This window comes from Pleurodeles waltl, chromosome 7 (genome assembly GCF_031143425.1).
Source record: "Pleurodeles waltl isolate 20211129_DDA chromosome 7, aPleWal1.hap1.20221129, whole genome shotgun sequence".
Classification (NCBI taxonomy): domain Eukaryota; kingdom Metazoa; phylum Chordata; class Amphibia; order Caudata; family Salamandridae; genus Pleurodeles; species Pleurodeles waltl.
In genome coordinates this window covers 22,140,019-22,284,197 of record NC_090446.1, presented here as the reverse complement: position 1 = coordinate 22,284,197, position 144,179 = coordinate 22,140,019, and the positions used below count along the sequence as shown (strand labels likewise).

Sequence of the window (144,179 nt, the reverse complement as noted above, 5' to 3'; positions counted from 1 at the left end):
CCATAACTTTTTGCCTCCATTTTCCTCTTTTTGCTGGTGTTTTCCTGACTTTGATGGTGCCCTGGGTACTGCTAACCAGTCCCAGGGCCTGTGCTCTGTGTAAAATGGATATGCAAATTAGGCTAATTATAATTGGCTAAGTTAACCTACCTATAAGTCCCTAGTATATGGTAGGGCATGTAGGTTTAGGGACCACAGCATAGGTGGTGCACACCTAGGTGCACTGCTGAGGTGCCCAGTGTCATTTTAAAAGCAAGCCTGCCTTGCTGGCTGCTTTTAAATTAAAGTTATATGCAAATTCGACTTTGGAATTAAAGGTACTTCCAAAGTCTTAAACTACCTTATTTTTACATATAAGTCACCCCTAAGGTGTGCCCTATGTGCCCCTAGGGCTGGGTGCCATGTAACTATAAGCAGGGACTTTATAAAAATAGATTTATAAGCCCTGGTGAGGTAAAACAGCCAAATTCGTTTTTCCCTCATTGAAGTAAATGGCCTTCATAGGCTAGAATGGGCAGACTTTATTTTAAATTTTAAAGTCTCCTTAAATGTTCCATACCAAGAATTTGGTATCAAATTAATTGTTGTAATAAATCCCACAACTTCCAGTTGTTGGATTTAATATAACTTGTTCAGGTAAAAAGTTTAGACTTTACCTAAAAAGTTGCCAATTTCAGCTCTGCATTGTTTTTGCTGCTGTGCTCTGATTGGCCAGCCTGCAGCAGCTTCTGCCAGGCTGCCTTGATGAGGTGTGAAGTGGCCAGGCTTCACACAAAGGAATGTGCTTGGGGGAGAGAATCTCCCCTCAGCAGATGGTGAGGCAGGAAGGGGGAGGGCTGCCAAACTGGTCTTCAAAGGCAGAGAAGGACATTTGCAGCACCCAGCAACACCCCCACATCCTGCAACCCCAGACAATTAGGTGCCCCCTTGATTAGATTAGGAGAGGGCAGGAGAGGGGTGTGTTTATGATTTTTAGCCACACCAGTGGGTGGGCTCAGCCAGATGTAACCTCCAAAAATCAGATTCATCCATGTTGGATTTTTAGAGACTGTTGCCTTCTGGGATGGATTTTTGCCACACTTCCCAGGAAGTGGTCATCACAGGGGGACGACCCTGTCCCTGATTGGAGAACCAGGGCCCCCCTGCTTTTCACCCAGGAGCAAGGATAAAACTGGCAGACCTGCACCCACACCTCAGATCCCCACCAAATTTCAAGAAGAAAGAACTTAAGGAGAAGAAGGACTGCCCTGCTGGACCCCTGGTCTGCACCTGGACCCTGCACTCAGAAGGACTGCACCAGCTGCACACTTGGGCTTCACCACAAGAAGGACTTTGCCTGGCTTCAACTGGTTCAAGGAGGGACTCCCTGTTTGCTACAGGTGAAAAATTGCTAAACCAGAGTCCCCTGCACAAACTCCTGAAGAAAGCGACCAGCTGACCACTGTCCAGTGGCCAAAAAGGAGTTTGCGCCAGGTGCATTCTGGGAGTTGAAGTCCGCACCCCCCAAGGACCATCACAGAACTTCTGGACCCTTGGGGTGAGCTGTGGACCCAAAAAGAACCTTAAAAGAACATCTGGGTGAAGCCCCAGAAGTTTGGAAAAGATTTGAGAATTTTTGGAAAAAAGCTCCAGAGAGGGACCGACCCGCCGCGGAAATTCTAGCCGGCTTGCCTCAACCGCGACCCGGCCTGACTTCGTGGTTCGTCCCGGTAAAGAAAAACATCCAAAAAAGAGACTAAGTCCGAACGTAAAAAGTTGACCGGGACCTCCCAGCCATCGTATCCGAGAAGGGCTCCATGGAGGTCGGATCAAGATCCAGGTTTACCCCGGTCGAAGGATTTTCATCTCGAAAAAACGACTAAGTCCGAAGGTAAAAATCTCCACCGAGGAAACCCACATCGCGTATCAGGACAAGGGCTCCAGGAGGTCGGATTCAACTGGCAGGTTCGTCCCGGTGAAGAAAAACTTCAAAATAAAGACTAAGTCAGAAGGTAACTTTTTAACCGAGGCCTCCTGCGACCTGTAGCCGAGCAGGGCTCCATCGCGGTCGGCCTGAAAGTTTGACTTTGTCCCGGTCGAGGTGCAACCAGATGACCCGATTGGCGCTTTTTGTTTCTAAGCGCTAGAAAAGTAATAATTCTTTAAAAATTCATATCTCCGGTTCCCCTGAACCGATTTTAATCGTTTTTGTGTCATTTTAAAGATAACAATATAAACTATTTTTATAAATTGGTTTTGGATTTTTAAACTGTTTCCTGTGTTTTATTTAATTACTGTTTTGTGATAATTGAATGCTTTACACTTTGTCTCCTAAGTTAAGCCTTGACGCTCGTTGCCAAGCTACCAAGGGTTGAGCTGGGATTAATTTACTGAGACCTAACTGTACCTATGTGGAGGTTAGTGGCTTGTTGCTAGGTGTAGGTACCTACCTGCCCTACCAATAACCCATTTTCCAACATCCCCCCACACCCTCCACCCCCCTGCCACCACCCAGAGGTGGTACGAACCCCCTCCCCACCCCCACCCCCGACATGCACATACATGCACCCCGACATGCACACACCCCCTACACACACACATACACAACGGGGACACATACCCGCACACATACATGCAGACATGCGCACCCGCCGAACTGCACACATTACCCATAGACACAGCAGCACCCCCCGCCCGCATACACGCACTCACACACCCCCTCTACACACTCACACGCACACCCCCATGCACGCACACATCACACAACACCCCCCCACCCCCTCCCCTAACGGACGATCAACTTACCGTGTTCCGTTGGTCCTCCGGGAGGCGACGGGAGCCATGGGGAGGTGACCGCCAACAGAACACCGCCAACAGAAGACCACCACACAGATATGTGGGTCGTAATTCTGTGGGCGGTGTTCTGCTGGCGTGGCGGTGGAGGTTGACCAGTCTCCACTTTCCCGCCGACCGCCAGTGTGGCTGCTGGCGGTTTCCCGGCGGAACGCTCCCAGCGGTCGGAATACGCACAGCGGCATACCGCCGCGGTCGGCGGTCTTCACCGCGGCGGTAACTCGGCGGTCTTGCGAAAAGACCGCCAAGGTCAGAATGAGGGCCTAAGTCCGAACGTAAAAAGTTGACCGGGACCTCCCAGCCATCATATCCGAGAAGGGCTCCATGGACGTCGGATCAAGATCCAGGTTTACCCCGGTCGAAGGATTTTCATCTCGAAAAAACGACTAAGTCCGAAGGTAAAAGTCTCCACCGAGGAAACCCACATCGCGTATCCGGACAAGGGCTCCAGGAGGTCGGATTCAACTGGCAGGTTCGTCCCGGTGAAGAAAAACTTCAAAATAAAGACTAAGTCAGAAGGTAACTTTTTAACCGATGCCTCCCGCGACCTGTAGCCGAGCAGGGCTCCATCGCGGTCAGCCTGAAAGTTTGACTTTGCCCCGGTCGAGGTGCAACCAGATGACCCGATTGGCGCTTTTTGTTTCTAAGCGCTAGAAAAGTAATAATTCTTTAAAAATTCATATCTCCGGTTCCCCTGAACCGATTCTAATCGTTTTTGTGTCATTTTAAAGCTAAAAATATAAACTATATTTATAAATTGGTTTTGGATTTTTAAACTGTTTCCTGTGTTTTATTTAATTACTGTTTTGTGATATTTGAATGCTTTACACTTTGTCTCCTAAGTTAAGCCTTGACGCTCGTTGCCAAGCTACCAAGGGTTGAGCTGGGATTAATTTACTGAGACCTAACTGTACCTATGTGGAGGTTAGTGGCTTGTTGCTAGGTGTAGTTACCTACCTGCCCTACCAATAACCCATTTTCCAACAGTGACCTACTAGGAATCACTGTTTAATAGATGTAGGCTTTCTTACAATAGGAATTGTGATTTCCTAATTACAATTCTGTAAGAATCACAACTTGGAAATCGTAATTCTTGATTTTTGCACATGTAGCCCTAAATAACTACTACAAATGTTTTCCTGGGAGATGTCAGTGGTACAGGGCTTGCCTTTGGCGCTGAAGGTGCGCCATAGGCAAGCCCGTCTGCGCCCGTCCGCGCCAAGACCGCGCCCAGCGCCAGACCCCCTGGCCAACATGCCTCCCTTCCCACCGAACACCTTAATACTGCCAACGAACTCCACGCCCTTAATCCAGACGCTCCTCCATCTGCTTCCAGTCCACACCGACGCACATCAAAGGACCCTTCTCCTTCAAAGCCTGCAATTTCACCTGCAAGCTAACCTCCAAACTCCAAATCAAAACAGACAACCGCCTAAGATGCATCCTACTTAACACCCGCTCCGTCCACAAACATGCAATTGAACTCTGGGACCTCCTGACCACATACTCGCCCGACATCGCATTCCTCACCGAAACCTGGATGAATTCAGCCACGGAACCAGACGTAGCCATAGCCATACCAGAAAACTACAAGATCACCAGAAGAGACCGAATCAACAGACCAGGAGGAGGAATCGCCATAGTCCACAAAAACACCATAAGAGTCTCCACCAACTCCCACGACACCATCAACTCCGCCGAGCACCTCCACTTCAAAATCCACATCAACTCCAACAACACACTCAGAGGAACACTGGTCTACAGACCCCCTGGATCCAGACCGCAGTTCTGCGATGACATCACCGACGCCATCAGCTCCCAAGCCCTCGCCTTAACAGACTACATCCTCCTCGGTAACCTAAACTTCCACCTAGAAAATAACAACGATATCAATGCCACCAACCTAATCGACAGCCTTGACAACTTCGGCCTCAAGCAACTTGTCACTACACCCACCCACTCTGCAGGCCACACACTCGACCCCATCTTCTCAGCCAGCAACCACGTCTCTTTCAGCCACACCACCAAACTCAGCTGGACAGATCACTGCTGCATCCACTTCTCCTACCAGAAACCAGTCACTCACCACCACCGCACACAAACCCCCGATGCAACTGGAGCAAAATATCAACGGATCAACTGATTTCCACTCTCGCCCGGGCCCCACCCCCTGGGACCCCGGACCACAACACAGCCACCACCAACCTGCATCGCTGGATAGAAGATTGCTCCAACACCCTCACACTGCTCAAAAAACCCCCAAACACCTCCCACAGAATCAAGGCCAGCTGGGTCACCCCAGAACTACAGGAATCTAAACGGCTATGTCGCAGACCTGGCACCTTGACCCTACCAACTCCAACCACATTGCTTTCAAGGATGCCCTACGCAAACATCACCAACTGATCCGCACCACCAAAAGGACCCACTTCAAAAACCGCATCGACGCCAACGCTCACAACAGTAAAGAGCTCTTCGGCATCGTCAATGAGCTCTCCACCCCCAGGACCTGCTCCAACGAACCCCGCCATCACAGGAGTTCTGCAACTCACTGGCAACCCACTTCCATCGAAAGATAGAAGAATTCCACAATAGCTTCAAACCCCAGATCCACCAGCTGACTACAAACACCCAAGAACCCAACGCTCCAAGCAACACCCACCTCGTCCACACCTGGACCCCCGTCAACATAGAGGACACCACCACTATGGCCTCCATCCAATCCGGATCACCATTGGACCCCTGCACACACCATATCTTCAATAAGGCAAACATCATCATCGCCCCCCACCTCTGCAAAACCATCAACAGCTCCTTCGAGTCAGCCACCTTCCCAGAAAGATGGAAGCACGCAGAAATCAACGCCCTGCTGAAGAAACCAAAGACAGACCCAGACGACCCCAAGAACTACCGGCCGATCTCCCTCCTCCCCTTCCCAGCCAAGGTCATTGAAAAAATCGTAAACAGCCAACTTCCAGGAACTTCCCGGTTCCTGGAAGACAGCAAGGTACTCGAAACCTCCCAATCCGGATTCCATAGAAACCACAGCACCGAGACTGCAAACATTGTTGCCACAGACGACATTAGGGCCATGCTCGACAAAGGAGAAACAGCGGCACTCATCCTCCTGGACCTCTCCGCAGCCTTCGACACGGTATTTCATCACACTCTCCGCACACGCCTCTACAACACTGGAATCCACGACAAGGCACTTGACTGGATCTCGTCATTTCTCTCAGGCAGAACCTAAAGAGTCCGCCTCCCACCATTCCTGTCAGAAGCCTCCAGAATCATCTGTGGCATTCCCCTAGGATCTTCGCTCAGCCCCACGCTCTTCAATGTTTACATGGCCCCATCGCCAACATCGCACAAACCCACCACATCAACATAGTTTCCTACACAGACGACACTCAGCTCATCTTCTCCCTCATGAAAGACCCTACAACTGCAAAGAACAACCTCCACAACGGACTTCACGCCATCGCCAGCTGGATGGAAACAAGCCACCTCAAGTTAAACACAGACAAGACAGAAATTCTCATCTTTGGCACCAACCCCTCAACATGGAATAACTGCTGGTGGCCCACCTCCCTAGGAACTACGCCCTCACCCACGCACGCAACCTAGGCTTCATCTTGGACTCCACACTCAGCATGACTCAGCAGGTCAATGCCATCTCCTCTTCCTGCTACAACACTCTCCGCATGCTCCGCAAAATCTTCAAGTGGATTCCCGTCGAAACCAAGAAAACTGTCACCCATGCCCTGGTCAGTAGCAGATTGGATTATGGAAACGCCCTATATGCAGGAATAACAACCAAACTCCTAACAAATCTTCAAAGAATCTAGAACGCATCCGCCCGCCTCATTTTGGACATCCCACGCTGCAACCACATTTCCCCCCACCTCAGAGACCTTCACTGGCTACCAGTATCAAAGAGGATATCCTTCAAACTCCTCATCCATGCACACAAGGCCCTCCACGACACAGGCCCAACATACCTCAACGACAGACTCACCATCCACACCCCCACCCACAATCTTCGCTCCGCCAGCCTTTCCTCCATCCGCCGAAGATCCTTCTCTCACCTAGCCGCCAAGACCTGGAACTCCCTACCGCTCCACCTTCGCCAGACCCAAGACCTCTTGACATTCAGGAAACACCTCAAGACATGGCTTTACAACCAGTAACTTTCCCCCCAGCTCCTTGAGACCCTAACGGGTGATTAGTGCACTCTATAAATCCTTGATTGATTGTGAGACAAGGCATATATAAAGATATTGATCATAGTGAGTATATGAATACTGAGAATATAGATGTAGCATTTGCCATTAATGAATGTCTTTCATATTAGTTGCTGTGGTACCGCAAAACGCTGCCTTGTATTGCTTTGCATCGGTTAGGTGTTGCATGGGTGGAGCATGGGTGTTCCCTTGCATCCACTCATGTATTTTGCTAAACCCAGATTTAAAAAGACTTGTTAAAGCATCTTTTCCTGTATAAAAAGAATCCTGCCCGTAATGCAGGCACTCTTGCAGTATTACTATGAAGTAATTAAAATTTGCTTAATTATTATTTACTAAACTTTATTGTTAAACTATGTTTTACATTCAAAATAGATTACTAAAATATTTTATAGTTAAAATTACATATGTACACTTTCATATATTTCTAACATTATTTATGATTATTTATATTTGTTATGAATAATGTTATTTAATTTAAAGTTATTTCCTATGAGATTTCATTTTAAGTCCCAACTTCCATTATTTTTTACGGGGGCTGTTGCAGTACCAGTGGTTGGCTGTATGTGGTGCTAGAGTTACTACTGTTTTTACCTTTTATTGGTAATTTACACTGAATATTAAAATGTAGTTCCCTTACTAAAAAGTGTAAACTTACTCAGAAGCATAAGTTACCTTTTTAAATCAGTCCCCTTGTTTAGTATAATTGTCTGAGTGGGGTGGGGGTCTCAATTACCAATCATACTGTTTTTCTTTATACAGAAATAATATCTGTAATATCTAAAGTCTTGGTTTAAGTTTACAGTATGTTATATTGTTCGCACATTATGTATGCAACTCATCGGAATGTCTCTGTGAGTGAGGGGTGAGTTAATCATGTACGGGCACAGGGAGATCAGCCTGTTGTGCCTATATATGCCAATATTGCTGAATTAGAGACATGGCGGAATAGTTCAATATGTCTATCAAAGTTCCATAAATGCAAGATTCATGCCGGATTTTCAGGATGCCCACATAAATTAACTTTACGTACAATTAATCTACATGGAGTACAATTACAGACTCAGTGGCCGCCCTGAAAATCATGAGTCTGGTCATCCTGGTATTTCTTTGTACTCTATTAATATAGGTAGAAAAGTCTGGCAAGTGTCTTTGAATTTTTTTTTTTTTTTTTTTAAAGAATAGCATCCTCTGAAAATATTTTTAAAAATACATTGCCTGAAAAGACAATCATTCTGTACTGCACAAGCTAAAATTATGTGGCATATTTAAGAGCCCCAAACCCCTCCTTGCGCCACATTAGCGTAATTGTTTTTATGCTAATGTGGCCCAACAAGGCCAAAATCCCTGCGCCATATTTACATTTATTTACAACATTTATATACAATATTACATATTTACAAAGTGGTGCAGTGCATGCATTGCACCACTTTGTAACCCTTTGTGCTATATTATTCCTGCGCCAGGCATAATGAATGCAAAGGGGGGCGTTCCCCCTTTAAGTGAGATGAAAAAATGGCACAAAGAAATCTAACAGATTTCTTTGCATCAGTTTTTGGGGCACTTTTAATGCCTGCTCAGAACAGGCGTTAAAAGGAGGCACACCATTGATTACAATGGACCTCAATGATCTTTGCAGGGTTGGCATCAACATTTTTGACGGTAATCCTGCAAAGCTCCAGACTATCAATTCTGACACAAATCCCACAAATCCGCTAACAACTGCTATGATGGGCAGTATTTTAAATATGGCGCACACATGGGAGACTGGAAATCTGGCCTTTCTGCACATCAGTAGTTCCAAAATATAAAACAATTGTGAGTGCAGCTCACTTCCCCTTCCTTGCTGAGCAAAAGTACTCCAGAATTAAATTCTTACATACTACATGGGAAGCTTGCCTAGGATTTAAAGCCTGCTAACATCCAGTGGAGGAGAAATGAAGAAGGAAAACACTACATCTGCAACAGAATTTGTTATTGTTGGTTTTTCTGAACTTCCTCAGTTGAAAGTTCCTGTTTTTTGGGGATTTTTGTTTATTTATCTTATCATTCTCTCAGGAAATGTTTTAATAATGGTCATTGTTTATTTTGATTCCCACCTCCACACCCCCATGTATTTTTTCTTGGTGAACCTCTCCTTGGTAGACATCATTTACACCTCCACCATATTCCCCAAAATGCTGGCCACCTTTTTTGTGGAGGTTCCACGTGTGTCGTTTGATGCATGCCTGATGCAGTTGTACATTTTCATTGCTATGGTGTGTACAGAGACCATTCTTCTCACCGCAATGGCTTACGACCACTATGTTGCCATTTGCAATCCCTTACGTTACAGGTCTACCATTAATAGAACTCTGTGTCTTCAGCTGGCAGCTGGATCCTGGATGTTCAGCCTGGTGGAGCCTATTCCACACACCGTCCTAACATCTGCACTCTCGTTTTGTGCATCACGTCAAGTCAACCACATCTTCTGCGACATCACAGCGCTGATAAAGCTCTCCTGCAGCAGCACTCATGCCATAGAGATGTTGACCTTTATCTGTGGGGCTGTGGTAGGACTTTCCTCTTTTGCTCTCATCCTCACTTCTTATTTCAACATCATCTCGTCCATCCTGAAGATTAATTCAGGGAGAGACAAGGCCTTCTCCACCTGCGGGTCACACCTCACCGCAGTGATGTTATTCTACGGCTCTCTCATGGTAATGTACCTGCGTCCACCTTCAACCTATTCAATGACACAGAACAAAATGTTATCCCTTTTGTACATTGGTGTGGTTCCACTGTGTAACCCTATTGTGTACAGTCTGAAGAACCAAGAATTAAAAAACGCTCTGAGAAAAGTAAAAAGGATGAAGCGCAAATGAGATGTGATCAGGATCCCACATCTAAAATCAGGAAATATGTGCTTGGAGTTGAGAATTTCTTTAGCAATGGAGTCACTGGAATTTTCTGTCAATCTTGCACTGTTAAAAGCATCTTAGGTAAATCAGTTAGATGAAGTGGTAATGTGGGGAGATTACCTGGTAGTTATCAGAGACATTGATGCCACTGTTTTATTTCTAGTAAAAGGAAGTGTTTGTGATGATTCATTGTTTTTATGTCTATAGACAGTTGTTCTCTTGCGTTGTCAATCATTTGCAAGGTTACAGTCAGGTGTTGGTTGATGAATTTGGAATTGTCCAAAGGTCGATATATGGCTTGTAGGCCACAGGACTTAATTTGCAAAAATTAAAATAAATAAGTACATGTGCCCAACATTTTTCTTAGGATGTCACCAAGTGCCTCTGCCACAGTAGTATCTCACTTCCATCACTGGTGTGACCCACCGAATCCGTCCTTGCTCTCACTACCCTTCTGGCAGTTCAGTTGAGGGTGGTGGATTCCTGGGTGTTTTAATAGGCTTTTATCATTAGCTTGTAGCTCACAAAATCAACCAAATGAGAAGAAATATACACTGGGCAAGTAAAACTACAACATCAAGCATACTAGATGAGTGGCTTCTGTCCATCAGCAGTGGGGGGGTAATACATGAGCAGAATGTCAGCAAGAGAGCAAAGCTGTCATGAGGGGAGACTGAAGATGTTCCCCCATGATAACACTTTAAAAAAAACTTGCCAAAGTGTAAAACTTTCAGCACAATTTTCACATAACCAAACTAACAAACAGCTGTTTTCTAAGGGAATTACAAATATTCTAATAGGTCTGTGATGTAGTACCCAGTCCCTATTCTTCCGAAGGTTTACCTTGGTTTGCACAATATCATCCAAAATTCTGTAATGACAGATTTGCATTACAGGCAGCTATAAAATCTATAACTTATTTATTGACCTACAATTGATCAAAACTTATGTAGCATATTTCTTCATTCTTTTATAGGAGGGCCTGAGAATCTGCTTGCAAGGGGAAGGGTGGAAAAAACTCAAAGGTTTTACGGATCTCACAATCACATGACAAATTCTACAAGCTCATTCACTAATATTTTTTCACAATTACATCTACATCTTACAGGATGAACAAGCATACAAGTTACACTAATCACTCATGTAGTTGCCTCACACAGGGGCAGTGTGTAACACAGAGAGGCCCAGATGTATCACTTTTGGAGCAGTGCAGCAACCAAACTTGAGGAACTGAATTGAGCAAGATGCAGAAAACAGCACAGAGGAGCCTTTATGGGATTCTGCTGCCATCGCCCCTGTGCTGCAAATTACATAGGCTGCCTTGCATGATACACACCCTCGCACCAATGTGCAGAGGTGGATGTTCTCTATCAAACATAGTGAAGTAAGCGAGGGAAAACAAAGTTGCGGCAAACGCGGTAAGTTTTATTAATTTTAAAATGTGCCCCCGATCTCCAAACGCGTCCGAGGCGGCACACGAGCAGCAACTGTTTATTGTTTACAGCCGCGCTCGCTCTTCTGGTGCCCGCGAGTACAACATTGAGTTTTTTTTTTATAACCAATACAACCCCCATCTCAACAGAAAAAAATACACAAATATTTACAAATGCTACAAACCACAATAAAAAATAAACACATAAGAAATTAACGTTGCCAGAAAATACATCTAAATTACCCGTTGTCTCATAAATACAGTTTTCAAGACAAATCTCATACGGTAACTCATTGACGCAGTTTCCAAGGCAGTTTTCTTACTCTGTTACTCCTGCGCACGACCAAACCTTCACCAGCACTGTCACGCAAATCAGACTGTTTCACTAAACCAGCCCCACTTACATTCGAGTCAGACTGTCTTACTAAATCACCCTTGCGTACAAACTGAGGATCCGATCTCCCATTCAGTTTGACAACCTTGGATTTGTTCCACCACTTATTGCCCTGATCCCTTACAGCATTACCCAAAACCAGTTCAACCCTAACCTGTTCAGAAAATTTGGGATTGCCCTTTTTAACAAAAGTAGGCAATTTTAATGCAACCCAATCGCCTACTGCAATAAACTACTCTTTTGCCCCTTTCTTGTTGTCAAAGTATCTCTTTTTTACACACTGTTTGTTATCCTCATTAGTTTTGATGAGGTCAGTACGGTCTCCAACCTGCATATTTTTGAAAAACTTGGACATCCACCCAGGTTTGATTTGCGTATTGGGCTTTCTTCCTTTCAAAGCTTCAAAAGGAGATACCCCCGTGGTGGAATGAGGAGTTGTTCTATAAAACCACAGCATTGCTTGGACCGACGCCTGCACATCACACCCATTCTTCAACGCCCACCTGACACAGTACCCCAACACATGGTTGAATCTCTCCACCAAACCATTCGTTTGGGGTTGATAAAGAGAACATCTCAGATGTTTAACATGACCTTGCTCCAAAAATGTTTTAAACTCTTCAGACATAAATTGAACTCCATTGTCTGAAATAACTTCCTCTGGAAACCCCTCACTCATAAACACTTCCCTCAGGAATAGCACAAGAGTCTTGGCATTCGGGTCCTGAACAAATTTGACATAAGGCCACTTTGAAAAATAGTCAACAATAACTTACGCATACCGCAACTTACAATTTAGTGAGTGAAAAGGTCCTACCATATCAACCCCCAATTTACGCCAAGGACCAGCAGGACACAATATGGGCATTAGGGGTGGTGTCACAGGTTTCAAACACTTGTCAGAGTTGGAACACACTACACAATTCCTTACTAATTGATCGATTTCATTGTTCATGCAAGGCCACCAAAAGCTGTCTCTCACTCGTCTTTTTGTCAGTGTGGCCCCCAAATGACCATCATGCGCTTTCTTCAATAGAGAACACCTCAACCCCTCCGGGGGAATTAATTTGTCGTTCCTCAAAACAATACCATCCTCAATTGTCAGCTCATCAGAAACCTTCCAAAATGCCTGAATGGCCGTCGTCAAGTCCCTCTCATACGGCCAGCCCTCAACTATACACTTCATAACTGTGCACAAGTCAATATCAGCAGCCATCTTCTCCTTCCACTCTGACTCAGAACATACACACACTTGCTCAACCTCAACTGCTGCAATCATACAACAATCGTCATCCACAAAATCATCAAACATCGGGCTACACTGACTGGGAAATCTTGACAGAAAATCTGCCCTCACGTTACGCCCCCCAGTTATATGCAGCACTTCAAAATCATACTGCATCAATCTCGCTGCCAATCTAGCAATTCTGGGTGTACATGTTTTGTCATTAGTCCCTTTCAAAATTGAGACTAACGGTTTATGATCTGTTTTTAACAGAAAGTATCTCCCCCACACATAACACCTGAATTTTTCAATGGCCCAAACACAAGCCAACAGCTCCTTTTCGATAACAGAATAATGCACTTCTGGTGTTCTTAATACTCTAGAGGCAAAACCAATGGTGTTTTCAACACCATCAATCATTTGGGTCAACACTGCACCCAAACCAACATTGCTGGCATCAACCGTAAGACAACATTGAAAACGTGGATCATACGGTTTCAGCACCTTAGCCTGTCTCAACAGGATCTTGATGTCCTCAAACGCTTTATCACATTCTGAACACCACACAAAACTGGTCTTGTCTTTCAATAAATTGGATAAAACTCTCACTTGACTCGCATACTCCGGTATAAACCGAGAGTAAAACTCACACATACCCAAAAACGCTTTAACTCTAGCCTTGTCTGTAGGCTGAGGAGCGGCTGAGATCGCATCAATCAAACCGGGTTTGGGACTAACACCCTCCTGACTAATTACATGATCCAAATACTCAACCGACGACTTCATGAAATGACATTTCTCTCTCCTAAGAACCACGCCATGAGTCATACATTTCTGTAAAACCTGTCGTAAAACATTGTCATGCACTTGCTGGTCAGGTGCATGAATTAATACGTCATCCTGGAAAACCACCACATTGGAAATCCCCTTTAACAATGTACACATGATTCTTTGAAACACCGAAGCCGCTGATGCCAGCCCAAATGGCATACGGCAAAACTGGAAAACACCAAAAGGCGACACAAAAGCTGTTAAAAACCTGGACTCCGGATCAAGTTCTACCTGATGGTACGCACTAGCCAAGTCTAACTTCGTAAAAATCTTCGCACCTTTGATAGTGGACAACATTTCGTTGATATTGGGGAGGGGATTTGAGTCTACACAAATTTCCATGTTGATTGCTCTCAAGTCCACACAAATTCTTAAATCCCCATTCTTTTTCCTAGCCACTACTAATGGAGAGAGCCACGAAGATGATTCAATTGGTTCTATAATCCCCTTGTTCTGTACATTTTCCAGTTCCCTTTCTAAATCTTCTCTCACGCTAAAAGGAACAGATCTTAGTTTATGCTTGACTGGAATGGCATCGGCTTTCACTTTTATTTTATGTTTAAGCCCATGCAACTTTCCCAATTCACCTGAAAAGACCTTAGGGAAATCATTAAGAAGGGCCTCAATCTCCCCCGAATCTCTTATTACTGCAACCTGCTTAGACGTACCAGTTCTCAACACCATTCCAAACAGGCCCTGATGGAACCAGCCTAAAATGTTCAACCCTCTAGCCACTACATAGACTTTACCAAATATGCGTCTCCCCTTAAACTCGAGAATGTCCTCAAAGAAACCTTGAAGTTCAATCTTTCTCCCTTCGTAGGACACTGGAGCCCTGTCTGGCGGTTCAAGAACACGCTCTCCCCAATTCAGCTTGAACAATTCCAGAGTAATCATGATGATCCTAGCTCCTGAGTACGCTAGCAACTGCAACGACTTGTCTCCCACTCTTATGAAAACATAGGGATCCACACAATTATGCGGATCACCAGTCTTAACCGCTCCATCAACCACACTCAAAACCATGTCCTGAACCTCTCCCATAAGATGCTCCACTGCTTCATCATTCTCTTCCATCAACGTCATGACAGATTCTCGTTTACCACCTTGACAAACTTTTGCAAAATGCCCCAACCTGCCACAATTCCTACATTGGACACCCATTGGCAACTCCTAAAACCTTTTTGATGCATAGAATTACCATATCTAAAACAAACATTTTTTTGTTTGAAGAACACATTGGAATTGGCAAACTTATTGTTTTTCTGTCCACAAGACTTGATCCCAGTCTTTTTGTCATCCTTGTTGACAACCGTATTGACTCTGCTGGACGTTGCCAATTCTATTTTCTTAGGAGACTTAATAGAAGATTCTATGCTCTTAGCAATCCTAATCGTCTCCACCAACGTTGGATTGTCCAGCGATAACGACTTCTGTCTGATAGACTTGTCTGTTCCTTGACAAATAAAATGGTCTCTAATAAATTGATCACCCAGCACTCCAAACTGGCATTCTGCAGCTAGAATGCGCAACGCCGAAATATATGTGTCCACATCTTCACTTGAGCGTTGTTCTCTTTTGAAAAATGTGTGTCTAGCCACTACCAAGCTGGGGGGAGCATCAAATCTGTTGCTCATTTTCTTCACCGCAGATTCATACTCATCCATTTCATCATCCTCCATTTGTACTTCAGGCAGATGCTTGAGAATCGCTCTACCCTCAAAGCCAATAGAATGGAGCAGCAGACATTTTTTCCGTTCCGGCCTGTAACGTGATGCACCAATCTCCCCTAAATATGTTTTGAAGGCATCAAACCATTGTTTCCAACATATAGCTGGTTCACCTGGACTGTCTAGAAATGGCGGTGGGGGTAGAACCGATTGCATGGTGAGGCTACTCAAAAATATTTAATAAAAACAATATATCTGTATTAAAAAAATAATGTTGATGAATTATCCACAACACACTAGAATAAAAAAATTGTTTTTTTTCACATCAATAGTTAGATTTCCAACAAATGTTCGCTACACAGTCTACAAACCTTCTGAGAACAGTTGTCTTAAGTCTGTAAAACGCTGTCTGTAGACATATACTGTGACAACGTAAAGTAGTGAAGCTCAAATCATCAGTAGACCAGATCCATACCTCTTTTTGAATTTAGTAGTAAATAAACTCCGTAGTTTGCGTTGGGCTTATTTTTGCGTGCAGTTGGAGTATTTCCATGAAGCAAAGCCACTCCCTCGAGGTGCTGAAATCTCTTTTTTTCTATTTCCTGGTGTTTCCGACGTTGTCACAGCCTCCAACATTGAAGAACCACAGACAAGAGACTTGCCGCGCAGGTCCGCAGCGTTTGGAGATGACGCTCGTCGCCAAATGAAGTAAGCGAGGGAAAACAAAGCTGCGGCAAACAAGGTAAGTTTTATTAATTTGAAAATGTGCCCCCGATCTCCAAACGCGTCTGAGGCGGCACACGAGCAGCAACCGTTTATTGTTTACAGCCGCGCTCGCTCCGCAAACCATGAGTACAACACATAGGTTTTGTAATTCCTACACCAAAAAAGAATACGAAGCCCCCCATGCATCAGCACACAAAACTTTGTGGGTTGCATGAGAAACAAAAGCCTTTCTCCTTTTTAATGCCTGCTTCAAAGAGGCATTATATTTACCTAAAGCCCCAGCAGTCTATCTTAGTAGATTCTGCTTTGCATCAAAAACTGTAAGTGCTTCTGCTAGCCGACACAAGTTACACCCCAATAATGTTCACGTTTTTTATAGCAGTTGGATTACCTTTATCCACTCAGAAAAATGGTACATTGCCAGAGCAAAACAAATTTTGCTCTGGAACGTTAATACCCTTGTAAGACTTTGCATGGATTTGTTTCACTATGTGCTGGTCAATCATTAAGAAATCTGGGGCAGTACCTGTGAAAAAGAAGTGTGGGTATATAAGCACAATACAGGTGGCGTGTGATGCCAGTCTGTGATTAAGGTGCCCTACCCCTGTGTTCCTACTGCTGGATTCAGGCCTAGTCTTCAGCTTTATCCATAATGAACTTTCCAATCCTCAGTACTGGCCTTCCAAAGTTTCAGAACCACGTTCCAATGCATTTCTGCCTCACTTAAGCCTTCAGCCGTGTTCGTAGCCCTATCCATGTGGCTGATATAAAAATTAAATCTTATGTGTAACTTTGTGTCAAATTCATCCAGAGGGGGACATGTGGTCAATCTCTTTAACCCACAGAACCATCCTGCTTCTTGGAGACAACAGCCAATGTAAAGGAAAGGGTAAGTCATCATAAGTTCATATGGTCCACTGAGTTTACCTCAAGGAAGGCTGCATGTTACACATAAGGGACTTGGTACCATCCTAAGAAACATACTAACACACAACCAGGGCATCTTAGGGAACATGTTAACATGCTTCTGGTGTATTGTAGGAACATGCTACCAGTCTAAGGGCCTGATTTAGAGTTTGGAAGATGTTACTCCATCACAAAAGAGATGGATATCCCTTCTGCTTATTGTGATTCCAGGTTATCCTATGGAAATGGTATATGGCAGACTGGATATCTGTCACGTTTGTGACACAGTAACACATCTGCCAAACTCTAAATTAGGGCTTTTATGTCCTCTGAAGTCTAAGACTTTGCTATGCGCTGGAGTAGTATTACCTTTGGAGCACATTGTCTCAGTCGGCCCCACAGCAGTCCTTTAACTGGGTGTCCAAAGACTGTGAAAGTGCACCCTAACATGGAGAATGCACCTTTCATGGTGCCAGTGCAAACTCTTACTTTCACCCTCAACAGCTCATTAGTGAAAGGCAGTCTGGCTGTTTGAAGCCTCCCAGGAGGCAGCTAGCCTGTGATTGAATGGGGATATAGATCCAGTGAGCAGCAGTGTGTGATTGCACCCGCCTAAAAGGGGAATGTCTAGGTGGAGTATCAAGGAGTCCCTCAAGAGATATGTTGAGTCTGCGTGACCTCTGTGTGTTGAACAGTCGGTGGCCGTCCTGACAGGCTCTGTGTCCGCACCTGTAATATGATGTGGAAAGAACAGGCAAAGTGTTTCCTCATTTCAATAGGGTCATGACTGCAGCAAAAGGAGGTCAAGCCCCCACATGGCAGTGCTGTTGAAAATGTATAGAAAACAATTTATAGAAATAGTTGCAGAAGCATCTGTAGGCTCTTGTATAAGAATAAAGTGTCCCAGAGATGCAGGAAGGGGGCACACATGCCTTTTGCACACTTTGCACACAAAAGGTGATGGGAGGAATGCTTTCAATGAGTCAAACCACTGGCAAATGCTTGGGGTAGGAATCCAGCCCATCGTTTTTGCTACTATGCCGCCTCAGTTTGGACCCAGCCATATACAAATCATCAACAGTTCAGCCCAAACGTTTGCCAGTTTGGGTCAGACTGTTCTCATTAGGAGCATGGTTGTTACTGTTTTGCATAAGTCAGGCCTTATAGAGGCATGGTGGGCAAACAAATGATTACATGGAATGCTTTCCAAGCAAATGCCAGTGCCTGAGATTAATTCAAGCATCCCATCCATCATCTTGTTTGTGTTTCAGATTACGCCTTAAATTTGACAGGTATGCCCAGATATGGGTCCAATGGTCACTATACCTTTGGACTCTAGCTATAGCACACTGGTGAAACCTAAGTAGGTTGAAGCATCTGTAGGCTCTTGTATAAGAATAAAGTGTCCCAGAGATGCAGGAAGGGGGCACACATGCCTTTTGCACACTTTGCACACAAAAGGTGATGGGAGGAATGCTTTCAATGAGTCAAACCACTGGCAAATGCTTGGGGTAGGAATCCAGCCCATCGTTTTTGCTACTATGCTGCCTCAGTTTGGACCCAGCCATATACAAATCATCAACAGTTCAGCCCAAACGTTTGCCAGTTTGGGTCAGACTGTTCTCATTAGGAGCATGGTTGTTACTGTTTTGCATAAGTCAGGCCTTATAGAGGCATGGTGGGCAAACAAATGATTACATGGAATGCTTTCCAAGCAAATGCCAGTGCCTGAGATTAATTCAAGCATCCCATCCATCATCTTGTTTGTGTTTCAGATTACGCCTTAAATTTGACAGGTATGCCCAGATATGGGTCCAATGGTCACTATACCTTTGGACTCTAGCTATAGCACACTGGTGAAACCTAAGTAGGTTGAACCTGGTCCATGGTTGCTGGTGGTTCCTTTTGGAGGGGGTCTTGCCTGGCAGTTCGGGACAGATTGTTCCCATCAAGAGCAGGGTTGGTACTGATTTGCAAAAGTTGAGCCTTTGTCTAGAATTGTATAGTGGGTGAACAATGATGGACTGGAATGCATCCACAGCAATTACCAGTGGCTGAGATTAATTCAAGCACTCTATGCATCACCTTGTTGTTGTTGCAATTTATGCCCTACGTGCATTGGACATACCCAGATGTGGGTGCCAGGCTCACTGTGCCGTAGGACTCAAGTTTCACCTCGATAATGAGACCAAACTATGTTGAAGCCCGTTTGTGGGAATGCCCATGTACCACCCCACATCACATCAGAGTCTCCTCATCTCTTCTTAAGTTCTGCAAGAAGCTGAAGACCTGACTTTTTGAATAATCTCATTTGGGAGACAACCGACTACCCACCTGCGGATCTCCTCATACCCTCAAATAAATACTCTCATGGGTGATTAGTACGCTATAGAAATAGAGATAAGGTAAGGTCAGGTAAGGTAAGGTAAGGTAACATAATATCCATGGGATGCAGCCCTTGAAACAATGTAAAATAAAGTGTTAAAAAGCACAAATTTGTGTAATTTTAGGCAATGTCACAGAATAAAACAAGTTTTGTGCTCTAAAGTAAATAGCCAATCCACACATTGAGCTGCTTTGGATCACTCTTGATGACTTTGCAAAGCGATGGTAAAACCCCTGCCCGTATGTATCTGAGTAAGTTCAGGTTGCAGAGGGCGTCACTAACGTGGCATGGTTGAGAGCTCTGGACTTGAGGTTCAAAGAAGCGCATGTTTCTCTCAGTGCCTGTCAGTGAGTAATAAAGGTGTTCAGACTACATACTCAGTGGTGCTGAAACAATATTCAGAATGGGGGTGCTGCCATCACTGAAGTAATAGGAATTGTGAAAATTCCAAGCGTCACAGTCAAGGAACAAGTGTATAAAATGTATTCAGCAGGACAGTAGCAAGGGTGCAGTATGTAGCTGGTGTTGCTTTTTGGAGTACACTTTTGCGTAAGTCAAAAGCAAGTTAAAAAGAGTAAGCAGGGTCTCTCTCCCTCTCTGCTCCCAATTTATGTTGTCTAAAGTTCATGCATTAATTAGGAGAAATTCTGAGGATCATATGTATGAATTTTAGACACCTCAGACACACAAAAACAGGTGCTCATCTCTACTCCAACCCAAAACAGCCCTTCATTATATACATCCTGCTGTCACTGACATGCTGGAATCTGCAGGTTCGGGTAGTTTGAGTCCAGCAGCGATAAAGTGTGTACTGCTGTACTGCAGGTGGGATGTGTTTGGGTATAACTGGAACAAATCTCTTCCTGAAGCTTACTCTGGACTATTACAGGATCACTTGAGAAGTATTTCCAAAGGTATGAAAACATATTCCTTTGGAAGGAGGTCTCTGTGGAGATTGTTGATGGTAGGGATATTGGCGCTCTTTAAGTGACATACTTCAGTGACCTAAACTGTTTATGGATTCAATGGGGCCAGTCTTCTTCCCACTTCCTGAAGACCCAGGAAAGAACTTCCTCATATTTACAATGACGCTCATTAAGAACATGAGAAACACTTAGGGCCTGACTTAGAGTTTGGCCGAGGGGTTATTCTGTCACAACAGTGACAGATAGTCCCGAAATATAAATCCCATTGTATCCTATTTGATCTATCTAAATCAGGCCCTAAGATATTGGAGGTTAGATTTATTGACACTTTGCACATGCTTCAGTGTCACCAAATAATACAAACCAGTGCATAGAGTTGATTTGTGAATTATTTTCCAGAGTAAAACTTGTACTTTTCATCAAGGGGGCGTCCCATGGTGGTACATGGGCATTTCCAGGCAAGCATGCATGGATTTTTGACAAAGGTCCTATCTTCTAACATTTGTAGACAGTACTTCAAGGCAAAAGGCTTATGTCCCTTTGAGGCAGTCGTTATGTTGGATAATTGTTTTTTTTTCTTCAAACTTTTCAACCTTGACAAGTGTACTGTATTGTACAACACAGATATACGAAGTAGGCAAACTTTTGATCTATGTCTAAACATAGTTTTCGTGCCTGCTGTATGAGACAATGCCTAGACATCAAACAGGCATCCCTCCATCTACAACGTAATGGTGTGTGCGTGCGCAACGATGCCTAAAGTGACCCAGCGTGGGAAAGAGAGGAACACCACCATACATTAGTAGCTATGGCGCTCTACTACAGTCACAATAAAACTTTTTCAGACATGATAACTCATAGTTCTTGGTGCATTTTACCACAAAGAGTACTAAATTCTATGAAACACTTTGTAGTAAAAATATATTCTTTATGGGATTTTACCTAATGCACCAACAATGGACTACCCTATAATTACTGTCTAAAATAATAGTGTACCTGGGCTTTAACACACTATGAGTATATATCATAAGCAAACAAATGTCATGTAGAATACTGTATGCAGCATATTTGTTTTTCATGACTAAACAAGTTTGACTTTTTTAAGAAAATGTAACTGTTTTGATGAGCTACTAATACAATTCTTGTTAGGCACATGTAGCTAGTCATTGCATCAAGACTCAACTACACAAAATAAAAAGCAAGGGACAAAGATGCAGAGGACCTCCCTCCATTTATTATTCTACAAATGTCCAATCCAAAATGCTAAAGACCATTTTTTTTTTTTACAGCTGGAAACAATCCGTCGGTTTCTTCCTTGGTCCCTATCAAACAACGTAGGTTTTTCAGGGATATGCAGGCGCGTGATGTACATTTTCAGGGGATGAGATTTTTGCACATCAGCCACATGAACGACCATCAAAAAGAAGACCACAGGCTTCCTCCTGTTTTCGTCACTCGGTTACACTTTCCAGAAAGGGTTTGAGCACATGAACTCTAACTCATCCAAACTGGGTAGCAGTCATTATGGCCATGCGTGTAAAACATGTGGCACCTGAGGTAAAATTGATTTCAATTTTTCACATTCATCGATGGGGGCATCAACATTACCAAATCATCAGTAGATTGCAGCAGGACATTGACTAGCCCATGTGTCTACATGAGGGTTCCTTGTGCATGCAGAATCCTTTCCAATATGCCACAAGGAGAATCTGAAACTGTTCATCCTTATTCATCACCACTGAAAACATCAGAAACATCATTCTCCTGAATCGTAGTCACTGTAGCACTCTGGAAGGCTGAAAACGTAACCCAACATCCTCTGGAGAAGATTTCCAGGCTATTAGTATTTTAGCAAATTACCGTCTGAAAATCAAAGGTAGAAGTAGTGTTTGGTTGCTTTTGGATAACCCTGAACTCCTCAAACAACTTACCCATCGACTTGTAGATTCTGTTTTAAAGAACCTTATGAGGATTTGCCCTAGATCAGACATTAGTAAACTCTGGTCCCTCCTTCACTTAACTACCACCAAAACACAGTTATTGTGCTGAAATCCCAGAGACACCCACTCGTGCATGAAGTATTACTCTGGAATTTCAGACACATTCACTCTTGTATCAGGTAGTGCTCTGGAGTCCCAGAAATACCCACTCCTGTTTCAACTGTTACTGTAAATCCCAGACACGCCCATTCTTGTATCAAGTATTGCTCTGCAATTTCAGACACACCAACTCCTGTATAAAGTATTGTTCTGGAAACCAAGTCACACCCACTCTTGTATCAACTAGCGTTATGGAATCTCAGACACGCCGACCCTTGTATCAAACATAGTTGTGGGGTCCCAGACATGGCTACTGTCTCATCTGTTGTTATGAATTCTCAGATGTGCCCATCCTTGTATCAACAATATTTATGGGATCCTAGGTTGTGGCAACTGTATCATATTTCATTATGGAATCCCAGACATGCCCAATCTTGCAACAACTATTCTTCTAGAATCTAGAGCGCACCCACTCTTGTATCAACTATCATTGTGGAACCCCAGACATGCCCATTCTTCTATCAGTTATTTTTATAAGATCCCAGGAATGCTTCTCTTGTACGAACTATCATTATAAAATCCCACAATTGACCACTCCTGTACCCTCTGTTACTATGAATCCCAGACAGGCAAACTTTTGTATCATCTATGATTATGGAATCCAAGACACGCTCACTCTTGTATCACCCAGCGATATGGAACTCCAAACATGCCCACTCTTGCATCAAGCATTCTGCAAAACAGAACACAACTACTCTCGATTCAGATATTGCTTAGGAATCCCAGACATGGCTACTCCCAGCTATCATTATTGAATCCCAATCACACCCACTCATGAATCAACTATCACAACAGAATCCCAGACACGCCCACTATTGTATGAAGTATTGTTATGGAGCCCCAGACACGCCAAGTCTTGCAAGAGGTATTCTGCAATACAGAACACAGCCACTCTTGTATCAGGTAATGGTCTAATATCAACAGAAACATGGACAATTTAGGTGAGGGAAAATATTACAAACATTTGACAAACATAAAAATATGAATTGTATTCACTTACAGCGATCTAAACATGACAAAATAATAATACATTTCACTATCAAACTATGTGCAGCGCAGGGGTAATCAATTCAAAGTGGAGCTTTAATACCATTTGCTGATTCAAATCCATTCAAAGTCATCTAATTCCAAAACCATATATAGCTGTGATGTAACCTGCATCTCAAAGTCAAAATTTGAATTGCACTGATAAAAATAAGTGTTTATTTCCATTTTGGAACAAACTCAAATGTGCAGGCAGAATGTCAAGCGGCTCAGAAGAAAGGTAATGCCATCATCATTTGCATCAGTCAAATGAGCACATTGGCCACTAGACACATCTGAATCTCTTGCACAAAGCAAGGAGGGCTGATGCCACACAAGGAGGCACTCTCTACAATCAGAACACGGATCTGAAGGCAGTCCATTCTGTTGGCAATATGCTTACTTACATGGATATCTCAGTGCTATTTCTTCATGGTCTTTGCTTTGTCATCGGAGTCATAGGCAATATGTTCATACTCGCTGTGAATTTATCAGATTGGCTGAAGAGTAACAGTGGTCTCAAGTCCTGCAGCCTCATCCTCTCCAGCCTAGCTTTCTCCAACATTTTCCACCTGTGTATTTACTTTGTCTACAATATCTGCAGCATCAGTGGGAACATCTACTCACTGGGCAAAGTCTATGTATCTGCTATCACCACCATGTTTTGTTTGCGCTCTTCCAGCCTTTCATTCACCACTGTATTTTGCGTATACTGCTGTCTGAAGATTATGCATTTCAGCACTCCATTCTTCTTGAGGCTGAAGGAGAGGTTCCCTGGGGCAGTACCCTGGTTGATCTTGGGGCTTTCCTTATTTTATTTTGCCACTTCTATTCCGTTAGTATTATATGAACTGATTAATGCCAGTGGCCATGACGTCTACAATAACTTGACTACCACAGCCTCTAGTAAATCTATTGTATGTGATGCTTTCTTCAACACCTCAACCAACACAGACTCTAATGTCTCAAGTGCAAATAGCATAAGCCATGAATTCTTCAACATCTCAACCAGCACAGACTCTAATGTCTCGAGTGAAAGACGATTAAGTGATGCATCCTTCAACATCTCAACCACCACAGCCTCTAATGTCTCAAGTGAAAATAGCATAAGCCATGAATTTTTCAACATCCCAACCACCACAGCATCTGCTTTCTCAAGTGAAAGAAGCATAAGTGATGCATTCATCAACACCTTAATGAGCACAACCTCTAATGCCTCGAGTGAAAGAAGCATAAGGGATGCATCCTTCAACATCTCAACCAGCATAGCCTCTAATGTCTCAAGTAAAAGAACCACAACTGATGCATTATTCAAGGTCTCACCTAGCACAGCCTCTAATGTCTCTAGTGAAGGAAGTACAAGTGATGCATTCCTTAGCTTCTCAGCCCACACAGTGTCCAACGCCCCAGGTGAAAGACATGTATTTGCCAAGTTGAATGAGTTACAATTTTATGACCTTTTCCTAATAAATTCCTGTGTTGCTGCATTGTGCATGGTGACTCTCACCTTTGCTGCTGCAACAATACTCACCTTCCTCTGCAATCACATGAGGCGCATGGGGAAGAACATGGATGGATTTAGCAGGTCCCATGTTGCAGTTTACTTGACAGCCATAAAAACTATAACTTCCTTATTGATCCTCTATACCTTGGTGTTTCTCTCTCAGTGCTTTGTGCAGTTATACGTGGCCCTCCCAGGCACTCCAGAATTTTCAATATGTTCATTAATAATTTCCATCTTCCCAGCCGTGAACTCTATGATCTTAATCCTGGGCTCCTCCAGACTCAAGAAGGCCTTCACAGAAATCATCTCTCGTTTAAAGTGTTGCTAAAGACCAAGAGAGCATTAAATGGGCACCTTATATGACACAGATTTTGCACATGACAGCAACTGTCCTTGACACATCTATAGCATATAACACAGCTGCTGTACATGACATGGGAGTTATACTTGACACGGCTACCCCACATGAAATGTCTACTGTTCTTGACACAGCTACTGTACATGACATGGACAATGCACAAGACACATCTACTGTACATAACACAGCTGCTGCATGACACACTAACTGTACTTGACACAGCTACATGATATGACACAACTGCTGTACATTACACATCATCTGTAGTTGTCACGGTTACTGTACGTAATACAGATGCTGCATGACACAATTACTGTACTTGACATGGCTACAGCACAATGGCACAGCAACCTTACTTGACATGCCTACAGCACATGAAACAGCAACCTTACTTGACACAGCTACAGCGCCTAACACAGCAACTGTACTTAACACAGCTGCAGCACGTGGCACAGCAACTGTACTTAACACAGCTACAGCACGTGACACAGCAACTGTACTTTACATGGCTACACAACTACACTTGACACAGCTACAGCACATGAAACAGCAACTGTACTTAACATGGGTGCTGTACATGACATGGCCAGTGCTCCTGACACAGCAACTGTAGTTGACGTGGCTAAAGTACGTGACATGACAGGTGCACATGGCACAGCAACTGTACATGAGTTGGCTGGTGCACATGACATAACTACTGTACTCAACACAACTAGTGTGCATGACATGGCGGATGCACATTACACAGCAACTGTACTTAACACGGCTACAGCATGTGACAAGGCTGCTGTACATGGCACAGCAACTGTTTTTGACAAGGCTAGAGCACAAGACACAGCAACTGTACTTGACATGGCTACTGTGCATGACATGGCCAGTGCACATGACAGAGAAACTGTATTTGACACAACTACAGCATATGACACAGCTGCTGGACATGACACAGCAATTGTACTTGGCACGTCCACTGTATATAACACAGCTGCTGCAACTGACACGGACACTGTGGTTGACACCACTTCTTTACAAAGCAGTATCTACAGCAATCCCAGCTCCGACCTTGCTGCTCTTAGTAAAAAATGCCTGTAATGAAAATGACCTTTGATCGGAAGTGGTGTGCACAAGGACATTCACTCAGAAAACAGGACCACTGGGCTGCCAAACTCTTCATCTCAAGCAGCACCAACATGATGAGAAGGGAGATATCCTAGGAAAAGAAGGATAGAAGAAGGCAAGCCATCCCCTTCTAGGCTCCTTACCCAGATATCCCTAGAATCTAAGACTGTTGCTTCACCTCTGACTTTAAAGAAAGAACTTCAAAGTCACATATCATCTCTTCAATTCTTTTCTCCTCCCAATCCATGATCCACATGCATCCTCTCTATGGTGTGCTTATACATGCTTCTTCTTGCAGTGTGTGCTCTGACCATCCACCCTCTTCTGTGAATGTCTGACCACTGCTCCTGGAGCATACACACTACCCAGTGGAAAGTCATTCATGGATATTATATTCAGCACTTGGTCTCCTCTTTATAAAATAGTTAATGAAATGAGTCAACGGGACAAACATCTTGGGACGAAGTCCAATGTGGGTGTTCAGTGACTGAATCACAGCCCAATAGATTTTTAATACTCCATGCCGGATAACTGGGCCTTGATTATAAAACCGCAAACTAAACACAGCCTCCTATAAATGATATTGTGAACAGTGTCGCGAAAACATGTGATCCTTCCAGAGTCTACCAACACAGAGAGCACCAGCACAGGTGGGGGTGGCATGTAAACTGAAACCCCCAGAATGTTTAAGTGCAAAGCATCAGACAGGAACAGGAATCCCAGTCAATGGTAGGGTTGGATGTCTTTGTCCAAAAAGGGCATTTGAAGAAGTTACTGCTAAGTTAATCTAGGACTTGTCAAGTTTTTCTCATGACAATACAGTGTCTATAATATTGCACCCACCAGCCTATTCTGAGTCCCCCTTGGTCACCCATCATGTTGTCCCCTATGAGGCCCCTTCTTCACAAAATGAGCCCTTTTGAGCCTCTGTGATTGTTCCAACCCTTCTCCTCCTGCCCAGCTGCTCGACAGGCTGTTTTAGCCTAGTCTACGTTATGCAGATATTTGCCAGGTCAATCTCCAAGTCAGTAATGTTTCCCAAACTGTATCTCATAGGTTTTAAAATGTTTAGAAATGTAATCAATATCTTGCTGTTTCTTTCTCTCCAAGAAAGCTTGGGTAACTTTGAATAGGGCGGATGTCCTTAACACCATGCTCAAGGGCAATCATTTACTACTGAACAAGGACATAATGTGGCACTTGAATGTAGCATTCCTGGAGGCAATCACATCAACAGAACAGTGAATAAAAAGTGCTATGTAGAAAATAGTAAATAAATGCACTGATAAAGTAGTCTTGTGTGGCCTCTCCTTGGATGTGTCTGTGCAATTGACTTTTTGTCCTGACTTTTGACCCCATGTCTTGAATTTTGTGGCCTTCATACTAGGAGGTCACCTTTTCTACAATAGCTGTGAGAGCCCAGTGCATATCTGTCATGCTGTCCCATTCGGCCCATCTTGTCCTTAAAAAGGACCATCATGCATCTTCCTTTGGTCCCCTTCTTCTCTTGCCAGGTCCACCTCGCACTCTGTGAGTGCCAGGGCTTCCCTAGATATCAGTATATTATCAGAGTGCTTCCTAGAATTTCACTAATTAAATGGGCCTTCCAACTATGATGTGAATAAAAGCTTCATTGTGCCCCACAGCTATAAAAAGAGGAATTTGTTTTTCATCAAATTATTGATGGAAACTCTGCTCATTACATTACGCATTATGTGACTCTAAAGTGTGACTCTAAAGAGCATTTGTGTTTCAAACGTTAATGGGAAACTTGCATGGAAATACAAATGCAAACATGACAATTGTGAATTTTCTATTTTCTGCCAAAATTTAAACTCGTGTTGGAGTGTAACCAAAAGTAATACAAAACTGCACAATGCGTGGCCTTTCATTACTTTGCTTCGAGGGTCGCTCCATGAGTAATACACATCGGTGTTCATGTGCACCCACCAGCGGGTTTTGGTGCAAACACTATCTAAAAAGAATTGTAGCAAACTAGTTGCATCAAAATCCTGCTGCTCCCTGAGGCAGGTGTAAAGGAGAAACATTTTCATTTTTCCTCATATTTCCTTCTTTGCACGTGTGCTGCATTCTTCAGGACGCGTACAAATACGGCAACGCCTTAAATCTTAGTTTTTGTATAGGAAGGGACTCCTTCCTGCACAAAAACTATGCTTACTACAACACAGGCACCACTTCTTGATTGTTTTCCAGTTTTATATAGCACGCACTTGGCCGGAAGGTACTGAAGCGATGTCATGAGCACCACATACATTATGCAATGTCATAACTTTGGCACCATGGTGCAAGAGTGTCTGCGTTGGTGCATGGAGCTAAAGTGTGCCAGCGCATGAAGAGAGGAGAAGAGCAACACATCTTGGTAGATATGGAGCGGTTGTGGTCTCTCCCGTTCACACAACGCAGCACAGCACAGCGACTTTACTTGCTGCACTTTGTTGCATGACACCTCTGTAAATCTGGGTCTCACTGTCCTTCAGTGATGTGAAGTGCAATGCCTGTTTCCATGGAAGGAAACTAGAGGAAAGCCTAACAGGTGAGGCATCGTCAAAGTACAAAGCTATTAGTCAATTTAGAAAACCATAGTTTTCGTTTTTATTATGTCTCCTAACACTGTTTGAATAAATAGTAGAACCTATTTTTTAATGGTTTTGTGCCAGGGTTGTTAATCTCTGTAAAAGCTGTTTGAACAATGTGCAGTCATTACACAGCAAATTCGGCATGTGCTGGTTCAACAGAAAATGTAAAAGATGAATTCTGTGCTTGCCTTTTATCATGGTCCAGGATGAAAGCTATTACAATTATAGCAACTGGCACAATATTACTACAAACAGCTTCATCTGTGGCTTTATACCATTTTCTGGTGCGGTCAGCTTCTAAAAAGTTGATCTCTTTAGGCCATGTCTAGTTATTGTTTGTTACTTAATTATCTGGCTTCCTGCCAGTTAATGTGTTAATGTTTATAAATCCCTGATCTTTGTGTGTTCTTCTGAGAGGAGTAGGAATAGGGTGACTATGGGGCTAACTTAGAGTTTGGCAGACAGAGTTTAAACTATTAGTATGGTGGAAGAGATGGTGGAGGACATTACTTGCTGTATCCCAAGGGACCTCCACCTGCCAAACCTACAGCTGTCAGCCGCACCTAGGGACAACTCTGTACAGTGACAGAAGCCGCTATCAGGGTGGTTCTGTCAACGTAGGACTAGTTTGACCAACAGCACCATCCTCCCTGACACCCAGCTGTAACATTTTTCAAACTCTTTTTGTTTTTCAAAAACAAGATCCCAAAGTGAGTTTGTTTTTGAAAAACAAAAAACGAATGACCCCAAAGGCCTGTGAGTTTTCTCCCAGGACATGAAAGTCATTATGTTTTTCCCCTGTCCCCCACCACCAGGTTTTTCCTGGCAGTGATGCACAGGGAAAAAGGCATTACATAGTCGAACTTAAATGGGGAAATGGTGTAATACCCTTCCTCTAATGGCCCTTATTTCATCAGCCACCTGGAGTAAGTTTTGCATTGATGGAGCAAATAGGGCTCCATCGATGGAATAATAAAAGTCCACCCATCTCCAAATGAGATGGGCAGACCTAGAATTTGGTGAGCAGGGTGCGCGGTCATGTGTGAGTACCCAAACCCTAAATCAGGCCTTATGTACAGTTCAATAACTATTGACAAAATGCCATTTACTTTACATTAGTAAGGGATTAAATATATATTACACTTCTCTCATTTATAAGCACTGACGGAGGATAGAATTTGCTCTACATTAAGATAGTTTCTGCAACATCTGTGAGGTTTGGATAGCCACATGTCAGGTCAGTGTGTTTCTGGGGGACATGCATGGCTTGAACATCCTTAAACACATCTTTGGCTGGACTCTCTTGACGTTACAGAATATTTTGGATGCAGTCATTTATAGATTCAGTCAAGGTCTCCGAAAAGTGGGTTGTATAAACAGCAAATGATTTGCATGGGTTAATAAGAACACGTCATACTGTTTTCCTAATTAAATCAGATCTTTGCTTACCTTCTGTAATATTGCCAGTCCCCTAGTCAAGGTTGTAAAGATAAGGCCCAAAATGCAGGCTCAGCTGAGGAAAGCCTTGGTTTAGCAGCAGAATAGCGGCTTCACTTCTGGCTTCACAGCTCTCCCCGCTTGAGTACACGTTGAGGGGGAAAGAGTGAGATTAGCCAACCTGTGCCAAAAGGGCTTGCACAATAGGGCTGTAGGTTACCTTATTCACCTTGAAGCAGTTACTTCACAATGCTCTTTTGCCTCTCACCCCATACCCCCTCTTGCTCAGCCACTGACTCCAGGATGTAGGCAGTGAAAATGACACAATCATTGTACAGGTGGCTCTGAGTTCAGTCTCCTTCTCCTGATCTGCAGCAAAGGTGCTTCAAGCGATGGTTGGCATAAATAGGTTCTATGTTAAGCGAGACGTACTGACTTTACCAGTGCTTGTTAATTTAGATTCTATCCCCACTGGATGGAATGGTCTAATAGCATTACAACATTTCTGTCTCAGTCTATGATTGTTGCTTAAGGCCCTCACCCTTGTGTTAGGCTTTGTCAGTGGCTCGGGCCCATTAACCATGTTTTGGGGCTTTCAAAAAGCATTACTGATTTCTTCTGCAGCATACTGTAATGTTTATTTAATAACTTGCTCATCAATTCCCTTCCAGAATGCGCCCATACACTTTCAAGTTTCCACCAGTGAACATTTACACTAGTTGTGCCCCTGCTTTGCATCCACTTTGTGTTTCAGACAGCCTGAGTTTGGGTGGTGGGTGAGAATGTGTGCCTAGACCAACATGGTTTAGCTGAATTTATCGTAGCAGAAATTACATAATGTGCCCTATGACATCATCACATGAAGTGACATTACAGGAAGTGATCACTAATAACCTTTGACATTATTGACATCACAGAAAGGTACACTACTGAATTAAAAATTGCAGAAAAAGACAATTCCACTAAAATGACACATTCCTTATATATTAACTAGGATGCTGCCACAAGTTGTGAGGGAACCATGATATACCAGAAAACATATACTGTGGAGCAATCATTGTATTTCCAGAGGCAGCCTCCAATGCCTCACCTAAACATAGTCATTTTAGTCCCATGCCCAACCCCATATGCTGTGGGGCAGCCTCCAGTGCCATGCCACTACAATCATATGCCTAGACAGGGCCTGAAATGGCCACATCAATATAGGGTCATTTACTTGAGAGAACAAACATTCCATGTAACAAAACCCACACTGGCTGAAACTACAGACAGCAGAGCTATCCCTCAGGTAACATGCTCAAGCCTCAGACTACACAGCTATGGTTCAAATTAGAAAAGAGATGCTGAATATTGGTCCAAAAGTGCCAGCTCCATATTAAAACTCCAAGACATAAAATAGGATACATTTTCTCAAAATTAACCCAAAATTAAATGGTTTACATTTTTTATTGTTCTGTAAGTGTGACACTAATCTTTCCTTCTACCATCATTAAGCATCCTTGGTTTGAACATATGATACTGACTTGAGTGTTCAGATTGCAGACTTTTTTATAGTCTCAGGGTACACTTATTTTATAAAATATTTCATTTTAAGCTAGCAGTTTTGCTTAAGGATCAATAGATTGTACATTCTCATACCTCATGTAGTAGAATTACACCTCTGCTTACAAAGATCCTACAAGAAGAAACTACAGACAGCAGAGCTGTACTTCAAGTTACACGGATATCACAGGTTTAGGCTTGGTACATACTAATGTGTGTGCAATCACTGAACAGAAGTCATGCCACCAACCACTCCATTGTTTAATACTAAAATCAAGGTATGAACTACATACACAACATGTATGTGGCAACACGTTATTGTGACTATGGTATATTTTCTATTTTGACCATTCCCTTGCTTAAGTTACAATTAATCAGAATCTTCAACATACATAATTTATATGACATACCTTTGGAGTTCCACTGATTATCCCTGTAACATTTCATTTGATTGATCATTACCTAGAATAAATGTTCTCAGATATTGCTCAGTTGCTTGTGTAATATTTGCATTGACTAAGGGCTGAATTTAGAACTTGGTGGATGAGTTACTCTGTCACAATGGTGACGGATTTCCTGTCCATCAAAATATAAATCCCATTATATCCAATGGGATTAAGATTTCAGCGGATCTACCTCTGTAGTGACAGACTAACTCGTCCACCAAGTTCTAAAGGAGGCCCTAAGTCCTTAGTGCCAGAAACCCAACCTCTGATTTTCTAGAAAACTCTAGAAATTGTAGCAATTTCATGTATGACACATTCACGCAGACCTGGACATATATACAACACCACACAGTAATTTAGGACATGAATACTTATAATTTGAAAGATTAAAAGTACAAGTCCAAAATACACGGCAATGCTATTGAATTATTTTGTCATTTAGTAATAGCACATCATTTTGTGGAGCAAGGTCTTCACTGGAAAATAACATGAACCAAACAGCTTAGAAAAGCTGTTGTATACCTTCTGCTTACTGACACTGGTCCCTACCATGTTGAACATCTGCTAATAGATGCTGCTTTCCTCACTTGTGAGGTGAATACTAGGCAAGGGCATAATTTCCAGCATGCCAGAGTAATCAGAATAATTTCAGTAAATTTGCTGTTACTCTTTGACTTGGAATTACCGATAATAATGCGATTACACCTGGTTGTGTAATTAAGAGTAATTTGTGGGACAAACCCTGCCACAACATCAAATTTAGCAAGCTTAACATAAACAGTGGCTGCTCCCACTGCTGTTTAGGTTATGTTCCGTTTACAGCTATTTTCCATTTTGGACACAAGGGTGCGTTTTGTGCTAGGAAACTAGCATTAAATGCCGGGATTATGTTGTGGAGAAATCCTATCTCAAGGGCACATTTAGCGAGTGCAGTATTGATGAACCAGCTGTGGGAACCATTTTGCCCATCGTAACACTGTGTGTCAAACCTTTGATTTATAAGATATCCTTATTCCAATGCACAGTTATAGTGGTCAATCCCTTTTTAGGTTTGGGTACCTTGGAAGACCGCCCCTCATAGCAGCAGGTGTGGTCTGCCAATAAGATTCAGGTGGCGCTATAAAGTGCCTACTGTCACAAAGTCTGCTTTCTGCTGCAAATGACATTTGCCCAGATTAGTCCAAAGTCAGATTGTGCCTTGATTGTGGCTTGCACAGCATTGACCATTATCTTATTTCTTTGGTCCACCACAGAATGCTGTGAGTGAGAAGAGTCCTCTTAATAAGAGATTCCAGGTATTGATCTTCCCTGACTATAATCTTGTAATCTCTTTCCTTTGTATTTCTTCATATTACTCTGACCTTTTGTGTTCTCCCAAGTATATTACCTATAGGATCATGCTAGAAATTGAGGTTTGTGTTGTTAATTCTGCTTTGTGCTGATTGACATCATTTTGCCAATTAACATGATTATAATTTTCACTCATATTTAGCACCATGATCACTTATTTTTTCCTCATTGATTGTGGAGGGTTATGTTGTAATTCTGTGAGGGCTTTACGATGGAGGCAGCAGTCTTCTTTCTGATTTTGACTCACAGCTGACTGGAACTGATTATGTGTGCCTCATATTTGCCATGCTTCACCAGTGTGAGCCACATGAACCAATATGACCAAATGTTGTTACATATTATATCTTTAATGTTTTAACTTTGACCAAACATTCAATGTTTTTCTTTGTAGTGGGTGGTAACTGGCAATATCAATAATACACTTTCAGCCTTGAAAAAGCCCCAGGGATGCAATCCACAATGAAGAGGAACTTGTATTGACTGTGGATGAAAAAAACATCTGTGATACTAAAAGCAGGTTCTGCATACAGCCACTATGTAATTATCAAGTTTGTATTATTGATGCTGCGCCAAGCATTCCTTTGCATTAACATTAGTAATTGTCACTAGGATTTCTGGTTCCTACATTCTGATTCATTTACACACATCTTTGTATGGGCAACTGAAAGGTGTCTGGTCTGAGCTGCTTCCACCAAGGTAGGTTCTGGCTATTTTGAGGTTTCCTAGGAATTGTGCCTGCTCTTAAGTCAAAGCTTGTAGGTCTGATGAGGGTGTGGCCTAACAGAAAGCTCCTATATGAACAGTCTGAGGTATCAGCTAGTGATTTTTGATGAGGTGTAACCAGTTGTAGGGGTATTAGGAGGGTGTGTTAACTGAGAGTGTCTCATCTGTGTTGTTACCTGAGAGTGTCCCATATGTGCTGACGGTTCAGAGTGCCAAGGATTCGTTTAAGGATTATGTGTGAAATACCCTGACTAGGATTGTTGTCCCTACATGGACAAGGGTGTATACCTCTGCCAACTTGAGACCCCATTTCTAACAATAGGTTTTTGCATAAAAAAACATGGGTGGTTGCTTAGGAATGCCTATGTACTACCCATGGAATGCCCCCAAACATGTTCTGCTCTTGAAAGTAAATGCAAAATGCGCAATAAGTGCAGGTTTCCATCACTTTTGTGATGTAAACCTGGCACAAAATGTTGTTAAATCTCCTGTTAACACAACATTAGCTAAGAGTAATTTAACACTTTGAGCAATGCAGAATTCACATTACAAATTCCAAGATTACAAATGTCATTTATGCTTTTGTAGCTCAACTTAACCCTATCATTACAAAGTGTCTACCAAAAACTGATAAATTAGAAAGGCCTGCAATACCAGATTAAAGAATGCTAGGTAGAGGTGGCAAGCGGAGAGCCGGGGAAGAAAAAGACAACTGGGGTAGAAGTTCTTAGTTGAGGTGACCACTAAATGTACTCCAGGCACAGGACAAGTACTCAGTCTCTCTATAGGTTCTGCTCTGACTGCAATACAGACAAAATAGAAATTTCTAGAAAGATGTAAAGTATGTGTTTGCTTACATAAAAAACAGGGGCTTGATTCACAGAGTTAAACTTAGACTTTTGGTCTAATTTTAGACCAAAAGTCTAAGTTAGCGACTTTTCAGTATTCACAAAGATAAGTTACAAGTCGTATCTTTAAGTCTGCACTGCGTGCAGATTTGCCACACTCTGAGAGAATCTCTGCCGAGTGCAGAGATGTCACTCTGCACCTAAAATGTAAGCTCCACACCTGGAGTGTGCTCTCCACACCCCAGGGAGGATCTCCGCCAGGGAGGTTCTCCGCCTTGAGTGCAGAGATTGTGACCAGAGTGAGGAGATTCTGTCCCCAGGGTGGACGTAAAGTTGCTAGTCGTAATATACCTTTGTGAAAACCGAAAAGTGATAAAAGTAGACATTTGATCTAAACTTAGACCAAAAGTCTAAGTGTACCTTTGTGAATCAGGCCCAGGTGCTAAAACTCTGTCCAACTAAAGGCCATGCGGGCGTTTGGTTTCCTAACAAATAACTCATTCTCATAGACTATGACAATGAAGCAAAGGGGAACAGTTTGTAATAAAGATCTTTCTGCCATGTTAACACAGTACTAAGTTCTTCTATTCTATCGGAAATGTGGTATACAAATCCTTAAGGATTTTAAAAGTATTTGTGCCACTCTGTGTTACCCAAGAATACCTGCTTAAAAGAACAGTATACCCTGTTTTTCTACATACTATCATCATCAATTATAAGTAAAGGAGTCTCATTTAACTTATCGTGTGTCATACTTTTTAATCCTTATGCCGTGCTTTCATTTAAGAATGTATTCAAACAATATGAAATCCCAAAAATAAGACAACATGCACTCAATGGAAAAAGTGTTCATTCGGTGTATACAGCGGTAATCAATGTGTCAACCTTATTCACAGTCTTTCTTCCTTTTTATCAAGTTAATTAACATAGTGAAACAACTACGAGTCATCATACTAAAAGACACCTCCAAGGTGAAGTTGCAGATAAACATTACATTTTTACAACAGTAGTCTTTTTCCTATGTTCAGAAAGAAACAGGAAGCAAGACTGTTATTGAGTTACCAAACTGAACTGGTAAATACTGTGTTGTTAGGCACTGAGTGCATGCCATCTCTTATTTCATGGTATAACTTAAATGTTTTTACACCTAGCCACCTACCACCTGTCACATAAGAGCTTTTGTTTGATTGAATGTTTTTAAACAATATGCACTGAATTGATGAGTACCTGACAAAACTCATGAACAGACCATTATTGGTGTTGAAAATCCAAGGTGAAATATGTCACTTATTACATGCTAGTCGGTGATATATTAGTACAATCATTGATTGAATTGGTGCCCCACACACTTGCCCAATTGACACCTCTTTGCAAACTCTTTTCATATGGTTATGCTGCTCTCTCTCAAAGTACAGAACTACTCAGAAGATACAGCAAAAATCTTAATCTAGCCTGCAGAGGAGCCATCGTCCACTAATATAATTTAGGTGAACCGCACCCTTTGTTTTATATACAGTTGGCTTGACTTTATTGCAATTTTATTTCAGGTAGAGGTGTGTGTAAATATTAGTAGATGTGTGAATAAATATGAAAAAAACTCTGTACCCGCCTTGGATGAATTACCAGTACCCCGGAAACAAGTAGATGATTAGCAAAAGATTACAAGAAATTTGATGTAATAACATTTTTCTGACATAAGCATAATATATATATACCTTTATTTGAACTGTTATGAAAGAATATAGGTTATGGAGTCACATCTGTGTATGCACATAGTACGCATACCAAGAATCAACTTTAACTCCCATGAAGACAGGTGGGCACAAATGCCTGTGCACGATGACACGAAGCATCAATATAGTTCAGTAGAACACAAGAAGAAGACCTGCAACTCCTCTCCTCACTATTGTCAGGTAGTATAATGGTAAAAAATAGGTACCATAGGTGAAATGACACATTTAATGAAGTAAGTAGGTCACCATGCTCCATTTGAACGGAACAACTAAAGGTATGGACATCAGGTAAATTGATGTTGTTTTACTTTTGATTGCTCCTTCCCACTCCACGCATCCTGACTCTGCTCAACAGCGTGTGACTACAGGGGCATGTCTCTATCTTCTTCCATGTATCATAATACCCTGAAAGTTCAGGGTAGGTGAATTTCCGTGTGAACGGTCCATACTAGTGACTATGTCATGTGTGTTTATTCACAAAGTAACGCAAACGGAGAAGAAGGTGTTACATAACTGGTGTTTGTTTGTATGTCCTGTCCGTCTATATGTCTTCATACCTATACGGCATTTATATATTCTTACTACAAAGAATCTGCAAAGAACAAGATGTGTAAACCTATATCCCTGGTTTGGGTCACAGCTATAAAAGCATTTGCTTGTTCATATCACATATATAACTACAGTTTTCACTTTCACTAGCACGTTGTTGGTGGTGACTATGTACTGAAATCCAAAACGTAACACAAGACCACCATAAATGTTTTTGTTTTACATGACTCAAGACTCGATCGTACTAGAATATGGCTTAGCCCATCTTGGTTTTTAGGGACCAGGTTGAGACCCAATGATGAAGAATGACACCAATAGGAAGTGTGTAAGTCTACATAATAAACAACCAAGATTGTTGATTTGAGAATTGTTTAGCTAGAACACAACACTGTTTGGTATTGATGTTTTTTTATCACATTCAGCCTGCAAAAGTTAATGTTAATAAAGTTCTAATAGATTGTGTCTGCCCGTTGATCATGTCCCCTTTATCTACATGGGTTTATTCCTGAAAATGCAGGATCCTTTTCAGAATATTGTCCATACTCATGACCTGTGGTGAGGGATGTAAATAGTGCTCACAATGACTTGTAAACCTTGAGCAGGATAGCAGCACTGTGGAAGATGTGCCATATCCATTCAAAAGACAGATTTAGAGTGACCAAGTACATTTCAACAATCAATTCAATTGGCTTTGTGTTTGCTCAGTGTTTGAGCAGAATGGCTTTAGAAACTCAATAGTATAAGTGATCTTTTGCTGTTTTAATGTTTTTAATCCAAGAACTTTCTCAATCTCACTATCGTCTAACTTGAAGATGTTCTCATAAAGAGACGTTATGAAACATTTCCTGATAAATGTTGATCCCTCTTGTTTCAGTTATTTCTCTGGAACGTTAGGTACACTAACTCTTCAACCAGCTATTGTTCTAGGATTGCAGACCAACCCCCCCAAAAAAAAAAAAAATTTAAAATGTATCTCTTATTTTAGTGGCATTCCAAGGTGTCTAGCCTTTGGAAGATAGAAAATGTAGCAGCGAAAAAGATACATGTACTTAAAAGAATGTCTTTCTTGAGAAGCATTGCTAGGGAAGCAATCTTTGACGAATTAAACAGTTTCAATAACAAACTACTTGCAGCACAGAAAACTTTGCCTGGAAGTGGCGTTAACGTACTAGGTACTGATTCAAGGACAACTAATTGTAAACCTATATATAGCTCCAGAGTGATCCGCGCTTTATTCGAAGAATTTGAGTAACACTCACAAAAACCTATCCCTTTTCCAATTTGGACTGCACTTATGTGTTGGGAGAAGAATGACAAGATAGACAGTTTCATCACACAAATAAGAGCATGGGTAATAATTTATGAGATTCAGTTCACCTTGCCATAAGATATAGGGTTATTGCGAGATTGTTCCATGATCACATATAGGAATGAGGCTGAAGGTTAAGTTCCCTTTTAATGTCATGGAACTTCAAGGTGACTTCAAGATGACTTGCAGTATCCTTTTTATGTACAACTACATTTTCTCACCATCACCCATCACAAATCCTTTGTATCTCGCTCTTTCATGTTCATTGCAGATACCAAGAATGAAAGCAGAACCTGCACTGCTAAATTTAACACACCGAAGAGCAGTTAGTATTTTTTGCTGAAAGATATTAGGATCAGTGTCATGGAAGTTCAGTTAATATAATGCTGTGTCAATTAAAGAGATTCTATCTTTTCTCTATTGACATATAGTGTAAAAAAAGAGACAAATTGTCATAATTAAATAAACAGCTTTCATTTTGGAAACACATATCAAAAGAAAAGCCTGTTCCTGTATTTCTTGATAACATTGTAGCTTAAAAAATGCTGCACGTCCTGCTTTTTACCTTCGCTGCTGGAACTGTGACACCAGAACTCAAATGTAGTAATTTTGTACGGTTGAGTGTTGCAGGAAATTGGGTTAGTAGCAAGGAAAGTGAAACCCTACTCAAGCAGCAACCACAACTATTGTCAGGTTAAAACACAAGCATACCCCAAATTAATCTGTGGTCAACCTAGCTTGACACAAAAGCAGCCACGCTGAGTATAGAGGCAATGTCGAAAGTATTTGTGCTGCACTTCGAACAGTAATAAACTGAAAACATAACACAAGAAAAGTCCCCCAGTAATTTGGATGTGATAGCACTGTGCCTATGTTTTCTTTTTCTCTTCTACCTGTATACCCCACGTATTGTTCACACTCTGCATCTGCAGTGCAACTAGCACAGTACAACTCAGCAAAGGTTACAGAATGTAACCCATATTTGCTTGGCACTTGAAAACTGTATCTGTTTTCACTTTATGTGTTTTTGGGTAGCGCTGAAATACATGGAATTGAATAATGATTACATATGGAGCCTCCTCCTTCAACACTTGATCCTTCAGCTGATTCAGGAGATTCAGATGTTGATGGGCAGGACTCTTTGCCAACAGAGAATTTCAAGTTCAAAGGACTCAATTGCAAGACAAGATCTTGCATATTAGATAGTAAATGTTATTTCAAGAACATTTCAGATGCCTTGGAGGAGTATTATGCACAGTATGATGCTTACATAGCCTATTGTCTGCTTGGACATCAAATTGTTAAAGGTTTTTTTTTTTTAAATAAAAAAGATGGAAATGAAAAGACATTGACAAGGCTGTTTTTCCTAGATATTTGAACAAATGTTACAAAGGTCTGAAAGGTTGATACAATTCTGGTCAGCAAGATACCCTCTTTAACTTTTCTTTTCAGAAGAAGCACCTTCTCAGTTTGAATGCATGGGAAAGTAGAATAGGAACAATTCATTTTTAGCCTAGCCTGTGATTGTACACCTAGGCTTTTACATATGCAGCCTATACACCCCAAAAGTCCCTGAAAAAACAAAATTAGACAGTACACTGTGAGTAGATGATCGGACTTTGTTGTTAGAAGCCATGGGATTTCTAGTCCATTTTTGATAGGTATAAGTTTTGATCTTCTTTGATCCGCTACTGCAGCTGTGCCACTATTGCTACCTGGAGCCAACTTTGGATGAAACTTTGGAATATCGCTGGAAGTCAGTGTGAGCTTTGATCAATCACCTTCCGTATTTGGGGTACAACCATTTTGTTCAGAGTTGAATGTGTGCTAAAAAGTCTAAAGAAAAGAAAACGTCTTCAACATTTCCCTAACAGGTCTTCTGCTTCCTTCTCTTGTGTTCCTCCGAGGCCCCCTCTAGGATATCATGATTATGAACACCCCTTTTGTGGCTGGGCACGCTCCTGGGATGCTCCCTGGCTGGAAAATCCTGGCATATGGTTGAAAAATTATAGCAACATCTACCTTCAAAATCTTAACTATTGCAAAGTAATAGGAGGGCAATTTCACCTGTTTCGAAATGTCTGCAGAAATCCATCTACCTCCGTTGGAATCTCATTATGGGAATGCTCCTCTTCCACAATACCCAAGATGATTTCAAGCCTTACGCCAGGAGAACATTCACTATTAGAATGACAAGCCATCATTTCTGCTCCTCAAAACTTCCTGGAGTAGGATATTTTCTCAATCCTTAATAGTTGGTGCCCAAGCCAAATGGATAGTTTTGTTTTAGCTCTAATGGAAGGGGAATACCTCTCTCTTTAAGCACTGAGTGAGAAAAATTCTGGGTAATAAAGATCACTGGAAAGTAATCTGAGCATTAGCCAGGAATATTGCTTTAAAGCTAGTTGCTAATCAAATGGGCTGAAAGGAATTAACAAGTTTGGTGACACACACCATTCAAAATGATGTCTTCATGAATGCTAATTCTCTGAATTGCTATGGGCGCGTTCTAATGACATCGGATCTCAGTAATGCCTGTTATCATGTTCCCAGGCAGCCAACATGCCAATGCTTTGTTAGGCTTTGTAGGAAGCTGGTTCTGTATATGCTATACCAAATTGAGGTATAGTGTGTACAGAGTCCAGTGGATCTCTAAAGGATTAATGGAGGCTAAAGTAGATAATACTAATGCTCTCTTTTGTGGCAGTGTGGCCGACTAATTAGGCTTATCAGAGAGTAGTGCAAAGCATTTGTTGTACACACACAGTCACGAAAGGAGGCACACACTCAATGACTAACTCCAGGCCAATGTTCGTGTATAGCAAAACTATCTTTTGCTACTTTTTGTATAAAGCTTATATATCAAATGTAGTTTGTTTAGGTTTTGCAGATAAAACAGTTTGAAAGTAAGTAACAATTTTCAATTTCAAAAGTAGACACAAATGGCCTAATTGCAAGTCTGGCAGTCACTAGACCGCCAGACTCTCAGTGGTGGTTTGGAATGCCGCTGCTGTGGCTGTCCGATAGCCACATTATGACCCTGGCGGTCCGACCGCCAGGGGTCCGCCATCCCTGCCGGGATCGGTGATCCCGATGGGCTGACAGCAGGTGCAGGTTACAATTAGCCAGGGTGGCGCTGCAAGCAGCACCGCCTTGCTGATTACACCCTGGTTCTCCACCAGTCTTTTCATGGTGATTACGAGCCAGCGACAATGGTGCCACCACTTTCCCGCTGGGCTGACTGGCAGGACCTTGGTTTCCGCCCGTCAGCCCAGCGGGAAAGTAATAATGGTGCTGTTGGGGTGGTCACCACTGTAGTGGTGGCCATCCTGTCTAGAGTTTGGAGGATGGGTGTTCCCGTCCGCCAAACTCATAATCAGAGCCTTAGTTAAATTTCCCATAGGAACCAATGCAGTTCTAGGGGAGGAAAAAGGTTAGCACAGTTTACAGGTAAGTACTCAACTTACAATCCCAGTCTTCGGGGTTTAGGATGTCCACTGGTCAAAGTTCAAGTTGACCCTAAATGTGCACCACCAGCAACAAAGGGCCTGCTGGGTGCAGAGGTCAAAAATGGTATTGGGTTTTCAATGGAATCATATGAGGACTGGGGGCACTCAGAAACAAGAAGGTTGCAGGTAAGTACCTGCGACTTCAGAGCAGCGACCTTGGGGTCTTAGATGAGAACTGGGGGGGCAACAGGCCCACACCAGACACACACTCTCAGTGGCACGGGTTGCAAACACAGCATCAGGCACACAATGCTTTTCAATGGGGGACTCCCCTGAGGGTCACAAAGATGCTGCAGGCTGGATCCAAGGAGTTAGTTGTGAAAAACCAAAAGCAGGACCAGTAGGAAAGGAGCCAGCTGGAAGTTGCTGTGCTGTTGTTCGGAATCACCAAGGCCAAGAGGCTGTGGATGCAGGTGTATCTTTGGGCGTCAGGAATTATTGTCGGACCCCGGTACAGTCAGGGGATTTTCCCACACTTAGGCTGCAGGCGTCATCGTGTTGGCCTGGAGGTGGCACATTTATGCCAGGAACAAACTCATGGATGGGAATTAATCTGGGGCACGCCGTAACCAATTAGGCAAAGGTTCCTGGGGCCAACCCTACAAACATTGGATATTTTCAAGATGGCAGAAGTCTTCAGTCGCACTAACCTTCGGCTCTGAGGGTGGTGTGTGTGTGGGGAGTGTAATATGGTAATCTAAGTGTCCTGCCATTTCTAACACTAAAATCTGTTTTGAAGCAGTCACTGTACTCGCTATAAAATCAGAGACAGAACTGTGGTAGAACCCAGCAAGGTTTTCCAGAAACATCAGTTGATACTCAATAATTGTTTTGACATGCTGTTTTCCTTCCTTTCAAGGGTGCCCCATTGTTGTCTGTAAGAACCCAAAGACAGAGATCTGTTAGAACAAAGCGGGGTATTCTAGCAGCCTGACAGTGAAGGCCCAAAAATTATTTTGCCATCTTGTTTCCTGTCCTTTCAAGTGCATCCCCAGTGTTGTATGTAAACCCAGCAGACCTGTCAAGCAGGATTTGACATTCCAGCAGACTCTGATACTGTAATGTCAAAAAGGATGCTCACAGCTCAACCCAGCATATACTATCAGGTTCAACTGAGTCATATCTCCTAGTTAGGTCAGGCTATTGATTCCTCCAAGAAGCATTTCTCACCGTTTTCACACCTATTCAGTTGCTAATTACCAACTGGCAGAAGATGGAGATTAAATGCAAATTTAGCCTCCTGGAACATCAGACTGAAAAAGGTAACTTTCCAAAAGTTACTTTTCTTTACTAGTTATTAAAACTCAGATTCCACCATTGAATTGGATTGCTAGTGACTATTAAAAAATAGGTGTTTAATTATTTCTCTAACTAGTGTCATTCCTGTGAAACGATATATAAATTGTAATCTGCACCTGGTTTTCTACACAGACAGCTTTGCCTTCCACCGTGAAAGATGGCTTTTGGTTGTTTTGGTTCTACATGTCCTACTTTCAAATACCATGCACCCTACCTTTTGGACTACAAGTCCTTCATCGGGTAAATATGAATATTTAAAACAGAGATTTTGACCTGCCCTGTCAAAATCAAAGAGTTTACTTTGATGGGTCGAATTGCAGTTTTTACGCTGCTATAATCAGGCAACACCGGTAGAACTGAAGCTATATTGGCACTGCCACTGTACGGGATGGTACAAAGGGTGCTGCAGTCCACTTGTGAAATTTAATTCCATGCCCTAGGTACATCTTATACCATGTACTAGGGATTTAATGATTAGTTACATACACCAATTAGAAATCTGCCTAGTCAACTATTTTTAAAAAAGGAGCACATGCACTTTACCACTGATTAACAGGGTTTAAATGTATAGAGTTCTAAAATCTGAAAAACTATAGGATTCAGCAAAAGGTGAAAACTATGGCATGACCATGCAGGGGAGGTGGATTTACTACATGTGTTATAAGCGATCTTTATAATAAGGTCTTCCTAGAGGTCAGCATATGCTGTCAATGATGCTCAAACACAATGGATACATTATTTAGTCTCCATTTCAGTTTAAAGCATCTTACTGTCCAGGTTCTCTGAACCCTAAGGTGGATGCCCTGCTCTCCACTCTCCTCTGCCAGACTCCGTTAGGGGTGGGAGAAGGGCCACTGGGGCGTCTGGGCCCCTACAATGGTGGTTGGGGCAATTTACCACTGGTGTAGGGAGGGTCAGCAAGCTCGATCACGTGCAAATCTTTCCACACTTGACAAACAAAACAAAGAATTTTCCGGTCGAGTGCTATTTTTTTTGCTAAAAAGTACTTAAATCACACAGCATTAGAAATGCTACACATTCTAAAGGTAGTGCCATTATAGAGTTGGCCTCCTCCTAGGAGATTTAATGAAATGTGGATATCCTTTCAGTGCCCACTTCCTCCCTATTTCTCTCTTGTGCCATTTAGGCAAAGTATGGGTATGGCCTTAGACTAGGCTCAGGTGCAGGTCACTGGTGAGTACCCCAAAGATGGGCGACAGGTCAGTTTAATATTCTTCTAGCCCAACAGATTCGGGCTTGGAAAGGTCCGCATTAACAGCAACAGGTTATTTCTGCTCTGATATCTGGGGGTACAGGGCGAACATCATTGTCATGCTCTTGAACTTTTGCACTGGAGCTGGAAACCTAAAAAGGTGGTCTAGCCCCCTTCGGTGTGCCCAGTGTGTGCCCCAGGACCCATGGTAAAACATAAAACATTACGGCTTCCTCTGCCTGCCTGTGCAGGTCCGAGTGCCAGGGTGAGGGCACGTGCGCACCGAAGGCCTTCACAGATTCCTTTGCCTGTCTGTGTACGTCAGAGTGCCAGTGTGGCAAACAGAAAAGCAATGCCCCACTGCAGTCTGTTCAGAGCCACAGTGCCAGGACGAGGCCTGTCCCCACCCGCGGCCACCCTCAGCTACATATGTGTGCCAAGAGTCTATTTAGTTTGTTCCACCTGCCCCTGTGCCAGCGTTCAGAAGTATGCGTACCCACTGCAGCCCTGAGCCCAGCTTCCAGTGCCTGGCAGCCGTGTGTCCAGTGCCACCTTGCGGGCTTGCGACCACCCAAGGCCGCTCTCTGACCTCCAGCTCAGCTGTGTGCAGCCCCGGAGCAGAGGTCCGGGCGCACGCGGTTTCCCTTTCCTGCTAGGTGTGCGCTCTCGGCGCACGGGGCTGCGCACCGACCACAGACAGCAGCGCTGAGGATGGCGGACGAGCTGGACGCGTACTCCGAGCTGGACCCCAACCCCAAGGACGAGGAGAAGGGGAAGGAGGAGGAGGAGGAGGAGGAGGAAGGCGCCTACACCGAGCTGGACATGGGGACCAGGGAGGAGGAGGAGGAAGAGACGTACACGGTGCTCCACCTGGAAGCGCCGCACAGAGGTACACTTTGGAGCCGGGGTAGAGATGGACGCAGGCCCGGGGATGTGCGAGGCTCGAGGGGGCTTCTCTGCAGAGCTCCGTGAGGGTGGGAGCACGGGGCCAGGAAGCGACACTTCCCTTTAGTGATGGATTCTTTTCATGGCCTCCGTCTTCCCTTCCTGTCTGACATATAAGTATTGAGTTACACACTCATTCACTTCATGCTCTCGAAGTAGTGCTTTTGAAAATTGTGATATTGGTATCTGGACACTGGCGTCCCCCACCCTCTTTTTATCGTTCATTCAATCGATATATATTATTCACCTTTAATTACGTTTGCAATGGAACCCAGCGTGCAAGAATACGCTTTAAAAAAAGCAGGGATTACTTTTTTCACTCATTCAAGTTTTGTGTATCTGTTTTCTTTGCCATTTTTTCTGGAAAAGGCTGTTTTTTATTTTATCCGCCCTGGAGAACTGGACAAGCCGCTCATGTAGGCAGGCGTAGGTGTTCACAATGAACCCAGATATGGCAGAAGCTAGATAGAGGCTTTCCTGTCCTTTAACAACAAGGGGTGTCTGCTGCTGCCCAACCTCAAGCGACGGGAGGTGTCTGCTGCTGCCCGACCTCAAGCATCAGGAGGTGTCTGCTGCTCCCCGACCTCAAGCAACAAGAGATGTCTGCTGCTGCCCGACAGCAACAAGAGGTGTCTCCTCCTCCCCGACCTCAAGCAACAGGAGGTGTCTGCTGCTCCACGACCTCAAGCAACAAGAGATGTCTGCTGCACCCCGACCTCAAGCAACAGGAGGTGACTGCTGCTCCCCGACCTCAAGCGACAAGAGGTGTCTGCTGCACCCCGACCTCAAGAAACAAGAGGTGTCTGCTGCTCCCCGACGTCAAGATACAGGAGGTGTCTGCTACACCCCGGCCTAAAGCATCACGAGGTGTCTGCTTCACCCTGGCCTCAAACGACAAGAGGTGTCTGCTGCTCCCCGTCTCAGTCACAGGAGATGTTTACTGTACCCTGGCCTCAAGTAACAGGAAGTCTGCTCAACCTCGACTCCAAGAAGCAACGGTGTCTGCTGTATCCCGGCCCCAAACAACAGGAAAAGTCAGCTGGACCGGGCCTCAAGCTACAATGGTGTCTGCTGCACCCCGGCCCCAAGCAGTAGGAGGTGTCTTTTGCACTGCGACCTCAAGCAACAACGGTGTCTGCTGCTCCCCGACCTCAAGCAACAGGAGATGTCAGCTGGACCGGGCGTCAAGTAACAACGGTGTCTGCTCCTCCTCGACTCCAAGCAAAAACGGTGTCGGCTGCACCCCCACCTCAAGCAACAGAAAGGTGTCTGCTGGACCCCGGCCCCGAGTAACAGGAGATGTCAGCTAGACCGGGTCTCAAGCAACAATGGTGTCTGCTGCGTCCGGCCCAAAGCAACAACAATGGCTGCTGCGCCCTGGACCCACACAACTAGAGGTGTCTGTGGCATCTCGAGCTCAAGCGACAGCAGTGTCTGCTGCAGCCTGACCTCAAGCAACTGGAGGTGTCTACTGCACCCCAGCCTCAAACAACCTCGGTGTCTGCTGCACTTCTGCCTCAGCAACAGGAGGTGTCTGCTGCACCCCAGGCTGAAGCAACAGGAGGTGTCTGCTGCTCCCCGACCTCAAGCGACAAGAGGTGTCTGCTGCACCCTGGCTTTACGCTACAGGGATGCCTCATGTAGGTGGTGCTAAGGATGTTGTCAAAGCCCCTTCACAATGCTTAAAAAGATCTCAGAATAACAGAGTTTCTTCACTGGGGACTAAAAGAGTAGTAATAGATGCCCAGATCTATTAACATTTGGTGCAAGACATCAGGACCACTCACTGTGCTGCATCGCGTGGAGAGAGAAGTAATGCGCCATATTAACTCGGATATGATGCATCCCTGCTCTGCGTGTTGCCTAGCACCAACGCAGGCATCCGTGAGCCATGGTGCAAGAGTGCCTGCATTACAGCCAGGATTATTTATGTGCAAGAAGGGATACCTTGCTTAAATATAATACAAAGAGACATTCTCCTATTTCTATGTGTGCTGCAGAATGCAAACAACAAAGCTGGTGTGCCGTGTGACAGGGAGAGAAAAGGAAAGAGCCATATTTACCAAGATGTGGCGCTCTCCTCCCTTCTTTCTAGCAGTGGCGGCCGTCCTTTAGGGCGGAGGGGCCACCCCCCCCCACCTTTTGCCCCCCCATGGAGAGTGTCTGTCAGGCTGAACAAAGGTCAGCCTGACAGACACTCTTCATGTTCAGGTCAGGCAGCCAGGAGCAGACATGCGCGATTTGCGCAGACTCCTGGCAGCTGAGCTGAACTTTGCTGGGCTGAGGAGATCACAGCTCCTATGGGCGTGAACTCCTCAGCCATGCAAAGGTGCCTTGAGGCCTTCCCCTGGGTGATGAGGAAAGCGTCACCAATTGACACTCTCACTGGGCACTTCAGTTTAAGCCCTGAAGTGCCCACAGCAAGTGTCAATCAGTGACACATCATCACAGAGTGGGGAGGGGTCAGCAGTCTCACTGACCCCATCCCACTCTGTGACGAGGCTGGAACTGCTGCCTTCCCTCATTGGCTGACCCTAGGTCAGCCAATGAGGGAAGGCAGCAGTCCCTATCCTCCTGGGACCTGGAGGCCGAAGGTAAGTGTGTGTGTATGTGTGTGATGTTTCAAATTGAATGTTTGGTGCGTGCGTGCATGTTTGAATGGTATGAGTGTTGTTAATGGATGTGCGTGCATGTGTGGGTGAAAGAATGAGTGTGTGGTGTTTTAAAATGAATGTTTGGTGTGTGCGTGCATGTTTGAATGGTATGAGTGTTGTTAATGGATGTGCGTGCGTGTCTGTGTGTGAAAGAATGAGTGTGTGTGTGTGTGTGTGTGTGCCCCGCACGCCCCCCTCCCTCCTAAAGCTGCCGGCCACCACTGCTTTCTAGTGCTAGTTCGCAATTATGCAGCCAAACTCCATGCACACACATTTGCCCTAAGGTGAAAATGTGTCTATATGAGTTACAAAATACCATGCCTATACAAACTGTGAAACCTTTCCTACGTTGTTTGTGTGCTGTATAGTGTTGCACACATGCAAAGTCAGAAAAGAGAAATACAAGTATTTCTGCTTTTAATGCATCTTTCAAAGTAGCATTACTTTTCGGTGAAAAACCACATCTGCTATTGTTAGTGGATCAGGTTTTAGGTCACAAACCTTGGGTGGTAGCATGTGAACGTCCATGTAACACCCATGTAACGCCCCTCTGGCCCAGAGCAATTGAAAACCATGTTTTAAGCTGCTTTGCGTTACTTTTAGACAACGTTCAAGCTCAAAGAATGTTCTGTACGGGACAGTATATCCAACAAAAAATTTTTGTGGACCAAGTGCAAAACAATGGTAAATCTGGCCCTAGATTCACTAAGCCACACAGAGCCTCGGCTTTCTGTGGCTTAGTAAACCTGACCTAAGGACTTGAGTCGCATTGCGATGCGTTGTGTGATGCAAGGGCAACGCAAGCTCTTAGTAAATCTGCGCTGTACTATGTACAGCGCCTAACCCATTCAGATAAGGCAGTGGTTCCCAAACTGGGAGCCGCGGCTCCCTGGTGCGCCATCAAAACTAGCCAGGGGCGCTGCACACAGTTTGGGAACCACTGGGATAAGGGGAGTATTGTGAGCTATATAAAAAGAACTATTCCAAGTTCAAGTTAGAAGCACCAGCGAATGGTTCCGAGTCCAATGGAATTTGCAATACGGTTCTCAAAATTATGAGGCAAAGATCAGGAATATGCTGTGTGTGAAACTTGTGAAGTGTACCTAACATTTTCTTTGTAGTTTTCTTGTGTTATGGTGAGCATTTCTATATCACTTTATGCCACTCTGAAGCTTTGTAAAGCACTTCGGGACAGCAGGTGAGATTATAAAGATGAGCCCGGAGAGACTAAAACAAGGGGTTGAGATGAAGACCTGAAAAACACTTGTGGATGAAAATATCTTTCTTAAAATGCTGGTATTTTATGGTTAGAGTTGGGCGATCTGTGTGGGGGACGGGCAGTGCTTAATTTGTAAATAAAAACGTGCCAGTGCCTAAAGCTCTCCTCTGAAACACGCGACTGCTGTAGTTAAATGCTTACTCAGGCAGCGTAGTCCTGAAGCCATCTCGGAACCCTTTACTCCATTTACACTCACTCCCTGCCCCTTCAGCTCACTCCTGAGGGTTTCTGCTTTCTCCCTTTGTGACGCATTTTCGTTTTTCTCGTCCTCCAGCTTTCCCGTGTGTGGCTTTTGCTTGCAGTAAATGCTGAGTTAGAAAAATAAGTGCCGGCCCTCAAAACCGAGTGCTGGTGCCCCGCACCGGAAACCACCGGCTCAAATTAAGCACTGGGGATGGTGGACAGAGTGGTTCCAAGGAATTGTCTGCCATTATTTCATAAGCTGAGGTGGCACTAGGGGCCTTTTGCAGTCCAGTTATGACTTTTTTGCTACTGCCTTGCTTTAGAGCCGTGAGCATCCTTGGTGCGTGAGCAGCTTGTCTCCCTCGGTCCAAGGCACACTCTCACTGCCCCTGGCCGAGGGTGGCGGGGAATGTAAAGCCTGCGGCTGAGGAAGGAAGGAAGCCGAGGTACATCACTCCAGGAAGGCCAACCGGGCACTGAGGAAACACACTGGCCTGAGTCACCGAGCTCTGAGCACAAAGGAGTGACTGCCGGGCATTCCTCTGACCAATAACAACATGGAGGCTTAGACACAACAGGCGCATCACTTAGCAGTACGTGGAGCCTATTACATAACACTTCGAGGCCTGTAATAAGTGCGTAATACATGGAATCCTGCACAATATATATACACAATCTACTTGTGGTGTCACCAGTCACCTGACCTGTGATAGAACAGGACGCTGCTACTGCACGCTAACACCACGGCAGCCGGAATAGCTCTGCATGCTTCCCCGTTTGTGACGTCTCCTCTGAAGATTGCTTGTTGCCATTTCGTCATCAGCGTGAACACTGTTTTATAAACTCATTGGCAGTACCATGTGTGTCCTGGTTAAAGCTAAAAAGACCGTTTTAAAAAAAAAATTCCACGCAATATTTTGAGAATAATTTCGGTTCTGGTAAAACATCAGTGAGAGACAAGGAGCCAACATACATCTGTGCAGCTGAGACATGCATTCCAGAGTCCGGGGCCCGGAGCTTCTGGCTCTATGAAAGAGCAGCCCCGACGTCCCGGGGAAGGCCGGGTTTTCCAGGAGCACCTGCTGCAACCCATCCTCTGCTCGAGGGCATTTTTGTCGTGTACTTAGGTAGGTCCGAATACAGTAGCGGTCCAATATTGCACATTCTTCGTATTTTCAGGCAACGATGGCTTGGTGCATTAGTTGTCTCTTAGTATAATCCGTAACTAGAGCTCCAAGATATTTATTTCATGTTGGGAAAAGAATCAGCGCCTGCTGTGCTGGGATTGTAGAAAAGCTCTGGCCTCACTGTTAAACGCTGCATTTGTGTCATTTTCAGACACCGGGGCACATGCTCGTTGTCCGAGCAACAACGTGCAGGCAAGGAAGGGGTCTTTCTAGTTCAAGACTCCAGCTGAGCCAGGGCTTAATTTGTACATAAAAAGGTGCCGGTGCCCAAAGCCCTCCTCTTAAACACGCGGCGGCTGCAATTAAATGTGTGATCATGGAATACTGAGGCGGCGTAATCCTGAAGCCATCTCGAGCCTCTTCAATCCATTTACAGCCACTCCCTGCCCCTTCAGCTCACTCCTGATGCTTTTTACTTTCTCCCTTTGTGGTGGTTTTTCGTTTTCCCTTCATCCATCTTTCCCAAACATGTCTTTTGCTCGCAGCAAATGCTTGAGGCAAAAGAATAAGCCCCGGCCCTCAAAAATAAGTGCTGATGCTCGGCACCGGAAACAACAAGCACAAATTAAGCACTGAGCTGAGCTCTTAAAAAAGGCTGAATTTAAGGGCCATCAGGCCTCCTGTTGTTGAAGTCCCCTTGGCGGGAAGGAATCTGGAGCCTCAGACGTAGATGCAAGTGCAGTGCAGGGTAAACAAGGACCCTTTTTCACTTTGTTCACTCCCTCTATGTGAGAGATATGCATGCACTGCAAAAATGTCAGATGTGTTGGTCTGTCCCAGTATTTACACAACATAACTTTTTTAATACTGCTGTTTTTTATTTTTGTTACAACACTCTTCATCAAAATGCAGGGTGTCAGAGCACTTTAGGTCATACATATTTATTACATTGACAATAAATCATACAGTTTTGTAGATCAGTGTTCAGGATATGTGACATCAGACAGTGAGGGTTACAAGGTGTAGGAGTTGCATATCGGCCTCCTAGCTCTATGCGCTATATTAAAAGGATTATAATTTATGAACTGCAAGTAACAAAACTATCCATGCGTTAGAAGCAGTAACTCACCCACCTATCTACATAAAATAAAAATCTTTCATCTGCATGTTACATTATGTGCTTTGCAGTATACGCATTAACCCTCTGTGCTACTTTGGTTCAATCAGGCACAAGGCAAAACACAGATCTCTCCAACAAATAGGCTAACCACCAAAGTTATCTTACCAGTATTATTAGGCCATAGATTTACTGATAACCCACAGAACTCTGCAGGAGGGGCCTTAACCCCTTAAGATATTTTAAAATTCAAACTTTGCAACCACTTAATTAGAAAAGATTTACATTCCTGTTTCTCGTTGTTGCCATTTTTTGTGGCAGAGATTTACAAAACAAGGCCCATATTTATGGGCTTTGTATCGCAGGGGAGCACAGCAAGTCACAGGGAACGGGCAGGAATGCACCGTATTTATCCAATACAGTGCATTTCTGTTCTTTCCCCCTGGCAGCCTAGCACCAACGCAGGCAACCTCTGCACTACGGTGCAAAGGTGCCTGCGTTGCATGCAGAATTGATTTTGTGCAGGAAGGGGTACCTTCCTGCACATAAACAATCCTGACAGGCTTTTTCGTCTTTCTATGTGTGCGTCAGCATGTAGCACACACGGATAGAGGAAAAACGAAGAGAAATAAAGATATTTCTCCTGGTTACGCCTCTCCTTGGTAGGCGTAACATTTTGGCGCATTCCCAGGTTTACAAGTCCTCATAAATCTGGAAATGCTTCAAAATCCATGAGAGTTGGTGGGAACACCAACCGCAATACCCATGGAACGCCCACTCAGGGTATAGTTAGACAATGTAGTGATTTGCACTGCCTTGCCTTACTCTGTATTTTTGAAGCCACTCAAAGTCACAAAAAGTGGCTTTGTGTGACTTCAAAAATATGACTTAGTGGTGTGCGCCACACACGTACCATGTTGCGTGGTTCAACCCACTCGGTGTAGATTTTGACTCAGAGTTGCGTCACGTTTCTGGAACAACTCTGATGCAAAATCTCTTTTGGGATTTACGGTGCCACACAAGTCCTGGTTGTGTTGATTTGTTAAAAATAAAAAAAAACATGAACACAAGGCAGCACATTTCCCCACGGTTCCTTGCCTTGTATCAGTTAGGCTCTACGGCCCATATTTATACTTTTTGACGCTAAACTGCGCTAACGCAGTTTAGCGTCAAAAAATTTAGCGCCGGCTAACGCCATTCTGAAGCGCCATGCGGGCGCCGTATTTATGGAATGGCGTTAGCCGGCGCTAGCAGACCGGCGCTGCCTGGTGTGCGTGGAAAAAAACCACGTAGACCAGGCAGCGCCGGCATTGGGGAAAATGGCGTTAGGGCGTCTTAAAATGGGGCAAGTCAGGCTGAGGCAAAAAAATCGCCTCAACCCGATTTGCGCCATTTTTAACGACGCCCAGACGCCATTTAAATGACTCCTGTCTTAGTAAAGAGAGGAGTCATGCCCCCTTGCCCAATGGCCATGCCCAGGGGACTTATGTCCCCTGGGCATGGTCATTGGGCATAGTGGCATGTAGGGGGGCACAAATAAGGCCCCCCTATGCCACCCCAAAAAAATTAAAAAAAAAATGTTTATACTTACCTGAACTTACCTGAATGTCCCTGGGATGGGTCCCTCCATCCTTGGGGGTCCTCCTGGGGTGGGCAAGGGTGGCAGGGGGGGTCCCTGGGGGCAGGGGAGGGCACCTGTGGGCTCATTTTGAGCCCACAGGCCCCTTAACGCCTGCCCTGACCCAGGCGTTAAAAAGTGGCGCAAATGCGGGGTTTTTTGCCCCGCCCACTCCCGGGCGTGATTTTTGCCCGGGAGTATAAATACGACGCATTTGCGTCGCAGTCATTTTTTTAGACGGGAACGCCTTCCTTGCATCTCATTAACGCAAGGAAGGCGTTCACGCAAAAAAATGACGCTATTTGCCCATTCTTTGGCGCTAGACGCGTCTAACGCCAAAGTATAAATATGGCGTTAGTTTTGCGCCGAATTTGCGTCGAAAAAAACGACGCAAATTCGGCGCAAACGAAGTATAAATATGCCCCTACATGTTTAGACAGCTAAAGCACTTTCATCTACATGCAAATGTGCTGCATATGGACTGTTATGCCTGACTGATATAGATTGTTAAGTCCTTTGGTAAAGGAAGTTCTATGTTGAAAAAGCCAACGTTGTTTAGTGTGTACCTTACAAAAACATGAGTCTTCTGTCTAAATCAGGGGAGCTTGCATGTATACTTGTACACGCTCAAATGTACTTATGATGGACCTGCTAAACATGTGTGAGGTCTTAAGATTTGATATCACTTCTTATGATGTCACTTCCTGTGAAGTCATAGAACGTGATGCCACTTCCTGCAATTTCACTTCCTGTAATGCCAGGTGTGATGTCACACGCCATGATTTCACTTGCATACTGCTTACCTTGGTTAGTCCCCCCATTTCTTTTTTTAGGATTTGTGCCCTGCTTATTATCCTTTTAGCCTAGTGGCTGCTGTTTAAACTGTGGAGCTAAGACTTTCCTCACACCGTATTAGGAAATGTTATGTTCTTTTATGTTAATAGGTATCTATAAGGCGCTCTATTAACAGGGGTCTCTAATTGCCTAGAATACAGATCTGTTTATGCTGTCAGATCAGTCCTTGAAAACAACCAGGTTTTCAAATTTCGCCTAAATTTAGGGCCCAAGTCACAAACATAAACTTGGGCCAAAAGTCTAAGTTAAGACCAAAAGTTTAAGTTTAGACCTAAAGTCTAACTTTATTACTAGTAAAGGTAGACTTTTGGTCTAAGTTTAGACTTTTGATCTAAACTTAGACATTTGGTCTACGTTTACCTTTGTAAATTGGGCTCTTAGTGAGAGAGCTTTGAGAGTGAAGAGGAAAGAGAAGAATACTGCAGGGCTTGGATAAGCAATACGAAAGGCTTCTACCTGTTGGTATAGATTTGCACACTTTGGAATCCATTAGAACACACCCTGAAGAATGAGGCAGCCTCCTAGCCTTATATCTCCAAACACAACTTTTGATAAAAAGCAGGCGCTCCACCATAAAGCTCATTTTGGGCATCCCAAGACCAGCCGTGCAGCGCCATCTTGAACAACTTGAAGTTTGCTAAGCATGGAATTTGGTCTTACAAGGTAAACAGCATCAGAGTAGTCCAGCCAAGAGCCTATCAGGCCCAAACTGCTGCATGTCTGCTTTCACGAGTGAGGTAGGAGTGAGCTTCCTCAAACCCTTAGAAGGTGTGTACACCCGATACTGTTGCACGAAATTGATCGGTCATGGAGAGTTAAACATAAGCGTGGATGCCCAAGATTTTAGCGCTTGAGCCATCCCAGGAAACATTCTGAGTTCGGAAGGCCATCCACAAACCCACTGACTATGAGAACTTCAGTCTTCTCTATGTTCGGTTTGAGCTTATTACTCCCCATCCAAGTCCATATAGATATTCCATCTATAACACATATGTTGTTGGAGGGTAGCGTAAGAGCGGGAAGCTTTGATATTATCAAAGCATATAGAATCTGGGGGGCCATTTCATCAAAGGATCTTCTCGGTGGACACATGCCGGGCTGGCTCTATGGCGGTGCGACCGGTGCCACTGCACCATGCACTGCCTTCTGGTGGGGGTGCTGTGTTTGCAAGTATATTATGATTTAAAAGCACCTGCTGGGGCATTCCTTGCCTCCAGCAATTTTCAGGCAGCAATAAAAATGTCAAGATAACTCGGGTGATTAATGTTCTGCCCGGAGAGAGAGAGATGTTTTGAGGGGCACTGCTAAGGGATGGTAGTGAGGCAGTCCATGGAGGTGGTGGTCATTAGGGGGGTGCTAACAAACATTGTCCCACAGGGTGCCACCAGTGCTAAGGCTGGCCCTGGACCCTTTGTATATTAGACTCCAAAAAGATGAGGTGAAAGGCCGAGCCCCGAGGACTGTGATAAACTTAAACCCTTTGAGAGGTAAACAGCAGCATCACATCAAAGGCAGGAGATGAACCAAACAGAATCAGGGCACTGGCATGGTGGACATCCCGGTCAGCTCTTAGGTCGTCAAGGATGGACACCAGATCTATTTCTTAATTGCCAGTCGTAGACTCAAGGCTGGCTGCAAGGTGGTGGATTACACCTGGAGTTAGATTGAAAGGAAAGCCAGGCAGAGATATCTGAAGAGACCTGGTTAATTCCCTGTGCCCAAGGAAGGGTAGTGAGCAAGTATGTGCTAGTCTGAAGCCTGCCTGGATCTCATTTTACACATTGAGATTGGCTAGATACAGCCCTTAGCTTGGATTAGCCACAAAACCTTCCAGCAACTTTGCTTCAGAAGGTAACAATGAAATTGGGCAGAAGTTCTATAGAAATGGCAGATCGAGACCAGGCTTCTTCAACATATTTATTAGAGTTGCATCCTTAAATCCAGAAGGAATACAGCCCTACTTAAGGGGTTATTCAAATCAGCGCATAATGGTTTGCTCAGAGAGTGATTTAAATGTGTGAGGTGGGCAAGGGCAAGAAAGCACTGGCAAAGTCATGTAGTCTGACTTTTAATTAAAGTGCTTGCTAATTTATGCCCACGTTACTATGTGTGTTTTCGTGGGGATGTATGAATGTGTTAGTGAGTGTATAGTGGGCGAGTCGGCTGGGAAATGGGAGTGGTTGGGTGAATGTGAGGGAGTGTAGTGGTACCTATGAGTGGCTGGGTGATAGGGATGTTTAAAGCAGATGGGTCACAGTGACTGAATAAATCCTTGAGGGTTGGCAGGATAGCCATAAATCGCCATAACAGCCAGCTGTTTAAATCTTGTCATCAGTCTCCACACAGATTGCATTTCAGAGGAGTCTTAACTACCTTCTCACTTTCTGGTGTAGGTTTTTTGCATACTAGTCTGGACTGCTCCAAAATATGGAGAACACTCCCAGCAAGCAGGGCCTGAAGGGAGCACCCCCATTGCCCATCTCGGTGCATATTGGGTACTGATGGCATTAGCTTTAGAACCCAACAGCTAATTCTAGCAATAGCCAGACCTACTTAATCTTACGTACCAATATTTACTTACTTTTACAATCCATATTTAGTGCTTCATTACATGTAGCGCTGCTCTTCTTGTGGCCCCTTGCGCCCCCTGCTGCTACCATGTGTGACCTCTATGTAAAATGCGGTGCACCATGGCGCAGGTAGGAGGCAATAGCGTCAGAATTTCTGATGCTATAGATGTGCTGCTCAGGGTTAGCTCCAAAATGTTGGCGCTAACCCTGAGCAGTACATAGGGGCCCAATGAAAACAATAGTGTGCCTCCTTTTAACGCCTGTTCTGAGCAGGCGTTTAAAATGCGGCAAAAAATTATGAAAATAAATCTTTTAGATTTGTTTGCATCATTTTTTTGGCCCCCCTAACGGGGAACGTCCCTCTTGCATACATTATGCCTGACACATTTTAGAAGAGTGGAGCAGGAAAGGTTGTCCCTTCACCCTGTCCGCCTCAGTACCTCGAGGGCTTTACTGATAAATCGTGTCCTCATATGATACGCCATCAGTTTTGTAGTTACCGTCGCCAATGTTGCTTAAGATTGTATAGGTTGATGTCCCACAGAGTGATGCACTTTGTCTAGATCTTCCTCTTTCACAGCCTTCAGAAGCAACAATGGACAATTAAGAGCCAATGTTATAAGTTCCTCTTCATTTTCAGAAGAGGTGATATAATAAGTAAAAGTGACTCCCTAGAAGAGGGAACGTGTGCTAATTAAAGATCCTCACACATTTAATGTCTATTACTTTTGAGATTATTGCTTGAGGACTTGGTAGCAATAATATCAATTTTCCATAAGAAGCAGGCACGGAGTGTGGGGGGGGGGTGGTACTGAACAGAGGAAGCAACTGATATGGTAACTGTGGTTATATGAAGAGCCGTGGATTCAGATGAAATTGACTATGGTTAAAAGTTATTTTTGAAAAACCAACCACAATCTCAAATGTTGGTATTTCGGTTATACTGTGAAATTCCATAAATTAGCAAATGGTTTTTCTATTGTTGTTGTAAAAATCTCCGCACGGCTCTGGTTGGAAATGTGTGAATGTTCCATGGTCGAATGGAGAAGTATTTGTACTCTGTGGGGCAAGCAAAGGTCCTTTACTCAAGCCCGTGCCCTAGAAAACACAACATATTCTCAAAGAAATGAACGTATATTCAGAGGCTCAGAAAAAAGGATGGAGGAGCATGATTGCCCCAGTTAAGCAACATCTAAGACATATACTGAGTCACTCAGGTCAATAAATAGCCCTGGAGACACATGCAGCGACAGTCTCCTTCCATGCCCTGGACCTTTCTGCTAGCTTCACTCTATACAAAAACCACATCCGTACAGACCCTTTGCAACCCTTGACATTGTTGTCAAAATGTAATCTAGGTGTTTATAAGGATGATCTAGTTTTTGTTTGTTTGAATCAAGGGAGTAGCCAGAAAATGAACAGACCCCCAACTTGGAACTAAAGTTCTGATGGCACCAAGCTAGCAGGCTCTCTTTGCCCTAAAAGAGCTCCATTGTCTTTTAGATCCAAACATCTATCAGTTCATCCTTTTACCCTTTCACCTACCCGCTGACATCCACTACTTCACATTTACGTTCTCCCATCCATTAATTCTTTCATCCATTATTCAGTCTTTACCCATTCCATCCATCCATCCACCCACTGAGCCGTCCATCCATTTACTCTGCCAACCATTTATTGATCCAGCCACTTTGCCATCCATCCATCCATTACCCACTCTGCCATCCACCCATCCAGTCTGATCCCTACTTATCCAACAACCCATCCATCCACCCATCCACTCATCCATCCATCCATCCATTCATCTCTCTGCTATCTATCGATCCATTCATCAGCTCATCCATCCATACTCTGCCATATGCATCAATCCACCCACTCTGCCACATCATTTCATTTATCTCTCCATCCACTCATCCACTCTGCATCCTGTCCTCTAATCTTCCATCCATGCACCTGTCATCCATCCATCTTGACATCCATCATCATATATCCGTTCTCTCTGCCATCTCCTACCCTGCCGTCCATTCACTCATCCATCTGCTCTGCCTTCCATTCACTCATTTCACCTGCTCATCCAGTCATCCATCCCTTCACTCTGCCATTCTTTAACCTCCCCATCCACCTATTAACTCTTTCCCTCTTTTACCCTCCCATCTACCTGTCGACTCATTCATCCAGCCACTCATCCATCCATCCTTGCCTCATTCCTTTATTTCATCCTTACTTCAGTGAAATCAAGGAATTCCATCATTTTGTATTTACCCATCTTTCCTTCGTCCTTGCCCCTGTTTGCTCTTCTGTTGACACTGTATTCCTGTATTGCATTAATAATGACCCTTTGCCTGGCGAGTCAGACAGAAGAGGGGTGTAAAGAACCCCACCTCCTGTAGCAGCTAAATCAGTCTCCCTCATTATGATCTCACAGTTTAGGAGTCCATGCACAGCCCTTTGTGTGGGCTGAACCAAACCAAGAACGTCTGTTTAATACAACACTCGCCGTAGGACTAAATGTGTGACCTGGCAACAGCTTCTTCCTTCCGGGCCCTGCAGCGGATGCTGCCCCAGGAAGTGGTGAACACCTCGAGAACAATAGCCGAGGCCACCTCCCAGCCACAGACGGGCCTGGAGAATCCGTGCGCGCGCCTTTGTACTGATTAATGCACTCAAGTGCCTCACTTTACAGAGCAAGAGCTGCAGGAAAAACTTCTGTCCGCCACAAAGCATTCCGGGCTCGCTAATCTGTAGAGGAAGTTACTCTGACACGTACACACAGCGCATGAATTGACTAAACCACGACGATTGCAACAGGCAAGTTAAGCCCTAGAATGACAAGTCCTCAGGGAAATGGAGCTGGTCGACACGTTTCTCAGGAACTGCACCTCTGCCAGCAGAGATGGCATCTGTCCATGCTAAGAAAGCACACCACAGTCACACACAGCCACACACACGAGCGCACACACACATTGCCCCACACACTCGCATTCACACACACACACACAAAGCCACACACACAAACACACACACAAACGCACACAACCACATACACATTAGAAGATATTGCCTTGTGGGGACCTGAGTTCAGGTCCCCACAGTGCAATCAAGTCCCCACAGCGTGAGTGTGTTATGATATCCAAGTCCCCACAAGGATAGTAACCCAAACCCACGTGCACACACACACAAAACATGTCATTCCTATTATTATGAGGATCTGCCATTGACTATAATGAAGTGTTCGTTTACTATTCTAACTCGCACGCGCTTTGATAGAAGGGTAGCTTATAAAGAGGACTCAGGCAAATATAACAGCACTTTTTACTGTTTTGATGCCCAAAAGCGTTTACCGATGCCATGAGGACCAATCCACAGCGTGGGTTATTACCTAGTGGCGGTCAGCACTAGGTAGTTATAGTTAGGACCTGGTTTCTATTTAAGAATCGTTTTTTGTTTTGCTAATCACTTTGGTGCCGTTTGATGAATCTTCGCAACATTTCCTCCAACAAAAAATGGTACTCGCTTCTGCTGCTGTCTGGAAAGTTTTGGGGTGATCCGTCAAGTGGGGGCTGAGAAAAAAGAGTGGGGCAAAATGTGTTTTCGAATTGTGTTTTTGAACAGCGATAGTGCCCAAACTACTGGATGGAATTACACTGAATTTAGCAGAAATGTAGCCCTTGGTCCAGAAAAAGGGCTTTTTGTTATTTCGTGTAAATCTGTTCACTAGTTTTTGAGAAATTAGAAAAATCCAAATGTGTATAGATAGGGATGCGAAGGCTTCACAAACCTTCCCGATCTCATGCCGAGATTTGATTGGCTGCCAACACTTCTACCAGGAAGTGTTGGCAGCCATTTTGGGACTCAGCTTCTCTTTTATAAACAGCCCCCAGGGGGGCTTTGCCATTTTAATGCAAGAAGGCCCGCCAGCCCCCCCCTGCATTCTGAGGGACCACCACCTCCCTAGGGCTACAAACATTATGTGTGCAGGGGACCACCCGCCCCCCTGTCTCCCCTGCTACCTCCAAGGGGCTTTCATCAATTAAATACGGGGGGCTGCCCGACCCAGCCACTTCCCCGGGGACCACCACCTCCCCTGACCTTTGAACTAATTTGAAGTGGGGGTGCGTTTCCCCCCAACAGCTCCATGGATCTCCATTTCCCCGAGGCTTTAAACAAATATGATGCAGGGAGGCCCCCTTAGCCCCCAAGGACCTCCACCTCCCCTGGGCTATAATAACAAAAGTAAAGGGGGTCTGTTGCTGATGCCCGAGCCCCGAGGACCACCACCTCCCCAGGGAAAAGGTCATTGAAGCCATAAATGGCCCTAGGGACCACCAACCCCAAGGGCAGGCTGCTGCTGTGTCTCTGGGTGCCTACCCCTGGGGCATAGCTCTTTGCTTTTGCTTGGTGGGAGCTGACAGACCCCACCAAGTAAAAGCAAACAAATTCTGCTTTTTAACAGCAGGAGCTGTCAAACAGCTCCCGCTGTCAGAAAGCAGAGTTTTCATCTGTCTTCCCTGCATGCAAATATGCGTGTGGGAACATGGATAAAAACATTGCTCGCACAATCAGGGAGCTGCTATTTAAAGCAGCCCCTTGCTTGTGAGAGCAATGCCGGCTCCACCAGGACGTGGGGAGCCAGCTAGGACCACAAGGGCCTTGAGGCTCCCCCCGCGGTCCTTTTAAATCAATCAAACAATCAGGAATTTGGAAAGTGCACTACTCACCCATGAAGTTCTCAAGGTGCTGAGGGGTAGGAGGAAGGGAGTGGGGAGGTGCTTCTACTGCTCGCACAGCCAGGTCTTGAGAAGTTTCCTGAAGGTAAGGAGGTCTTTGGTCTAGCGCAGGTGGGTGGGAAGAGTGTCCACATTTTGGCGGTGAGGTCCGAGAATGATCTACCGCCGGTTGTAGTTCTGCAGATGCGTGGGACGGTTGCGAGGATGAGGGCGGCAGAGCGGAGATGCCAGGTCGGGGTGTAAAAGGAGAGCCGTCTGTTGAGGTATTCTGGTCCGGTGTTGTGCAGTGCTTTGTGAGCGTGGGTGCGGAGTTTGAAGGTGATTCTCTTGTTGACTGGGAGCCATGCAGGTTTCTCAGGTGGTCTGTGATGTGGCAGTGGCGGGGGATGTCCAGGATGAGGCATGCAGAGGTGTTGTGGATGTGTTGCAACCACTTCTGGAGTTTGGCCGTGGTTCCTGCGTAGAGGGCATTGCTGTAGTCCAGTTTTCTGCTTACTAGGGCTTGGGTGACTGTTTTTCTGATTTTGGTGGGTGTCCATTTGTAGATCTTTCTGAGCATGCGGAGGGCGTTGAAGCAGGAGGAGGAGATGGCATTGACTTGCTCGGTCATGGATAATGAGCAGTTCAAGATGAATCCTAGGTTGTGTGCGTGGTCGGTGGGAGTCGGGGCGGCTCCGAGAGTGGCAGGCCACCAGGAGTCATCCCATGTGGGGGGGGTGGAGCCGAAGATGAGGACTTCCGTCTTGTCGGAATTGAGTTTGAGGCAGCTGCTCTTCATCCATTCGGCGATGGCCTTCATTCCTTCGTGGAGGTTGGTTTTGGCGGAGTTCTAGGTGAGGGAGAGGATCAGCTGGGTGTCGTCGGCATGTGAGATGATGTTGAGGTTGTGGGATTGGGTGATGTTAGCGAGCGGCGCCATGTAGACGTTGAAGAGGGTCGGGCTGAGGGACGAACCCTGGGGTACACCGCAGATGATTTTGGTGGCCTCCGACCAGAATGGGGGGAGGCGGACTCTCTGGGTTCTGCCGGTGAGGTAGGAGGTGACCCAGTCAGGGCTCTGTCGCGGATTCCTGCATTGCAGAGGCGTGAGCATAGGGTGTGGTGGTAGACGGTGTTGAATGCGGCCGAGAGGTCCAGGTGGATGAGGGCCGCGGTTTCGCTGTTGTCCAGTATGGTTCTGATGTTGTCTGTGACGGCGATGAGGGCGGTTTCGGTACTGTGATTATTGCGGAATCCAAATTGGGAAGGGTCCAGGGTGCAGTTCTCCTCAAGTAAGCAGGTTAGTTGTCTGTTGACAGCCATCTTGATGACTTTTGCCGGGAAGGGGAGCAGGGAGATAGGCCAGAAGTTCTTGAGGTCCTTTAGGTCCGCCTTGGGTTTTTTGAGGAAGGCGTTGATCTCAGCGTGTTTCCAGCTCTCCGGGAAGGTGGCGGACTCGAAGGAGCTGTTGATGATCTTCCGCAGTTGGGGTGCGATGATGGAGCTTGCTTTGTTGAGGATGTGGTGAGGGCAGGGGTCAGATGGAGAGCCGGAGAGGATGATGTTCATAATTTCGATGGTGTTGTTATCGTTGACGGGGGTCGAGGAGAGCACTCACCCTCTGTCTCTTCCATCCCATAGTGAGATAGAAAGAAAGAGAGCGAGAGAGAGAGAGAGATTGTCATTGCAATTGTCTCTCCATGCAATGACTTTCACAACAGAAAAGAGTCACAATGAAACTTGAGGATTCTAGTCCAGGTGCGTATGTGGTCATTTCCCTACTGTAATTTATTTTCAACTTTAAATTTTTAAGGTATATAATGCAAGGTGATCTCACTCTTTTTAATTGGAAAATACATTTTTCAATTTGTCCAGAAATATCTCATTCCGAATATATCATTCACCAAAGCCTAAAAAACTCTATCTCTCTCCCTCTCACTCTCTTTTTCTCTCTCTCAATTGCTCTTTTTCAATCTCTTTCTCCCACTCACACACCCACACAGACTCTTATGCAACCACTCACAGACCCACTCAGACACTCATACACCCACACACAGACCCACTCAAACTCCCACACGCTCAGCTACAGACCCACTGAAACCCTCAATAACCCACTCACAGACCTACACAAACACTGACCCACCCACTAAGGCACTGATGCACACTCTCTCACACCCAAACAGACACTCTCACGCCCACTCTCACCCCAAGATACACCCTCTCACCTCTGTTCCCACAGCCAGAGAGACAGGCTGTGGACGACTCCCACTGCGCACATCCAAAGGGCCATGCACAGCATGGGGTTGGGTGGTTAGGGGAGTTGCCAGCAGGGTCCTGCCTTTGGCCTTGCGTGGCAGGGGTTGGATTAACGTATAGTAGAGAAAACTACTTTATGTTAAAAAAAACATAGACATTCATTGAAAAAAACGAAAGTTACAGGGACATTAAAGTTAGGAAATAGAATTAAAAATACATAGAAATTCACTTAAAAAAAACAAAGGTTACAGGGACGTTATAGTTAGGCTCACATTTTAAATGTACCAAACCATAGAAGTTCACCTGTTATAGTTAAAGTTATCCCAAGTACACCTAACTCATGCCCTGAAGTAACTTTAACTTGCACCCTCGCCGTGCACTTCTAATCACCCCACAAATTAAGGCACTCACAACATCCTTGATAACAACATTGATAATATCAATGGAATATTTGCAGTAACTTTTTTGGCAAAACTGTGCATGGTGGAAGCGGGAGTTATAGTTACCTTAGGGCACTAGTTATAGTTACTTCAGATAACTCTCACTGTAACAGTGGTTTGGTACGTTCAAAATATGAGCCTAACTATAATGTCCCTATTACCTTTGGTTTTTCAAGTGAATACATATATATATTTTCTCTCTCTCTCTCTCTCTCTCTTTCTCTCTCTCGTTATCTCTTTCTCATTACTTGACAATCATTTACTATTTGGAACACACCAGTGACCTAAAAAATGAAGCATTTTGTGTAAACACACCAAAAAATGTAACATTTTGTTTGATCAGGCTTTTGTCAGAAATGTAGTATGTGCCTTGTAAGCTAGGGGCAAAAACATTGTTGCTAGTGATTTGTCGCTAAGGACCAGATTTACTCATTTGTGATGAAACGCAAGTCAACCACCAAAATTATTGCACTGATTTGCACAAGGGTGAAAAGACAGAGAACAGCCACGCTGGCCTGTTACTGGTGTCATCTCCAGTGCACAGCATGGCTCCATGGGGCAGAAGTGAGTGTGCACTGTCTAGCATAGGATTTGCACAGGCAGTGTACACTTCCTGCACAAATTCCTGTGCCTAAACAGACTGAGAAGGATCCCAGTATTGGATGTGAGCTGTGCACTGGGTTGTACACATTTCCCCTTGCTAACACCTGCTTAAAAGAGAAATTAGCTTTGATGCAAAGCCAGTCTGGCCATCTTAATATACTGGGCTTCGAACTAAAACTATCTGCTCTGATCTACCAAGTAACACCCTTTTAATTCAATACACCAGACAAGGGTTTTTGTTTTGGGAAAAAGGCAACCTGTGAGTGCATACACCATTTGTGCTGGATAGTAAATCCCCTTGTGGGACTTTGAACAGCTTTGCGTTAATTTGTGTTGCTTTGCACTGGCACAAATGGCTAGTAAACCTGCACCTAAATTTGTATCTGAATCATCACGTGGTCTCAAGGAAGCAGAGGCACTGAAGCTTTTTGAGGAGGGAGAAAATTGCTCTACAGTCCCAATTTTATGCAGTTACAAAAGTATGGGTAGTCAGATTGTAGTTCTTGAATACTTCTTTAAAATGATGACCACTTAGTGAGCGTGAACACCCCTCCAGCTAAGTACAGCTGTGACAATGTGTACGTTGTTCCGTACTTGTAGCACTAACTAGACCTACCACCTGAAAGACCTACGCGTTGAGGGCAGTGTGTCTGATGTGCCTCACAAATCCACTAAATCAGACCTGGTTTGTGAGGAAACTATTGTAGATCCCCCTTTGAAGGTCCAGCTAACTGACTGTAATAGAATACTGCATCAAGTGAGGGCGGCACTATATCCTATATACCTTTTGAGGGACCAGTCAAGACTCAACTGTTGAAGCGATATGTTAGACGGAACATTGGAGTCACTATATCAGCACTGTCGTTAGCTGACACGTATGAGAGAAAAACTATTTGAGGATACCCCAGCAAAACAAACTATACCCAAAATTATTGTATGCTGTATAGGGCCTACTTATAGAAGACACAATATCAGGAGAGCCTTTAGAAGGTAGGTTATTTTACCTATTTTGCGGTCAAATTTAGCACACTTATGCACTTAGTTCAGATGGTGAATTTTCTCAGGGAGTATATGCACCAGTTAGTATGAGTCTGCACCAAATACACTGTATCCATTTGAGAGCAGTAGAGGGGAAAAGGGTTGGTGTTAGAGGCTTCTACCTTTTTCTGGGTACCTCCACTGTGGGTGCCACACCACATAGACACCCGCCATGACACTCCATTATGTCATACAAGCCTGCACCGATTCCACATATTACAAGTGGGTAAGACCTGCTGATCTCAGCTTTTGTTCACAGATACAAGGTTACTGAGATACTGGGAGGGCTGCAACAGGCAGCATCAGTTGTTCCTTGTTACCGAATGATCTATTCCTGAACCCTCATGTAAGGGCATTCTGGAGGGCAAGCTGATCCATGAGGTGCCAAACAGAGTTGTGTGACATTGTGCTGGGCACCTGAGCATGCCCCCCTTCCACTTGGCAAGCTGATGTTGTGTTTAGTAGCTTCAGTGGTAATGGTTTGTGCTCAGTGGCATCCACACTGTGCTCTGTAAGTAGAACCTGTGTTGTTGTCGGCACAGGCAGCTGCTATCACAGCCCCAACTGATACACCTGCTGCCATGGAAATGTGCCCAGGTCAGAAACGGTAACAAGGTGGGGGGGATCTCTGGACTATTGCTGAGGTGCCTGTAGCTATCCAACTTTCTGAGGAATTTCCTGAGACTTATGTACACAAAATAATATTGTTATTCCATTTCAAGGTGGCAGTCATGTTGCACCAAGATGCAATGTGGTAGCCATCTTGGAAGTATACAAAATCATTTTCAAAGATTGCTGTCCATCACTATTGGCTTTCCCAGTGCTTGTGACACAATTCTACAAACAGTGGTAAGCCAGTGGTGGCAGCTACAGACGGCAGACAGGAGAGAGAGAGAGGCAGGGAAGTGTAGAGAGTAGAAATAAACACTCAGTAATAGCAGTACTTGGTATCTTAAGAGTTGGAGGGGAGGTTTAGGGTGGTGACAAAGGGAGAGGAAGAGAGTGATCAAAGCAAAATTAACAAGAATGGCTGTCAAGGATTGTCGTGAAAAGTGAAAGAGAGAAAGGAGCGGAGAAGCACTCCCATTGTGTGCCTTATCTGAAATGCTACAGAAATATGCAAAAAGAAAACTGGTTCCCAGATGTTAGCAGTGGAAGGATACACAAACACCAGTTAAGAGCAGGGCGAACCAAAGATACTGACCATGATGGCTTAGTGGGTCGACATAGATAGTGATCTGAAGGTCAGGAGTTTATATGTGAAAAAGCAAACATATCTTTCCATCCTTCTGGGGTGGCAAAATAGATTACCATTACCTGACTGATTGGAACATCTGTTATACACGGGGCATGCAAATGGCAGGAATATAGTAAGATGTGCTTATGTAGAACAAAATAAAATTACTCTTCACTTGGTTCAAGCTAATTTGAAACTATTAACTCATCTGACATCACACCTTTACACACTTGTAAACATCCTATCACACATAGGAATTCTTGAGTGATTATTTGTTTAGGATTAGCACATTGCACTCTTGTTGTGTGGCACTTTGATGCCCAGTGCCACACACCAAAAAAGTTACTCAGATTTTCAGGTGGGGAGTTGAAAATCTTCAGCTTTTGTGTTTGCAGAAAAATAGAGTCCTGTAGAATCAATGCTCTCAGAGGGGGTCAGAGCGCTTTGTTAGATAAGGGTATCAAAGGGCAGTCACACCAAAAATGCCCCCACTCCCCTAGCGGTGTGGGGGAGGGCCCCGAGCTCCAGGGGGGCGCATCAGCACAGTACTCTGGCCTGAGAGCTCCTGTGTGAGTCTGGAGGGTGGGCCCTCTGTGTACTGTGCAAGGGGTCCCCCTCAAGTTTTGTTACTGCAACTGACAAAGGGCTCATACCCTGAAGACAGAAAGTGAGAGTCCAGGCAGAGAACAGTGTGGATCTTCACTCACCCAGCGCTCCCCTTACTGATCAAGCCACCCCAATTTACTGGAAGAGGGGGAGAGAGGAAGAGAGAAAGACACAGAGCACCATCAGTGACCAGTGTCACAAGGGAATGTATGTCGGAACAATACATGCTGGAAAAACACATGCCTGAACAACGAGGTCGGAAGAACGACCGTGTTGTTACCACTAATGCCTTTACCACGAATGCCTTAACAATGATTTTTAAAGGCATTAGTGACAGGCCTGCATTGTTCCAGCATAAGTCCCCCCTGACCCCCCACCCCCACCCCTAAAAATTACAGCAACCGCCCGCCCCCTCCCTAAAACCACGCCATCTCCCCACCCTTGCCCCTAAAACTACCCCAATCCCCCACCTTGTCCCTAAAGTTACCGCGACCCCCACCCTGCCCCTAAAACAATTCCATCCCTGAAACCTAAAGTAACCCAACCCCCACCCTCTAAGCCTAAAACTACCCTGCCCCTAAAACCACCCGAGGCCCCCAACCTGTAACTAAAACCTAAACCCCCCACCTCACCCCTAAAATTACCCGATGGCCCAATCCACCCCTAAAACCTAAAACCACCCCAACCCCCAAGTGATTGTTCCTTATTCTGTAATACAAATGTATATACCTTAGTATAGTCGAGAGTAAGCAATAAACACAGACCAAAGTGTGTATGTGATCTGTGTGCCATAATATAGGAGATGCATAAATAGGGGACCGAACAGAGAGGGAAGGGGGAAGGTAGCAGGAGTAGTCTTCAGTCACCCCAGGAGTGGATCCTATAATCATGCAGATATGTCAAGAAGTAGGGGTCCCTAGGGCTACTAATTCTCAATAATTACCAGCTCCATGGTGATCCCCTCAGGTCTCCCCTTATTACACATCTCTCTCTCGTGCATCACACAGCAAGGGGACCCATATGCCTTGAAATAACTCTGTTGCTTCTAGTACCTTGCACATCAGCCTTTCTGATAATGCGTTTCAGAGTAGTTCAGACATTGTGCAAGCGTGGGTGATTTTTTAGATTTTCAATGCCGGAGAATACAAAGTTTTGCTACTTTCAGCAATGTAGATATCCTTCTCCAGAGAGGGGCCAGGACCCCATTTATGGTGGAGAGGTCATGTAATAGTACTAATTGTTCAGATAGTTGAAAAAGTATATAACTTGTCCCAGATCTCTGACCAGTACTAGAATAGCATTAGGCAGTCAAAAAACATGTGACTCAGCTTCGTTACCGGGTGGGATCACAGGAGATGCAAGACTTATCTAGATGTGTGGGGCCCCAACACCAGCTGTGGTAAGCCTTGTAGAAGGTAAATGTAGTGTCTTGCCTCACACAGTTCCTTATCATATGTCTCAAGAAGTAGGAACCATTCTTCTGTATATTTATCTGAAAGAATGGTTTGCCATGTGTCCTGAGCCTCTCGCATAAGGTGATGGAATAAAGTACTGTGATCGTGTTGTAAAGCTCAGCAACCCGTTCTTCCTTGAATCCCCCGTCAATAAATATAATCATACATGTGGGAGATACTTTATGGAAGTGTGGTTCCTCTGAGGATTTGGGAAAGGCTGTGCTTCCATTGTAGGATCAGCCACTTATTGTTCTCATTCAGGTCAAACTCTTCTGTTAGATGCTGAAATTCAACCGTGCCTCTAGTATGTGTCATTTGGCTTATAATTTTAATCGCTTATTCCTCCCAGGTTTTCCAATAAACGAGGCACTGACCAACTTTTACCTTCATGCTATGCCATAATCTAGAATCAGCATATAGATATGGATTACATTTCATATCTCTATGTACAGAGAACCAATTTACCCAGCAAGGTGTTGGTGATGGGAACAAATGGTTCAGGGACAGCAGCATGAATACACCTTGTTCCAAAATAGTTGATCAATGTATTCACTTCTGATGTGGCCCATAGTGCGATTGACGCTATTTCATTAACGATTTGTACTTTGTGAGAGGTATTGCACCACGTAGTATGATCCTGTATGTGGTAAATGGAGCCCTCCTGCAGTTGTTTGTGCCTATAGTTTGGTAGGTCTCTCCCACGATCCGTCGCTGCTCCATAAAAATAGTTTTATGCCATAGTTTATTTTGAATAGGAGGCAGAGAGGACTCAATATGGCTTCCGTACCAAAAACGTGAACCTAGGTGCTATCATCACCTATATAAATTGTACTTCCCCAAAGAATGACAAATAAAGAGGCACCTGCCTTTTAAAATCCATATTTATTTGTAGGATCGGTTGATAATACTGTTCAGTGTCATATCTTTGGAACCTGCATTTATCAGGGTGCTTAGATATTTTAGGTTGTGTCTGATCCATTTAAAATGGTACCCCTCAAGATCAGTTGTGGTGGTTGTCCTAGATACTTGAGGCCAGATTTACAAAGAGTACATGCAAAGCAGCGCAGCAGGTAAAGTTGCTGTGCTGAGTTGTGTGAGTGGGAGAGAGCAGGACTGCATCATATCTACTAAGAAGTTGCATAGTTTTGTTCTCTACCTGTTCTGTTGTAATTTTGGCAACCATTTGCCAATGCAGGCAGCCTTGTGCCGTAGTGCAAGGGTGTCTGTGTGGTGGTAAGCATTGTGCATGAAGGGGTCCTTTACTGTACAAAAATGATGGGCTTGATCAACACCTTGGAGCAGCAGAGTACTCTCTGGGCCAAGGCAAGTATATCCCTGCCTCATTTAGATTCAGGCAGAACTTCAGTATGTAGGCGATGGAGACTACTCTGCCTTCCCTGCCTGCATACACCTCCAGTAGTGTCAGACAGCCCTATCTAGTGTGGACGAATATGTGGCCATTTTCACTGTCTATCACCGCCAGGTTAAGAGGTACAGTGAAAATTGTAGAATGAACCTCATGTCATGGACGAAAACCCCCATGATGAGAGAGTCATTGTTTTTTTGTTTTTTTTAAAACAATGCTGTGTTGACATGCTATTTTGGGAAAAAAATAGAAATTAAAAGTTTGATGTATGGCTCAGTCATGTTAAAGGAAACATCCATCAAAGCATTTACAGGAACTGCAGTGACAGTGGTTCCTTTAACTTGAGATGTGTGCTGGGCCGTTGGGCATCTCTAAATTTGACAGGTGGGTACTGTAGGAAGTTGGCTCTGTATGTACTATTTCAAAGTAAGAAATAGCATGCACAGAGTCCAAGGGTTCCCCTTAGAGGTACGATAGTGGCAAAAAGAGATAATTCTAATGCTCTATTTTGTGGTAGAGTGGTTGAGCAGTAGGCTTATCAGAGAGTAGTGTTAAGCATTTATTGTATACACACAGGCAATAACTGAGGAACACACACTCAAAGACAATTCCAGGCCAATAGGTTTTTGTATAGAAAAATATCTTTTCTTACTTTATTTTAAGAACCACAGGTTCAAGATTTACAAACAATACTTTAAATGAAAGGTATTTCACTTAGGAACTTTAGGAACTTTGAATTAGCAAAATAGCATATACAGTTTTCACACAAATGGCATATAGCTATTTTAAAACTAGACACAGTGCAATTTTCAACAGTTCCTGGGGGAGGTAAGTGTTTGTTAGTTTTGCAGGTAAGTAAACCACCTACAGGGTTCAAAGTTGGGTCCACCGTTGGGGGTTCAGGGCAACCCCAAAGTTACCACACCAGCAGCTCGGGACGGTCAGGTGCAGAGGTCAAAGTGGTGCCCAAAACGCTTAGGCTTCATTGGAGAAGGGGGTGCCCCGGTTCCAGTCTGCCAGCAGGTAAGTACCCGCGTCTTCGGAGGGCAGACCAGGAGGGTTTTGTAGGGCACTGGGGGGGACACAAGTCAGCACAAAAAGTACACCCTCAGCGGCACAGGGGCGGCTGGGTGCAGTGTGCAAACAGGCGTCAGGTTCGCAATGTAATCCAATAGGAGACCAAGGGGTCTCTTCAGCGATGCAGGCAGGCAAGGGGGGGGGGGCTCCTCGGGGTAGCCACCACCTGGGCAAGGGAGAGGGCCACCTGGGGGTCGCTCCTGCACTGGAGGTCGGATCCTTCAGGTCCTGGGGGCTGCAGATGCAGTGTCCTTACCAGGCGTCGGGTCTTTGAAGCAGGCAGTCTCAGTCAGGGGGAGCCTCGGGATTCCCTCTGCAGGCGTCACTGTGGGGGATCGGGGGTCAACTCTGGCTACTCACGGGCTTGCAGTCGCCGGGGAGTCCTCCCTGTAGTGTTTGTTCTCCACAAGTCGAGCCGGGGGTGTCGGGTGCAGAGTGCAAAGTCTCACGCTTCCGGCGGGAAACGTGTGTTGTTTCAAAGTTGCTTCTTTGTTGCAAAGTTGCAGTCTTTGTGGAGCAGAGCCGCTGTACTTGGGAGTTCTTGGTCCTTCTAGATGCAGGGTAGTCCTCTGAGGCTTCAGAGGTCGCTGGACCCTGTGGAACGCGTCGCTGGAGCAGTTTCTTTAGAAGTGGGGAGACAGGCCGGTAGAGCTGGGGCCAAAGCAGTTGGTGTCTCCATCTTCTCTGCAGGTTTTTCAGCTCAGCAGTCCTTCCTCGTCTTAGGTTGCAGGAATCTATCTTGCTGTGTTCTGGGAGCCCTTAAATACTCGATTTAGGGGTGTGTTTAGGTCTGGGGGTTAGTAGCCAATGGCTACCAGCCCTGAGGGTGGCTACACCCTCTTTGTGCCTCCTTCCTGAGGGGAGGGGGGCACATTCCTATCCCTATTGGGGGAATCCTCCATCTGCAAGATGGAGGATTTCTAAAAGTCAGAGTCACCTCAGCTCAGGACACCTTAGGGGCTGTCCTGACTGGCCAGTGACTCCTCCTTGCTTTTCTCATTATCTCCTCTGGCCTTGCCACCAAAAGTGGGGCCGTGGCCGGAGGGGGCGGGCGACTCCACTAGCTGGAGTGCCCTCGGGTGCTGTAACAAAGGGGGTGAGCCTTTGAGGCTCACCGCCAGGTGTTACAGTTCCTGCAGGGAGAGGTGAGAAGCACCTCCACCCAGTACAGGCTTTTTTACCAGCCACAGAGTGACAAAGGCACTCTCCCCATGTGGCCAGCAACATGTCTGGTGTGTGGCAGGCTGCTAAAACTAGTCAGCCCACACTGGTAGTTGGTCAAGGTTTCAGGGGGCACCTCTAAGGTTCCCTCTGGGGTGTATGTTACAATAAAATGTACACTGGCATCAGTGTGCATTTATTGTGCTGAGTAGTTTGATACCAAACTTCACAGGTTTCAGTGTAGCCATTATGGTGCTGGGGAGTTCGTGCATGACAGACTCCCACACCATATACTCTTATGGCTACCCTGCACTTACAATGTCTAAGGTTTTGCTTAGACACTGTAGGGGCATAGTGCTCATGCACTTATGCCCTCACCTATGGTATAGTGCACCCTGCCTTAGGGCTGTAAGGCCTGCTAGAGGGGTGACTGATCTATACCTATAGGCAGTGTGAGGTTGGCATGGCACCCTGAGGGGAGTGCCATGTCGACTTAGTCTTTTTATCCCCAATAGCACACACAAGCTGACAAGCAGTGTGTCTGTGCTGAGTGAGGGGTCCCCAGGGTGGCATAAGACATGCTGCAGCCCTTAGAGACCTTCCCTGGCATCAGGGCCCTTGGTACCAGAGGTACCAGTTACAAGGGACTTACCTGGATGCCAGGGTGTGCCAATTGTGGAAACAAAAGTACAGGTTAGGGAAAGAACACTGGTGCTGGGGCATGATTAGCAGGCCTCAGCACACTTTCAAATCATAACTTGGCATCAGCAAAGGCAAAAAGTCAGGGGGTAACCATGCCAAGGAGGCATTTCCTTACAGGCACTCCCTCAGGGTTACAGAGTACTTTACTCTATTGAGCTGACAGAAGAATTTCCCATCTGATAAAGTCAAAATCAGACCCTATGTTTCAATGAATTTTCCTCTTTTGATGTGTGCTGCGCACAGATGCCAAGACGAAAGTACAAGAAGAAATTAAAACATTTCTCCTCATTCTGCCTGCCTGAGGGAAATGCAGGATTTGGGCGCAAATCCCTGTCTACAAATTTGTAGCCCGCTTGACACAAAGTAACAGAAACACGACTTAAAGTCTCTGTAAATCTGTGCCCGGGAGCGTTTCTTATTTCATCCAGTTAAGTTTATACCTGGAAAAGATAGAAAATTTCTGTAAGCTGCGTGTGTGCAGAGAGGTAGCATTCTGGCTCCGCCATTGTGATTAAAATGTCATTCGGGGAAAAAAACACCTTGACTGTACCTGTCTTCATGTCTATCCCTTTAAATCACAACTTACAATTTCTGCTTAAATAAAAAAGAGGCCACAGCACCTCGATGAGGTGGATAAATACCTGCTGGTGTTTAGAAAAAGGTGCCAGTGCTGAGAACCGGCAAACACCAGCACAAATTAAGCACTCACTGCAGCTAGTGGGTCTAGAGAAATAGTAACGGCAACAGGGCACAGCAGTCTCATGTCCCATAAAATTGGAAATAGGTCTGACTGAAACCCATCCCATGTCAGTCACATATGTTGTTAGATTATTATATAACCACTTAATTTCTTTGATAAAATTCTCTACAAGCCTAAACCTCTCAAGAACTCTAAATAGGTATCCCACAGCACCCAATCAAGGGGTTTCTCCACAACAAGGAAAAGGGCCACCTGTTGCTTCAGTTAGCCTCTAGATGGCCATAAGAGGTATACTGGAGGACATTTGCACTGTCGTGAAGATCCGTCCTTCACAAACACCACTACTGATTCGGGAATCATGGATTGAATTATCAAGTACAGCCTAGTTGCTAGGATCTTTGCAAAAATCTTCATATCTGTATTTAAGAGGAATATTGGTGTATTGTAAGTACTAACTGGAGGGCCTATGTCAGGTTTAAGGATCATCCTTATTATCCCAAATTTAATAGACCTCATTCCAAAAACTGCTCTCCCTATGTGATATGTTCTTGGACAGCGAGGATATTAGCTCATCTATTTCTTGTTCCATAATTTTTTCCTCCAACAATTCTCTGCCTTCATCCATTAATTTTGTGTTCGTGTATTGGGCAAAAAAGGTTTCTTCCAGTAAGTACTCAATTTGTGAAAAAATAATTGCCTACGACCTCCCCAGGAGGCCACTGCATCTTGCACCACATATTGTCACTGTCAGTGTTGCCAGTGGCTGTACCTACACAACTCCTAACCATCACATTGCCACAAGTTTGACGATTGATACTATTCCAGCCCCACAGCTATAAGAATGGCTTGGGTGGCAGGTATTAGCTGTCTATCGAAATAGTAAACAACTATTGTTCTTCTCAGCATTAAATTACGAAGAACAGCACCACCATGTGGAAGCTGTCAAGTGCCTGTGTTGGCAATTAAGGCCCATATTTATACTTTTTGACGCTAAACTGCGCTAACGCAGTTTAGCGTCAAAAAGTTTTGCGCCGTCTAACGCCATTCTGAAGCGCCATGCGGGCGCCGTATTTATGGAATGGCGTTAGACGGCGCAATCAGACCGGCGCTGCCTGGTTTGCGTGGGAAAAAACCACGTAGACCAGACAGCGCCGGCGTAGGGGGAAAATGGCGCATGGGCGTCTTAAAATGGGGCAAGTCAGGTTACGTCGAAAAAATCGTCTTAACCCGACTTGCGCCATTTATTTTCGACGCCCATCCCCCATCAACATGACTCCTATCATTGTAAAGATAGGAGTCATGCCCCCTTGCCCAATGGCCATGCCCAGGGGACTTCTGTCCCCTGGGCATGGTCATTGGGCATAGTGGCATGTAGGGGGGCACAAATCAGGCCCCCCTATGCCACCAAAAAAATATATAAAAAAAAAAAAATTATACTTACCTGAACTTACCTGAATGTCCCTGGGGTGGGTCCCTCCATCCTTGGGGGTCCTCCTGGGGTGGGCAAGGGTGGCAGGGGGGGTCCCTGGGGGCATGGGAGGGCACCTGTGGGCTCATTTTGAGCCCACAGGCCCCTTAACGCCTGCCCTGAGCAGGCGTTAAAAAGTGGCGCAAATGCGCCGTTTTTAGCCACGCCAACTCCCGGGCGTGTCTTTTGCCCGGGAGTATAAATACCACGTAAAGGCCTGGGAGTCATTTTTTAGACGGGAACGCCTCCCTTGCATATCATTAACGCAAGGAAGGGGTTCACGCTAAAAAATGACGCACATTCCGGGAACTTTGGCGCTATTCGCCTCTAACGCCATAGTATAAATATGGCGTTAGTTGGCGTTAGTTTTGCGTCGAAATTGCGTCAAAAAAAACGACGCAATTTCGGCGCAAACGGAGTATAAATATGGCCCTAAGTGCCGGTGCCGAACACCGGAAACCACCGGCTCTTATTAAGCACTGCTTCCAGTAATGTCATCTCTGCTTTCCCTGAACCTTATAGCCACCTTAAGTAGCTTTCAAATGTCTCCACTATATGTCTTGCCTGTGTGTAACAATAGCCTTCCACTATACCATTAGAGTCTGCTAACCTGTGGGATGCCCTGTGTTTTATTTGGGTGACCAGTTAATGCCTGGCCTCCCCCCCCTTTCAACATATCTGTGCCAGGTTTTATATAATGTGTATTCCCTTTTTCTGTACAGAGGGCATTCAAGACAATTCTTTTTTTTGCCGGGGCCTTCAACTATTCTGTGGTTGGGGGTGTTTCTTATATCTGCATATAAGGTCTCCACTGGGGCTTTCTAGATGGCGGAGCAAACCTTGAACTCATATCTATGAGTCCACTCAAAACCACTGTGTGTGGCTTTGAATGGCCTCATAGATATGAAGAAATCAAGACAGCGCTAATCGCTGTGGTCTTACTCTGTGCAAGGATGGCATTCCATGGGCATTTTGGTGGGTGTTCTCATGCACCACCCATGGATTTTGATTCATCCCCAGGTTTACAAGACCTTGTACACTTGGGGATGGGCCAAAACCTTACACCTCTCCAGGGGAGGTGTAATGAGGAGGAATATCTTTTTTCACATAGTTCTATGTGTGCTGCCGAATGCAGCACACATAGAAAGAGGAAACGCCTCCCAGGATTGTTTTTGTGCAGGAAGGTGCTCCTTTCTAGACAAAAACAATCCTGCCTAAAGCGCCGTCGCTCTTGCACCATGGTGCAAGGGTGCCTGTGTTGTCACTAGGCTGCAAAATGGCACTAGCACAGTGGGAAAGAACAGGAATGAGCCATATGCAATAGATGTAATGCATTCCTGCCCTTTCTCTTTGATGCGGCGTAGCACAGCAAGGTGACTTGCTGCGCTGCCCTGCTTCAAAAGCCCACAAATATCAGCCACCGTTCCCTCATTATTATATTACAGGAATCAATGTGGCATTGCAATTTCTATTTTTCCTTCTGGAGTTTGTATTTCGCTGCATTCATGCACCACAACATTTTTGGTGGTGGTATCGAGAACAAGACGTATTGGCTTGTGGACCCATATCTACCTTCCAGGATATCACACTCCGGTATTACAGACAGTATATTTCCTGCTACTAGGAAGTCATTGATCCTAGGGTTAGAACCACGTACATATGAAAGGAAACAGCTTCTTTGTTTGCTCAGGGCATGATTCCTAAAGTTACTTCATTCTTTTGAGTAAGTTTACACTTTTGAATAAGTTAACTCATTTTCGGTATTCACAAACTCTGATTGCAAGTTACTTAAAAAGAAACAAAAACACAACAGCAGTAGGAACAGCACTTGTATTGCAACACCCTCCCATTGAAAATAGTGGAGGTGAGGACTTAAAAACCCATAGGAAATTATGTTAAATTAAATTAAATTATTTTAAATATTTATAAATGAAAATAAATATTAACTAATATTAAAAAAAGTAATACATTAAAACATATTCATTATTTAAGTTTAAAACATGTTAGTAATCTATTTTTGATTAGAAAAATAATATATCAAATATATTAAAATAATTCAATTAATTGCAATTCCTTCTATATATAACTTGTAATTAATTATTTATTTTACTTCTGGTAGGAATCTATTTTTAATTTAAATTTGTGAAAAATAATTTTAATTTGATTCAATATGTTTTCATGAATTAAAGTTTCAATTGAAATGTAATGTATTAGTGCTGTAACATTTTTTTGTTCTACATTTAAAGTAAGTATATAATTAAACAAATGTTTAGTCATATTCACCATAAACATATATATACTATTAATTGTCTACTTAAATAAACATTTTGATTTTTTCCTGTACTTTACCAAGCGGAGATCTCCACCCTGTCTGTGCAGTACCACTGTGGTACATTATAGGAAAAATTAAAATATTGTATTTAACTCTGCACTTTTCCCTAAGTGGCACACAGTCAGTGCACCACCCTGATAACTTCTTTGACAGTGCTCTCAAGCTATAATACTACACAGGCACAATGGCAAAGGGTTCCCTCATTTGTATGGCATCATGCTCCCATGAGGAATGTCCTCTAGTGAGCCCACTGGTTCATATACTAAACTGGTCCTGCATAAGTCTACACCCCCTTCTGTGATATCTAAGTGCCTTGCAGATGCAAACCACAGGCGCACACGAGCACAGTGCCTCTGAGGAACTTCACATAATTTGTATAATGTGGCTTCAAACGAGCAGCATTTCTGAATGCCAACATGCTTTTGCATTTTCAGATCTCTCAAGGTGTCCGGCCTGCAGTCGTCTTTCCCTGGCCCTGGGAATCATGGTGCTGTTCCTGTTACTGACTGTAGTTGTCCAGTCTGTCCTGAGTAAGTACTCTTGTGTGGTGTGCCAAAGGTACCATAATCCTTTATGAAATTCTGCACTTAATCAGCTTTGTCCGAGGTCCAGATGTCAGCATGACGGGGGAGGTAGAAAGACATCCCCTGTTACAATACACACACCGCCCATTCATCTGCAGCCGGAGTCAAGGCGCAAGGGGACCTGGTGTTTGTGTGCTCACCATGAACACCCATTCTCTAACTCTAAGCTTTTCAGATGCACAATAATAAAATATGGGTTAAGGTACCCCCATCTGGGAAGAGTCGAGATATGGCAAGTCACGAAAGAAAAGCAATGCCCTATCTGTAAGTGTCCTGGCCTAGCCACTTCCCCTTGTGCTCACCAATGGCTGATAATCAGAGCAGGCAGAACAGACACTGCTCTCTCAGCCTGGGACCAGGAAGTTTCTTCATGCTTGCCTTTGACGTTTCACTTATTCTTGCACTCCCAAAGAGTATTTGTTTTTGCCAGGTTGCCCAGGTTGCTATGCTTCCAAATCTCTGCGCGGAACATATTAATCATGTATAGTCCATACTGTAAGAAGAGATGCCTCTATCTATATTTGTTAGTGCAAGTTGTGTGTGAATGTTTAAATGGGACACAACTGAGAGCTGTGGAGTTCAGTCCAGAGACAGAGTGGTCGCCAGTGGGCCATAAAATGGTTCAGAGAACATGTTCATCCAATCCTTGACATCTCAGTAAAATGTGTAAAGCAATGTCCTGGTGTGCCATTGTAATTATGATTCTATGTGTGAGTGTGTGAAGGAGGTGCACAGCTGTCAAACTATTGACAGGATGAAAGTTAAAGAAACTGAGGTGCTTATAGGTGAGTGGGTGTGATGTGTGTTAGTGGGGGTGTAACATGAAGGAGAGTACGGAAAGAACATACTGGGGAGAAAAAAAATGCAGGTGGAGTGTTTCAGAAAACCTAGAGACTGCTGGAGAAAGTGTTGTGAAGAGGAAAGCAGGAGTGACTGACACAGTGCAAATACATTACTCCTTGCTTGCTTAATATGTTTTACATATATAGCCAATGGAAAAAACTAAGGTTAAAGTAACATTATAGTTAGGTGAATTTCTCAGTGACAATGTTAATAGTTTGAACTAAATAAGAACACAGATGTTCACCAGTTATACTTAGCAGCTCTAACTAGAACTTGCGCTCTGCTTATGACCTCACATATAACATGACATGTTCTATGTCATTTATGCCATCACTAATGATATCTGAAACTACATCATTGGTCATATCACTGATGACATCACTGATCACATCTCAAATGACATCATTGATAACATCACTGATGGTTATGCTGTTGACATCATTCAAACTTCATTTTCCTGCAACAGCTGTATATATTACTGTAGCATTAGAGCTCTGACAGTAAGTACAAAATAGCCCAATGAGAAGACCAGGCATCATTTCTACCAACACAGAAACAACTCCCTTAGGAGTTGAGAGCAAGCATTCTTTACAACCTTAACCCTATTCCAAACACTTTACACCAAGCATAGTTCATAATCTAAATCAACCAAGGATATATGGCCAACCCTCACTGCACAAATGTTTGTGATTGGGCGTAGCTAGTAGCCTCTGATAAACACAATCTCCAGTAAGACTCTTTCCCATAGTAGCAAGTGTGCATACTACAGTGTATTCAAAGATCACCTACTCGTTTCCATTTCTATCTATCCATCTATCTATACAATTATATATATATATATATATATATATATATATATAAATATTTTCATGGCTAGTTGAAGGCCACGGGCCAAACGCATCGCCACAACACAAGAATGAGTTTTTTTCATACCAAAAGTAAATAAAGATGTAAACGAACCTGAATGTGCGCCATCATCTGTGATCTCCATGTGGCTTGTGAAGTGGTACTGCGCCGTGTAGGAGAGATTTTGGTGATTATAATAAAATTGTAGTCAACCCCCATAACCATTCAACCCGCTCCACTCACGGCCAAAGGCCGTGCACAGCAGGGGTTGGCCGCAGGTCCTAGCCTGCAGCCAGGCCCTGCAACCAACCCCCATAACCACCCAATCCGCATGGCTGAAGGGTCTGTCTCTCTGGGTGTGAGAATATGTGTGAGAGGGTGTCTCTGGGTGTGAAAGTGTGTGCGTGAGGGTCTAAGTGGTTCCATGAGTGGATGTGTGATGGTCGGTGTGGGTCTGTGAGTGGGTGTGTCAGTGTCTGAGTGGGTCTGTGAGTGAGTGTATCAATGTCTGAGTGGATCTCTGAGACGGTGTGCGAGGGTCTGAGTGGGTCTGTGGGAGTGTTCGTCAGTATCTTACTGGGCCTACTGTATGAGTTGGTGTGTCATTGTCTGAGGGGTCTGTGAGTGGGTGTGTGAGTGTCTGAGTGCATCTATGAGTGGGTGCGTGAGGGTCTGAGTGGGTTTGTGAGTGGGTGCATGAATGTCTAAGTGGGTCTGTGAGTGGGTGCATGAGTGGGTCTGAAAGTGGGTGTATAACTCTGAGTGGGTCTGTGAGGGGGTGCATGAGTTTCTGAGTCCCTTTATGAGTGAATGATTTAGTGCATGAATGAACCTGTGAATGATTCTTTTTTAAATGTTTTCACTGATATTCACAAATTTGAAGTGATATTACACGGGGGTGCCCTGGGCGTTGTTACGTATTTGTGAATATCTAGTGGCATGATTGTTTTTTTTTTAAGGACATAATTTCACCCTTAGAGATCCCTATATCATAGGATACCTCCACCCTAAACCATTATGCCACTATTCATTTTTCAGTCCTGGGGACCGTGACTCGTTACCTAAAATGGAAGCTGCAACTTTCTGGTCAGGTTGTGGTCAGCCAATCACAGCATTCCATGTTGGTGCACGCATTCATGAATACGCCATGATCGCTGTGAAAACAATGTGATGGATCCGCAGCCCTAGATATACAAATGTATTTTTCCTTTAATATCTTGAAAACTACTGAGCGAATATACACCAAATAAAAGAAAAAGTGGAATCTGCGCACCAAAGTCTACCTTTCTGCCAAAAATGGTGTAATTCCATCCAGCAGTTCAGGCTGTCGTCGCGTTCAAAACTCCTATCGGAATTAACATGGGAAACACACAATTTCTATGCCCCTTTATTCTTGGCCCGCCACATTTGTGGGGGGATGGGTTGAAAAAGTGAACTACTGGTGTTTTACTGTCGCTAAAACCGAAATTGCAACTTACTGTCTACTATAACCCAGGGAACAATAGTAAAAGAGCCCATTGGTATACTGTGACTAAGCAATAAAAAAAAATTCTCTGGATATTTTCTCTCATTTTGCCAATATTTCTGTCCACTCAGAATTAGGTGCTAGGAGATGTGAGGGTGGGACACTGCCACAATTTGCATGCACTTGCAGTTCAGTGATCTGCAGTCTGGAACAACTTTTGCTTTTTACCTATTTTTAAAACACATGTAGTGTGGCTCTGCTCTCAAGTTTGTGGTCAGAATGCTTCATGGATGTGGCTGCTCAATGTTTCACTGTTATAACCATTTGAGCTTTTTGTACAATTAGATTTGCAAATGCCCAAAACAGGCTTCTGTTGATAGTATAATTGAGTTTATTGTTTATAAGTATCCTAGAGCTTTACCAAAGTATTCCTTGTGAACACAAAAAAAGATTTTGTACATGATCCTTCCATCCAGCAGAAGACAATGTAGAAGCATAGGAGCTGGTGTGATATATTCCTGTGTTTTCTAAAAGAAAAACATGATACAACAACTCTCACCTATATCCAATGGCAGGTGGGGATAGTGTAGGGAGTGATTGGGGGGAGGGTGAAGACAACAACTCTGAACAATGTTTGAACATTCCAGGGTTGCCATCTCCAGTGCTTTCTTTTAGTCTACCCATAGGTCTTTGCAGAGGAGTAGGGAGATTTTCTGCAGTAAGGGAATCCGTAATTTTAAAAAATTCTGCATTGAACATGACGCCCAAGCAACATATCTTTGCATGTGCTACTGCTTCCATATTGGAAAGTTACTAGACATATGAAGAGTTAGATTCTGTCCCATTCAGCCTCAGGATCTTAGTTTTCATTCCATTCAAATGAAGGAACATCATTTCTATCCAATGGCAAAAGTATTATGAACAGGAACTGAAATTCTGATTTTCTGCCTTAGAATTGCAGGTTTACCTGATACTGCTGAAGAACACGTGCGAGCAGATGCACTTAGAGATTTAAGAACAAACAGTATATGGAGGACCCTACATCATGGCACATAATGAGGATTTCATCGGCTCAATGCAAAATAGTTAGATGAAGTCTGAAAAGAAAGATATGGTCCATTGCAGGGTGAACACTGTACTCCATCCCAATCTCTCACTATTTTCTGTAGGATGATGTGGTCCATGGCATCATAGGCCTCTATATGGTCGAGGAGTATGAGCTTTCATCCATCATCCAAGAACACTAGGATTTAATCTCAGATGTGAAGCAGGGCAGTTGTGATGCTCTTGGCTGGCTCAACCGGAGGCAGAAGCTCCTGCATCATTGATTTAGTTTTAGGTTTAAATCTGCCTTCTGACCTCTCACATCATTATTTTGAGAATGAAGGGCAAATTGGAAATCCGTGGATATTATTTTGATAAAAGAGGCATGTTTCAGTGTGCTAATTAATGTTTCCTTGAGAAATTAATCTATTATTTATCATGAACATGACATCCATCTCAAATAAAAAAAGGATTGCCTCATTCACGCAGCTAGTCCAGGATCTGCATGCTTACAAGGCAATTTTATTTTTTTGGATGAAATCTAAAGATTATCTTTAATTACTAATTTAAAGGGGTCAAGAGTATATCGAGTATGGCATAGGTGCAGAGATGGGTTGGAAAGGTAAAGGTTCTGAGTTTTTATCCAGTTCAACCTGCAGTTTTGTATTTTTAGGCTTAAAAACAACAAATCATTCATGTTAGCAGGTCTCACATGGTATGACTTCAAAGATGTAAATAGTAGTATTCTCCTGAGAGATGGTGACAATACCACTTGTTTGGTTCGAGGCATTCCTAATAGTTTTAGCAATTAAGGCTTTTTCAGCTCTTTAGAGCTTTCTGGAAGATCCTCCTATGCCTCTTCCCCTTTTATCGTCTGCCATTTATTTTTAGTTACAGGGCTATATCACCTAAAATCCCTTGGAGCTCAATAGGTCTGTGTGCCCACTTTCTGCACGCTTGGGGCACTTTGGTGTTACAGAAGGTGCTGTAGATGCTTGGGTTGCCCCCTTCTTTAATATACTTGCAGCACTGGTGAGATCCTAAAGGCATGTTCCCTTATTTGCATGGGGGGTGTTCCTATACCTGCTCCATATCATGGACATGAGCGCAGAGGCAAAGAGAACATCAGGACAAAGAGGTGATGCAGAGTCACGAGGCCCCTGAGGACCACCCTTGAAAGGGAGGCGAGGGTGTCTTAAGGGAACCCAAAATGTCTCACCATAGGTGGATGCAGTCACCATCTGCCTAGCCAGGGAATCTCTGTCCCTTTTTGAAAAGCAAGCTTGTTGTGGTCCTCACTGTGTAAGATAAAACTGCTGCTTCAAAGAGCCTCTCTACCTTTTAATAATGTACAGGCTGGTTGGCATATATGAGGTCATGGCTGCCCTGGTGGTAGTGCCTTATTTGTAATAGGGCACACTGTCACTCTGTGCACTGAAGCAGTGCACCCAGACAAAAATGAGTCCAATGCAGCCTTTCTGTGATGGGGCCCCTACTGCACAGCGTTCAGTAGATTATTTTCACCTATCCAGTCCCTATTGTTATGATTCTTTATGTGCTTGATGGCTGTTTGCGTTATTCTGTTCTGAGCTGGACCAGCTTGCCAATTGTAAATGTGATGTGTGATTTTCCAGCATGGTTTGGTTATTAGGGGCATTCTGAGCTCTGCCTCTTCTTGTACTACAAATGGCATCAAACAGCAGTAATGTTTTTGCTATGTCTCACTTCATCGTGTAGCTTGGCACAAAAGCAGTCAGGCGTAATTCAGAGGCACTTTGTAAAATATTTATGCAGCACACAAATAGTGTAAAAGAAAAAAACAACACAAGAAAAAACAGAAACCAATTTAAAAATAGGGCAATTTTTGAGAAATACATTGACAACAGATTAAATTCAGTCAGTAGAGCCAAAGTTATGAATTTTAATATTTTTGTGTGAAAATAGCGCCTAAAAAACCAAAGTGGCCACCACAGATGTCTTGTGAGACTGGGGCAAAGTCAAAAGTAAATGGTGACCATGATGGTGTGCGGGTGGGCACCCGACGTGGATTGAGACAGGTCTCAGATTACCTTTGGATTTCAAAAGACAACCCTGGAGAAGGGTAGTGTTCAGTTGGGCAAGGCAGCAGGTTGTGTCCGAGAAGGATTCTTTGTCACCCAGGAGCAATGGATGAAGTCTTGGTGTCACAATCGAGCCCAGTGAAGATTTTTACCTTCTGACTTAGACAACATTCTGAAGTGGAAAACCTCCAGTGGGATGAAGCTGTGAGCCGCAGCTGAAGAGGGCTCCACAAGGCATGAATGCCGTCGCTCAAGGGTCTCGCTGAAAAAGATTTGCTGCTGCAGAGAAGAAAATAGTGGGCGCTACAGCAAAGTCAGGCTGACCGGCGATGCACCTTGGGCAGATTGACTTGCAGGTAGAATCCAGTTTTAGGGTTATGAAGGAGCAGTATCTTTAACACCACTTCCAGGGGTCCAAGACTTGTGGGTCAAGATGCAGGGTTCATGTCGCTACAGCCTGGTATGTCCCTTTATCTCACACAGGCAAGCCAACAAGCCATTGAAGTCACTCTGCTAGTCCTGGGCTCAAGCAGCAAGCTGTGTCCCAAGCAGCAGAATAGTCCCCGGAGAAGCAAGGTAGGCCTCAAGCAGCAGGCCAGTCCTCTAAACGGATCAATTTTTTGGATCTATGGATTCAATCCACTGAAGGGTATATCTCTGTGAGTTTATATAAAAAACCTACCGACAGAAACACCTTACTTCATTTTTCAAGCAATCACCCTCGGTCTCTTAAGGAGAATCTACCTTATGGCCAATTTCTCCGGATTCGCCGAAATTGTACCACTAAAGAAGATTACTTCCAAAATGCAGAAGCTCTGACATCTAGATTGATGAATAGGGGCTACCCGAAGAAAATTGTTAAGGGGGCATGCAAATGTGCATGGTACACTCCACGTGAACATCTGTTAGTCCCAAAGTTAAAAAATAGGGCGTGCCTTTTGACGTGCCTTTTGACATATAACCCAAAAGCGAATCGCGTCAGAGCCATTATTGAAAAAAACTGGAAGTTACTTCTTCCCTTAGAGTTAGATAAACCTCTCTTTGCTTTTAAAAGAGGCCGTAACATCTATGATGCCTTAGTACATGCTCCGTTTAGATCCAATACCAAAAAGAAAGCTGATCTGAGAAGTATGCTAGCCCTTCCCCCTATCATCAGCCATTTCCAATGTATGAATTGTCTAGCCTGCCAGTATACAGAGAAGAGTAGACAGTTGGAGTTGAACGGTAAAATACACCACCAGCGTTTGTTTTTCAAATTGCAATACACGCAATGTGATATATTGTATCACATGTCCGTGTTCACTTACCTATATTGGTTAGACGACACAACCCGCGAAAACACGTATTCTTCAACACATGTCCAGGATCAGATGTGGGGTACGTGGTGCCCCTTTGGTTGATCACTACATTGAACAGGACCATCGGCCAGAAGACATCAGATGGTCTATTCTATATGTAGTTGACAAAATAAAAACAGTCAGTACGCTAGCTTCCGCTCTGGACAGAATGGAAGCTCGCCTGATAGAAAGATTTGGGACGGCCAGGCGGGGGCTAAATGATTTGTCTGAAATGTGGGCCTTAATTAAATTGTAATTGTTTCTACAGTGGCTCTTTCTATATTCCTTCTGTTATTTAAAATAGGTTGTTTGGAATCAGACCCAGTGATGTATACAATGTTTGTTTAATTTTATTAGGTATGTTGATTGTCGTGGTTTCCCACTGTATAGGGGATAACTATGAATGTTCTTAAAAAATATACTTTATTGGGATAGAGACCAATGACATTGGCTCTATTAATAATTGTTGTAGATGTTCCCTTTATGATTCTGCATTTATTATAAGCTCTTGAATTATGTATTGTTTGTGTAGTTTTTTTAGCAATTTTTTATTTATTGGTGTCTGTATTATATTTGTAATTAGTCTTCAAACTGCTAATAACATGATAATAGGTATTGTTTTTTAAATGCCCTTTATGAGTTTTATTACAATCTAAGCATGCTAAGTAGTGTGTCTTTCATTAATGTTTCAGTTATGTCTTTTGCATACTTCAAAATGGCCCCCAAAGTTTTGCTGTAGGAGGATACATATGCTAAGTCACCTCTTTCATGTCTAATGAGGACGCGTAGCTAAGGTGACGGCCCGACTTGCTGTTTATTTAAACGTGCATCGATTCAGCGCGCCATGCGGCGAAGCTTCTATCTTTGAAGAAAGACGGCTGTCTGCGTCTGGTTGGAAAGGTAGACGCCTTGTGTTCTTGTGCGCCCGTGGTTTGTAGCGCGTTTGTACCGCTTTTGCTATTTTTTAAGCTTTTTACATTAAGCTTCTGTTGTCTATGTCCTAAACAGCAGCAGTTTGGTTGCGCTCATCCTTGAATCACTGCTTGTGCAGCCTATGAATTTACCGAGCTAAGGTTAGTCTTCCTTGCACAACGGCCACTACCTGTATTGGAGACTGCTTGCCACTGGATGGTTAATCAGCCTATGTTTTATGTAATATGGTGCCCAATGGAATTTTTTTGTTAATTTTTTTGTTTGTTTTGGTTTGTGTAAGATTTGTATATTATTAGATTTTGTGCATTAGTTTTTTAGGTATATAGGCGATCTGTTGGCTCTATGATTGAATTGATTTAATTGTAATAAAGAAATTACGTCTCAGTGAAAAATTGAGGTTTTCGCTTAGATATTTGGTATATATTTATCCCTGTTGGATATTTTGATTTCTGTAGTCCTCTGGTAGCAGCAGGGTAATCATCTGGTAGCAGCAGGGTAGTTCTCTTGAAAACAAGGCAAGTCTCAAGCTGCTGGACAGTTCTCTGGTGGTCAAGACAGTCCTTCTGATGTCTTCTATAGGTCTAGATTTGTACTCAAGTGGTGCTTTGAGGGTCCAATATGTAGAACTGGTGCCAGCCTGTGAAGTGGTGGAACGCCCTGACCTGCCCCACATCTGATTCTGGAAGGTTCCTTACCTCCCCTGCTAAGCCTTCAAGAATTCTGTTGTGGCAAAAAAAAACTAACAGGGCAGGAAACTTCTCATCCCCTGGCCATTCTGGTTGGATTACCCATCCTGCTAAAACCTAGTCCCCCTTTGTCTCAATGTCTGGGACGAATACACAAAGTCCAACTGCCAAGCTATTTACAGTCATGTGATCCAGGACATTGGCAGCAGGCACTAAATGGTTAGGACAAGAAATTAATGATTTTCTAAAAGTGTGTTTTCAGACCTGTGACTTAAAGTTTCACTTTACTATATAAAGGATTTTAAATTACAATTAATTTCTGCCCAAACATGGCATCCCTGTCTTCTCCCAATAAAAAGTCAATTATTAAATGTAATAAGGCAATCCAATGCCATATAATAGGAAGGCTAGGCCTTGTAGTAGTGAAAAACATTTAGGAGTCTTACTTTTTCAATACAAAGCACCCTACCCTTTGGGTTGTTTAGGGCCTACCACAGGGGTGACATATATGTATTACAAAGGAAGGTTTACTCCTGGCAAAAGGATTTTTGGCTAGGCAGAATTAGAAGTTTAAAACTAATTTACAGGCTGCAGTGGCAGGCCTGAGACTTGTTTACAAGGCTACTTTAGTGTGTTGCACAATGATTGCTGCAAGCCAACTAGCAGCATTTAATGTACAGGCCTGAGTACATGCAGTACCTTATACCAGAGACTTACAAGTAAATTAAATGTGCAACTCAGGTGTAGGCCAATTTTATGATGGGAGTCAACACATGCACTTTATCACTGATTATGGGTGGTAAAGTGCACAAAGTCCTAAAAGTCAACAAAAAACGATTCATCAAAGGAAGGGACTGAAGGCCGAAGCTTGGGGTAAAGCTTCAGAGAGGGCCAAGTCCAACATCAGCCCTGCTAACAAAGTCCAATCTTTTGTCCTTTCTACTTGGCTGCCTGTTGTGTACCATGTGAGGATTTGGGTGTATTATATGATATGATTGTGGGGCCTCATTGTGAAATACATCCACCCTGGGCAGCTGTGGCTTCAAGCAGCAAGGCTTAACAAAGGAACTTAGTGTAAAGCATTTAACAGCACCAAACAACTGAATAAGAAAGTGACACAGCAAGAAAGAAACATGACAATAATTCATACAAATAGAGCATATTTATATACATTTGTAGAGTCCTTGATCATAAAAATCCACCAGAGGGTTCCGGAGATATACATTTTTAAAACTTTAATAACAGTATTTTTTTTTACTTAACCTCAAACAAGCATTGGTCAGTGAAAAGTTTGTAAACTTTTGAAAAGTTTGAAAGAGTGTGTTCCACATCTCTGACCCGAGTTGGGCGACCAATTTTGACAGGGCAGAGGTGTAGGAAGACAGTAAGGATACTTTGGACAGTTACCTGGCCACCTGATCCTTTTCCAGCTTGGTTCCAGCCTTTAGAAAACGACTGCCATAGAAATCATTGGTCCTGATACTAGAGATGCAGGATGAAAAGATGCTCAATGATGCTCCTGATACCGTGCAGTCGATGGGGGTAAATGCCGGGTGATCCTTTAGTCCATGGGTGAGGTGGGACAACTTTGGCCACTGAACTTGGTGGGGGCTAGTTTCCCTCTTGGGTGATGAATTATAGAATAGACAACACCTAGGAGTCCACCCACAGGTGCAACTTTTGGCTAACTCGGTTACGTCTCTTGAAGTGCCCAGTAGCGGGTAGGGGTAAAACTTCTGCGGTGCCTACCAACAATGGTTTGGGCTTTTCCAGCTTTAATGGCTCTGGTGCCGTTCCAGGGGACTTTGCTGACTGACCCTTGGAGTTACTACTTCGATCTGGTGCTGGGACTCAACTGTTCTCTGAGCCAGGATCCATGGACATGATCTAAACTTAGCTAGCCCAACGTGCAGTAGGTGCAGTCTTTCCAATGCAGCCTCTGTTTGTGTGCATTCAAAGCTAACAGAATGGTTCTCCTTTGGACATTTCACCAAATCCATGGTGTGCTGATGTTTAGGGTGCCAGTGGTGCCCATTTCATCCCAGTAAAGTGCCCTGATCGGAAAACGCTACCACTAGCCAATGGGCTGTAAGCCCCCTCCTCTTTGGTGACAAAGTTCTGGTAATGTGTGGCATTTGTCAATCACAGAGTGCAATAGTCTTGCCACTCTGAATATTTCAGACCCTTCCTTTGACTGTGAGGAGATTGGTACCTTGGTAGCCCGCCCCAGAGGCGTGACTACCCGAGGGCTACCTGCTCATGGAAAAAACGGCTTGTGAATGGGTTTCCTTTCTCTGTCCCTGTCTCCAACTTGTCTTTATGAATAAAAGGCAGCCTGCTCGGGATTGTTATCACCATATGCCCTTCAAATGCTACTTTCCATTTGAAGCTCGCCTTTTGGGCCAACACCTCAAGTAATCTTCCTGGGAGAGTGGGTAACACCTCATACTGCGGCAACCTGCCTTTGTGCCTAAGCCTGGGAGTCACTCACATGTTGCCCCAGGCAGACAGAAAGCTGTCTGTGTGCCAGACTCTTTGTGAGGCCACTGGACTAGCTGAGTCATACAGTGGCAACTTTATAAAAAGTTCCTTAACTTTAAAAGTAACATAAATCTCAACTTTACCATCAAGTCATATCTAATGCCCTATTTAATTAGATACCTTACAGTACCCAGTTAGGCATTCCCAGTTAGAAGTTAGACGGGCCGGGATGCCAGTCGGTAACCCTGTGTTGGTAAATGGGCCTACTAACTGAAAGTGATGAACACGTAATTTTAACACCTGACCTAGGCAGGAGTTAAGAATGACACTAAGAATGGCACAGTGAAATGTGTAAATTTCACTACACCATTTTTATGGGCGTCCTTGCATGGGGACACCCCCTTGCATACATTTTGCCTGGTGCAGGCATAATGTGGCGCAAGGGGTTACAAAGTGGGGCAATGCATGCAGTGTGCCACTTTGTAAATATGGCGAAGGAGAATGGCCTTCTTAACACTAAATTAGCATAACAAATGACCCTAGTGTGGCACTAAGAGGCTCTAGGACCTTGTAAATCTGGCCCTATATGTCTTGCTTATTATTATACATCTCCTTGCCATGGGGTTTGATAAGCCTTCTTTAGAAGAGATATATATAATTATTGAACCTAGGGATTTTTCATTAATGACAATAGCAAATTTGAACTTTCAGTGTGACACTGCCTTTCCAGTCTGCAGTGGCAGGCTGGGAGCCATGTTTTGACTTTGTCACACACACAGTGGCGCGACCAGTGCTTGCTGCAGCCTTGTGTGGACACTCTGCCTTACATGCCCTAGGAACCTGGGTCCCATATACTAGGTTCTTAAAAGTAAGTCAGTACTTGGCAACTGGGGACATTGAATTAAAAAAGCGGGGGAAACCTGCAAGAAGCCTGTTTCCTTACTCAGCAGTTTCATCTCTTGCTGGACTTTGCTGTCTAATAGAACTTTAGCGAAGCTGAAATTGCCTCTGTGGCCTGCACAGTCTACACTGAACACAGGAACGCCAGACGGTGGCTTCTACGGGCTCATGCATGCAGATCTACTGTCAGGGAATGTCCCAGATCATGAGATTATTGTTCTGACTGGTCTAGATGTAAAGTGAATGGTAGGTGCAAAGGTAAAATTAAGTCTATAGATGGGTATAAACTTGTAAAGGAGGTAGTGGTAGATATAGAGGGTGTGTAGAAGCATATGTAGTTGTAGGTGTAGCAGTAGGCAGAGGTATTCCAGTAGAGTGCATTGTAGATGTAGAAATAGCAGTAAGTGTAGAGGGAAAGGTAGATGGAGATTTAGAGGTAGGTGTAGGGATAGAGGAAAACACAGAGGCAGAAGTGAGTGTAATAGCAGATCCAGAGAAAGAGATAGACATAGAGGGAGAGGTACAGGTGGATGTAGATTTAGTCTTAAGGATAGGATCAGTAGAAAAAATATTATGAGGCAAGGCCAATGTCATTACTACATCAGCATTGCATAGTTAATAAAAGGATCTGTATTGTTCTTAAATTATATTACTATGACCAGTAGTAATTGTGAATTCTTCATTCGGCATTCTTTATTGTGACAATCCTCATTTCCATCTCTATCTACTTAAGGGAGGAGTGGAATGTACAACATTGAATAACTTTGCTCTTTTTCTTCCCTTTAATGTTTTATTTACTATGTCAGTCCTCTACAAGTAGCCTTGTGAACATGTACATCATTAATGTGGATATTTGTGATTGGGATGTAATGTCAACAGTCCCACTTTCAGCATTTCTCACATTTACACTAACATTTCCAAGTTTTTCAGCTTTCCAAGGCTTCTCGGATGGCCTTGCCTCCAGACCTGCCCACGACCCCAAGTACCATCAATAATGACAGCACACTGGCAGTGATGGAGGATCTCTACAGGAACATGTCACAGACTGTGCAGACAATAAGGAAGCATCTGTGTGTGCAGTCAGGCGATGGAGCAGGTAACAGCTGGGGTGATGGGGCATTGCTTTCTGTGCCACGAAGCACTAGCTTCATTGGAAAATGGAGACGAATTTCAGTGGTGTGATGGGCTACAGAATCAGTCCATGCATGGAAAACGCCTTTACTTGCTGAAAGATAAGAGGATTGAACAGATCTACACATACTTGTTTCAAAAAGTATCAACTCCAAATAGGAAAAAGGCAACAGTTTCACCAGAGTTGGGCTAGAATGTTTTTTTGAATAAATACTTAAAGGCTTAATTGGTGTGACATCTAGCATGTGGTACCTGTCCCCTCACAGTCATTACTATTCATTCTCTCTCACTTATCAAACCCAGCAGCAGACCAGAACATCCTGCACAGAAATACCTTTTGACACAAATATTGTATTTTACATTTTGTTCACAAAGTTTCGTCCTATAGGATGTAGATGTTCTACTGTTAACTCCAATGGAGAGAGATTATTGCACACAATATTTAGCACAGGATATTCACTTAAGACAATACTCTGGTGATACTTTGATACCACTGACCTTGTCACGTGCTGCCACCAGCATCCCTTGGCCTTCTGCTCTGACAAGTCACCCCAACATCATCACATTTGCCAATCACCCCGATAAAATCACATTTACCAATCACCCCAATATTATCACATTTGCCAATCACATCAATATTATCACATTTGCTGAGTCACCCTAATATCAGCACACATTTGTTTCAACCCGGAACTCAGCTTAGTAGGTTGTGCCACATTCATGTGCATTGAGATCAAAATATCACCGAACAGTTCATATTTGTAGATAGATTCATAATTGCCCTCTGAGTTATGAAATATACACTCTCTAACAATGTTAGAAGTGTGACTTAAGATAACAAATAATAACACAAACACCAGAAGAGTGTGGCACCCCCTGGAATCAATGCTCCTGGACACATGAACTTGCCCCCTATTATGTGGTGTGCATGTCACAGTACTCAAGAACACAAAATGCAAAATGCACTGATAAGTGGTATAGTATGGCTGTACGCATAGCCAGCCCTTTGCTCCTATAGTGCCCCGGCTAGAAAAACATTGCAGCCTTTGCTAGTGCTGGTGAATAAAATGAGGCAGCAGTTAGCTCCTGGTTTCACAAGTTAGCTCCTGGCCGGCTACATCAAGGCAGCCACTTACCTCTCAACACATATTTCCGCATCTCCCTGGCATATCAGAATCACCCACAACGTAGCTTCCTCAGACTGGCTCTAAGTTTTTTGTTGGGGAGGAAAGGGGCGTTGATGTGTGCAGGAAAGTACCATCTTTCTTGGCATGTTACCCACATTTTTACCTGTGTGACAGTATGTTTTTGCCTGTATCACTGGGATCCTACTGGTCAGGACCCAAGGGCTCATTGTTTGTGGCCTAATTTGTGTGTTGTGAATAGTGCTTAACTGTGTCACTGAGGCTCTGCTAATCAGAAACTCAGTGTTTATGCTCTCTCTGCTTTACATTTGTCACTATAGGCTAGTGACTTGATTTACCAATTTCAATTGACACACTGGACCCCCTCATAAGTCCCTAGTATATGGTACCTAGGTACCCAGGGCAATGGGGTTCCAGGAGATCCTTATAGGCTGCAGCATTTCTTTTGCCACCCATAAGGAGCTCAGACAAACACTTTCAAAGGACTGATACTGCACCCTGCGTAAAATAGTGCACACATTATTTCACAGCCATTTTCACTTCCATTAAGTAACTTATAAGTCACCTATATGTCTAACCTTCATTTAATGAAGGCTAGGTGCAAAGTTACTAAGTGTGAGGGCACCCTTGCACTAGCAACGGTGCTACCACGCAGTCCAGGGCCAATTCCCCAGACTTTGTGAATGCGGGGATGCCATTACACGCGTGCACTACATATAGGTCAATACCTATATGTAGCTTCACAATGGTAACATATAGCCATGTAAGGTGTCTAAGATCATGGAATTGTCCCCCCATTCCAAATCTGGTATTTGGCAGCCAATTCCATGCATCCTGGGGGCTCAACCATGGACCCCCACTACTGCCAAACCAGCTCTCAGAGGCTTGCACTGCAGCTACAGCTGCTGCCACCTCAAAGACAGGGTTCTGCCCTCCTGGTGTCTGAGCAGCTAGGTCCCAGGAAGGCAGAACAACGCATTTCCTTTGGGAGCAGGGTGTTACACCCTCTCCCTTTGGAAATAGGTGTTACAGGCTGGGGAGGGGTAGCCTCCCCACCCTCTGGAAATCCTTTGAAAGGCTCAGATGGTGTCCTCCTTGCATAAGCAGTCTACACCGGTTCAGGGACCCCCAGCCCCTGCTTTGGCATGAAACTGGACAGAGGAAAGGGGAGTGTCCACTCCCCAGTCCATCACCACCCAGGGGTGGTGCCCAGAGCGCCTCCAGTGTGTCCCAGACTTCAGCCATGTTGTTTTCGAAGGTGTGGGAACACTCTAGAGACCTCTGAGTGGCCAGTGCGAGCAGGTGATGTCAGAGACCCCGCCTGATAGGTCCATAACCTGATAAGGTAGCCAATCCCCATCTCAGGGCTATTTAGGGTCTCTCCTGTGGGTTTGTCTTCAGATTCTACTTGCACGTTTCCAGCAGGAATCCTCTGCAACTACTACTTCATCCTCTGACCTTGGATCGACCGCAGACTGCTCCAGGAACCACTGTAACAGCAACAAAGTATCCAGAAGGGCTACTTTTCCTCTGCAACTTCAGCTCCAGCCAGCAACTGCAACAGTTTCCACGGTGTGCATGCTCTGAGGACTCCCTGTCTTCACCCTGCAGCAAAAGGACAGAAGAAATCTCCTGTGGAGTGACGGAGTCACTTCCCTGCTCTTGCAGGTACATTTTAAGTCAACGACTGGTTCTGTTGGACTCTCCTGGCGACGAGTGTGCTTCTTGGAACACAGATGGTAGACCCCTTCGACACAGACTGTCCTAAGGTCCTGCTGTCCAAATTTGGAGGAGGTAAGAGATTGCCTTCCCCGTTTGCGACAGTACCCCTGTGCACCACGTCATCTTCACCTCCTGACGCCTCTGTGCACTATTTGCAAGAAACCTTCATGCACAGCCTGGCCCAGGTCCCCACACTCTAGCCGGTGACGCTCAACTTGCTGAGTTGTCCTCCGGCGGCGTAGGACCTTCTTTTGTATTGCTGCAACAACCGCAATTTGCACCTTCTTTGTCCCCGTGTCCTGGGACCTCCGTGGGTGCTGCCTGGTCATCTGTGGGTTCCTTCCAGTGTTGGGAGCCCCTCTGCCTCCTCAGTCTGAGTTGAGGCCCCTAGGTCCCTCCTGGGTCCAAGCAGCGCCACTTTGATGCAAAACACGACTTTGCTTGAACAAAGGCTTGTTGGATGAATCCAGCGCCGAAACTCGCCTGCATCCAACATCTCTTCATCGGACATCCATTGCATCACGCAGGAACCCACAGCCATCTTCCTTTGGTGCATTTCTGCATCCTTCGTCCAACCAGGGACTCTTCTCGTGCATCCTCTTCTAGGTTGGCAGGGGCTCCTGTCCTTCTGGAACTTCTTCCGACTTCTGGACTTGGTCTCCTCTCTTTGCAGGTCTTTAGGTCCAGGAATCCACCCTTTATTGTTTGTGGTCTTGCTTGGTTCTTGCAATAACTCTAATCACGACTTTTAGTGTGTCCTAAGGAAACTTGCTGTACTTTACGCCTACTTTTCTGGGCTCTGGGGTTGGGTATTTTACTCACTTTTGTGTTTTTTTTACTCTCCCAGCGATTGTCTACACACTATACTTGTCTAGGGGGGAATTCGTGATTTGCATTCCACTTTCTTAGTATATGGTTTGCGTTGCCCCTAGACCTATTTTCTCCCATTGCATTCTATCGCATTTCCTGTTGTGTGCACTATCCTATGTCTAATTACTTACCTAATTTTGGTGTCTATTTTATATATTATGTATAATACGTACCTCCAGAAGGAGTATTCCCTCTAAGATATTTTTGGCCTTGTGTCACCCAAATAAACTACCTTAATTTTTTGATAACCCTGAATATTGTCTTTACTTGTGTATAAGTTTTGGCAAATTGTCACTAAAATAAAGTACCTTTATTTTTAGTAACTCCGAGTCTTGTCTTTCTTATGATCTAGTACCTATATGATATAAGTGGTATTGCAGGAGCTTTGAATGTCTCCTAGTTCAGCCTAAGCTGCTCCGCTATAGCTACCTCTATCAGCCTAAGCTGCTAGAACACTACTGCTTCACTAATAAGGGATAACTGGACCTGGCACAAGGTGTAAGTACCCAAGGTACCCACTACAAACCAGGCCAGCCTCCTACAATGAGTGGCGGTACCGGGTGAGTGATAGATGTGAGGCTAAGGTAGGTGGGCGTAGCTTGGCCAGTAATATTGTGGGGTTTAAGCTTCAGATTTTCCAATAGTTCGGTTGGCATATAATATTAAAATACACTGACAAGCAAGAATCATGAAAGGGGCCTAAGGAGCAGTTGAAAGGGAGAAGAGTGTGGATTGGCAGGAGCTCTAAAAGAGAAAACACAATATTTTGTAAAATAACTAACAATTTTGAGGAATTACACAACTGAGAGGAAGAGAGTGTTTGAGTTTTTTTCTGTGTGCTTGAATGTAAAAATCCAACAGACACATCACCAAACTGACTGAAATCACCTATACCCAACAATTTATCAGAAAATATATTCATCAGAAGGGGTGTAACACTCCAAACACCCCCCTCCGAAGATAGGCGCTGATAGTGTGCTCAAAACAGCAACTGCAGTACCTTAAAAAGAATTAGGAACACTTTCGGGGGAATTACTGAAGCCAAGGCAGAGGGGTGTTGCTGTTCGCAGGAGTTTTATGTAGGCAGGTTTTTTCGCCCCTCTGAAGATTGCCACCATGAGCCTGAGCCCAGGTCACCCACGCCAAAAGTCAACCATCTTGGCTGTAGGCGACTACATCAACCCACAACCACACCGCATCCACTATATATCATGGCAAGTTTTTCATTGGGTTTACCACTAACTTGAGCATACTACATAGATCCTAGCCCTATCCTATGTCTACAACCTCTTTTTTAATTTAATTTTTGGTCTGGCCAGAGACAGCTTTAGCGGCATACCATTGCTCATGTGGCAACAAAAGAAAACAAAGTGTAAATATGCATATTCAAACTGTTGTTTCAGTTTAGAGCATGCTATTTTCTGATTTGCCAGCATTTATTTTAGTATGCTTATGGACTGCATGCACGGTAGGGCATGGACAAATTTAGCATCCTTTCCACCATACTTGTCAGGGACAAACTGGTGGTTTGGTGCTTTGTAATAGAAAGATGCATCATGATTCCGAGGGGCATGCTCCTTGTGCTGGTAGAGTAGGAGTGAAAAAACTGAACTGCCAAGAACAGGTTACTCCTGTGTGATACTGGCCTGTGGTTGACTTTGTTACATCCAGATGGACCAGTGAGAAATGGCCAGTGTAGGGTTTTTTTTGGTCCCATCACGACTCACAAGACCAAGACAGCTGTCTCCCAGACTTGCCTTTTCAAGTTATCCCATCTGGCACTGCCAGAGTGTCCACCAGGCCAGTCCGAGTGGAAGTAATAGATATCTTAGTGCGCTCTGACCATCTGCATATGCATGACAAGTAATGAGGGGTGAAAAGGGGACATCTTGGCCATCTTTTGTGGTATACTCCGGTTGTAATCTATGAGGCTGAAAATTGCAATTTTCTCATGTGAAGTTCTACTGGAATTTATTTGACAATTGCACTGTAATAAATATGTCTGTTTGCCTTTGTCACTAAAATAGCTTTTAATAGAATGTGTTATTGGGCCACATTTATTTTCACTACTGCAGTATAAATATCTATATATATATGTATATGAACTGGTTACTTCATGTTGAAAGGATCTCACGGGATACATGTGAAAACTAAGATCTCCCAGGATATCTTTGTCACAATCGGGATGGCACATTATGAGCTCATCAGTGCTGTTTCATGCCTGTACCCTTCAAACTTCATCTTCTATTTCATACATGCCATTCTCTCAGTTCCTCCCCAACAATGCCCACATCTAGATATTAGCCATTTCTACCATATATTTTCTTGTTTCTCACACAGATCCCACATGTCAGATTTGCCCCAACAGCTGGAGACAGACCCAAGAATGGTGTTACTACATCTCAAATGATAAGCAAAGCTGGAACTCTAGTGTAGAATACTGCTCCTCCCGTGGCTCAAGACTGATGACCCTGGACGGCAAGAATGACATGGTAATGTGCGGCAACCAGCCTGTAGCATTGTGAGATGGTGCTTAATACCAACACCACTGAATGAACGTGAAATGATATCATTTGATGTTAGTGCCACAGACTGTTTTGACTTTTTACATATTTTATCAGTGGCTCCTATGCTGGGTTTATGATCTACACACTGTTTCCTCTGCCAGGGATGGTTCACCATGGTTCCACAGATCAGATCTAAAGAGGTGAGTGGGTGCTCTGAGAAAAGGCTTGAGGACCAGGACACAGCCCCTGGAGAAATTACAGTGAACCTAAAGACCTGTTTGAGGAAGAAGAGACCAGTCGGCTGGCATCAAATTTTCAGGGCTGTCGCTCGCGAGAGGCTAAGCGAGCCCAGGGGAGAAAAATAAGTTTTGGAGTTCCCCACTGTTCGGCAGCCACTGACTCACACTAAGAACTGATTTTACAAACACAAAAGCAGGGTGGTCAGAGAAAATTCTGGGTAATGGATGCTTGCAACCAAAAGGCAAAGATCCGAAGGTCTTCTAACGTACCTGATATGGGTTTTATTCTGTGCATTTTGTTGTGAATAGACTCTAAGGGGCAGGCTCAGTTGCCTGGTGTTGGGTCCTGCTCCACAGCTTGCTTGGAATGGTTACATGCTGAGAGAAACAAAAACCCAATTCTAGTTTTGTCAGTTTAGGAGAAAGACGTAAGAAAACAGTACAACAAATAACCACATGCAAATTATCATAGTGAACTTAAACATAAACAGTGCATAATAGTAAATACCCCATTGTCTCCCCCATGTTTTCAAGCGTTGAACTCTAATAAATGAATTACAGTTACATTTCATCCAGTCTTCAAGTCATATTCATACAGGGACATTTCTAGTTGATTATCATCTGAATATTTTGCCCACCACTGGCAGACAATTGCCTCCAATATTGCCTCAGCATGTATATTGGAAAGTGAGTGGTCAAGTTCTGAAATAATAAGGTGGTGTATAGTGCAGATGTTTAGGGACGAATACATAACTTAGCTTATAAAATATTGATGCCCATATTTATTAGATTTTGGCGCAGGGCAGCTCAGTAAGTCACCTTGCTGCGCTGCCCTGTGTCAAAGGGAAAAGCCAACAATCACCATATCATTGGCATACCGTGCATTGCTGTCCTTTCCCCCTGCGCTGGTGCCATTTCGGCCATGGTGCATGGGTGCCTGCATTGCATGCAGGTTTGTTTTTGTGCAGGAAGGGTTACTTTCTTGCACAAAAACAATCCTAGGAGGTGTTTTTCCTCTTTCTATGTGTGCTGCAGAAGGCCGGAGACATAGAAAGTGAAAAAACAAGGACAAATGAAGATATTTCTCCTTTTTGAGACTCCTCTGGTAAGAGGTAAGGTTTTTGCGCATCCCCAGGTTCACAACGTTTTGTAAATTTGGGTTGCTTCAGAATCCATGGAAGTTGCATGGGAACACCCACAGTAACACCCATGAAATGCCTCCCTAACACAGAGTATAGCAATGCAGTGATTTGCGCTGCCTTGCATTACTCCATATCTATGAGGCCATTTATAGCCATGCAAAGGTGCTTTCTGTGGCTTCATGAATATGACTTGAAAAGTGATGCAACAGCGGCACAAGGGGCACTTAAAGATGCCCCTCAGGTCAAAAAAGAATGCAGCCCTGAAGAGTGTGTAAACTTGAGTAAATGATCAGCTTCTCCTTGCTGACATTTCAGACATTTACAATTGCTGCATCTGCCCTATTTTTATTAGAGGTGGCTGTAACTCATATAAATTGCTGTAGCATAATTATGCAGAACCTCTCTAAAATTATGTACATTTATGAGAGGAGCATTACCAAGAATGCAGCGCTATTTTGCAGAATGAACCCTTGCGTTCAAAGATGCATTCTGTGGGCGGACAATATCGTTAAATGAAACAGAACATGAACAGCAGCAGCCAGCAGCTGCTTGTGGTCACTCAGAGCCTGATTTAGAGTTTTGCGGATGCAGTTTCTCTATCAGAATCATGACTGATATCCTGTCTGCCTTAATATTATTATTCCGTTACTCCCAATGGAAACCGTAATATGGCGGATGGGTTATCCATCACTTTTGTGATGGCAGAGGAATGTATGACCGAACAACGCATGCACTTTCCACGCATGCCTTAACTATGCAGAGAGTACAACGCATGATCATTACCACGCATGCACTTAGCACAAAAAGGTGAAAGGTTTTTACCACAAATATGTTTTAACCATGCATGTCTTACCACGAAAATGTCATAGCAAAGGCATGGTTGTTGACGGCATATGTGTGGTTAAAAGTAGAGGTGCATATGACATACATAATATATACATATATATGTGTATGTTTATATATCCATATATATATATATATATATATATATATATATATATATATATATATATATATATATATATACAGTATATATATATATATATATAAATGTATATCTATCTATACATATACACACACCTAAACCCTAAAAATTACTTTAACACCTCAAAACCCATACCTACCCAAAAACCTAAACACCTCTTACCACCCCAAATCCCATACCCACCCTAAAACGTATAAATGCTCTTACCACCCCAAAACCCATACCCACGCCAAAAACCTTAAATAGCCCTTATCACCCCAAAACCCCTCGCTCCTAGCCAGACAGCCACAGAATAAACTCTCCCATTGCTTTCCCCTATGGCCCCTTTGATCAAATACATGCCTAAATCCTAGAGGTGTGATTCCCACAGCCCAGTCATTCCATTTTACATAACAAGATATTCAACATTTTCATGATTTCCTCATGCTTTAATTTGTTGTAAATTGCCCAAAATGTATTTCGCCTTAATCACTGAGCTAAAGAAGTGTGAATGAGCATCCTTGATGAGCCTGAGCTGTGCCGAAGCTAATAAAAGTCTTCCAGGTTTTCATCCGGTAAGGTCTATGCGTTTTCTGAAACACCACCTTTGTTATCTGGTGGTGTGATGTGAAGTAAGATGAAAACCAGTGGGAGGGCAGTGGATCAGGTATGTGGAAAAGAATCTCAGTTTCTCTGAACTGACATACATACACCAAAAGTGGATTGTGTTTTCCAGGACAAGCAGTCACTATGCCCTGCTCCTTAGTGCTCACCAGGCACGCAACATATCTTCTTACAGAACCCTCACCCACATGCTAATCATGGGGCATGCTTCATTATCGGGTCCTCCCCTGGTGAGATGCTCACCACCTGGTGGGCTCAACTTATCAGTGGCAGGTAGCCCTTTGATGTTCTCCATGTTCTTAGTGGGATCTCAGGACAGGAAATAATAAACAAAAATCCAGGCAACCCTAACCTGATTTTTTAATAGGAAGGGAACTGTGATATGGTTAAAACAACATTACAGAAAGAGGCATTGACTGAGTCTATCACTAAGTTTGGGACAAGCCTTTTGGAACAAATTGTTTGCAAAGCCCTCAAACCAGGCCCTTCCAGTTGTTCTAAGTACTAAGCTCATTTACCTGTTTCTAAATTGTTTATTTGTAAGCCCTCAAGCTTCCACTGTATGTCCTCTCTTAAGACCCTGTACATCTGTTTGGTCATTTGCTTGAGGTCACACCCCGCCCCCATTGTTAGCTCTTCAAGTGGGTTATTCTAGTTGCAGTGCCAGTCCGGTGACTGTCTTTATGGGTATCTTTTCGGTGTGATGAAATCAGTGGATATATTAAGGTTAAAGTAGGTTCTACAAAGCTAACTTTCACAGCATGTTGTGAGCTGAGAGGATTTTCACTTAACATCCTTGCTTCCTTGACTGGTGCAAAGTGAGATTCTGTGTAGTACCATTCTACCCATGTTTTTCATGGTGTTACCTACTTCTTCTATGAAGTCATCTGAACCTGATTCACAGAGTCCTCATCACCCTCAATGTCACTGCTTTCTGATAATCCAGAAGTGAGGTCAGAAAGGGAGAAAAGCTCTTCTAGGGTTTCTGTCTCTTTAGCTGTACTCTTAGGCCCAGATTTACAAACATTTTGCACTGGGTTTGCATCACAGAAGTGGCGTAAACCAGTACAAAATGATATTTTTTGTATTTAGTTTCCAGTGCAAAACCTGTATGCGCTGGAAAGTTGCTTAAAAGTAACGCAAAGCAGCTCAAAGCACTGCTTTGTATTATTTAGATTCATAAGGGTGGTACATGTGTGGTAGTTTGGGTGTTCCCATGGAACCACCAACGGGCTTTGAGGCAAAACCTTATTTAATGACATTAGTGAACTGGGGTTGGGTCCACAAATATTGCTGCTTTGAAGCAGGCATTAAAAAAGAGAAATGCTTTTATTTCTCCTTTCTTTTCTGACTTTGCATGTGCGGTGCACTGTACAGCACACATCCAATGTGGGAAACATTATAAAGTCAATCTGTGCATATTATTTTGTACCCTTCCAGTACAAAACCTATGCTAGACTCACAAACTCTCTCTTAAACTATGGCACAATGGTGTGTGCATGGCGCTCAGCGGCCTGATTGCGTGCTGGCGCTAGGAAGAGGTGGTCGTATCTCTGTAGATATAGCGGTATACTATCTCCCTCACATGCAGCTCGGCAGAGCATGTTAGGTGCTGCCCGCATTGTGTGTACGATTTGTAAATCTGGAACTTAATGTTGGTTATCCCCACATCGCTCAGCCACTCATGATAAGCTCAAGGTTAGCTGTATATTGATGGTTGGTCATCTCCACATCATGTATGTGATCCCCCAGCCACATGCGGTAAGCACACTTTGGGGGTGATTCTTACCTTGGCGGGCGGCGGAGGCCGCCCGCCAAAGTAACCCCGTCAGAACACCGCACCGCGGTCGAAAGACCGCTGCGGTGATTCTGAGATTTGCCCTGGGCTGGCGGGCGACCGCCAAAAGGCCGCCCGCCAGCCCAGGGCAAATCAACCTTCCCACGAGGACGCCGGCTCAGAATTGAGCCGGCGTAGTGGGAAGGTGCGACGGGTGCAGTAGCACCCGTCGCGTATTTCAGTGTCTGCAAAGCAGACACTGAAATACTTTGCGGGGCCCTCTTTCGGGGGCCCCTGCAGTGCCCATGCCATTGGCATGGGCACTGCAGGGGCCCCCAGGGGCCCGCGGCACCCCCTACCGCCATCCTATTCATGGCGGGTTTCCCGCCATGAACAGGATGGCGGTAGGGGGTGTCTGAATCCCCATGGCGGCGGAGCGCGCTCTGCCGCCATGGAGGATTCAATCGGGCAGCGGTAAACCGGCGGGAGACCGCCGGTTTACCCTTTCTGACCGCGGCTGAACCGCCGCGGTCAGAATGCCCTTGGGAGCACCGCCAGCCTGTTGGCGGTGCTCCCGTGGCCGGTGACGTCAGAATGACCCCCTTTGTTTGTACAGAGACTCTTCACCATTGCCATTATGGAATCATGATGTTATTATTAATGTGTTGAGCTCCCTCCACCGCATCAGTGTATGCTTCTTTCTAGGGGGTAAAATCTATGGGGGGGGTAAAATATACCTTTTCCCTATGCTGTCCACTAAAGGCTCCTATCACCTGAGTACCATTGTTTACTCCATCCACCAACACCAAGTGATTCTACATCGTTTGTATTTCTTGGTGTGCAGACACTGAGCTGCCTGTTTGCTGTGTCTCTTGATGAAGAAGCCTTACTTCTAAGCCTCATCATCTGCCACTTGTGTTGCTTGAGCAGCAGTGGCTCGGATGTCTCAACAGTCATCATACTGAGCTTCTACGACTGATTTGATCTCTGTTTCTGGGACTCACTCACTAATGTCTCAGTACATAAAAAAAAATTGCCTCATGCTTTTCCCCATGACTAATAACTCCATAATCCACCCCATGGGACCTCACCTGTGTATAGCAGGCTTGGTGAATGCCATTGTGTGACTTTAGGAGAAGCACAAGGCAGTGGGAATGCTTTTGGCATTTTGAGGCTGTTTCAGTGGTTTCCTCATCATTGGTGTAGCAAGCACCCACAGCTTGCCATCAATAACAAAGCACCAACCATGCACTGACAAGCTGTGCACAACCAAAAGACCTGAAAGAGACCTTAAGGACCAACCTCTATGAGGACCACCAGACATAAATATTGTCGAAATGTGCAATGTTTCATTGATGGGTCAGAGCCATACATTTTTCATGTGTCTACTCCAGTAGTAGAGAGGGATTGGAGTGCTGCGCAACCTTTGTTAGCCTGTCACCAACTCGGCTTTTTTATGAACATGTTTTTGAGGATGTGTACATTCAAGAAGAATGTTGATTTTGTATTATGTTGTGGGAGCCAAAGATAGACACCTTACTCCTACATTATCACTACTTAGGAGTCATAAAGGATATAGCTTTAGTTTTATTATGGTGTGAGTCATAGAAAAGTGTGTGTACGTGTGTAAGTGCGGACGGTCGCTTAAGAACATTTACTAAGCACCATCCGCAGCTTCCAGTTGATATCACACACAGCAGTTACATGCACCTATAAGTACCACAACTGAACCTGGATGAATTGAAAATTTATGTCCATTCTAGTATCAACCAGTACCAACCAGTGATAATCTAGTTGACCTGGGAACTAGCTGTCCAATGTCAAATATCACAACACAAGTCTAACTAGACACTGTTGCTGAATGTGCTTTTCCTCCAAAAAGGATATGTAGGTTCTTAGTTGCATTTACTGCTCACCACTATTGAATGTAATACAATACTGGCAAAGTAGCTTATGACCATGTGTAAATGAAATGTATATGCATGTGCTGGTGGACTTGCCTGCTGTTTCACTCCATCTCAGGCCTTGGGTTCAAGGCTGTAGATGACCTGTGTAGTTAAATTAGCTGCATGGCTCTGCTGTGGTTGATGATTTGCTTGAATTCTTCTGCTATAGAGTTGGTCACATATTGGGGCTATTGAGTTACCCTAGTTTTCACTAAGCAAGATAGGGCCGAGGTGGGCTAATCTAGCTTTCTGTATTCTAGTCAATGCACTGAGCTGTCCCACCCCTTGAATTGAGGGGAACCTTGTGAATCAGTGCACTTTAATGAAGACCAAGTGTGGAACGCAAGAGTTCATAACTGAACACAAGTTCTTCAGCTACATCTTCAGAGCATCAATTATTTGCATTGTTGTGTAGTATTCAAACTCTGTACATCATACATACATATGGGAAAGTTTGCTACCTCTTTTAAAACCCTTTCATCTCCATTATTTACCCAGCTATGGACCTACTAATCTTTACTTAAACGTTTCACTGATTCTAAAGAGTCCAGTCATCCATCACTGAATCTTGTGCCCCTCTAGACCTCTGACCTGATGGCAGTAGGTGAGTGGGGACTCAAAGAATAGAATATGGATACTACTAAGCTCAACGTGCCAAACACAGCATCAAATTGACTCCAATCTCTGCGTTGTAATTAGTCTAAACTAGCCAATACATTCTGCAGCACACATAGAAAGAGGAAACCACCTCCATTTATTGTTTTTGGCAGGAAAGTGACCTTTTTTGCAGAAAAACTATAATTCCTACAGCACAGATACCCTTGCACCATGGTGCAAGGGTGCCTGTGTTGGTACTTGGCAGCCAATAGTGCACCAGTGCAGTGGAATAGGACAGAAATGCACCACATCCTAATCATAGAGTGCATTCCTGCCCTTTTCTTTTGACGCAGGACAGCACAGCAAGAATCCTTGTGGTGCTGCCCTGTGCCAAACAATTGTAAATATGCCCCTTGGTTGGCAGTAAGACTTCATAGAAGCATCACTGTTTCACATTTTCTCGTTTTCATTAACCATTATATGAAACTTTATACTTTTGGATTTAAATTGGAATATTTTCCCTTGCTTAATATATTTCGAACTCTTTTTCTGTTTTCCTTTCCTTTTTTTAGACTCTTCTTAAAAGTGTATTTCTTGCTAATTCAAATGTGTGAATTCTTTCTTTCTTTGTAACCTTAACTATCTTGCCTTTTTGTTTTTAAAAACACAGCACCTCAGGCATTTTTGTAAGAATTACTTGACTGCTCAGCCCATGCAACCAAAAGTGAGCTAAGGTTATAGTTACAGGTGATATATTTATGAGCTCTTTGCACCACTGTCCCATGACTTTGTGTGACATAAAGCAGCGCAAACCTTCAACTCAAATCTATAATTTGCGTGGCTTTGAATGGCCTCATAGATATGGAGTAAGGCAAAGCAGTGCAGATCACTGCATTGCCTTACCACACATCATCCATGGATTTTGACACATGCTCCAACTTAAAAGAGCTCATAAACCTGGGAATGTACCAAAAACATACACCTCCCAAGGGGAGGCACAGCAAGGAGAAACTTCTTTATTTCTCCTCGTTCTTTCTTCTTTCTATGTATATTGCATTCTGCAGCTCACATACAAAGAGTAGAAAGCATCCCAGAATTGATCTGTGCAGGCAGGAGCCCCTTCCTGCACAAAAGCAATCCTGCATGCAACACAAACACCCATGCATCATGGTTCAAGGGTGTCTGCATTGGCACTAGTTTGCTAAAATGGTGCCAGCACAGTGGGAAAGGACAGGAATGCGCTGTATTGCTTTAATACGCCACATTCTTGCCCACCCCCTTTGATGAAGGGCAGTGCAGCAAGATGACTTTCTGTGCTGCCCTGCAGCAAAAGCACATAAATATGGGCTTAAACCTTTTAATCCTGATGGCTTCTGTTACTTATACAATGTGGGTTCTCCGCTTGCACCAAGATGATGGCTGCATTTTCCCCTGGCCTTCACTTTTGCTATAGTTTGCTGGATGAGCAGTTTAACGTGCCACAACCTTGTAATTGGCAACTGCAAGCCCACTGAGTAAAAATAAGGCATTCCACATGCTTTTAACTCTGCCCAAATGTTTGGATCATGCTTGGATACCTTTATTGTATATTGGAACGAATGCCAACCATTCAAGTGGTATTTAGAGGTGAAATTCAAAATGGAAGTGTAGCACCACAGTTACTTGTTTTATAAATGTTTTAGTATTTCTTTTGATAGTAGTTCCACTCACTAATGCAGATATTTACCCTCTCTCCAATGTGCTTTTTCCTGCACAGGATGAAATTCTCCAGAAAGGACAGGCATCTGATTATTACTGGATAGGGCTGGTGTACAGTGAGGCAGACGAACAGCTGGTGTGGCTCCATGGTGCTCCTCTGGAACAGAACAGGTACAGTACATGGAACAGCTATGATTTGGTAGCAGTCAACCAAGAGCCAACAGCAAATCCACCTACTGGACTCTATCCAGCACCAACACCAACCTCAGGGAATTTAGCAAAAAATGGGACATTATATACAAAAACAGCGATCAACATGATTTTCCTTAAATTGTGGAATATAACCAACTTGTGAGCACGTACTTGCTGTCAAGTGGTGTTTCTACATTAGTGATGCGGTAATACCACTTTAGGAGCCAAATGTACTGATGGGCATAATTATGAAAAGGACACGCAGTGCTGCTCAGCAAGTCACCTTGCTGCTGCCACAAGGAAAAGGCAGCAATGTGCCATATTTAAGTCAATTCAGCACATTCCTGCCGTTTCCTCTATGCTGCCACCCTTTTGGCTGTCTAGCACCAAAGCAGGCATCCTTGCACCATGGTGCAAGGATGTCTGCATTGCATGCAGGACTTTCTTTGTGGAGAAAGGAGAACATTCCTGCACAAAAACAATCCCTTGAGGCATATTCCTCTATCCATGTGTACTGCAGTAAGCTGCACAGATACGGTACACCTCCCTTGGGAAGGCTTATGAGTTTGGCCCATTCCCAAGTTTATCAGTTCTGGTAAATCTGAGAATGTGTTAAAATCCATGGGAGTTTCATTGAAGGACCCACGCAATGCCTGTGGAACATCTTACCAGGGCAGAGTAAGGAAACACAATGATTTTGTGTTGCACTGCTTTACTCAGATTTATGAGGCCATTTAGGACCACACAAAGTGGCCTTATGTGTCTTCATAAACCACATTTAGGGTTGGTATCATGCATGTACCATGTGGCATGGTGCAAACGTGATGCAAACCCCCTCATAATAATGTCCAGTAGAGTTTTGGAGAGTGTAAACCCTGATAATTGGTAAATTTTAAGTTATGCATGCTACAACACTTTTTCTCATTTAATAAGCCAATTTAGCGATTCACAATTAAATTTGTAGAACTTAAGGCCAGGTGTATGTAGCTTTAGGTTTGCGATTTCCAAATAGCAAATTTTCGTGATTCACTATTAGGAAATCCCAACCTGCTATGCACTACAGTGTGTTTAACACTGCTTGTGAGTCTCAAATGGGTCGCAAGGGACCTGCCTCATTATATTAACGAGGCAGGTCACAATTTGCGACCCATTTGGGAATTGCCACAATTACAGGGATGATGGCCTGCTAGGGTCAGCAGACTACTATGTCTGTGATTGCTTTTTAAATAAATCAGTCTTTTTTTTGTACAGTACAGAAATAAAATTGAATAGTGTTCTTTTAATTTTTAAGAGGTCCGTGGGCCCACTGACTGCTCCTAAAAAATGTGTGGCCCCCCATTCACAAAGGAGAAGGGATCTCTTGGCGATATCTTCCCATTTGCGAACGGCTTACCACCACCTTGAAGTTGGTGGTAACTGCAAATGTTTTGCAACCGCATTCCCAGTCGCAAAACATTCTACATACCAGTGTGACTCGCTATTCAGAAGGGACGCCGTTGGCATTCCCCTTCCTAATAGCGAGTCGCAAACCCTATTTTGCGAGTCGGTCATAGGTTACTGACTCGCAAAATAGGGTTGGTACATGCAAAAAAACATTTTGCGGGTCGCAAACGGCCTGATCGGCCATTAGCGACAGGTAAAAGTGCTTCACACATCTGGCCCTTAGAACTTAGGGAAAGGAGTAACTGACAAGAAAACTAGGTAGTGGAGAGGTTTTTCTGAACATCACCTGGTTTCCTTATAGATATAATGTATTGTGTAACACAGAACATGAGGGTGAAACCAAACAATTATTCTTCGATGTCAATATGTGTCAGCTGTAGACATAAGATAGGATGATGCAAAGATCATTGGATACCACAATGCCCATTTGCATACAGAATAGCCATTTTGGAAAGATTATTTTCAGTGTAAAAGTAAAAGCATTGCAAAATGGATGACACTTATATGCCTGCATGTGTGACTGTACATGAAATGATATTTCTTAAAGTAAAAGAAAAGTAATTCAAAATACTTCTGTGCATGTGGATGTGCACAGTGGCCATCTTGGAATTTTTTTTCTTTTGCTTTAAAAAAATTAAATCAAAGATGGCTGCTGTGAATACATGTGTATGGCTGGCTGCCGTCTGGGTGAAAAAAACAAGTGCTGACACAGCCGAAAGGACTGTGCCTCTCCATCAAGGGTGTTACAGATATACACAATTCTAAGTAGGTAAAATGCTTAACATCTGTATTTTATTCAATCCCAAATGATTAAAAAAATCAAAAGGTACAACTTATAATTGTATTGGGGTTCTCCTAGAGCTGTACATGACTATGGGTTGCAAAGTGATTTTACAACCAAGGTTGGAAGAACCCAGAGGTGATAATGTGGTGCTTTGGGGCTGAAAAGTTAGAAACACCTCAACCTTATAACAACTAAACATATGAAGAGAAAGTGGTGGCACAGTTTGAAATAGTTAACTTACAGTGTGCTGTACTGGTCATTAACATTTCATACCTCTGAGTGACTGGCGGGTAGTCAGCTAAAGTCAGTCCATTTACATGCAAACAGGGACTGAGTAATATAGAGTAAATGTGTAAGAGTAGTATTCTTAAACATATCTCAGCTGCATCTTCTTTTATTTTCAGGTTACTCAAATTCTCATTAATTACATATCCCATTCTGAGTCCCTTTACTATTATTTGCAGTGTGAAATACATGGTTGGCTGAGCTGCCAGTGCCTGGCTTTACAAGCAATTTAAAATATTTGTGCTGTGAGTGACATGCATTGAAATCAATATCAAGAAGCAAAATGGATGTTTATTTGATTTTCTTTTATGATAATTACAAAGGATTAGAGAAAAGAAATTTGACAAAAGTTAAAAAGATATCAACAATGAGCTATGTACCCCATAAATTTACAGATTGTTCATCCAACCTTGCCTACATATGTGTACGTTCATAAGAATGTATGTACATATGTGTGTAGTGGTACTTGCAAAGCACAGACCTAACCCATTAGCAGCTTATTAATGAAAACCAAGTGGAAGTTCTAAAATGCGAATCAAGGTTATTTACAATGTGCAAGTAAAACATAGGTTTACATTGTGTGTGGTGGTAGGGTTCTGGCCTGCAGATGATCACACCCACAATAACCCCATCATTTCTTGCACTATTGTGGCTTGTGTATTTGCCTCTTTTGTTTACGTCTCCCCCTGCTTGCTTTCCTATATATTCTGTATCTTCTCCGGGTGGGCTTATAGCACCATGAGTGGCCTGTGTTTTTGTTTCATCTCTTGTTAACACAATTTCCTTCAGTTTTACAGTGAAGAAGAGGAAGAACGAGAGCAACTGTGCCTCTCTTGCCAACAACGAGATTTATCCTGAAGCTTGCAACAGCCAGAAGAAATGGATCTGTGAGAAAAGAGTCTTTCGGTTCAACTTATGAACACCATTTTTTTCATTGATGTCAGGAACAAAGTTTTGACTATTGCTTGGTATCCAACATTTCAAGGCTTCATGACCTCAGGCAGCCAAACCTGACAAATGTACTAAAAGAAGATGAAAAATGGGATCCTCAGTGGTAGGAATATTCATGTCCCAACTCAGATCTGGACAATCTCTGCTGGCCTTGTATATCGCATACACTGCTTACGTGAACATGTCCAGAGAGGAAGAATTGTCCATCAAAAGAAGCTCCAAGCTACTCAGCTTTTGCATAATTTCTCCACCTGGCGATCAACCTTTAGGAATTATATTTGACCACTGCACTGCAGCAAAGATGAACTTTGCATGGTTCTCGTCTGTATGCTAAGGCTCAAAGTACGTTTAACCTCACACACTTACTCTTAGGGACATATTTACAAGCCCCATGCACTGCTGGAGCAACACTTTTTTGATGCTCTAGTGGTGAAGAGTCCTGACCCATATCTACGAGGCAACACAAAGTCACTTTGCATGGCAAAGTCGCTGTCTTACCTTACTCTGTGTCAGGGGTGCATTCCATGGACGTTGCACCACATCTATGGGTTTTGACGCATTCCTAGGTTTACAAGGCTCTGTAATTATGGAAATGCATCAAAACCATACACCCAGGGGAGGCAAAACGAGGAGATATTTCTCCTTGTTCTATTCTCTTTATATGTGTGCTGGATTCTGCAACACACAGAGAAAGAGGAAAATGCCTCCATGGATTGTTTTTGTGCAGGAAAGTATCCATGGCTCAAGGGTGCCTGCACTGGCGTTAGGCAGCCAAAAGGGCTCCAGCTCAGGGGGAGCAGACAGAAATGCACTGTATTTCATAAAAATGTTGCATTTCTGCCACTTCCCTGTGATGCAAGACAGTAAGGTCACTTGCTGAACTGCTCTACGCCTCTTAGTTGTAAATATGTCCCTTAATATGTATGGACAGATAAGAAGACTTGGGTGTTAGTGCAAAGGTATTTGTTGCACTGCATGATTTGGCTCTAAATAAATGTTATGATGGTAATGGTGATAATCAGGTTTAGGGCAGAGTTTCCACTCAAAAGTGTTTTTGTTTTCTTAATAACTTTGCCAACATTTGACGAATCTGATTGACTCTTTACACAAATAAAGTTTATCTGGTTCTGGAATCTTTGTTATACTCTATAGAAAAAACACTTAACAGAAATATTCCAAACTTGCCTGAAACTCAAACTATCCAGGGAAGCGCATTTGCTTGTTTAGCAGTAAATCTATTAAGAAGTCCAATTTCAGAAGTTATCATTACAAAAATGTGTTGGGTGGACTTGAAAGGGTTTGAATGTTATGGATATCTTGACAGTTGGTTTTTTTTTTATTTCACATAACTTTAGCGACCTTTGATGTATTTGAAAGCAGTGTCACTGATGCTTAGAATGTTTAGCTGATAATGGTATTTAAAAATTTGTGAGAAATTGTTAATGTGGGGCACAATTTAAAGGGAGAGGGGGAAAAACTGCTCATTTGCTAAAAACAGTTGCCTCATTTGATAAATCTGCATGACTGAGTTTATGGCAATACTTATGGAGATCCAAATTTAGATCAGGGCGCAAAAGTGTTTTAATATGCTAATATTTAATGTGTCTGCATGAAATTTGGTAGGAAATCATCAGCAAGTTAAGGCGGTCCGACCTCCACATTATGACTGTGGCAGAGCCATCACAGTCCGACCTCTGACACCGCCAGGCTGCAGCCTGGCAGTCCCGGTGGGCTCAGCGTTGTAATGCACAAGGGCAGCGATGCCCTGGGGATTACGAGTCCCCATACCACCAGCCTTTCCATGCCGCTGCACCTGTCACACCGCCCCATTGGCGCCGTCTCCATTAGGAGCCGGCGTCTATGTTAAGGCCCTTTTCACCACAGGGCCGGTGGGCAGAAACGCTGTTTCGGCACGCCAGCCCTGCAGTGAATTTTCAATGTGGCCGGCAGTGTTCAAGTCGCCCAGGTGGCCTGATGGAGGAACAGTTTGGTGGGCGGCCTCAGCCACCTGCAAACTCGTAATGAGTCCCTTTGTCTTGTGTCTCATGATGTCAGCAGAATCCCTTAATGCAATATTAAATACTGTTACACATTTTTTAGTTATGTATTCAATCTCTCTTGCTCATTGCTTCTCTCTCTCTCTCGCATGAAGGACAAGTTGGCACAGCAGAAAGGGTTAAAGAATAGGACCAAAACAGCAACATTGAATAATGCATACAATGAGGTTCTGTGGTGGAGAACCGAGCTCCCAAAAAATAAATAATGCTCTTCATTGACTGATGTATGCAGCTCAGCCCCCTTCAGCACTCTCGATGGACAAGTGATGCTCCTTTCTGCCGATTCAATTTCTGTGAAGGAACCACACTCAGTCAGTGGCCATCATCAAACTCTGCCTCAATATTTCAAACTTCACTCCTCATCCATCACTCCAGCTGAACACCATGTCTCCCTTGCACAACTACCACAGGGTTTCTGACTTCACAAACATGTTGTGAATTGAGTGGCTGTAGAATTCCGACTTGCCTAGAAAGTACACTACCTAAACTTTGTTCTTCAAGATGTTTAAATTACAAATTACATCCTTCAAACATCTTTCTTTGTCTTACACCCTTGAGAAAAATTGTGACCCGGATTTAAAAGGGCCTAACGCCACTTTAGTGCTGCCTCAGTATCATTTTTGTTCACACTAAGGCAGCGCTAAGGTGGCCTTTTCCCCGCGCCATATTTACAAAGTGGCGCAATGCATGCTTTGCACCACTTTGTAACCCTTTGAGCTACATTATGGCTGCACCAGGCATAATGTATGCAAACGGGGCATTCCTGCATTAGGAGGGATAAAACAATGGCACAAAGAAATTTAAGACATTTCTGTATATCATTTTTTTAGCACTTCTAACGTCTGCTCAGAGCAGGCATTAAAAGGGGGCACACCTTTGGTTACAATGGACCTCTATGTACTGCTCAGGGTTAACACCTAAATTTTGGCACTAACCCTGAACAGTACATCAATAGCGTTAAAAATGTTGATGCTATTGCCCTCTACCCTGTGCCATAGTGCGCTGTATCTTAGCTACGGTGCACATATGGTGATGGTAGGGGGTACTAAGGGGCACAAGGAAAGTGCTGCTGCACTGAGTGCAGCGCCACTTTCCTTAAATCTGCCCCTTGTGTGTCTTAGATAAGTGATCTCTTCTTTGACAAACTTACACTTATCCACCCTCAATGTCATGGTAGAATGTTCTATTCATTTCAGTACTTAGGCCCTGACTTAAGAGGGTCTAGTGCCACTTTAGCGCTGCCTTAGCGTCATTCTTTGACTCTAAGGTGGCCTTTTCCCCACACCATATTTAGAAAGTGGCGCAATGCATGCATTGCACCACTTTGCAACCCTTAGCGCTAAATTATACCTGCGCCAGGCAATATGTATGCAAAAGGGGTGTTCCCCTGTTATGGGGGGGTAAAAAATATTGCACCAAGAAATTGAAGAGATTGCTTAACGTCATTTTTTTCAGCACTTTTAATGCCTGCTCGTAGCAGGCGTTAAAAGGGGGCTTCCATTGTTTACAAAGGGCCCCTATGTACTGTTCAGGGTTAGCACCAAAATTTTGGCTCTTACCCTAAACAGCACATCAGTAGCATCCAAAATGTTGATGCTATTTCCCCCTACCCTGTGCCATGATGCGCTGTATCTTAGATACGGCACACACATGGTGGCAGTAGGGGGGGCACTAAGGGGCGCAAGGAAAGTGACCTGCACTGGATGCCGCACCACTTTCCTTAAATCTGCTCCTTAATGTACTCTGAGACTGTATCCCTCCCATTTTCAGTAAAAATCAGTGTATCATCATGAAAGCAACTTACTACAACAAGGTCCCCAACCAGAGTGTCCACGACTCGCTGAAATGCTGATACCACAGAAATGAACCTGAACACCACCCTGAGAAATGTATACAACCCGCTGAAAGGATGAACGTGTTGGCTCCTATATACTCCCATGTAACTTGACCTGATGTTATGCACACTTTAGGTGCAAGATGGTATCAAACCTAGCATCTGCCAACATTAATAGAATTTTCCACCAAACTGGGAAGTGGAAACCTACCCCCCACTAGTATCTAGTCAGCCACCTCAGGCCCACATAGAGCTCTATGTCTCTGCCAGCCATTTGCGGCAACACATCTTGAGTAGTAAGAGGCGTGCTCCTCACCCTGGCCACCACAGGTGTAGCAACTTCCTTCAGTTCTATTCTGTGGGAAAAATTGTGCTGCCACCCCAATGTATTGCTGAATCAGCATTGAGGACGAATTTAACTTGCTCTGGTGTGACGACCCAAGTGTATTGGCCCCTTTGATATCCACATTCATCTTGCTGTCTGTAAAATGCTCTGTGCATTCTATAAAGGCATGGAAATAACCCTTCTTTTTTTATCAACTGTTCTCCATAACATGCCAGGCAGAAGTCAATTTTCCCCAACACCACTTAGCTCTTAGAGTGCTTTTTATACATGTGCAGTGTAATGATGCTTGTCTTGAATATGACTCAAACATCATGATTGTTTCCATGTCATCAATGTTCACAATGTCCAAGGCATTACCATGAGACCTTCCATCTGCTTGAAGAACTATTTCCTCGCTCACGACCTGGTGTGTGGCCCTAACTTTACCTGTTGTCCAACAGCGTTTCATGAAGTGGCCTCTCTTCCCGCACTTATTGCAAACATCTTTTTGTGTTGAGCGTTCTTTATTGTTACCCATGTACCCTTCTAACCCACAGCGAAAACAACTCAAATTGATTATCAAGTTTTCCCCCTAGCCTCTGCATCACTCACGTCAATCATCTTCCCACTATATTGCCCTCTACTTGCACATGGCTCAGCATCTCCTTCACCTGCTAAGCAGTGGCTACTACATCACACAGTGGTGTCCCACCTTTCAACCACAGTTCCTCATTAATTTTGTCTGACTTGCAGTGCTCAACAAAATAGTCTTTTATCAACTCCTCAAAAGTGCATATTGCACAGAATTGTCTCTTAGTTGTCATGTACTCTTCCGCTGGCTTATCTTCCCTCTGCACCCTCCTTCCAAAAGTGAGACACAGCATGGCTCTGATGGCAACAGTGACCCCAGTGCCTCCCCCTGGTGGGTGCATCTGGCCTCTGCAGGGTTCCTTCCTTCAGAGCTTCTACTACTCAGAGGATATCTTCATCAGGTGATTTTGGACTCTAATTCTCTGATAATTTCACATGTGGAATTTATGAATAGCTTAAATAGGTAAATTCAAGATTGCATTCATTTTTATAAGATTCATTGCCACCTTGACCCATAAACATTCTTTGACAGCTAAGGTCAGAGCATTATTAACATTGATTCACCCTTATAGTGTAATGCTGTCTGGAAGGTGTGGTAGGAGACGTGAGCTGCATTAGTGCATAACCTATGGGAGTAGGTCGTGCCACACCGTTGCCCAACCAATGCTTTATTTAGGGCAATTGCTAGGTTGAGACAAACTTATTTTATTGTGTAAGAACTCACTGGGCTACAACAGCAAAGGAAAGGGGCATCTAGAAATGCATTACCTGAAGAAAAAAGTGTTAGTCTACAGAGGCTTGGATATTTACTGGGGGTCTGAATCTGTATAGGTGTTTAAAGAGATATTTGTCTATCTTTTTCAGTAGTTTTTTTACATTTATTATATAGCGTACAGCCCATTCCAATAACACCACCCAAGTCAAGACAAACCTTTGCTCTTATCAAGGTAAACCAGACTATGGTACTAACAGGTCAATAAAATTGTCCTTGTGATAGGGTTATCAAAGATTATACATCATCCCAGGTCTGAAAGTGATCTATATGTTGCCTCGAGGCTTGGGACCCAAACCGTAGTTTCTGATCAATTACAATTAAGAAGTCATGGGAAAAGTTATTTTTTATATACGATTTTTCAACTGGGTGACCAAAGCTGATGTTACTAAAGTCTCCCTGGGATAAGAATGAAAGGTGCGCAAATAACTGTAAATTAAAAAAGCCCTTTTACTCAATGCTGAGCTTAAGGTATTGTAAAACTATTTTCCTATAACAGTAAGGGTATATCTATGATACCCCTAGTCCCACCTTGCACCACATTTTTAGCATTTTTTAATGCAAATGTAGTGTTAAGGTGGCATTTCCCATGCGCCATATTTACAAAGTGGCGCAGCTTTGTAAACCCTTGAGCCACATTATGCCTGCCCCCGGCACAAGGTATGCAATGGGACTTTCCCACGTGGGGAGGCCCAGAAAAATGGTGCAGTGAAATTTACAAAATTTCACTGTGCCATTTTTAGCGCCTATATCAATGCCTGCATAACGCTTCCACTGAAGACAATGGCCCAGATTTAAGAAAAGTGGCACTTCACATCGTGATGCACCACTTTTCTTGCGCCTTCAGACTGCCATCATGTGTGTGCTGTATTTAAGATATGGCGTACCATGGTGGTATTAGCAACAACAGCGTCCAAATTTTTGACCCAATTGTGGCGCTTTGCTCCACTACCATCAAAAATTCTGATGCTAGTGGAGCCAAGTGCAAGGTGCTCATTGATTCAAATGGGTGCATCCAAAAATGGTGCAATTAAGTCTTGTCGATTTCATTGAGCCATTCTTACGGGCTTCCTTGTGCTGGAATGCACCGTTTGCATAGATTATGCATGACGCATGCATAATGTGGCGCAAAGGGTTGCAAAGTGGCGCAATGCATGCATTGCGCCACTTTGTAGATATGGTACAGCATTTTTGGCAATCTAACGCCACATTAGCGTCAGAAAAATTATGCCAATGTGGCATTTAGATAATGCAAGGCCATCAATAAATTTGTGCCAATTGACCTACCTGTGCTTTGGTGCATTAGCTCCATATTTTTTGGCGCTGATCCAGCAAAGCGCCACATTAGCGCCATAAATTATCATGCTAATGTGGACAAGACCGCCATGGTGCACCATATTGTAAATACAGCGCAGACATGGTGTCGTTATGGGGACCCAATGGGGCGCTAGAAAAGTGGTGCATCATAAATGATGTGCCACTTTTCCATTAATATGCCCCTAAATGTTTAACTTTTTCCTGCGTATACTCGCTCAAACTTTACTAGGCATCCCTCACAGGTTAACCTCCTGGTAACGCCTGGAGGGCAGGCAGCAGCTGGGCTGCTAAATCAACACGGGGAACGGGTTCTGTCCAGCCCCAAGGCCAGCAGGATATCGGTGCCAGCCTTTGAAGCCGCAGGGACACAGTCCCCTGGAGTTTAGGCTCTTGTCACAGAGTGCAGCTGTGCTCGTCTGTGGAGGTGAAGCCAGGACCGACGTCAGGGGCCCTGCCCCAGCGCATGTCGTGATTATATATAAGGTGGGCAGCGCGCGCTGGCTTCAGTGGGTGCCACGGGCCGGCGGTGACCTGGTGATGAGCGTGGCATCTTTATTTACTCACGAGCAGAGTCCTGTCAGGTGTAATCTGGGCTCCCCCCTCGTGTCTCCAAGCCTAGAGAGTGCGGAGTTAGCTACTGACATAATTTTAATATTCAGTGATGGGCGTGGCCACCAGATGTCTGCGGGTGAGTGACCTACCTTTACAGGTGCAGTGCCAGTGAGCGGATGCTCAGTCTGCCTTACTATCACCTAAATAATTACAATGGCAGTCTGTAGCTATTAATACACTGGGCATTTTCACGAGGAAAGTGTTAATGGTGTAATTCATATTGAGTAACATGTGGCCACTAGAAATTACCAGAGCAAGTGGGAGTAAGTGAAATTCTCCATCAGTGACTGAGTGCTGAGGTGGCGACTTGTTTTACTCCCTCGGAGGCTGCCGGCCCAGCACTGCACCGGAACTTAAAACAGGGGTGTCCAACATGGGCCACGAGGGCTTGATCCATGTCTCTGACAGGAAACCCAAAGAAAATAATTAGGATAAATGGACATCAATTAAAAAGTAACTGGTCCTCCTGGTGCTTTGTTGGGCACCAGGACATACGCGCTCTGCAGCATCCCAGGGATTGAGGACGCACTGGCGCACGTGAGCCCCAAGCTTTTAGCTGTCATGTGGGCGCAGGCTAAATTCTTCATCTGGGAGCTAAAATGTCATGAGTAGGAATGCTTACACCTTCCCTGGATAAATGAGCCCTGTTTACGCTATAAAGACCTGAACAACCACTGAGTCCCCATCTTGTGCCGGGCGCCAGGTTTAACCCACTCCTAGCCGGACTGGGTGATACCGAACAGGCGCACGTAAGGCACAGTTGTGACGTGTCCAGGTCAAAGGCCACGGCTTCCTACCAGTAAGGATGTAAGAGCGGATGGGGGCGCACAGCCAGAGGGGGGCAGCCGGAGGGGCGGCTTTCACCAGTGTCAGTGGGGCGGTGGGGAGGGAAGGGTCAGCCCCCTCCTGTACTTGAAAGTGGCCAGGACAGTCCACACCGGGTGGGGTGCCTGGTAACACATACATGTAATATGGCTCACTGGCGCAACACAAAACGAACCCCCGTCTGCAGAATGTGAGGAGGGGCCCCTGAGTCTCCCATATCTCACAGATTCGCCTGAATGGGGACCCCACCCAAAGTTTGCAGACCCCATGAGGGGTAGCAAACGCCACTGATGCCTGCATTACGACCCTGAATGTACTTCAGTAAGGGAGTTTTGCCATTCTGAGTTACACTCGAGGAGCGCAAAACGCGCAGTGGTTGTAATCGAGGCACTACGAGGCAGTTATCAATATTGCACGCAGCACAGCGAGCCACCTTGCGCTGCGTGAAACGGAAAGGGCAGGAATGCACCGTATTTAACACGATTCCGCACATTCCTGTCTTTTTCATGCGCTGAGGCGCAATGTCCTGCTTTGCACCAACGCAGGCACCCTTACGCCGTGGTGCAAGGGTGGCTGTGTTGCAGACAGGATTGTTGTTGTGCCGGGAGCTGCACTTCTGAGGCATTTTCCTCCTTCTGCATGTGCTGTAGAATGCAACACACATAGAGGGAAAAAAACAAGGAGAAATAAAGATATTTCTCCTTGTTACGCCTCACATGGGGATGCACAGCATTTTGACACTTTCCCAAGTCAGCCAGTAATGGTAAATCTGGGAATGCACCAAAATGCATGGGTAGATGTGTGGGAGCACCCACCATCCACCATTGGAAGATGTCCCTGTGGCAGAGTAATCCAATGGAGCAATTTGCGCTTTGTTGCGTTAATGGGTGACGTTGAGTTGCTTGATAAATCCGATTGCATCGTCCCTTTGCATGGGGGCTTTATCAATTTGACCTAGTAGGTGCATCGTCCTTGCATGGGGGCTTGATAAATCTGACCTAGTAGGTGCATCGTCCTTGCGCCCCCTTGCATGTGGGCTTGATCAATCTGACCTAGTAGGTGCATCGTACTTGCATGGGGGCTTGATAAATCCGACTTAGTAAGTGCATCATCCTTGCACCCCCTTGAATGGGGGCATGATAAATCCGACTTAGTAAGTGCATCCTCCTTGCGCCCCCTTGAATGGGGGCATGATAAATCCGACTTAGTAGGTGCATCGTCCTTGCGCCCCCTTGAATAGGGGGTTGATCAATCTGATTTAGTAGGTGCATTATCCTTGAGCCCCCTTGAAAAGGGGCTTGATACATCGGACTCAGTAGGTGCATCATCCTTGCACCCCCTTGAATAGGACCTTGATAAATCCAACTTAGTAGGTGCATCGCCCTTGCGCCCCCTTGAATGGGGGCTTGATCAATCTGACCTAGTGGGTGCATCGTCCTTGCACCCCCTTGCATGGGGGCTTGATAAATCCGACTTAGTAGGTGCATCTTCCTTGCGCCCCTTTGCATGGGGGCTTGATAAATCCGACTTAGTAGTTGCATCGCCCTTGAATGGGGGCTTGATAAATCCGACTTAGTAGATGCATCGTCCTTGTGCCCCCCTGGATAGGGGCTTGATCAATCTGACTTAGTAGGTGCATCGTCTATGCACCCCCTTGAATAGGGGCTTGATAAATCGGACTTAGAAGGGGTATCGTTCTTGCATGGGGGCTTGATAAACTCGACTTATTAGGTGCATCGTCCTTGCATGAGGGCTTGATAAATCTGACTTACTAGGTGCATCGTCCTTGCGCCCCCTTAAATAGGGGCTTGATAAATCTGACTTACTAGGTGCATCGTCCTTGCCCCCCCTTGCAGGGTGCAAGGACAACTCCTTGTCCCAGAATCTCCCTCAGACATAGAGACATTTATTAACTCTGCTTTTAGAGAGAATACAGATCCAACATTATACGTTACTATCTTCTCAAAGCTACCGAACCCACACGCTGCCCCGGCCCTGAGTCCTTGCCGGAGTCCTTGCAGTGCACACTGTAGGTTGGCACATTTTCCACTCTATAGCCAGGAATATGTAGGATGAAGAAGGTGCACCCCAGTGGGCTCTCAGCTCCTCGACCTCTACATCAACGCAACTCGGGAGGGGCTGTGATTGTTTAAAAAATTCAAGATTTAAAAACATTTTTCTGCTCTAATGTACTGTTTGCGGAAATATGGTTTTCTCTTTGGAACACTGAATACATGGGAGTACATCAATTGGAATGCAATTTTCAACAACACATCCAGCTGAGCTATTCAGCTGAGAATGTTTTCTTTCTTATTCATTCTCCTAAATTTTAAGATGGTGTGAGTGAAAATCTAGCTGTTCTATTCTGAAAATTTAGAGTCATTAACACTGAGACTTGTTTTAACGAATCAATAGTATTTTGCTATATACATGTCCTGGTGTTTATTGATTATCACTCCTTGTTATATTTGTTTTTTTTAACCATCTAATGGATAAATGTCACATTTGGTAAGGTATATATATGTATTTTAAATTAGGTGCACAAACAGTTTGTCAGAAAAGTTATTTCCTTTTGAAACATTGCACACAAGTTTATACTCCGGTTAACTTCAGCTACTTTCTGGGTCCCCTCGTCCAGTTTAGGGTGTGACTTAGGGGTTGGCAGAGGGGGTTACTCCATCTCAAGCATGACGGATATCCCGCCTGCTGTATCATGATCTCATAAAAGCCAACGGAGAACGTAGACAGGATACGTGTCACGTTTGTGATGGAGTAACCCGTCTGCCAAACTCTAAATCAGGCCTTTAGACCTTCAGGGGGCAGCATCATCAACCCTCTTGTGCCAGTGCAGTGTCAACAAAACTGAGGCAAGTTGGCTGAAAGTGTTGATCTGAGATTCCCATTCCACTAGAGTAGCCCTATCGTTACTCAGTGTGGCTCTTTGTGCTGCTTTACACTACTCTGTGTCAAGGAGGTGTCCCATGGGTGGTACATGGGCATGTCCATGCAATCATCCATACATTTTAATGCAACGTCCTATCCTCTAAGATATATAAGCATAGAATTGTTTTAAAAATGACCACCTCTCCGAGGTAGATGTAAAACTATAAAAAATTCTTCAAACTTTACAAATGTATTGTACTGTAGTGTTAAACACACATCCAAAGTTGGAAAAAGTTGTAATCTTTGCCTTAGTATAATTGTTTGTACTAGAACAGTAAAGGGTGCAAGGGTGGGTGTGTGGTGATAGGCAGCCCGAAGCCTACCAGCGCAAGGGATGGACAGAAGCAGCAGTGCCATCTCATGGCAGATATTGTGCTGTCCTGCTCTCTCCTCCTGATCCAGCGCAGCACAAGGTTTGGTGCGCTGGACGGGTCACCCTTCACTAGTTCCCTAGACTGGAATTCAGTGAGAAGTGCAGAAAGCTCACAAGTAAGACAAATATCTTATTAAAATGAAGACTTCCTGTCATATCTTGCTTTTCTTCTCTCTTCTAGTAGGCTAAGCACAATCCTCCTAAGACAGTGTCATCTCATCTGATTTGCAGGACCAGTACCCACTTGAAAAATGTCTTTATATAAAATGACTATGCAATATAAACATACATATGCACTGTAATTGTTATGTATTGTTCTTTCAAAGCTGTAGAGTTGGGCAGACTTTCTCTTGGTAAATGTCAGGGTCATCTTCGACACACCTTCTACAGAGGGGAAGAAATACTCAAAACATCAACAGCTGGAATGGCAGTATCATTGTGCACAGGCTAACAGAATACACAATTTAATAATGACCTTGCGTTTTACCTGGATGAAGAACCATTTTTGTGACTCTTGACCATAACGTTTAATGAGCTCTCAAATTTCTACTTATTCCTGTCTTTTTAGGTTATTTTTCCCGCCTTCTGTGATACTGTCACGAGAAACTGAGGTGACCAGTACATGCATTTCTTGAAATGTACATTGTTTTGGATCCTATTTCTGCAAATTTTTAAAACTTTGAATTTTAACACCCTGCCATTGCAGTTCTGCAGGGGTTCACAACTTGAATTAATGTATGAACATAAGACAAACTGGCCTTTAAAATACCCAATACATAACTCAAACCCTTATGGCCAACTGAGCATCTCTGCAACAATTCCAAACACATATTTCAGACCTAGAGCTCCACGGAAATTCTCTCACTGTATTGATCTAGATGGAGTTCAGGTAAAATACTTTCATACGGCACAAACAGCCCTAGAGACAACACCACTGACACACCAAGTGTGCACTGTAGAACATCACATCAAGACTAAGCAACCACTCACATGTTCTGGAGAAATTTAAATTGCAAAGCACTGCAGACACGAGAACTCATGAGACTTTAAAAATGAAAGCAGGTAATGGGACCTTCACAACTGAATTTGTTATTGTTGGGTTTTCTGATTTCCCCTACCTGCAAGGCCCCCTCTTTGCTATATTTCTACTGATTTACCTTATCACTCTAGGAGGAAATCTTCTTATTGTGGCATTGATTTGCCAAGATTCACACCTGCACAGTCCCATGTATTTCTTCCTTGCCAACCTGTCGTTCATTGATGTCACCTTCACCACCACCATTTTCCCCAAAATGCTAGCCAACTTTTTTGGTCAAAAACCCCAAATCTCAATGAAAGAATGCCTCATTCAGTTATACTTTTTCATGGCCATGGTGTGCGCAGAATTCCTCCTTCTCACAGTCATGGCTTATGATCGGTATGTTGCTATCTGCAATCCCTTGCGCTACACTGTCATCATGAACAAAGTGGTGTGTTCTCAGCTCTCAACGGGAGCTTTGATGTTTAGCTTCATGGAACCGATACCACACACAGTCATGATCTCTGCACTGTCTTTCTGTGGGTCCCACCGGATCAACCACTTCTTCTGCGACATCACAGCCCTAATGAAGATCTCCTGCACCAGCACGCGCAGCATCGAGATGCTCATCTATGCCATCGGTGCGGTGGTTGGGATGTTTTCCTTAATTCCGATTCTCATCTCCTACATCTACATCATCTCGGCGATCCTGAAAATCCAGTCTGTTGAGGGCAGATCAAAGGCCTTCTCCACCTGTGCGTCTCACTTGTCTGTAGTGATTCTGTTCTACGGGTCTCTGATCGTTATGTACCTGCGACCACCCTCAATGTACTCTCTGAGCCAGAACAAAATCTTCGCCCTCTTGTACTGTGCAGTTGTCCCTCTGTTCAACCCGCTGATATACAGTCTGAAAAACAAGGAGCTCAGGGATACACTGTTAAATGCCAGAAGGAAATGTGCAAAACAGTAGTGGAAAATATTCAGAACTGATTCAGTGAGAATGACTGCTTTACTAATAATAATAGTGGGCCTGATTTCGATTTCGGCGGAGGGGTTACTCTGTCACAACAAGGACTGATATCTTGTTTACCGAAACCTAAATCTAATAGGAAATGGGATCTTGATTTAGATGGATAGGATAGCCGTCACCATTGTGACAGAGTAACTCCACTGCTGAATTCTAAATAAGGCCCAGGGGAGTGGTTCCCAACCTGTGGTTCGGGGACCCCTGGGTGTTAGCGAAACCTCATATGGGGGTCCGAGGCTGCTTAGAAAATTAAATAATATTAACAGACTATATCCCGAGCTTTCAGTAAGGACTCAGTGGGGGGGGGTCCCCGGATTGCAATTATGATTCAGTGGGGGTCCCCGGGTTCCAGTAGTGATAAAGAGGGGGTCCACAGAAGTCAAAAGGTTTCGAACCACTGGCCCAGAGTGTTTGTGCTCATGAAAACAGGCAGAATGAGATATTTCAGACACAGTCAAATGCCTCGATGCACTTGAGCTAGTACAAGACACAGTGGCATAGAAGCAGAGAAGTCTTCTAGGATTTTAGTACATATAGATCAACAGAAAGCAGTATCTTACATTAGGTCAAAACTGGGCAAACATGATAAGAGATTTGGAGCATTCTTGATGTTGGAAAGCTAATAAACAATTTGGGAAGCAGTGATATTTTTGTTCCCATCTTTATTGTTCCCTTCTTGCAAAGTACGCCTGATTCTAGGGCAGTTGTAATTCATTTTCCATTCATGAGTGAGTCCCATGCAGTTTGTTTCCTTAATTTCCTCCACTATGTATCTACTGTGGCACAAAAGGAGAGAAATTGGTAAAAAAACAGAACATTGCTGATTTTTTCACTTGCTGGCAGGGCAGATAATAAAATCACACCTCTGTAATAAAAATATAAATGATCATCTAAGTTCTCTCAGTTAAATACACAGAAGAAAGCTTATAAAGTGGATAACCTTCTTTCATTATTATTAATGACTTTCATACAATAAAGTATCCACGTTGGTGAATTTAAAATGGTTTAGCTGTAAATTCACCCTTTGTTTTCACCCTAAGTATTCAGGAAACATATCTCATTCTAGATGGACTAAAAGCTGTAAAATGAGCTACTTGGAGTAGACCATAATGATGTCATGACTAAGTGACCACATGTGAATGGCAAGGTAGATCTTGATTTGTCCCCCACAGGGACTTGGAAAGGGTTACACATTTGCTATTATTATTCTGCTTACACAGATTTATTGTAGAAAATATTTCACATGTCTCATTGGTATTTGTAGAGAAGCCAGGTCACGCTAATTTACTAGATCTAGCTTTGCACTAAAATCTAGCTTTGTTTGCACTGGCCTGCCACAAAGACACCCCTTTTACATGGAGTATCATGGGGATATTGCTAAGCACCTCAGGCGTAGTTCCAGGGCCAACTTTCAGTGCATAAAAAGCTTTGACTGTGAAAGTTGATCCATTGCTGCTGTCTGCAACACATGCAGGTGCTTTGCATCACTTGATTGCCAATGATATCTGATAGTAAATGTGGGTCATAGTGCTACAAGCCAACCAGCTAGATGTTCTAGTGAAGATGTTACAGTCATCCTTTGGCATTCTACAGAGACATCAGGCATGCAGGGGCGGCCATACTAACAATTAGCAAGTTTATTGCCATCTCTAGATCTATGTCCAACACTAAGTTGTATTGGTAAATAGCCAATGACACCTCAACAACTCAATTGTTATGGGTTCTCATCTTATGGTTGGTTCTCCTCTTGATCCAAGTCCTTCATAATGGACATTTAATTGTCTTCAGTTACAAACAAATAAGTTTGTTCTTTCTTCTTCAAAAAAGTAGAGTATTGCATATTAGCAGCCATGATAGTTTCTGTAGCAGCTATTTGAGTAGGATGGCCAAGATAGCTTTCAACTAACTATAAATTCTGAGAAATCACTTCATTAACTACAGAGCATGCATATGGCTCCTTTGTCACCATGTTGTCTCTGCCACAGATCAAATACCACACAAACTGAAGAATGTTAATGCAGATATCCTGACAAAACTACAGGAAAATGCCCTAAGCACAGCAGTAAATAGGTGCAACATTTAAACTGTGTGAATCTTAGCTTCTATACCTAAAGGTAGTCAAATTCAGGAAGCAGTAGGGTTAGCAGTGTTTTTGATTTTTACACCAGCTTCTCTCATGGAGATATTCTGCTGATGCACACAAATGACTGATTCAGTAAGGTAAGTGTGAGAAGTTGAATAAAATTGAAGAAATGTTAATTATGTAATGAAACATCCAAGAGACGAGGAGCCAGACATACATCGGGGTACTGAGACACAGCTGAAGAGATTTGGGGAAAGAGACAAAAAATAGTGGGGTCTTCTCTTCAAATAAAGAAGGCATCCTACTGGACCATAAAACATTTGTAACTAGCGTTATTGCATCTCCTTGATGGTAAAGAAGGGCGAGCATGTCATAAACACTTTCTGACACTGTATACTACCCACAGGAATCCATCAACTGTTCTTTCCGTATACGTACAAAGCATATAATACAATGGTCACATACACAAACACTCACAACATACACAGATTGGATTAGGTGAGAAACCAAGGTATAAATCTAACTATATACTGGCAAGATGCTCTCAGCCAATGCCAACTAACATTTGTTTGTGGATAACCCTCTAATAACAGACTAGTGAAGGAAGATGTTTAAATGAGCCCTCTTCATGATCATCATCATTATCATGTCTCTTTGTTTCAGCTAAAAGCCATCAAAGCAATTATCACAATAAAACAATACATACAACCATAAATATAAGCATAATCCTAGATACCCCCTGTTTCAACATTTAGGCTAAAAAATCTATTTACAATTTTAAACAGAATACTTTGCATTTAGGAATAAAAGGTCCAATAAAAAGATAAAACACACTCCCCAAAAAAACTAACCTGGGCCAACTCCCCTTGTTCAACGTACAGACCCTGTGCCACTGTTTGTTTAATCTAGACTATGTTTAAAAGCACGGACATATTCTTTGCACACAACAGGTTAAAGCTCTTAATGTTTGAATGATCTGTACACTCTTAATCACTCTTTTAAGCTCCCTGCCCTGGATATGGAGCACTATGCACAACGTTGTTTCTTTCTCTGGCTGCTTCCTATCTCAGAACGCTTCTCCCTCTATTCTGCTAAACCTCTACATGAAAATTTGACCTTGCCTTGCTACTGCTTGATTCCTATCCTTTCTTTTTTCAAAGTGACCCTACTCCTTCCTTCCATGCTCTGTATGCTTTCCATTTCCATTTCTAAGTATAGCCTCCTCTCATCTCCACCTATCTGCCTTAAACCCTCTTGTTGTAATTCTGCAGTTGGCTGACACCCATTTCTTAGATCACAACCTCTCCTCTTTAAATCCTAATCCTGTAACCTAACATTACCGAACCTTCAACAGCCTATCTATCTCACCAGTTCTTCATCTGAATCCTCATAGCCCCCACTAATGATCAGACCTAACTAGTATTATTATAACCTATCACAAAATAAGTGGAGTAAAAGCATGCAATTTTTATTGAGAGCACATGACTTATCACAATAACCACAGGATTAACCACTAACTTTGGGTTAGCATGCTATTCACCCTAAAGCACTTCAACACTCTTCAGGGGTAGTAAGTGCTATGTAAATAAAATAGCGATTTCAAATACAGTCACACAATTCTGAAGGGTAAATTGTGGAGGTGGGAATGTGTCAGAAAGTTATTGGTGCACATTTGTTTGATCTCGATCTGGTCACCTCTTTTCAGCACCGGTAAGCCCAAAAATCACTTCCCTTTTAGGACTCTTAGTGAAGCTAAAAGTATGTGCTACACACAAGCTAGCAAGAGATGGGTAAATGTGAATGAAAATGCAGCTATTGATCATTAAGTGAGACTGTGAGAGAGAAGACTTAAATTCAACTTAACTTAACTTCAGCAATCTCAAAATTATACTCGTAGCCGGCCAGTAAAGTCCCATGAAATGGACCAAAACCAAGCTCATTGTTGTCAGGTACAATGCTGTATTTCTGTTATTCTAAAACTGGCAGACTGTGAGATTTTCCCCGACTAGTACTTGCTGGTCCATCAGTGGCATTTGAAGAAAAGCTATGATGGACTTCTAAGGAAAGTAGATATAAAAAATGAATAAAATAATCAGGTCAGTGTCATAAGTCCAGCTGCAAGTTTGGAAGGAACTACTTTACTTCTTGAATCACAAAATAAGAAAAAGAATAAGATGTATTGTCCTTGGTAGTTTAAGGTAAGTTAAGGCACTAGGAAGAGGTGGAATGACCTTAGGGGGAAGGTGCGTTCCATGGCAATGAAACATCAAATAGCCGTGCACAAGACTGACGGTGGGACCCCACAGCCTATCCCATAGTTCACTTCTTGGGAGGAGAAGGTATGGGACATTCTACATTCCGAGGGCATAAGTGGAATACCTGGGGGACTGGACTCTGGTAAGTACCCACAATATCCATGTCACACAACTGTTGTGTCCTGCATGCTATCTCACCACCCAAATACACCCCAATGCAATGGATGTCTCACTTCCCCTCCCAACTATTCACCTAGTGCCTCTCTCCTGCATGCCACACCTCCACCCAGCCCAAATGCCCACACAGCCCTTAGTAGAGGCTCGAATACCATTGGATAATACTATCACAATGACTTCCACAATGCACTAGGCCATCTTTGTGAAAACCTGAAATGTGCACATCATATCACATCTCTTGCATGTATGACTAATGGACTACTCATACCAGCTAGATGGTATGACTGTGGACCACTACATGGCAATGACAGCAATACAGTGGGACAACACCATAGCAACCAAGGCTAAACACTGATTCAGCACTTTGACTAAACAGATTTGGCACTAATCAGGATCCGCAACCAAAAAAGTGATCCTCTGTGATTTGGAATGTAAGATGGCATACACCATGCACATGCACAACATGCACAGACAGGACTATTAACCTTTCATACTCACATACCCTCCGCCCACTGGGACACCGTGCTGCAATGTCCAGCTATTACCTCTCAGAACTACCAAGCCTGGATAGTCACTAGGTAACAATGCAGAATACTCATGTGAACTAACAGATAGACCGAGAACCCATCCACATAGCCTAAGTTAAACCTGAATGACATCAACCTAAATGGAGTATGGCACACATGTCACAGACCACTATTCAACAGCACTGTTATGCTATGCAGTATCAGTCATTGTCATTGTTGGAAAATATGTCAAGCCACTGTATGCATTTGCAAAAGAGATAACCAACCACACGTCCTATATCTTAACTCTGTCTCTCACTTCGTCCACAGGTAACTCAGCCACTGTTACCATGGAGAGGATACCAGAGACTGCCAGCCCTCCTCAGAATGAAGGCCAAGTGAGGACAACACACCTGGATGTCTGGGCACTGATGACCTACCTGGCCCAACAGGGACACCTGGTCAGTCTACAACTCCCTGCCTCACCCTGCCCACAGCTATTCCTCCAACCCTGTGGCTACAACATCACTGCCAACCCTCCGTCCCCAAACCTGTGTCTCACAGAGTGTTTCAACTTTTGGTGCCCCACAGTACAGGGACCTGAATCGACCCCTCACACCTTAGGCAATAAAGGTCCGGCAGACACTGGGAGTGGGCACACCGTTCCCGGGGGAAGGCATCTGGGGGCATGGGCGTAGGAGGGAAGCTGTGGGACAGAAGATGGGGCCCCAAATGGACTCTACTGACCAGGAAACAATCTTCCAAGTCCTGGGAGAATTCCAACAGTCCCAGGACAGGACGGCACAGAACATAAAAATGTTGGGGGAAGAACCAAAGGCTGCAGAGGGAATACCACCCGGAGGTCATGTAGTAGAGGCAAGCCCACAGTGCCATCATGGCTTCCATTGCAGGGGTGCTGAGGGAGATCAACACCACCCTGCGTGCTTCCTCCACCCACCAGCAGGCCCCTTCTGCTAGCATCATAACACCTGGACCATCCACATCTGGGGCAGCTAGTGGAATGGAGGCTCTGCCAGGGATTGCACAGGCCCCAGACACCCCTCCCTTTGTAGCTGAAGAACTTCCCTCAAACGTGGTCATCCACCCAGACATCCGGCTGTAGCAGATGCCAAAACACAACCCACTGCCAGGAAGTGAACCACACCTGTTTTGCCTCACTTGTGTGCAAATGATACACCCTGTTGACTGTTTAGTGACATAACTCCATCTTTCCACTGGCACATGGGCACTGGACCTGTGCAATCAACTGCTGTACCACTTACTCTGATGATTTCATGTTCAGAGTAGAAATCATCTCCACATCACCACGTCTGGAGTCATTCACATGATCACTAAAACAGCCATGTCTCCATGCATATCATGCCTGGGATAAAGTACAAATGTTTCCTTGATATCACATCATACCTCTCCATACACCTATTACACATTGGCAGTGCAGCTCACTGAACCTAACACATCAGGCCTGTACAGTTACAACAGCTGATCCGTTTATGTCCTATGTTTAATATCCATGACACCTCTCACACACCACACAGCATCTGCCTGTCACATTACATGGCTGACCTAACACTCTGTTCAGTAATGCCAATATAGAAATAAACACTAATTTAGCCACTACTAGTTAGATACTCTAACAGCTGACATCTGATATGTACAATACAAGTCTGTGTTACAGGCATATGATTAGTGACCCAATCGCAGAGGAAGATCTGCAGACACCATACACATATATATATAGATATCACAACTGCTCATACATCTAAGAGCATCTGCATTGGCCCATATAGCACATATGACACACCCATACTCAATCAGGATGTGCAGTGTCACAACTGATGAACCTCAGGGACACAAATATGACATCATGGCCCACATGTAATACCACAAGACATGCAATTTCCCCCATAGGACTTCACAAATGACAACACCACCCTCACTCACACCATTGTAGACTTGTCAGGAAATGTATCTGATTCTAGACAACACACATCTCAGACGCAAAATAGATGTAAGCATTTTGCACACATGGGCCAACACCACTGCCTTTGCACTGACAACACATCCCACTACTACAAAGGGCAGTCTCAGGAGAGAAAATCCAACCTAAGTATCACGTCAGCATCTCATAAGTCATACAATACCCAATCCAGTCCTAATCACCCGTTTCAGCTAGGGCAAGTGCATCATAAATAGTCCCATTCCATCAGATGTGCCCACAAGTAACAATTGAGACATGATGTAGGAAGCAACTAAGCAATGTTGCACTATAATTGATAGGGCACTGGCGTACATGGCATTTACATTACATATTTACAGTAACAAGGTCTACCTGGGCATTTACCATCTCTAGTACTATTCCATTGGGTTTAAGGATTAATCTCCATAAGTCTAGCACTTAGAAATGCATGAGTAATGCAATCAGACTAATCTAAGGTACTAATCTAAGTCCCACTTGTTAGCAACCTTCATAACCAATAGATGGCAGATGACCAATATATGGGGATACAACAATCAAGCCATAAGTCCACTCCTATAAAGGCCATATCTGTGGTGGATATACAATGGCTGTCTCACATGGAGTCACTACCATTACCAGTACTTGATGTATATAGTCCCTGTGATAAAATGTGAGTCACACAATTGCTCATACACGTGTGTTGTATAAGATGGGAGTGGACTGACACCTTAGAGCCACAAATGGTAATGGATGGAGCAGGTCAGACTCAACCGTAGGGTTATACACAAGCTCACATCCATAGTAAATGGAGGATGGAGTCACACATGTGTCAATGTCATTAGATATTCTCCATGTAGGAGGCTGGACTGGCTTGTAGTGAGTACCAAGGGGTACTTGCACCTTGCACCAGACCCAGTTATCCCTTATTAGTGTATAGGGTGTCTAGCAGCTTAGGCTGATAGATAATGGTAGCTTAGCAGAGCAGCTTAGGCTGAACTAGGAGACGTGTGAAGCTACTACAGTACCACAAGTGTCACTTGCACAATATCATAAGAAAACACAATACACAGATATACTAAAAATAAAGGTACTTTATTTTTATGACAATATGCCAAAGTATCTCAGTGAGTACCCTCAGTATGAGGATAGCAATTATACACAAGTTATATATACACAATACCAAAAATATACAGTATAGTCTTAGAAAACAGTGCAAACAATGTATAGTTACAATAGGATGCAATGGGGATACATAGGGATAGGGGCAACACAAACCATATACTCCAAAAGTGGAATGTGAACCACGAATGGACCCCAAACCTATGTGACCTTGTAGAGGGTCGCTGGGACTATTAGAAAATAGTGAGAGTTAGAAAAATAGCCCTCCCCAAGACCCTGAAAAGTGAGTGCAAAGTGCACTAAAGTTCCCCAAAAGACAAAGAGTCGTGATAGAGGAATAATGCAGGAAAGACACCAACCAACAATGCAACAACTGTGGATTTCCAATCTAGGGTACCTGTGGAACAAGGGGACCAAGTCCAAAAGTCACAAGCAAGTCGGAGATGGGCAGATGCCCAGGAAATGCCAGCTGCGGGTGCAAAGATGCTTCTACTGGACAGAAGAAGCTGCAGTTTCTGCAAGAACAAAAAAGGCTAGAGACTTCCCCTTTGGTGGACAGATTCCTCTCGCCGTGTAGAGTCATGCAAAAGTGTTCTCCCGCCGAAAGAACGTCAACAAGCCTTGCTAGTTGCAAATCGTGCGGTTAGCGTTTTTGGATGCTGCTGTGGCCCAGGAAGGACCAGGAGGTCGCAAATTGGACCAGGAAAGAGAGGGGACGTGGAGCAAGACAAGGAGCCCTCTCTGAAGCAGGTAGCACCCAAAGAAGTGCCAGAAACAGGCACAACAAGGATGCGTGAAATGGTGCTCACCGAAGTTGCACAAAGGAGTCCCACGTCGCCGGAGACCAACTTAGAAAGTCGTGCAATGCAGGTTAGAGTGCCGTGGACGTAGGCTTGGCTGTGCATGAAGGATTTCTGCCGGAAGTGCACAGGGGCCGGAGTAGCTGCAAAAGTTGCGATTCCCAGCAATGCAGCCCAGCGAGGTGAGGCAAGGACTTACCTCCACCAAACTTGGACTGAAGAGTCACTGGACTGTGGGGGTCACTTGGACAGAGTTGCTGGATTCGAGGGACCTCGCTCGTCGTGCTGAGAGGAGACCCAAGGGACAGGTAATGCAGCTTTTTGGTGCCTGCGGTAGCAGGGGGAAGATTCCGTCGACCCACGGGAGATTTCTTCGGAGCTTCTGGTGCAGAGAGGAGGCAGACTACCCCCACAGCATGCACAAGCAGGAAAACAGTCGAGAAGGCGGCAGGATCAGCGTTACAGAGTTGCAGTAGTCGTCTTAGCTACTTTGTTGCAGTTTTGCAGGCTTCCAGCGCGGTCAGCAGTCGATTCCTTATCAGAAGGTGAAGAGAGAGATGCAGAGGAACTCTGATGAGCTCTTGCATTCGTTATCTAAAGTTTCCCCAGAGACAGAGACCCTAAATAGCCAGAAAAGAGGGTTTGGCTACTTAGGAGAGAGGATAGGCTACTAACACCTGAAGGAGCCTATCAGAAGGAGTCTCTGACGTCACCTGGTGGCACTGGCCACTCAGAGCAGTCCAGTGTGCTGGCAGCACCTCTGTTTCCAAGATGGTAGAGGTCTGGAGCACACTGGAGGAGCTCTGGACACCTCCCAGGGGAGGTGCAGGTCAGGGGAGTGGTCACTCCCCTTTCCTTTGTCCAGTTTCCCGCCAGAGCAGGGGCTAAGGGGTCCCCTGAACCGGTGTAGACTGGCTTATGCAGAATTGGGCACATCTGTGCCCAAGAAAGCATTTCCAGAGGCTGGGGGAGGCTACTCCTCCCCTGCCTTCACACCATTTTCCAAAGGGAGAGGGTGTAACACCCTCTCTCAGAGGAAGTCCTTTGTTCTGCCATCCTGGGACAAGCCTGGCTTGACCCCAGGGGGGCAGAAACCTGTCTGAGGGGTTGGCAGCAGCAGCAGCTGCAGTGAAACCCCAGAAAAGGCAGTTTGGCAGTACCAGGGTCTGTGCTACAGACCATTGGGATCATGGAATTGTGCCAACAATGCCAGGATGGCATAGAGGGGGCAATTCCATGATCTTAGACATGTTACATGGCCATATTCGGAGTTACCATTGTGAAGCTACATATAGGTAGTGACCTATATGTAGTGCACGCGTGTAATGGTGTCCCCGCACTCACAAAGTCCGGGGAATTGGCCCTGAACAATGTGGGGGCACCTTGGCTAGTGCCAGGGTGCCCTCACACTAAGTAACTTTGCACCTAACCTTTACCAGGTAAAGGTTAGACATATAGGTGACTTATAAGTTACTTAAGTGCAGTGTAAAATGGCTGTGAAATAACGTGGACGCTATTTCACTCAGGCTGCAGTGGCAGGCCTGTGTAAGAATTGTCAGAGCTCCCTATGGGTGGCAAAAGAAATGCTGCAGCCCATAGGGATCTCCTGGAACCCCAATACCCTGGGTACCTCAGTACCATATACTAGGGAATTATAAGTGTGTTCCAGTAAGCCAATGTAAATTGGTAAAATTGGTCACTAGCCTGTTAGTGACAATTTGAAAGAAATGAGAGAGCATAACCACTGAGGTTCTGGTTAGCAGAGCCTCAGTGAGACAGTTAGGCACCACACAGGGAACACATACATATAGGCCACAAACTTATGAGCACTGGGGTCCTGACTAGCAGGGTCCCAGTGACACATAACAAACATACTGAAAACATAGGGTTTTCACTATGAGCACTGGGCCCTGGCTAGCAGGATCCCAGTGAGACAGTGAAAACACCCTGACATACACTCACAAACAGGACAAAAGTGGGGGTAACAAGGCTAGAAAGAGGCTACTTTCTCACACAACCACCCCCCCCAAACGAAGGACAATAAGGCTAACCTTGGCCAGTTGAGACTTTATTGCCTAAGTGGTGATAAGTAGAGAGTAGCTCTGCAATAGACTGGTTACTCCCTTTATCATCCACTATATGGTTACTTCCCTGTGGGGATGTAAACCACCCTGTTTGAAGTTTTTTAGCTAAGCAACAATGTGAAGATGTATTTTCAGAGTTTCTATCAGTAAGTTTTAGTTTAGAGCAGTGGGAATTGTCCACTGAACCTATTTGTAGTGATGGAAATGCCAGACAGGGATGCTGTCTCAGTAAAGCCATAGCTGGGCAAAAACTTTGTCCATATGGCTGGAAGAGAGAACAGGGATGCTGTTTCTCTTGAGTTGGAGCAGGGCAGGGATGCTGTCCTATAAGCTCCACACTAGGGCAGGGATGCTGTCCTTAGTGTTGTGAGGCAGTGCAGGGTTTCTGCACTAAAGTTTCTCTGGGAGGGTTGGAGGGATGCTCCATGTTAACTAAAATGTTGCTCTTTTTGTCACCAATGTTAGTTATCCCACAGAGAGGTACTTCCACCTCAGGGAGTCCAGCTTTGCTAGCTGATGATTCCCTTGGAACAGGTGCCACCCCAGGAGAGGTTTCTCCCACCACAGGAATGGTATCCTGAATGGTAGGGTGGTTAGGGGATACTGTGATACCCTTGTTACCTGTTGATGGAGAGGGATCCTGAGTTTTCAGGCCTTCTCTCCTTTGCTTTTTCATTTCAGTAGAAATGAGAGGGAACAATTCCTCAGGGATGCCCAGCATGGCTGCATGGGCATAAAACTCTACATCAGCCCAACCTGAGGCCTCTAGGTCATTACCTAAGAGACAGTCTACAGGTAAGCTAGGTGATACCACCACCTGCTTAGGGCCAGTAACTCCACCCCAACTAAACTGAATTATAGCTAAGGGAAGAAACTTAGTGGAGTTATGGACATCAATAATCTTATACTGTTGTCCAATGATGTGTTGTTCAGGATGCACTAGGTGTTCAGTCACCAAAGTGATACTGGCACCTGTGTCCCTGTAGGCCAAGGCCTCAACACCATTTATTGAAACTGTCTGCCTGTACTTATCCATTGTAAGGGGACAAGCAGCCAGTGTGGCAAGGCCAATGCCACTAGGTGTGACAGAAACTGTCTTGGGACTGACTACCCCAGTTTCTACTATGGACCCATAAGTGAACCCAACTACACCCTTAACTTGACTGTTGCCAGCAGTCCCACCACTAGTACCACTACTGCTAGGGGCACTAGAGCTTGATGTATTAGTGGTGGTAAGCTCAGGGGGTTTACCTGGACAGGACTTATCCCCTGGCCTATGGCCTTTGTTTTTACACACAAAGCACCAAGGCTTTTTAATGTGTGTGGGTTGAGAAGAAGAGGAAGAATTTGTTTTATCCCCACCCTCTGAAGAGTGTTTAAGATTTGAAGAAGGATCTTTGGTTTTACCCTTATCCCCATGCTTATCTTGAGATTTTTCACCATCTTTCTTCTTATTGCCATCTTTGTCACCCCCTGTATGAACTTTTCTGTTCACCCTTGTTCTGACCCATTTGTCTGCCTTCTTTCCCAATTCTTGGGGAGAGGTCAGATCAGAGTCTACCAGGTACTGGTGCAACAAATCAGACACACAATTATTAAGAATATGCTCTCTCAGGATCAAGTTATACAGGCTGTCATAATCAGTAACTTTACTGCCATGTAACCACCCCTCCAAGGCCTTCACTGAATGGTCAACAAAATCAACCCAGTCTTGTGAAGACTCCTTTTTGTCTCTCTGAACTTTATCCTGTATTGTTCAGTGGTTAAGCCATAACCATCCAAGAGTGCATTCTTAAGAACTGTAAAATTATTGGCATCACTTTCTTTCACAGTAAGGAGCCTATCCCTACCTTTTCCACTAAATGATAGCCATAGGATAGCAGCCCACTGCCTTTGAGGGACATCCTGTACAACACAGGCCCTCTCAAGTGCAGCAAACCACTTGTTAATGTCATCCCCCTCCTTATAAGTGGGAACTATCTTGTGCAGATTCCTGGAATCATGCTCTCTTGCAGGATGACTATGGGGAATACTGCTGCTGCCACCATGGGTTTCTAAACCCAACTTCTGTCTTTCCTTCTCTAATTCTAAAGACTGTCTATCCAAATCCAGCTGTTGCTTTTTAAGCTCCAGTCTGGTTTGTTCCACCCTCAACTTATTGAGTTCCCTTTCTAACAATCTGTCATCAGGGTTGGTGGGAGGGACATTCCTAGATACAGAGGTATGATGGGAATGAACAGAAGGAGACCTGTCCCTTACAGAGGGCACCCTAACAGCTTGGCTGACAGTGTAATGTGAGAGCACATCATCTGTATGATGTGACTCCACCTCAGTACCAACTATGCTAGACTGTCTTGTAATGGGAAGGCTAAGAAGTTTCTTTCCTGAACCTTTACCTGGGGGTGTCCCTGGATCAGATTGAGAACCATTAGCTACTTTTTCAACAGATGGGGCACTTTTAGCCTTATCTTGTTCTCTAAGCATGTTAAGTAACAGTTCCAAGGAAGGATTCTTCCCTACACTCAAACCTCTCTCTATGCAGAGACTCCTTGCTCCTTTCCAGCTAAGGTGATCATATGCAATCTTAGACAGGTCAACATTTTGGCCTGTGCCAGACATTTTTAGAGAGAGTTAAAGTGATAGAAAAAGAGAAAAAAGTTTTCAGAACTTTTAGAAAGACAGAAAAAAATACTTTTTAAACTTTTAAGAACTTTTTGAAAGTTTAGAAGTACTTTTCAGCATTTTAGAAAAGAGTGAAAAGAGGAAATGCAAAACTTTTTAGCACTGTGTACACACACTGAACTTGTTTTGTATATTTTTCTCTTATGAAAAGTACAATGACAAGAGTGGTAAGTAGTCTCAAAGCACTTATCCCACCGCTGCACAACCAATGTAGGAGGCTGGACTGGCTTGAAGTGAGTACCAAGGGGTACTTGCACCTTGCACCAGGCCCAGTTATCCCTTATTAGTGTATAGGGTGTCTAGCAGCTTAGGCTGATAGATAATGGTAGCTTAGCAGAGCAGCTTAGGCTGAACTAGGAGACGTGTGAAGCTACTACAGTACCACAAGTGTCACTTGCACAATATCATAAGAAAACACAATACACAGATATACTAAAAATAAAGGTACTTTATTTTTATGACAATATGCCAAAGTATCTCAGTGAGTACCCTCAGTATGAGGATAGCAATTATACACAAGTTATATGTACACAATACCAAAAATATACAGTATAGTCTTAGAAAACAGTGCAAACAATGTATAGTTACAATAGGATGCAATGGGGACACATAGGGATAGGGGCAACACAAACCATATACTCCAAAAGTGGAATGTGAACCACGAATGGACCCCAAACCTATGTGACCTTGTAGAGGGTCGCTGGGACTATTAGAAAATAGTGAGAGTTAGAAAAATAGCCCTCCCCAAGACCCTGAAAAGTGAGTGCAAAGTGCACTAAAGTTCCCCAAAAGACAAAGAGTCGTTATAGAGGAATAATGCAGGAAAGACACCAACCAACAATGCAACAACTGTGGATTTCCAATCTAGGGTACCTGTGGAACAAGGGGACCAAGTCCAAAAGTCACAAGCAAGTCGGAGATGGGCAGATGCCCAGGAAATGCCAGCTGCGGGTGCAAAGATGCTTCTACTGGACAGAAGAAGCTGCAGTTTCTGCAAGAACAAAAAAGGCTAGAGACTTCCCCTTTGGTGGACGGATTCCTCTCGCCGTGTAGAGTCGTGCAAAAGTGTTTTCCCGCCGAAAGAACGTCAACAAGCCTTGCTAGCTGCAAATCGTACAGTTAGCGTTTTTGGACGCTGCTGTGGCCCAGGAAGAACCAGGAGGTCGCAAATTGGACCAGGAAAGAGAGGGGACGTGGAGCAAGACAAGGAGCCCTCTCTGAAGCAGGTAGCACCCGGAGAAATGCCAGAAACAGGCACGACGAGGATGCGTGAAATGTTGCTCACCGAAGTTGCACAAAGGAGTCCCACGTCGCCGGAGACCAACTTAGAAAGTCGTGCAATGTAGGTTAGAGTGCCGTGGACCCAGGCTTGGCTGTGCATGAAGGATTTCTGCCGGAAGTGCACAGGGGCCGGAGTAGCTGCAAAAGTTGTGTTTCCCAGCAATGCAGCCCAGCGAGGTGAGGCAAGGACTTACCTCCACCAAACTTGGACTGAAGAGTCACTGGACTGTGGGGGTCACTTGGACAGAGTTGCTGGATTCGAGGGACCTCGCTCGTTGTGCTGAGAGGAGACCCAAGGGACAGGTAATGCAGCTTTTTGGTGCCTGCGGTAGCAGGGGGAAGATTCCGTCGACCCACGGGAGATTTCTTTGGAGCTTCTGGTGCAAAGAGGAGGCAGACTACCCCCACAGCATGCACAAGCAGGAAAACAGTCGAGAAGGCGGCAGGATCAGCGTTACAGAGTTGCAGTAGTCGTCTTAGCTACTTTGTTGCAGTTTTGCAGGCTTCCAGCGCGGTCAGCAGTCGATTCCTTATCAGAAGGTGAAGAGAGAGATGCAGAGGAACTCTGATGAGCTCTTGCATTCGTTATCTAAAGTTTCCCCAGAGACAGAGACCCTAAATAGCCAGAAAAGAGGGTTTGGCTACTTAGGAGAGAGGATAGGCTACTAACACCTGAAGGAGCCTATCAGAAGGAGTCTCTGACGTCACCTGGTGGCACTGGCCACTCAGAGCAGTCCAGTGTGCTGGCAGCACCTCTGTTTCCAAGATGGCAGAGGTCTGGAGCACACTGGAGGAGCTCTGGACACCTCCCAGGGGAGGTGCAGGTCAGGGGAGTGGTCACTCCCCTTTCCTTTGTCCAGTTTCCCGCCAGAGCAGGGGCTAAGGGGTCCCCTGAACCGGTGTAGACTGGCTTATGCAGAATTGGGCACATCTGTGCCCAAGAAAGCATTTCCAGAGGCTGGGGGAGGCTACTCCTCCCCTGCCTTCACACCATTTTCCAAAGGGAGAGGGTGTAACACCCTCTCTCAGAGGAAGTCCTTTGTTCTGCCATCCTGGGACAAGCCTGGCTTGACCACAGGGGGGCAGAAACCTGTCTGAGGGGTTGGCAGCAGCAGCAGCTGCAGTGAAACCCAGAAAAGGCAGTTTGGCAGTACCAGGGTCTGTGCTACAGACCACTGGGATCATGGAATTGTGCCAACAATGCCAGGATGGCATAGAGGGGGCAATTCCATGATCTTAGACATGTTACATGGCCATATTCGGAGTTACCATTGTGAAGCTACATATAGGTAGTGACCTATATGTAGTGCACGCGTGTAATGGTGTCCCCGCACTCACAAAGTCCGGGGAATTGGCCCTGAACAATGTGGGGGCACCTTGGCTAGTGCCAGGGTGCCCTCACACTAAGTAACTTTGCACCTAACCTTTACCAGGTAAAGGTTAGACATATAGGTGACTTATAAGTTACTTAAGTGCAGTGTAAAATGGCTGTGAAATAACGTGGACGCTATTTCACTCAGGCTGCAGTGGCAGGCCTGTGTAAGAATTGTCAGAGCTCCCTATGGGTGGCAAAAGAAATGCTGCAGCCCATAGGGATCTCCTGGAACCCCAATACCCTGGGTACCTCAGTACCATATACTAGGGAATTATAAGTGTGTTCCAGTAAGCCAATGTAAATTGGTAAAATTGGTCACTAGCCTGTTAGTGACAATTTGAAAGAAATGAGAGAGCATAACCACTGAGGTTCTGGTTAGCAGAGCCTCAGTGAGACAGTTAGGCACCACACAGGGAACACATACATATAGGCCACAAACTTATGAGCACTGGGGTCCTGACTAGCAGGGTCCCAGTGACACATAACAAACATACTGAAAACATAGGGTTTTCACTATGAGCACTGGGCCCTGGCTAGCAGGATCCCAGCGAGACAGTGAAAACACCCTGACATACACTCACAAACAGGCCAAAAGTGGGGGTAACAAGGCTAGAAAGAGGCTACTTTCTCACACTCCACAAAGCAGACATGGAGATTACTTGATATAGGCGATGTACACCATCATAAACATATTCAACTTATAAGCTGCCCGGGTGGTAACAACCCATTCTCACTAGTCTATCTACATGTTGCATAGATTACACTGTCACATAAGATACAATGAGGCTGCAAACCCCATACAACCCAAGCCATATACCAGGATACCAGGATACAGCAACTACTCAACCTCTTGTGGCTGCTGTGCTGCCCTCATATGCCCATCCACCTCAGGATAGGCCACTCCCAAAATGTGGGCCATGGGGGGGGTCAGGCTCTGACGGCACCCCTCCCTCATTGGGAGGCCATCCCCAGCTGGGCCTCTGCTATCTTTAGGGCCCAGCATCTCAGGTCCTCACACCGCTTGTGACAATGGGTGCTCCGCCAGCTGTGGACCCCCAGGGTCTGCTCTTCCTCGGCGAAAGCTCACCAGATCACTTTCTTCTGATGGGTGTTCACCTGCATGGATGACACAGACAGAAGGATAAAGTTATGTACACTGGCACCATTACAACAGCAGTGGCCAATACATATCTGACTCACCAAGTGCCCACACATACCCATCCTCACCGTCACACGTACCCCTATCACACATGACTATGGCATTGGGCTCACCTGCTCCTCTGGTGCCCATATAGCTGTCCATACAGGGGTTCAACCTCTTCCATAAGATTCTCCTGTTCTTCTGGGGTAAAGGCTGGACCCTATCGCCTGCGGGACGTGACATGGTGGCTCCTAGAGACAGTACACAGCAGCTCAGGTCGTAGAGGTCTTGCTAGCAAAAGTGTCAGGAGTCAAGTGAGCAAGGATGTAGAAAATGGCGGTCACGGCCACAACAGACAGTACCATCACCGCCATTGGTTATCGCCATAGGCCCCAAGCCTGCATAGACGGCAATGTTAACCAATGACAAGTTGCATGGCGGATGCGATCACATACCACCATGACAACATATGCCGGCAGACTTAGGTAACTTCCAACTGTCCAGTGCAGCAGGGCAGACAGCTGCCACTCTGTGCCCATATCATACATAGATGTCCCAAAATAAGTGCGCCATACGCATATTCGGTCAAATGGCGGTGTAAGCCTATGTTGTGGCAGCATGGTATTGCATGTACATGTGACGTGCATGACACAGTGATGTAATTTTGCAGTATATCTGATAAAGGGCATACTTAGATACTTGGTGGCACATGGGCACTGGCACTATATTGGCATATCCCCTTGGTTTACTAGTGATGAGTGTAGGACAGCTCAGTCTGGCACATATGGTACTTTACACATGTGAAATGTGCCCTATACGACATACAGGTGTAGCATTGTGCTGCCCAGATGGTGTCCAGAGGGCTTCAGCATGCCCATATCAGAATATGTCAGCAGTGCTATGCATGTCCCACTGTGTTAGGTGTGGGCTATTTCGACATGTCCTGCATCCATGTGTGAAGTGTATTTCTTAATGTACATTCTCTCCTGTGTATACTAGCTATCCTGCCATGAGGAGATTGAGACAACCACCAGTGTGCCGTCCATTAGTTGACCTTGCAACAATAAAGGACAGGATATCATCCAAACCTATCGTCTGAATCGTCAGACTATCATGGATCTTTGTAAACAGTTGGAGCCTGATCTGTTATCAGTCATACGCAATCCCTATTGCATCCCTCCCACAGT

General features: G+C 44.2%; 3 protein-coding genes across 3 annotated transcripts; all 3 read left to right on the top strand.

Moving 5' to 3' along the window:
- The first annotated feature begins 9,013 nt into the window (after window positions 1-9,013).
- Window positions 9,014-9,940, top strand: LOC138246743 (olfactory receptor 8U9-like). Its single transcript, XM_069201508.1, has one exon. It carries the CDS (start codon window positions 9,014-9,016, stop codon window positions 9,938-9,940), a length of 927 nt encoding a protein of 308 aa, XP_069057609.1.
- A 35,822-nt stretch (window positions 9,941-45,762) lies between these two features.
- On the top strand, window positions 45,763-112,950 carry LOC138303576 (killer cell lectin-like receptor subfamily F member 1). Its single transcript, XM_069242841.1, has 6 exons — window positions 45,763-46,016; window positions 79,056-79,151; window positions 92,723-92,896; window positions 99,009-99,160; window positions 108,221-108,333; window positions 111,656-112,950. The coding sequence occupies exons 1-6, from the start codon at window positions 45,839-45,841 to the stop codon at window positions 111,783-111,785; spliced, it is 843 nt and encodes a 280-aa protein (XP_069098942.1). The 5' UTR covers window positions 45,763-45,838; the 3' UTR covers window positions 111,786-112,950.
- An 11,568-nt stretch (window positions 112,951-124,518) lies between these two features.
- LOC138246742 (olfactory receptor 5V1-like) lies at window positions 124,519-125,454 on the top strand. Its single transcript, XM_069201507.1, has one exon. The coding sequence runs from the start codon at window positions 124,519-124,521 to the stop codon at window positions 125,452-125,454; it is 936 nt and encodes a 311-aa protein (XP_069057608.1).
- Window positions 125,455-144,179: the final 18,725 nt, after the last annotated feature.

Bases quoted from the DNA above. Each gene is read 5' to 3' on its own strand.
- LOC138303576 (XM_069242841.1), top strand. From the start codon at position 45,839: ATGGCGGACGAGCTGGACGCGTACTCCGAGCTGGACCCCAACCCCAAG. The intron at 46,017-79,055 runs GTACACTTTGGA...TTGCATTTTCAG, and splicing joins CCTGGAAGCGCCGCACAGAG to ATCTCTCAAGGTGTCCGGCC. The intron at 108,334-111,655 runs GTACAGTACATG...AATTTCCTTCAG, and splicing joins GCTCCTCTGGAACAGAACAG to TTTTACAGTGAAGAAGAGGA.
- LOC138246743 (XM_069201508.1), top strand. From the start codon at position 9,014: ATGAAGAAGGAAAACACTACATCTGCAACAGAATTTGTTATTGTTGGT.
- LOC138246742 (XM_069201507.1), top strand. From the start codon at position 124,519: ATGAAAGCAGGTAATGGGACCTTCACAACTGAATTTGTTATTGTTGGG.